The 144,179-nt window shown below is 35.4% G+C and overlaps 4 protein-coding genes and 1 long non-coding RNA gene across 7 annotated transcripts in view; 1 reads left to right on the forward strand and 4 right to left on the reverse strand.

Annotated features, from left to right (window-relative positions):
- Positions 1–12,967: 12,967 nt before the first annotated feature.
- On the reverse strand, positions 12,968–17,938 carry rnf146 (ring finger protein 146). The gene is made up of 2 exons (XM_051096881.1): positions 17,725–17,938; positions 12,968–15,795 (listed from the first exon to the last, which is right to left on the reverse strand). Exon 2 carries the CDS (start codon positions 15,792–15,794, stop codon positions 14,667–14,669), a length of 1,128 nt encoding a protein of 375 aa, XP_050952838.1. The 5' UTR covers position 15,795; positions 17,725–17,938; the 3' UTR covers positions 12,968–14,666.
- Positions 17,939–22,545: 4,607 nt separating this feature from the next.
- LOC127155029 (cadherin-11) lies at positions 22,546–119,802 on the forward strand. 3 transcript variants are annotated; one of them, XM_051096971.1, is made up of 15 exons: positions 22,576–22,644; positions 35,872–36,028; positions 40,492–41,525; positions 61,788–62,082; positions 62,232–62,351; positions 70,321–70,488; positions 97,674–97,855; positions 103,824–104,080; positions 105,244–105,380; positions 106,032–106,153; positions 108,575–108,692; positions 110,984–111,310; positions 113,387–113,591; positions 116,777–117,143; positions 117,242–119,802. In XM_051096971.1, exons 3-15 carry the CDS (start codon positions 40,740–40,742, stop codon positions 118,145–118,147), a joined length of 3,990 nt encoding a protein of 1,329 aa, XP_050952928.1. In that variant the 5' UTR covers positions 22,576–22,644; positions 35,872–36,028; positions 40,492–40,739; the 3' UTR covers positions 118,148–119,802. The 3 variants fall into 3 exon arrangements, with proteins under 3 accessions (XP_050952927.1, XP_050952928.1, XP_050952930.1); XM_051096970.1 differs by lacking the exon at positions 35,872–36,028 and having other exon boundaries at positions 22,546–22,644; XM_051096973.1 differs by lacking the exon at positions 35,872–36,028 and having other exon boundaries at positions 22,576–22,640.
- Positions 119,803–126,333: 6,531 nt separating this feature from the next.
- Positions 126,334–132,365, reverse strand: mdp1 (magnesium dependent phosphatase 1). Its single transcript, XM_051095805.1, has 6 exons — positions 132,232–132,365; positions 129,504–129,567; positions 129,271–129,378; positions 128,270–128,377; positions 127,038–127,123; positions 126,334–126,916 (listed from the first exon to the last, which is right to left on the reverse strand). The coding sequence occupies exons 1-6, from the start codon at positions 132,263–132,265 to the stop codon at positions 126,834–126,836; spliced, it is 483 nt and encodes a 160-aa protein (XP_050951762.1). The 5' UTR covers positions 132,266–132,365; the 3' UTR covers positions 126,334–126,833.
- A 2,013-nt stretch (positions 132,366–134,378) lies between these two features.
- On the reverse strand, positions 134,379–137,775 carry LOC127154907 (uncharacterized). Its single transcript, XM_051096785.1, has 7 exons — positions 137,409–137,775; positions 136,851–136,991; positions 136,495–136,671; positions 135,500–136,237; positions 135,093–135,360; positions 134,722–134,990; positions 134,379–134,611 (listed from the first exon to the last, which is right to left on the reverse strand). The coding sequence occupies exons 1-7, from the start codon at positions 137,773–137,775 to the stop codon at positions 134,379–134,381; spliced, it is 2,193 nt and encodes a 730-aa protein (XP_050952742.1).
- Positions 137,776–139,042: 1,267 nt separating this feature from the next.
- LOC127154388 (uncharacterized) overlaps positions 139,043–144,179 on the reverse strand; it is a 6,392-nt gene continuing 1,255 nt past the window's right edge. The window contains exons 2-3 of the long non-coding RNA XR_007825480.1: positions 143,893–143,990; positions 139,043–139,403 (exon numbers count right to left, since the gene is read on the reverse strand). This is a non-coding gene — a long non-coding RNA (uncharacterized LOC127154388). The remainder of the gene's footprint in view (positions 139,404–143,892; positions 143,991–144,179) is intronic.

Here is a 144,179-nt window from a genome sequence, read left to right on the forward strand (position 1 = left end):
ACATTTAAAGAGTTTTTTTTTTTCCTTCAAATATTTACAACTCCTAACCTCCACTTAACTTGAAAAGAACAGTAATTGACATCTTAAGGTATTTCTAGTGTCCCAGTTGGGTACCGAGGATTGTTGCATGCTTACTTGGAGTATATTTGTGGTCTTAAGGTAATGCAAACAAGTCAAAAATGATTCCCAAACTGGACATGCTACTATTCAACCATGTTATAGAGCTACAATGTATGTGTCAAAGGAGTAGTTCACATCCAGAACAAAAATTTACAGATAATGTACTCACCCACTTGTCATCCAAGATGTTCATGTCTTTCTTTCATTAGTCGTAAAGAAATAGTTTTTTTAGGAAAACATTTCAGGATTTCTCTCCATATCATGGACTATGGTTCCCCCGAGTAGATGCAGCGTCAAAGGGCTCTAAACGATCCCAGACAAGGAAGAAGGGTCTTATCTAGCAAATGATTGGTTAAGAAAAAAATAAATAAATACAATTTCTATACTTTTTAACCTCAAATGCTTGTCTTGTCTAGCTCTGCGTGAACTCTGTATTCTGGTTCATGACTGTTAGGGAATGTCAAAAAACTCCCATCGCAATTTTTTGTAAAGGGTATTTGATCTTCTTTGCATGTTCACTTTGTAAGCACTGACACTTCTGCAGTGATGTAGGATCATTTTGACATTGAAATGAGAAAATGGGATGAGAGTTTTTCGACATACCCTAACAGTTTTGAACGGGAATACAGAGAATCCACTCAGAGCTTGACAAGATGAGCATCTGAGGTTAAAAAGTATATAAATTGTAATTTTTATAAAAAAAATAATAATAATAACTGATTTCCCTAGATAAGACCCTTCTTCCTTGACTGGGATTGTTTAGAACACTTTGAATCTGCATTTAAACTGCATTTTGGAAGTTAACACTCAGGGGAACAATAAAAGTCATTATATGGAGAGAAGTCCTGAAATGTTTTCACAAAAAACATAATTTCTTTAGGACTGAAGAAAGACAAACATAAACATGTGAGCTCCACAGCGCCAGTGGCTGCTCAGAACTCATGAACCCACCGTGAGTAGCCTTACCTTGGCCGGATGTTCTAGAATTTGATGCTGGCTCTATGTCTCTATAGTGGTTAAACATATAAAAATATAATTTGTTTTTGGGTAAATATAACTGGAAGTTTTTGATCTTAATCTATTTTTTGTTCCAGAGCAAATAGTTATGACTGAGGGCAAAACCTTATCACATTATATTTTATGTAAATTTACATAACATTTACTAGGACCGAATGACAGCTGTGCCAATACACAGCCATATCGCACTACTACATGAGATATTGCTCATATATTTACTGCATTTTGGAAAGAAGAAAAGGGGGAAAAAACACAATGCAAGCCTCTTGGGATTTGTGTTTGAATAAAAACTAAGTTTGTGAACATTACCCATACTTACTGTAGTCATTCAGCCAAAATACAATGACTTATGTAAGTCTGCAAACAATAAGACGGCAATGTATGAATGCAGAAGTGCAGGGAAAGACGCTTCCAGGCTATGCTATGAATATACTGAGTAATATATAGTAATATACTTTCTCAGCAAATTGTTCAGCATGACAAAATTTGAACTGAAAAAGAAAACTTATGCTAATGCATGCTACAGCACCCCTAGTGGCAATGCAACAAGTTATTGTAATTTCTGAACTGTGTTCTGCTAGAAGTGCTAGCGTTCAAGTGTGCACTGTATTTCCTGCCAAACTCCTTTAGATCATGAATAATCACCTTTGAAAGTCATTGACATTAAAATCAAGCACGTTAGTACTGCATCTTAGCAAAAAACGTTTTGCCTTTATTATGATATGACAGATCATAGCTGATGCTATATGTCGGTGCGCTGCCCAACATTAAACGGCACTTTTAAAACTAAAAAGCAAGCTACATATTACATGTTATCAGGGAATTAAAGACATATTCCTTTGCCCACAAAATTAATCATTTGGTCCAGTGTTAAATATTATATGCTTCCATGAAAGCGCTCTATTGTGTAACACATCCCCAAGACTGAATGTCAAGAGCACACAGTAGAGCACCAAAAACACCCTGAGCCAATCATTTCCACCTCTACGCCTCAGATTACTGACCTGACACTTTTACAGCAGTGTTGACACCAGTAAAATCAGTCTAGCATGGAGGAAAACATTTTGAAATCACTAAGGGAAAAAAAAATAACTGTGAAAAAGCAGTCATGCGTTTGATCACAGTTAGTTAAACAATTGTAGTTTGAATAAATACCACTTGGTTTGACTGTTATTAAGTGCAATTGCTTTTAAGCACTACTTTTAATGTTGTACCATTTGTTAAAGCCACTGTAGTCTAATACCTGCAAAGGAAAAAAAAAAAAAAAAAAAAAAAACTGCATTAAATTCAGCTAAATTTAGTATGCATAAATTCTGTAGGCATATATAAGAATAGAAATAATGCTCTGAGATAGTAATATTATACATGGACTGATCTGAGATCTGCTAGTTGTAATTCCCAATCCCAAACCACATGATAGTCACAGTTGCTGGCAAATACCAATTAGAGCCACAAGGCTCCAGAGGGCCATTAATTGTTATAATGGTTGATAATAACATGTCAAGAGCTTTAGGGGTGTGGGTTGAACAACAGAAGTGAATGGCTAGTGCAGGCTGGGCATAGCATGGCTGTGGCATAGGCACGTGAGGACCTCACGTTGATACCCTACCCATCCCCCTCAAACCTAACATTTAAGATCACACACATGCTTACACACACACGCACACACACGGCATGTATCCCTCCTCAGTACTAAAATAGACATCCAACAAAACAGAGAGACACAACAGAGTGTGAAACAGAAAGTGTGTCTGTGTGATAGAGAGAGATACTGCAAAGGAAAATAGAAGATCATTTTTACTGAATGGGAATGTTTAATAAGTCATACATTTTTAATGTGATCATCAAGATCTCATTTGTATTCAACATGATTAATTAACCAACACAAGATTTTTTATTTTGGTAAACTGGTGGCTAATTTGTAACTTAAAGTTAATAAAGTTAAATTTGATTTCTGAATTTCTTTACTCGTTGTGAACGATCATGAATTTAAATATTTTTATTTTAAAAAGTTAAATTGAACAGAATAAAAAATAAAAATATTCAAAATCATTAATGCACGGTATTTAACAAATGCAATCTCATGGCAATTCATAATATTTATGTTTTGGCAAATTGGTGGCTAATTTAATTTTGTTTTAAGTTTTCATATGACCTGTTTACACTGAGGCAGAGTTGCCAAGTCCAAGTTTTTTCAGCAGAATTAGGCTACTTTAACACTATTGCCGCAGGTTGTTCTTCATGTCCACGGTTTGATACGAACCTAATACTGTTATATTTATTCCCTGGAAGGTGAACTTTACCAGGAGAAAAAAAATTATTTTACCCCCTGGAGTGCGATTTTTAACGTGATTGGACCAGTATTGGGCTAGTTTTAAGTAGCAATTTTGGCAGGTTTCGTTGTGAAACCTGGCAAGCCTGCACTAAAGTGACAGTTATGTTCTGGGATGAACTTTTCATACAGTTCCCCTCATACAAATTTATAAAAAACTGGCAAAAAAAAAAAAAAAATTGTTACATTTTCATGTACAACTGGGTTTTAATTAACATTAATGTATTAAAAATGCTAAAACAAACTAACAGTTAACAATAGTATGTTTAGTGTAAATTAATTAGTATTTTAACAGTATTAATGGTCACACTTTATTTTAAGGTTCAATTCTCGCTATTAATAAAACATTAACTATGACTTTTGCCTCAATAAGCTCCTAATCTACTGCATATTAACAGTTTGCAAGATAGTTGTTAAGTTTAAGTATTAGGTAGGATCAGGGATGTAGAATATGTTCATGCAGATGTTCCTGTTCTTAGTACTAATAAACAGCCAATATGTTTATAATTAGCATACTAATAAGCTACTAGTTAATAGTGAGAATTGTTCCCTAAGTGTTACCGTACTAATATTTAACATAAGTTTAATTAAAATCAACCTAAATTAATATATGTTGGAAAAAATATTGATGTTCATTGTTTATTCCTGACACCTGAAGCATTAACAAATTAACTTTGGTCGTTTACACTAGTTCGTTTACACTGGCGTTTTCACTGCATTTCAGAAACAATCTCTGTCCACACTACACAACTGAAAATGCATGTCACATGACCCTTCATAATGTGCATGATGTTGCCGTTTACACGAACGTCATGGATACGCAGAGTTTTCAAAAGTCTTCGTTTTGGAGTTTTCAAACTAAAACGGGATCTGCAGCGTTTTGGAGGGTCAAAAATGCCGGAGTAGTGTAAATAATCTTAATCTTAAGACTTAATCTTACATGTAAAGTATTTTTATTGATGTTTAATTGCAACGATGTTTCGAATTAATGATGGGTTGTTCTTGAACGATTCTTTCATTTTGAACGAATCTTTAATGTGACTCGGGAAAAACGAGTCATCTCGGGGGAGTGATTCGTTCAGTCACGCATGCGCAACATCCTATTAGGTTCTGTACAGGAATTAGTTCACCTGTTTCGAGTCTTCGGGTTTTTCGAGTCATTCGTTTATCTTATGGGGCTGTCACGTGATGCTCATTTTGCTAAAATGAACGAAATGACTCAAAAAAAGATTTGTTCATTTTGCTGAACGAGACTCAAAGGTCCGAGTCGGTAAAATGATTCGAACTTCCCATCACTACTACGAGTCACTTCTAAGTTCATCGTCTGTGTACTCCGGCTCAAAAAGGTAGAGTATGGTGAAAAACTCATCTTATTTTCTTCTACAACTTCAGAATCCTCCAACAACGTTGTACCTTTTTGTTTGTAAACTGCTTTTGGCTTACTTGCACTCTCTTAGTCTTTGCGTGTTCGCTTTGTAAACACTGGGTCTGTAGTTCTGCCTACGTTCCGTGTGACCTTCTGACATGATTCAATAGTACGTAGCTTCGTGAACGCGCATCCCAGAGCCTGTGCTACACAAGCTTTTGTGCTTAAAAAGTACAAATTCTGTAAAAAATTACAGATAATTTACTCACCCCCTTGTCATACAAGACGGTCATGTCTTTCTTTCTTCAGTTGTAAAGAAATTATATTTTTTGAGGAAAGCATTTCAGGATTTTTCTCCATATAGTGGACTTCAATGGTGCCTGTGAGTTCAAACTTCTAAAATGCAGTTTAAATGCAGCCTCAGAGGGCTCTAAATGATGAATTATCAATTATTTTCTAAATTTTTTTTTTTTTTTTTTTTTACAATTTATATACTTTACAACCTCAAATGCTCATCTTGTCTAGCTCTCTGTGTATTCTGGATCAAGACAGAGTAGGTCGAAAAACTCCCATCTCATTTTCTCCTCCAACTTCAAAATCGCCCTACATCGCTGCAGAAGTAACAACTCAGTGTTTACAAAGTGAACATGCAAAGATTAAACGCCCTTTACAAAAAAAGGTAAAACAGCCATGCAGGACAGTTTTACGACATACCCTAACTGTCTTGAACTGGAATACACAGAGTACACACAGAGTTAGACAAGCGTTTGAGGTTAAAAAGTACATAATCTTTTTTTATTATAAAATAACGAATCGTTTCACTAGATAAGACCCTTCTTATTCGGCTGGAGCCCTTTGAAGTTGCAGTTAAACTGAATTTTGAAAGTTCAAATTCGCAGGCACCATAGAAGTCCACTATATGGAGAGAAATCCTAAAATGTTTTCCTCAAAAAACAATTTATTTACGACTGAAGAAAGAAGGACATGAACATCTTGGATGACAAGGGGGTGAGTAAATTATCTGTACATTTTTGTTCTGGAAGTGAAGTCCTTTAACCCGCGTTCTATTTATGATGTGCTCACACAAAGTTCAAATAATTTGCAACGGTCATTGTCGCGTCCAGTGGTCTGCCCATTCGGGGCGAATTAATACATAGGGCAGAGAACAGATACTGTCATTCCTGACCTTAAGAAAAAGCTGTTAGATGTGAGAATTAGTTCACCAAATTGTTCTTGGCTGTGTGATAAGAGAAATTACATAAAAGTCCTACATGGACAGAAGCAATTATCACCCAATTAATTCTAAGACTCAGTTAGGGGGTGGAAAAAGATCAAGTGACAATGCTGATTACGACTTACTTGCAAAGATAAGCATCAAGGACATCTCACGACCTTTGAGACTTCCACAGATAAGGTGTTGATATCGACAACTGCTTGTCACTGTGATACCAGGTCTTGAGGGATCATGGGAATATCTTTCCTGTTTACTAAAATAGAGAAAGGTCACAAAACATCCCTTTGAAAGGAGACACTAATCCATCAGTCTTTAAACATTAGAAAGGACACACCACTGGATCCCATATGCTAATAAGAAGGCACACAATGGTGTTAAAACACAACAAGCAAGTTCTAAGAAGTATATGAAGAGCAAACTATTAGATTCGGACAAAAAAGGCCTGCTGTCCTTGTATCTAATAGAAATAGTTTGTGTTTGACTGACAGCTGTGGATAGACGGTCCATGTTGAGACCTCCACATGACGTCTGTGGGACACAAGGGGATGACAGGCCGGAATGGGAGCGTTTGGAAGACTAACAAGAGACGGACAGTTAGCTGTGCCAATTGTGCATGACTTGGCGCAACTTAGGAAATGAATCTACACCTTGCAGGCCATTATCTCCATTACCATTTCACAATGATCTGCATGTTGAGAACCATGAGATCTCTGAGCCAAAATGGGATCAGACTATTCTCTCATCCACACTGGAGTCACGTCATGCCATTTGAAGCTGTTCATGATCATTACATCACGATAAGGACCTAAAATTTAAAAAGTTGGGTTCAAAACAAGCTTTACAGACAGCATCTATTGCATATAGGATGCTGCCACAGAAAATAACCAGCTTCACATGTGAAAATTGCCAAATTGCAGTTAAATTGGTGCCATTTCAGTCAATACAACATTCTGCTATTGGCACGTAGTGGTTTTCCGTCTTTTATGCATATCACTTCTACCATTTACATCATAAACAGCACCAAATTGCAGGTAAAACTCGATCCTGTTTAAATCTCATTCCTGAAGGAATATAGCTATTTTTGTAAGAGAAGACAGACTATCTTTACCTGTTCCAATTATTGGTAGGCTAATTTCTTCTTCTTTTAGGATTGAGAGAAGTTTCCAGGCAACTTTTGTCAAGATTTACTACATTAATGTCCACAACAGATTGTGAAAATGCACTTACTATGAATAAAAAAACAAAAGACAAGAAATTAATAGTCTGTCAAATTTCACTACTTGCCAAAAAAATAAATTGTAAACACACAATATACACTACTGTTAAGTAGTTCGGCATCAGTATTTTTTATTTATTTAGCAAGGACACATTAAATGGGGCAAAAGTGACAGATATTTCAAATAAATTCAGCACATTAGGACGATTTCTGAGAAATCATGTGGCACTGAAGACTGAGGTAATGATGCTGAAAATATAGCTTTGCATCACAGGAATAAATTACATTTTAACAACACACTATTATAGAAAACTATGGAGGGCTGTTTCCACCACTGAATTAAACAAACAAATAAATAAATAAATAAATAAATAGTACTGTGACTTTTCTCGCATTTTTCTTGAGTTTACAACCTGCCATTCTGACTTTTTTCCTAAAACATTGTGAAATAAATCCACAATTGAGAGTTATAAAGTCAGATTTGCATGAAATAAACTCGTAGTTCTGACTTTTTCCTCAGAACTGTGAAATATAAACTCGCAATTGTGAGTAAAATCCAATTCCGAGGGGGAAAACTGATATTTTTTTTTATATTATATTATATTATATGTTTATATCTAACAGTTCTCATAATAACTCTAATAACTTGCAATTTTGTTACAAAGTCATAATTGTCAGACTTTATTTCTCAGAACTGTTTATAAATGCGAGTTTATGTCTTGCAATTCTGACTATAATTCGCAATTTCGAGTTTATATCACGCAATTCTGAGAAAAAAAAAGTCAGAACTGCAAGTTTGTATTTCGCAATTCTGACTTTATACCTCACAATTACAATTTTATATCACACAATTCTGGAAAAAAAAAACAGTCATTTTAAATTGTAAAAAAAAAAAAAAAACTAATAATATTAAGAATTCACAATATTACTATTTTATTCTATTTTTGATCAAATAAATTCAGCCTTGGTGAACAAAATTGACTCACAAAAACAAAATATTTATGTTGTTTATAGAAACTGTGGCATGGTCCGAAATGAGTGTCACATGCTATCGACAGAGCTTGTCTTGTTTTGAACCCACATAACATTGTTTCACAACAAAAGAGTCAGCTTTAGAAGGTAAACAAGGGTAGCGTGGCATTGCACATAAATAAAAAACGCAGCTCGGCCTTGAATGTCGAAAGAGAGACAGCTGTCAGTTAAAAAAACCCTCTTCACCTCTAATGACAGGCATTCTAGACACTTCCATTGAGCGCCACACCACAGACAGGTTAAAAGAGGTTGCTGATTGCACGTTCATATCCAAAAAACTGTCCTCACATCAGATATAGCTCAGTCTCGTGTACAATACCAATACAAGACCTGACAGTCACTCCTGATGGCTGTCCGTGCTGACAACTGAATTATTAGAACGACAGCCTCTGATAGGTTTAGAATGTCAGCTGTTGTTATGGCGATTCAGATTTAAACATGTTGCATTTAACTTGTTGTTCCAAACCTGTAATAACTTCTTTCTTCTTCTGAACACAAAAGAAGATATTTTGATAAAGATATACAGTAGTTAGATACAGTAGTTATTAATCCTTTCACATAAGCGTTATACATTGTTAGATATAAAATGTAAGACTTAAGCTCTATAGAGCGTAAAGGCATACATGACCCAATTATCTGGTGCCTAAGCACATGTAAAGAGACAGTGAAGAATAGAGCAACTCAAGAGGGTGAGGAAATCACACTCTCAGTCAGTCTGATACTTGGGAATGTGAACTCCACCAACAGCTGCTGTCAAAGAGAAGATTATCACCTGATCTCCATGCTGTCCCTCAGACCAGCATAATATCAGCACAGGAAACCAGAACCGCCTTACAGAAGCAAACTGTATATATATATTCATATTTTGGTTAAATATTAAAAAGATTTGATAATAGCTAAATGCTGACACTGTTAACCTCACTGAAAGGTTCACAATTAAGTAAGAAAATTAAATGCTAAAAAGTATTATTTAATTTTTAAACAGTAGAGTGATACACAAATATAAATATAAATCTTTTTTGTACAGTAGAATGAAAAAATGAGAGGGGGGGAAATGGTAAGAGACTAAGTATAAAAGAATTACCTGTTTGTCCAACCGGTGGCAATCAGGAAAACTGTTGAGGAAACTTAAAAACAGTGATTACTATTGTGTTTGGTGATGCCTTTGTATAAACACGCTTGAAGTCAAAAGTTTACATACACCTCTGAGAATGTTAATTATCTTACCAAAATAAGAGGGAACATACAAATTGCATGTTTTTTTTTTTTTGTTTTGTTTTTTTATTTAGTACTGACCTGAATACGATATTTCACTACATAGTCCAAAAGTGAAAATAATGGTTGACTTTATAATAAAAAAAAAAATGACCTCGTTCAAAAGTTTACATACACTTGATTCTTAATACTGTGTTGTTACCCGAATGATCCACAGCTGTTGTTTATGATTTCCTTGTTTGTCCTGAACAGTTAAACTGCCTGCTGTTCATCCTTCAGGTCCCACAAATTCTTTGGTTTTTCAGCATTTTTGGATCCTTTTCAACAATGACTTTGATTTTGAGATCCATCTTTTCACACTGAGGACAACTGAGGGACTCATATGCAACTATTACAGAAGGCTCAAACGCTCACTGATGCTCCAGATGGAAACATGATGTATTAAGAACCGGGGGGGATGAAAACTTTTGGAATGTGACGATCAGGGTAAATTTAACTAATTTTGTTTTCTGGCAAACATGCAAGTATCTTCTGCAGCTTCTGAAGGGCAATATTAAATGAAACAAATATGATATTTAACCAAAATAAGAAAAATGTACATATCTTCATTTTGTTCAAAAGTTTTCACCCCTGGCTCTTAACGCATCGTTCTCCTCCTGGAGCATCAGTGAGCATTTGAACCTTCTGTAATAGTTGCATACGAGTCCCTCAGTTGTCCTCAGTGCGAAAAGATGGATCTCAAAATCATACAGTCATTGTTGAAAAGGGTTCAAATACACAAAAATGCTGAAAAACCAAAGAATTTGTTGGACTGGAAGGATTTTTCTGAAGAACAGGGACAAACAAGGGACTCATGAACAACTATCAGTAAACAATTTATCATTCAGGTAACAACACAGTATTAAGAATCAAGCGTATGCGAACGGGGTCATTATTGTTTTCTCTTCTGGACTTTATGTAAACATCTTTTATGTGAAATATCTTACTCAGCTCTGCAAGCATGGTCTTTCTGATTCTGCAAGATGTATGTAAATTTTGACCTCAAAAATTCTCTGAATAATTTTATGTTGAACTGTGTTACTTGCCTTCTAATTTTTTAGTATACACTTTAAAAAAAAATTAAATTGGTGCTGAAACAATTTATTTATTCAGAACTTGCAGGTAAATTTCACAAATAATTACAAAGAAATTAAATTTAAATGAAATTTTGAAGTAGAAAGACTAAAACAGTATATTTTGTAACATACCCTAAAATTCTGTTTTATTTACACCTCAGAATAATCTTTTCTTTTTACAATGTATACACTGTTTTATACCCTTGATATCGTGCCTTTAAAACCTGACTGGTTAAAAAGCAGACTGTGATCTGATCCGGGAGAATGACCCATGCATACTTGCCGGCGCCGTGACCAAGAGCACAGCAGAAAATGAGCTGAGATGTCAACAGTGCAGTGAGGTGTCATATGAAAGTTATTAATGATTACACAGACATTACCGAATGAGATCATCTCAGACACAGAGCCAACATGTTCGCCGAATGCCGTCAGCCAGAGAACATTGTCCTTTAAATACACAGCCACACACACAATAAATACATGTTCGATCCTCAAAGTAAGACCATAAAGACCTAAAGCACGTCCTGAAATATCAGGCTGCCAAGTTTGGTTGAAGCCATGAAGGCGAACAGCTAGTATAAAAACATTCCCTTTGCTATTCAAGGAGCGAGATACTACTGTAGATCCGTCAACCCATACCCCCTGTAGTGGTGGGATAGAGACGCAATGACAGATGTCTGCCTGTCTGGTGACTGACAGAGTTGAAAGAGTTTACAGGAGTGCCACATGGGTCTGTACTGGGAGATGCCTAGGTTCATGAACCTCGGACTCCACAAGGTCTGAAGACTAGAGCGAAATCCTCACCATAATACGGATCACTGAGACCGTCTTGGCTATATTCTATGTCACTATATTTGTCACAATCACGCTCATCCATACTGTACAGACGGTCATGCACACACAGACAGCATGAAGTCCTATTGCATCAGTTACTCAAATCTGAACTGATCTGAAACCGCAATGAAATTCAACTTGGACTTTTTAATTGTAGTTTTTAGTGCACATCGGTTTGCTTTCAAGAACGATCTAGTTCATGCGAGCGCGCGCTTAAAGGACGCATAAAGGAGGCATTATGCACAATTTTCTGTCCTGTAGCCAATAGGGTGTTGGAAAAGGGGCAGGTTCATTCTGGAGAACACTGGATGGGACAGAAATCTGAACAGTATATGGATATTTTGATCCATTTTTCAGTTATTTTTAGGAGCAAATTAGCATTTTGAGCACCCAAAAAAATGGCCTGAAACTTGTATGCAAGTATGCAGTTAAGGCATCAGCATATCTGTTAACATTATGTAACAGAACTTACAGGAATAGTACACCCCAGATGAAAATTTGCTTAAAGTTACTTTCCCTCAGGTTATCCAAGATGCAGAAGAGTTTGTTTCTTCACTAAAACAGATTTGGAAAAGTTAAGTAGTAAACTGCAGTAATTGTGATGGTATTTTAACTAACAAAGTGTTGTTGTTTTGTGAGGTTGTTGTGGATTGTTGCAGCCTTGAGTCCAAGACAAATTTCCTGCAAAGGACAATAAAGTATAATTTTAACTGGACTGGAGTGGTGTGGATTATGATGATGTTTCTATCAGCTGTCTGGACTCTCATTTTGATGGCACCCATTCACTGCTGAGCAGCCATTAGTGAACAAGTGATGTAATGCTAAATTTCTCCAAATCTGTTCTGATGAAGAATGTCTCTTCCACATCTTGGATAGCCTGAGGGAACTACTACTTTCACAAAATTCTAGTCGCTGACTTTGTAAAAGGAACTTATGCCACTTCTGCTTACAGCAGAATATTTTTGATATACATAAGAGTATCAGTTTATGGCCATATCGCACATCTTAAGATACAGTATTGCAATGATTATAAAACTTGATTCTAAAGTCTGTGTGTAAATCTTACCCAGCACAGATCGTCTTCAAGCAGTTTCAGCATCATATGCATACTGCACATAAAAACGGCAAAAGCTTTCTCAAAAATCTCAACTCCAAACAGCTGGCTTACACAGTTTCTGGAAGTCAAGCTTTTAATCAGCTCACTGCAAAAAAAAAAAAGAATCAAAAGTCATTGAGGACTTTTCAGAAAGAACTATTCCTGTAAGAACTATAGATATTTTAATATTCAGAACTTATTCTGCTCTAACGAAACACAGTTTTGAAGTCCTGATAGTCTTGCTGCTGATTTCTGAAACAGAGCATTGGTGGCCAATTCCGGTTTTAGCATATTTGGACCATACATAATATTAGTGGTCGAAAAATAGAAAATAATGAACGTTATTTAACAAGCAAACCTTCCTAAGTTAAGAAATATACATCAGGACAGTTTGATCTCAGACAGATAACAGACAACACTTTATTTCTCAGATAAACCTGGTAACAAAACAACACAGTTAAAACAAAAATACACCAAAAAGAAGTTATTCTTGATTTTAGTTTTCATTTTGCTTTGACAACAAAGAACCTTGAACAAGTGGAGATGAAAATTAGCAGGTTTGAAAATAACATTAAAATTTCAAAAAACTTCGAAAAATCGGACATCTATGCTTGAAAACCACTCACTCACTCGGTGTGCTGCAGTCTGAGGACTACTTTACAACTACAAATTACAATATCTGATAAAACTCGCCTTTCCCAGAGTTCAAAGCGCTGTAGTCCAGGGCTCCATCCTCGCTCACAGCAACACATGCAAATGCATGAAACACATAAAGCACACCAAGATGAGACAGAAGAATAAAGACAAGTTGCTTAAAATAAACGCAAATGCACACACACACGTTAAAGAGTTTTAAACCTCACATCATGAAACACTAGAAGTAGTAAATGTAAGATGACCGAAGGTTTTCTAATGACTAGAGCGCGTTAAAGAGGAATCCTTGGCAAAACTACAATAAATTCTTTTCTCATTAGGTTTTGCATTTGAAACTATGCTGGTTTTGCATCTAATGCTTGTCATTTCACCAAAAAACCCAAAACTTTCTTACCACTTGTTGCAGATCTATAAGGCTCTATACCAGGTGGTGCATAACAAAATGTTCTACATTTCCATAATAATACTTTTTGCAAAATATAAAGTCAGGCATTGTGATCTACTGCAAAAGTGTTATATTCAAAACAACAAAACTAGTAAGATGCAATGTATATGGGTTTCCTACCAAGAGATGCAATTTCACTTTATCATTATTAAAACAGTGCATACAGTTCCAATTATTTTCGGATGGTATTGCAGAAGCCTCAGGGTAGAAGCTGATATGGCATATTTTTATGAAAAGATTAGAACTTCACTACACCACAGTACATTATTACTGCATGACTCCAGAACCACTGGATAATGGTGTTGAGCCATGCTAGATGTAATGAAATCTCATGAATATATTTCACCCCAAAATCAAAAGAAAAAAAAAGAAACAAAAACAAAAAAAACATCTTTTAATACATGAATATGAAATGAAACCTTTATAATAGAGCAAAATTTTTCCCTAAATTTTCATTAATGTAATAAAAATAAATACAACTTTCAGATACATTTCTCTATTACATTAATAAGAATTAAAATGAATAATAACTTACAGAACAAATACATTAGAGCAATAAGAATTTAGGATGAAATGTGTGTAATTATGAAAACACAAAAATTGTAATGCTCACTAAAGGCCTAGTGTAAAATATATTTTATACATTTTCTATTAATTTCAGGGTGAAAAATTGTGAGTATTTAATTTCTGTTACATGAATGCAATTAGAAGCGTAATGGTTGGACCAATTTACAGTATTTTAGTTTATTGTAGTTTTGCCTGTAACTTCCATTAAAGAGTACAGCCCTGGTACAGTCCTCTAAGACTGAAAGAGAAAGACAAGCACTATTCTTACACTAAAACCATCCGCCCCAAAGCCTCCACCCTTATCCAAGACCGTGTTTCAGTGATTTGAATGGTTCATTCATTTCATTTTTTGCATTTCAGAGATTGGTTAGAAATCCCCAGCGGTTGTGGGAGTTGGGTAGGAGTTCTGTAGTTGTGCTGCGGTCAGACCTTCGTAACGGTGCACTGACCGTCAGGGCACCCCGAGCGATCGCTGCTATGCGCAGGGCCGCCACCAGGGGGCGGTCTGTCCAACTGATGCAGTCTATGCCTACCCTGGGAGCCTTCTGTGTGCTCGTCTTCACCTTCGTCCCCAGCCTGCTCGTCTTCATCCTCGCTCGTGCCAGACTCGGATTCGTATCCCGAGGCGTCCGGAGCGGCCGAATCGTCTTCATCGTCTGCATCTTCCTCTTCTGGTTCTTGCTCAGTGGGGTTCATATTGAGTTGGGAGAGAGCTTGTACAAGCTGAATATCACTGGAGGAAGCAGGGCTGGTCAGGTGACCACCTAAGACAGTTGGCGGCCTTACGGGAGCAGCAGCAAAGACGCCTTGGGGACGTACTCCGCTGCCTCCAGTGTCCGCTCCATCCGCCGAACTCTCTCGCTCCGCTGTGGTGCCATCAACTGCTCCGTTTAAATCCGCAACGGCGGGCGCTGCGGTGGGAACCGTTCCTGTTCCCGTTCCTGTTCCCGCTGCGGGATTGGGATCTGGATCGAGTCTTAATCCGGCCACGCCTTTTTTAGGAATGTCCACCACATCCCTCTTCATCCTCCGCCTGCGGCCATGTTCGTTCCTCCTGTACTGCACCATGTTCTCCAAATCGGCTACGTAGAGGAAGCCGGCGATCAGCATCTCAGCGCTCTTCTTGCCCTTGTTGAACGCGTCCTCTAGCTCTCGGCTAGTCCGCTCGTCGTACTGCCACCATCCGTTACGTCCTTCGTAGTACCACGCGTGGCCACCAGTCCCTGTACCGCGTCCGCCCGTCGCTGAAGCCTTCAGCTCTTCAGGCGAGAGCAAAGTGGGACGCTCCAGGAAGTCCTCAGGCACTTCCCCTCTACAGAGGGCGCAGCGTTTGCTGTGCCAGGAAGCTCCTTTCACGCATAGGAAGCAGAAAATATGACGGCATGGCAGGCGTACGGGATGGACGCAGCTCTGCAGGCAGATTGCACACTCTGGAATGGGCAGAGAAGGAGACGAAGGGGACGGGCTTCCCTCCGTCACAGACTCCCCACTCACCTTCTTGCCTGAAGTCAGGGAGTCCACGGAAAGATTAACCTCACCGCAGCTAGCCATGCTGGAAAGAAAATAAAAACACAATGATTTCACAGGAAAAGATGTGTGGAAAAACAAGTTTGGAGAAATGTGCTGCCTACACAAGCTAACATCAGTGATACATAAGCAGATGCAACAAACGGGACACTGTTTGCCAAACTATGTTGCCCAAGCTGAGAAAAGTCACGAGTACACAGTGCTTGCTTGAGCTCTTTGTTCATTGTTGCTCTGTCCGATTAAAGCTCTTGCATTTCCAGTCTCTCATCCTATAAGTATAAATCCACTTTTACAAGAACGAGTGCCATTCATGCCTTATCTGTCAAAATAAAACTAAAGCCTTGTGCAACACAAAATAAAAAGAGCTGTTTTTTTATTTAAAAGCACATTTGAAATGAAATCAGAAGCATAATGAATGAAAGCAAGAACTATACTATATGTTGTTCTTCATTTACACTCAAAATCTTTGTTTACTATTACACATCTATAAAACTGTTTCCTAAACCGTCTGGCTTGACAGGACAACCCGTGTATGCTCATAATGGCAAGCGCCCCAAATCAGACGCAGAAATGATCTAAATATATCATGACCCAAATCCTTTACAGCCAAACCATTTACGGGACATTTTATGATGCTGGTACAGAATATACTAGAATATCAGACATTACTTTTATGTTACATCAGGTGAGGTTAAACACAGAGACAAAATAAAAATAACACATAAGAATAATAAAATATATTATAATATTTCTTCGCAAACATTTATATGAATACCAGCCATAAAGAATCAATTATATTGTTAAGAAAAGTTAACAAAAATGACTTGTTTTAAATAATACAATTAAAAATTAATATTTAACAACTTACATGTAAAAGAAACTCAAATTAGTAAAATGTTTCATTTATTAAAAAAAAAAAGAATTTAAAAAGTAGAAATATTTGTAAAATATTTTTGTAAACAACTCGTATACAAATATTTAAATTAATATTAGCCATCAAGAATCAGTTCCATTTATATATTTAACAAATGTTTCACTAAATTGTTTTAAATGGTTTATAACTATAAAATAATGGTAGAACTTTACAAGTTTCATTAGTTAACTACATTAGTTAACATGAGCTAAGAATGAACACTACTTCTACAGCATTTATTAATCTTAATGTTAATTTCAAGATTTCCTAATACATTATTAAAATCATAACTTGTTTGTTAACATTAACTGATGCACTGCGAACTAACACAAACAATAAACTACTGTATTTTTATTAACTAATATAATAAAGATTATTAAATGGTGTAACAAATGTATCGTTCAGTCATTCATGTTAGTTAATACATTCATAGTTAACAAATGACAAAAGTGTTACCAAATAAAATAATTACATTTTAAATAATAAAATTAAATCATTAAAATGTTACATCAACAAAAGCTCAAAAGGTACATTATTGATAAAAAAAAAAATATATAAACAATATATAAATGTATATTCTCATAATAAACATACATATTTCGACTCAATCAACGGTTTTATGTTGAACGGTTAAACTGAATGTGTTTTTATATTGCATTACAGGCCCAAATCCCTCAAGAACTCAAATAATAATTACATAAATCTACCTATTTACACATGTAGGTATCATATTAATAAATTATCCAACTACACACATTTAATGAATGAGATGTATGAGGCTTTGTATGTGCTGATGTTAAGATCAGATCACTGATAGATCAGATTGAGGCCTGTAGACAGGACAACACCCCTGACCAAAACATAACAAGAACAGCCTTATTTAACATTAAAACACAGTCCGTAAACCCTTAAAACGATCGAATTATAAATTACAAACATGTAAAATGACATATTTTCATCGTAAACTGGCTTACTTGAATAAACATTTATATTTTTGGTGATTTTGCTGCGTCTTCTCTGAATGTCTTTCAGTTCACTCACCTGACAAAATAGCCGAAAATTCGCCTTTTTCTTTCAGCGACGATCAGATTTGGCTCATCTGCTAGTCACCGGATGATCACTCATTGTTTGTTTATTGACTAAAACGGATCGGTAAGGTTAGAATTCGCTCGACACAGATGAACACAATAATGTTTTTACGGCTCCTCAGTGATAATAAGACCGTTGATGTGTTCGTGCGCATCCGCTCTGCGCAAAATTTGCGCAGAACCTTAAAAAATACGACTCTCGTATCATGAAATACAGTGATGGTGTTTAGCGTTTAAGTTGCTAAGAAACTTTATCTAAATGTAAACGTTTACAGATCCACATCATCTTAAGACCCAGCATAAAAGATTTTGTCATCTAAGTATAAGAAAATGCATAAGAAAAACACTATTTCAAAAAAAAAAAAAAATAATAATAATAATAATAATTAGCTGACATAGGCTACAACTATTTGAAAATATGTAATCTAAATATTGAGAAAATCGCCCTTAATGTGTTCTTAGTAATGCATATTACTAATCGAAAATTAAGTTTTGATATATGTAGGGTACAAAATATCTGTATTGAACATGATCTATACTTAATATTCTAATGATTTTGGCATAAAAGAACAATCGAAAATTTTAACCCAAAATACCCGTGCTACTTATTAGTTTTGTGGTCACATATCTAGACTGTGATGTGCGCACATGCGTCCATTTTGTGTTATGTTATATTTTCAAGACAGTGTCACTAGAGGGCACAATTGTGTTAGGGGAAAAAAGCAGGGAAACAGCTGCTTGTCCCCCTGAGGATTAGTAGTAAATCTGCCTACATAACCAACTAATTCAACTAGAAAAGGAATCTATTTTTAAGTGTTGCAAGTAGGTTAAGAGCACATCAGTTTAATTGTACGCAGAATCAGAAGTTTTCTTTTACACTGCGAGTGAAAACTCAACACCTGGCCCCGAGGATCGGATTATAATGTTGGCATCTTTCCTGTTATGCCCACTGAACTGCATTAATCTCAATTATAGGAGGCAGTACAGTTATAAACAGATCCGTGCCTATCCTAAAATATGATATTCACACTGCACGCCTGCAGGATTTTGCTTAAGTAACAGCATGTGCACCAGACACACTGCAGTCCATCTGTAGCCTTGTTCTTCCTGTATTACACTAAAATCTCGTGTTGCTGGATGTTCTTTGTCACATCTGCGCTCAAGGGAATGCTGTTTCACAGCAGATCAAATAACTCTTCTCGGCTTCTTGGGAAAAAAATGGTCTTGGTGTCGTGATGCAGAGATAATCATTTGATGCGTGCAATCGTGTGTAATACACGGCATTAAATGAGAGAAATTCTTAAATTAGAACGGAAAAGAACGCTTTATTCCCCGTGGCTTTGTTACGCTAGGATGGCTGAGTCTTCAGTGTGCGTGTATGTGTGTGTGCATGTGTGTTTACATGCGTGGGTGCCATATGCATGAAATCAATGTGTGCTCATTTTCCACAGCTGTTTAGCACGACAGCGCACAACCCCTCTCAGAGTGTGAATGACAGCGGCCACATGAGATCTTTCACACGAGACCTCACTTCTTCCTCAGGGGGGTTTCCTTCGCATGGTCCATCGGTCTCCATTACTCCCCTCGGCTCACCAAACTTTCCTCTAATTCTCACTTTTTCATTTATTGGCACTTCTGAAGTATTTCAGCTTCGGCTCCCTGGGCCCTGGAGGATGATGGTAGTTTATGAACCATCATCTAAAGCACAGGAACTCGCTGGAACGTTTCCCCAGGGATCTCGTTCCTTTCCCTTCTAACATGGTTTCTTCACCCCTTACGCCTTCGCGAGGAAGAACCACACTGCTCGCGTGTCCTCCTTTTTCGCGTTTTCCTTTGAGCCGTGGCTTATTGTCAGCAGTTTTTCAACGCTCCTGTCACTGCCAGCCACCTGGTAACAATAAGATACCATCAACGGCAGAGGAGAGGAGGCAGCTAAACTGGGGCGTTGTAATGAACGCACACACACAGACTCGCAGGTATGAGAGTACCATGCCACGCATTCATCTTCTCCAGTTATTGGGGCTGCGTGTGAGGCAAATATTCTCCTAGTCATTGTTATTCTATGTATACGGTAAAATTAGAAATAAACAGATTGGAGCTGGATCCCTGCTGAAATTACACTCGGAGGGAAACAAGCTGACAGCATTGTATTGTGGGAACCCATTTACGAACCCAGGTCACAGTTTACATGGCACACATTCATCATTGTGCATATATAGGGGATTACAAGTAGATTATTAGGCAATACTGGAAACATTTCAGCATAAAGTTCTTGATATACTGCGCTGAAACTCCCAAGCAATATCCTCTGACAGACTATAAACTTTAAGGCAATTAAAAGGCAATTACGCTTCAGTTTTGGCTAAACAGAAAAGGAGCAACATCAAGAATATGCAAGCAAAATATTAAACATTTATGGCCCTATAAAATGTCCAAATAGAACAAACTTTCTCGTGTTTAAATTACTGTTGAGAATCATTCAGTGAGCATTGTAGGTGGGTAATTTGTGGAACAATAATGATAATTAGGATGTGATTTTATTTTAAGATGGTATATAAAACAGCCAGTGTAAATCTGAGTGTTAATATGTAACAGAATTTAAACTTCAAGGCTAAGAAAACCTCAAAACAGACCAGCATTAAGCTCAAGATTATGCATGTAAAACATTAAACATTTATGGCTGCATTACATCTGCAAATAGATTTCTTTTTCTTTTTTTGAGCTGGAAAAAAGTTTTTTCTTGTGTTTGAATGAAATTTGAAAATTACATTCAGTTGAAAATTATTCAGTGAACACTGCAGGTGATTTGTAAAATGTTATTTTACATTGCTGTGGTATATAAAACACTCCAAGGCTGTGTGTGTTTGTAAATCTCAGCACTCAAAGTTTACATTTCATGGCAGTAAAACTTTAGTGTCTGTTGCATGCAGGTAATGTTTGGATCAAGTAGATATTTCCTCAAAAAAAAGTGCTGCTTTACAAAACCCTCCAGCAATTGCAGATGGTTGCCAGGACATTGTTATGCAGTTGCTAAGGTGTTTGGGGTGGTTCCTAAGTGGGCCAAGTCCACCCTTCTGTATTATTCAAGTCTCTGTGGAATTGTTTTTATCGTCCACCAGGTTAAACTTGTATAGGTGGAAGCAGGAATTACCTTATAATTTCTGTGGGGTTTTTTTTATATTTAAAAAAAATAATTCTGATGCAGTATGTCCAATAAAATAGTAGTTTAGGATCAGCCTTAAATTATTTAGTGTATTATTTTGTAGTTTTGTGTGTTACCATGATGGTCAGATTTGTCTTTCTGCCACTCTTACCTTAGTTGCTGTAAGGTCAGAATGTGTTTGTGCTGTTTTCACAATACTGCAATCGACAGAATATAACAGCTCAGTTATTTTCACATTATATCACTATTGTTTAATTTAATTACAATATTCCATGGTTTGTCTGGTTTTACCTGTGCACTCACTGATCAAAAAACTCTACACAATCAGTGTTCATCTATCCAGGAATCTAATCTGCAAGTCGCGTCAAAGACTATAGAGTGTTTTCACAATGCGTCATCAATCGGCCGTATTGGCGGCACTGAACGTAAACAATGCCACTGAACCAAATGAAACTTGCTGAAACTAACTTGCCACTGAAAATGTTCAATTATCATCATGTTTTGGGCTGTACTAATCGTTCGGATTGGAAAAAACATACCGGGAGTACTACAGACTGCCAAAAGTTATAACAAGAGTTATAAAAGAGTGCAATAAACTGTCTGAGGAACAAAAGACATTTATGGTTGGCCAAAATAAACCAGGATTTCCAGGGCAAGAATCTTGACAACATTCAAGTTTGTTCTTATCATTTCCAGTCAGGTAAAGTGAAATATTAGTCTAATATTTTGTTTAATACTGCTCGTACGTATCTTTACCACCTGTTAACTTTAGGATGGCAAAATATTGTGCCCTTTCCTTCTTACTAAATACTTCTCTATATGATTTAGCAGCTTCCACACTTTTTTTCTGTGGTTTAAACAGCATAAATTAGCAGAACAACATATTCAGTAGTACATTAGCTGTGCACTTAATGCTGTTGTTTACATCCGAGTATCTCCAATATGGCCGCTTAACTGACATCCGGGTAACTGACCAAACTGTGACTTCGCGTTCTCTCATTCAAATGCCAAAATACGTTAGAACGTGGAATATGTCCGAATTTCGAATAGCTAATTGGCGCCATCTAACGGTTATCCTTTGACAAAATTGTCTGGAGGACTTGAGTATACTTTAAAATTGAACATAAATTTTGATTTGTATGAAAACGAAACATGCTTGGGAGAAAAAAAAACAGCGAATCGCAAAAAGGTACGGAGAGCTCGATAAAAAGAAAAATTGAGTTAGCATCAAACAAATGTATATGAAAATATGAGCTATATTGCAATATAGGTTTTGTAAATCAATATTATATATATGAATTTATTTGGCAAGTGTAATAAGCAGAATAATGTACGACCAGGTGGCCAGTATCGCGTATTTATTTATTCAGCGATTATTCACAGTATATTGATACATACACTTAATAAATGTTAAATACAGTCAATGTACCTCACGTAATGTTTGTGACATCCCTACTATATTCTAACGATTAAGTTCTGGGTTACGGAAATGCCTTTATCCTCTCAGAAATGTGAGGAAAAAAGCCTAGTATTATTTTAAGTGTGCGCAGCGCTGTATAGTGATGATGCGTGAGAGAGAGAGGGAGAGAGAGAGAGAGAGAGAGGGGGGGACAGTACGCGCTCCTCAATGTGCGTGTGTCTGTCTCTCAGACCTTCACCAACACAAGACACAAGACTCTCCAGGTGTCATTTAAAATCAGCCTCTTGTAGGTAAGATCTGATGTGTTTTTTTATAAGCGGCAGGTTGCATGTATAACACGCGTCTGATATGTCATCAGCATAATCAAACTTATTAAAGCGGAAACATGCGCTGGATATCTGGATAGCCTATCTACAGGCACTTATGGTGCCTCCATAGACATGTGCTGTGGGAAAAGACAGATGCTCGCTGATGTGTGCAGGTTGGACGCGTTTCATGTGGATGCATTTGGGAAATACATCTTTCGGTTTTGCTTCGGCTGAATCTTTGACAGATGGAGCCGCGCTGCGCGCACTGGTGACCGGTGACCGGTTACCGGAGCGCACGGACTCGCAGCGCACTGTAGGCTGCTCATTTACTAGCTAATTAGTCGCTCCAGTCGTCTTCAGTGTTTTTGGGTCACTTCTTACAGATTCAGTCTTGTTAGAATGACCTGAGGTTAACTGTCTTGATCAAAGACACATGGTTGTAGTTCATGATTCATGATGCGGTTCAGGAACAATAGTGGATAGTTCATCAAGCCTTGTGGGGATTGAACCTACAACCTCACCAGCTGCTCTGATTCTCTCCGTTATTGTAGTGAACATCTGTGTGTGCGTGCATGTTACGCTGTAGGAGAGACCGGGGCAAGTTGTCACGCCTTTGATACTCCAATTCTCTCAGATAAAGTCTAGATAGATAGATACTGAACTTGAAAAAGAACAAGAGTTAATGAAGACTTTGATGTCTGGCGGGGTTTATTGTCACACTGAATGCTGTTTAATTTATATTTTGTATGAAGAATGTTTAGAATGTTTAGTCAACAAGCAATTATGAAACTAAGCATGAAGATGCTAAAATGAAAACCACTGAACTACTGTATCATCTTGGGCAATGGATAATGAATTGTGTACACTAAAATACTCTCATTTAGACACTCTCACTAGTTAGGGAAACAAGCATTTGTGTAATTGGACTTAAAATCTTATGTTAGCCTACTTTAGGACTTCCTCATGTGACAAAATATCCTCACAAACGTCTTGAAAATGGATTTGTTAGGGCTTTTAAGATTCATAAATCTACCACGTAGTGTATACAATTCAAAATGTAGATTAGAATGTGGTAATTATAAATTGCTTGATGTGAGAACAATTGAAGTATATGGGATGTCATCAGAAGTCTAGGGCTCTGTTCCAAAACCTTGCAAGCTGCATATGTGGGCCGCATCATAAGAACCTTCCAGACGTGAAGTCTGTTCCAAGAGATACCTTCTTTGAGCAATTTTTAAGCCAACATTGCATGTCTCTTTTGGCAATCCCAGAATGCAGTAGTGGTTAAAAACTAAGATGGAAAAACTAGTCAGTGTTGTTTTATATTTATAGGCTACATTTATATTTGCATATATATGTAATTCTAAGCATTGTAAATATTGAATGAATCCTCAACTGATGTTAAATTTCATTTATATTCATTTCAGTACTGAGACGTATTGATAAAAATAATTACCGCCTATTTAGCACATTCCAACACAGACACTAAAGAGGTCCTTTTGCACAACTTGGCCAAAAGTGTATTATTATTTTTTTTTCAGCGCTGTCTTTATTGAATTTATAAACTTTAACATGAAAAAAATAATAATAAAAGAATCAGAGAAAAGAAAAGAAAAGAAAAGAAAAGAAAAGGAGGGGGGGGTACATTAAAATGAAAAATAAATAAATATATAAATATATGTACATATACATAAACACTTAGATATCAAAACAATGGTATATTAATATCCTAAGGTGATAAATGTTAAGCCAAGTTACCCAGAAAATAGATTTGGATTAGCTTCCTTCAAACATACTATAAAGAGTTTCCAAAAGTGTATTATTAATAATAATTAAATAATTAAGAGTAATTATTATTATTGAATTAACATATAAAATTTAAAATACAAATAATTATGTATAATATATATATATATATATATATATATATAATTAAAATAATCATTATTTTATGAAAATATAAAAACTATATAATTACAAAATAAACAAAAATCAAAGTATTTTCTAATATTTAACTAAAATAAAAAATGAGTGTTCAAGAAAAAAAATATATAATAATTTTATGTTACCTCACAACAGTAAAAGTATGATACTAATATTTATGTCTGTCTTTATTTCTTTGTTTTAAATTGCTAAACCATCAAATATTTACCATGGTGTTGTATAATTACCATATTCATATGTCATGCTGTAATATGAAGGCACTTTGTTAGTGATATTTGTGCATGTGAGTAGAATCTGGTATGGCTTATGGTACTTGTTGCAAGAAAATAATGAGCTTTATGACAGCTCAAACCTGGCAAACTGGCATTTATTGTGAAACATTTTGGCTTCTGCCTGATTTCTAGTCTTTAGTTTGTCTCTCTTAATGGATTCCATGCATCAGTGTGAGCATTAAAGCAAGATTACTGCAACAACTCACTGTAATTACACTCTTGCCCGGTCAGAGTGTGTATACGTGTGTGCGTGTGCTCCGGCTTGTTCATTAAAGAACAAATTTGTTCAACAAATGTTCTGCAAATTATTAGTCCCAGCTTGCCTGTTAGGGGTGGAAACTGCCATTCAGCTCCGTTTGCAAGTAGAAGCACAGATCTGCATGAGATACCGAAGCGAGTTTCGTTTCCAGTGCCTTTGTGGGTCAGCCATTTAAGGCTTTAACATTCTCTGAATCTCTCACATGCAATATGTGTGCGTCTCCTGTCGTCTGCCTGTGCGAGTCTGACAAGCTCGCGGGTTATTTTTACTGGCGGCTGTGTTTTGAGTCCAGTGAAGTGAGACTGGAACAGCGATTTGCCATTTGAGATGCAGTGACCATTCATCATTACCCATCTGAGCCTGTATGAATCACAAATATTCAGAAACCTCTCACTCTTTCTAACATGCGCTCTAACTAACATTTGGCCACTTCCATAGCTTTCTTATTTAATATTTAATTTTTTTTATTCAATATTACAGTATTATCAATTTTTTATTATTCAATCTTTTGCTTCAACAATTTCCTATCTCTCTAGCTTTTTTCTGCTATTATTTAAACAGGTTTTATAATTAATTTAGACAGGGAAATCGACCTACAAAGTTTTGATATATTTATGGTAGGAAATGTACAAAATATGTTCATGCAACATGATCTTAAAGAAAAAATCAATAATTTTGATACGCATACAATGTATTGTTGGCTATTGCCACAAATATACCCATGCTACTTATGACTGGTCCAGGCTCACATATCAGTATACATTTTATTATCTATTTTAATTTTATTTTATTTTTAAAACTTATTGATCTTATTGATGCAAAAAAAAGTTTTAATCACAAAATGAAAAAAAAAAATCTTACTGTTTAGTTATTTTTATTGGATGAGAGATTGAGAGATGAGAGATTTACTTTTTTTTTCCTTCAAAATGATCTATTTTTAAGGTATACGTATTTTCTGAAGATCTTATTTTGTTCTATTCAAGTTTCTCTTTAACCTTCACCCACAGCAGGTAACCCTTGCTTTAAACACAGTTCACCTATTACATATTAAACCGAATTCAAAGACTTTTTAGAAGGTCTTACGCACCGGAGAAGCTGAGTGTATCCCAAATGTGCAGAGCTCTAATATCTACTCTCCATGATAATGCCGAGTTTGTTTTTGTTCATTTGATCTGCAGACAGGATGGTATTCATACTGACTGTCAGAGAAAAGTGGTGTTTTGAGGTAGTGCTAAATGATTTACTTTACACTTTGTCAGTTAAGCATTTCCAAAGCAAACCTCTCACTTTTGCCATTTGAAAGTTTAAAATCCTGCATTAAACATCAGAGACATTTTTAAGCAACTCTAAACAGAGGCTAGGTTCAGAAGTATGTGTTACATTAAAACTTTCACATGTTAAAAAGCGGCTCCTGCCTGTGTAAAAGTGGTCCTGTTGATTTCAAGGCATTGCTGTGGTGTGTTGAGTGTTGTTTTTTTAATTCACTTGTTGCTATGCTGTCGCTAGGGTGTTCTGGATGGTTGCTAGGTGATTGCTTGCTGGTCGAAGTCAAAAGAGCCCACCTTCAAGTCTCTGTGATATATTCTGGTCTGTAAGTCCCAGTTTTTCTTTGTAAAAATGTCTTCAGATTTTCAAGAACATAATGGAAATTAGCTGAAAATGTACTCACCCTCAGAATTATCCAAGATGTAGATGAGTTTGTTTCCTGATCGGTACAGGTTTGGAGAAATTGAGCATTGCATCACTTGCTCACCAATGGATCCTCTGCAGTGAATGGGCGCCGTCGGAATGAAAGTCCAAACAGCTCAAAATAACAACACAGAAAATCACAAGTACAGCTCCAGTCCATCAATTAAAGGAGTAGTTCACTTCCAGAACAAAAATGTACAAATAACTTACTCACCCCCTTGTCATCCAAGATGTTCATGTCTTTATTTCTTCAGTTTTCTTTTATTTCTTCATTTCTTCAACATTTCAGGAATGTTCTCCATATAGTGGACTTCTATGGTGCTTGTGAGTTTGAATTTCCAAAATGCGAAACTGCGGCTTCAAAGGGCTGTAAACGATCCCAGCCGAGGTATTATCTAGCGAAATGATTGGTTATTTTCTAAAAAGAAATTACAATTTATATTCTTTTTAACCTAAAATATTCGTCTTGTCTAGCTCTGCGATGTACATGTGTACTCTGTGCACCTCTGGTTCAAAACAGTTAGGGTATGTCGTTAAAACTCCCATCTCATTTTTTCCTCCAACTTCAAAATCATCCTACATTGCTGTTTTACCTTTTTTTTTGGTAAAAGGCGTTTAACCTTTTTGGGATGTTCACTTTATAAACACTGGGTCGGTACTTCTGCAACGATGTAGGACGATTTTGTAGTTAGAGGAGAAAATGAGATTGGAGTTTTCGACATACCCTAACTGTTTTGTCCCGGATTACACAGAGTTCGCATGCACATCGCAGAGCTAGACAAGACAAGCATTTGAGGTTAAAAAATATAGAAATTGTACTTTTTTTTTTAGAAAATAGGCAATCGTTTTGCTAGATAAGACCCTTCTTCCTCGGCTAGAGCCCTTTGAAGCTGCATTTAAACTGCATTTTGGAAGTTCAAACTCGCGGGCACCGTAAAAGTCCACTATATGGAGAACATTCCTGAAATTTTCCTCAAGAAACATAATTTCTTTACAACTGAAGAAAGAAAGACATGAACATCTTGGATGACAAGGGGTGAGTATCTGTAAATTTTTGTTCTAGAAGTGAATTTCTCCTTTAATGCCTTGAGAAGTGAAAAACTGTGTTTGTGTTTGTATAAGAAACAAATCAATCCTTAAGGTGTTTTTAACTTGTTTCAAACTGTTGTTTCATGCCAGAATACAAGTCCATAATCTATAATGTTGCTTGTTCCAGGGAAAAAGTAATCTCAATGAATCAGGAGAGAAATATACATAGATCAAGCACTGTTTATAAGCAAAAACAGTCCAAAACAGTTGTGCACGAATATGTAGGTGGATTTTGATGTGAGAGGACAATAGTGGATAGACTTTTTCAATGGAGGAAGCATTATTATAGACCGGTGTTTTGACCATAAGTGATGTTTTAAGGTAAAATGTCTTAATGATAAATTTGCTTCTTACAAACATGCAGCTTTTTGCTTCACAAGACATTAATTTATTGTTAATTTATTGTTGAACAATTGTGAATTTTTGTGATGTTTTTATCAGCTGTTTGGACTCTCATTCTGAATTTCTGACAGCACCCATTCACTGCAGAGGATCCATTGGTGAGCAAGTGATATAATGCTTAATTTCTGCAAATCTGTTGTGATGAAGAAACAAACTCTACATCTTAGTCTGTGAGTGAGTAAATTCTCAGCTAATTTTCTTTTTGGGTGAACTATAGCTTTAATGCATTGTAGGATACATTATTCTGCAAATGTATTCCGGTTGTATAATGCACATTTTGGCAAATGCTGTAGGTCATCCGGGAAAGCAGCGCATTTAGGCTGTTTGCATACTACAAAATTATATACTGCAGGAATAGTACGAGCATGGTGCTCTTCCAAATATAGCCAGAGCCAAAGTGAGTTTAATGTGTTGGGGAAAGGGGTTTAGGCCTCAGCGAAACTAAAGTGTATCAGAAAGGGCATGCGACGAGATGAGAAGGAAGGATACATTTGGAGAGGAAAGTTTGCTGTTAATATTGATGAGCAAGTGTTAATGTGATCCTAAAAGCAGCTCTAGCAGAGATGACATTATCCCCCCCTTTTTTTTTTTACCTTTGAGAGGGGCTGTGAAAATGGGTTGAGAAAGGGGAAAAGAATAGAAAATACAGATTGAGCCATAGAGCAAGTCAAAATTTTATGATCAGAAGCTCAGAACACTTACTGTGCTCCCCTATGACACAGAGCAGTGGTGAATTATAGAATAAACGAAAAATTGTTGTCTTTTTTCATCTCTTTGGTAAACACTCCAGTTTGGATCAATAAAAGGCAGCTGTACACACTCAGAGGGTCGGCCCGTTCCTCATTTCCATTTTAATGAATGAGGCTTAGTGAGCTATTGAGCAAGTTATAATTGTGTTGTGGTGTAGAGACCTGGAAAAGTGTAGGATACTAAAAAGGATTTTTAAAAGTGCTGTGCGCGTGTATATTTCAGAGTTTCAAGGGTGTGCTTTCATTTTGTTTTGGTATTGTATCAAATGCTTTTAAATATGTGATAACTATACCAGTGTGTGACAGTTTTATATTAAAAAGTAAAGGCCTATTTATAACAAAAATGAATATTTGATGCAAACATGGCTTAAGCAAAGCACACCTTTTCATATATACTGTATGTATTTATATATTTAAATATGGCATTTTTAGCACCATGTTATCATAATACAGTGAGTGAAATCTATAATATCAGATGGCTTGTGTCAGTATAGTGAATTCAAATTGTTTTGTAGTTAGTTGTAGTTGTACCAGTGAATCCTTGGGTGCCATCGGAATGAATAAAAATGTCCACATGTAATTCATATGATGTTTTGATATCTTGTAAAGTGAAATCTGTGTTTTTAAGAAACAACATCATTATGACTCCAAACCCTTGCTTCCGGCTAAAATATAAGTTCTCTATCAATAAGATAGAGATAATACTCTATATCAGGAGAGAAATATGCACAGATCAAGCAGCCTTCACAAGCCAAAACCGTTCTTAATAAAAATGTAGGTGGATTTTGATGTGAACAGGGGATAGACAATTTAACTGGTGGAAGCATGATTATGGATTATGTTCAGAATCAATGGTTTAAAGCTAAAACGTCTTAATGATGATTTTATTTTATTTATTTATTTATTTTTTTTTTATTTTTTTTTTTTTTTAGAAACATGCAGCTTTTTACTTCACAAGACGTTGATGGACTGGTGTTGTGTGGATTACTTGTGGATTATTGTGATTTATCAGCTATTTGGATTCTCATTCTAATGGCACCCATTCACTGCAGAAGACATGTAGTTGCAAAATATTGAGTTGAAAGTTGGTGAAAGTTATTTTGCTGCAAGATGGTGTATTTTCAGCATCGACCAGCGTGGACTGACTGGACCATGATCTGCCAAACTCTGGACCTTTAGGTCCACTGAATGAAATTACAAAAATAATGTCTCCCCGTCTACCGTCAGACAAAACAAATAGTCCCCAAACTCATGTCATTTGTTGATTCAGAAGTCAGGATGCTCAATCAGTTACCATGAAGTCGCAGTGTTTACACTTTAACAGAAAAGTCAACTTATGAATTTTTAGACTGTGCATATTAAGCTAGTATAGGAAGTTTTTTTTAACTTAAAAAAAAAATTACACGTCATTTTCAAGTCATAATCAAAAGATGTTCATAAAGGTCTTGCGCATTAAGGAAGCTTGTGTATATCCTATGTAAAATGAGCTGTGATATCTGCTCGGCATAATAATGCTGAGCTTGTTTTTGATCAGCTGAGCTGGTATCTGTACTGGCAGTCAGCGCATTGCTAATACAGAATTGATCTGTAGAGGTAATACTAAATTATTAAAGTGTGTAAATAAAACTTAATGCAAATGATTTACTGCACATAGAATTTGTTCATCTCTCACGAATTTCTCACTTTCTCAGTTTAGATGAAACAGTATGTTTGGAATGTAATGCTATCTTATTTGATTAAAACTCTTTTTAAAATGTTTCTGATGCTCACCAAGGCTGCCTTTACTTTTAAAATAACTGTTTTCTATTTGAATATATTTTAAAATGTAATTTATTAATTTTTTCTTATTTACTCCAGTTTTCAGTGTCACATGATCTTTCAGAAATCATTTTATATGCTGATTTGCTGCTCAAGAGACGTTGGAAACTGCTTAATATTTTCTTCAGGGATTCTTTAGTAGACAGAGCAAGCAAAAGAACAGCATTTATTTAAAATAGAAACTTTTGTAACAGTATAAATGTCTGTATTGTCACTTTTGACCAATTTCATGCATTCTTGCTGAAAAGAAGTATTAATTTAATTAAAAATAACCTCACTGGCCCAAAATTTTTGAATAGCCATAGATATTCTGAATATTTTCTAGTGCGTATTATTTTTTTAAAAGTAGTATCTCCTTTAAGAGTGTTATTGTGCGAGAATGATAAGACGGATGTTTGAGGGAGATGGGATGGAGGATTGAGGAAGAGAAATGCCTGGTAATTATAGTTCTTAAGTCTCGTTATGTTGGTGACAGGCTCCATCATGCCTTGGGGCTCAAAAGATCAATGGCTGGGACCTGACTCTAATGCTAACGAACTTCAGATCGTTAAATGTATGGGTGCAGAACACAGGAATTAATTATACCGTTTATAGCTTCAATTTATCAGCTCAAGGAGATGTTTCTGATAGTTCACACTCCTCAAGACGCTTGGCCTGGGGGGTCCTAAGTCAGTAGATCCAATTTGGACCCATGACAAGGACCGCATTGAATTCTCAGCCCAGTAGAGCAACACTTTCTTAAAGTTAATCCAGATTCTGCGGTGTTTAGGGCCTCTCGGAGTGCACAGTGGGAAATGTGATTCAAAATCAGGTTTCACGTTAATCATAAAAAGCTACCTCATATAAAGAATTCACTGGCACGTAAAAAGCCCTTATAACCGGTGTAGCGCGGATGAATGCAAAGCAACCTCTGACAGTCAGAAACAATATTATCAGCTCAGAGAGACTGACACAATTCCCTGTTGCTCAGCAAGCATAAACTGGAAACACAATGACAAGGAAAAACATAGTTTGTCACAAGCTTTATTCGTTTGTTCTCTGTCACTTCCATCAAATGCTGTTGATTAATTCCTCTCAATTACACAAGTAAAAAATACTGTAAATACAGTAAAACTGGTTCGTTATACATGCATTTGTTGTTGTAAAGCTTGGATTTTGAGAAATATTTAAGATTTAGTTGGCTAAAGATTGAATACGGTAAAATACTTGAATTGTAAAGCTGGAATGTGGTGAAATACTTGTAGTAAAGGCAGAATATGGTAAAAATACAGAAGGCTTAAAAATGGGGTAATATGGTAAAATGCTTAAGTTGTTATTGTTAGATATTTTACATGTATAAAAATGTGGTAAAGTACTTGGGTGTGTAATGAAGACAGAAGATGGTAAAATGTTGTAAAATGGTTGAAGAAATATTGATTGATGTAGTGAAGTGAAAATATGGTAAAATACTTTATGTTGTAAAGCCAAATATAGCAAAGTTCTTAAGATGTTGTAAATATGGAATATGGTAAAATACTTGAGATGTAGTAAAGCTAGTAAAAGATGTGGTAGATGTGAAATATGGTAAAGTACTCCATATGTGGTAATGCTGGATGGTAAAATTTATATTGAAAAAAGATATTGAGATGTGGAAAAGCTTATATGGTAAAGCACTTAATATGTGGTAAAACTTGAGTATAGTAAAATATTCAGATGTAAAAAAAGATGGAATATGGTAAAATGCTTGAGATGTGGTACCTGATATATAGTAAAATATTTAAGATGTAAAGCTGTAATATGGTAAAATACATGAGATGTGGCTAAGCAGGAATATGGTAAAATAAAGCCAAAAGTAGTAAAATACTTGAGATGTGGTAAAGCTGGATTATGGCAAAATACTTGAGATGTAGGAAAGCTGGAATATAGTAAAATGCTTAAGATGTGGTAGATCTGAAATATGGTAAAATACTCCATAAGTGGTAAAGCTTGTTAATGGTAAAGTCCATCATATGTGGTAAAGCTGGAATATATGGTAAAACAGTTGACATGTAGTAAAGCTGAAATACCGTATAATGCTTGAGATGTAAATATGTGGTAAAACTTAAATATGGTAAAATATTCAGATGTGGTAAAGCTGGAATATGGTAAAATACTTTATATGTGGTAAAGCTTGAATATGATGTGGCAAAGCAGGAATATGGTAAAATACTTGAGATGTAATAAAGACAAATGTAGTAAAATGCTTGAGATGTGGTAAAGCTGAAATATGGTAAAATACTCCATATGTGGTAGAGCTTGATTATGGTAAAGCTGGAATGTGGTAGTAAAATACTTTGAGATGTAGCAAAACCAAAATACAGTATAAAACTTGAGATGTGGTAAAGCTAGATACTTAATATGTGGTAAAACTTGAATATGGTAAAATACTTAGGATGTAAAGCTGGAATATGGTAAATACTTTGAGATGTAGTAAAGCCAAAATACAGTATAAAACTTGAGATGTGGTAAAGCTAAATACTTAATATGTGGTAAAACTTGAATATAGTAAAATATTCAGATGAGGTAAAGCTGGAATATGGTAAATACTTTGAGATGTAGCAAAGCCAAAATCCAGAATAATACTTGAGATGTGGTACAATACTTAATTTGTGGTAAAACTTGAATATGGTAAAATATGCAAATGTGGTAAAGCTGGAATATGGTAAAATACTTTGAGATGTAGTAAAGCAAAAATACAGTATAAGACTTGAGATGTGGTAAAGTATTTGTGGTAAAATACTTAACGTGGTAAAACTAGATGTGGTAAAGCAGGAATATGGTCAAATACATCAGATGTTGCAAAACTGGAATATGTTAAAATACATGCAATGTGGTAAAGCTAAAATTTGGTAAAATACTTGAGATGTTGTAAAGCTAAAATTTGGTAAAATACTTAAGATGTGGTAAAGCTTGAATATGCTAAATAAATACTGAAAGTACAGAAATGCTGACATATTGTAAAATGCTTAAGATGTAATATCCATGAAGGGAAAAATCTTGACATATATCAAAGCTAAAAATATGGTAAAGTACTTGATGTATTATAGCTGAAGTGTTGTAAAATGCTTGATTTAGAGCTGGAATATAAAAAAATGTTTCAGATGTAATGAAGCTAAAATGTTGGTGGCCTGACCTGAACCCTTATTTCCCAGCTTTAAACTGGACACACAGTGACAGGGGGAAAAAATCACGCAGGTCAGTTTGTTCTGATCTTTATTTGCTTGTTTAGTGTCACGTCCATCAAAGGCTTCTGATTAATTGGATTCGGTTGCATAAGTTTGGCCTTGACGTTCCATTACAGCCATGTTCAGCCCACTCACTTCCACCTGTCTCTATTACTTTCTCCCGCGATACAGTTGCTGTCACCTCCGCTGATGTGTGGAAACAATATTGATCCACAGCCGGGGAGGCGGCGGCCCGTTCAGCGACTTTATTGCTTTCTATTAATGATGCGTTTCATGGCCGATGGTACAAGCTCTTATGATGTGAACAAAGACCCAGGGCAAGCAAGACTGTCAAGGGGATTTGTACTGTACATATCACATATGTGTGATTTAGTCTAGGGACAGGAGCGATTCAGAATAAATTAAAGTTAATGTACTTTGCAGGGGTGCCGTGGACTCCCGTGTTGATGCGGCGGCTTGGTGCAAAAGGTTTTCTCATCTCGGACATTGCAGAGTTTCAACTAAATGGCAATTCACTGCGATCGAAAACCAATCTTAGTCAAGGTCTAATGTGCTTGTCTTGCACTAGGTTCTGTCTTAATATTCTTCCTGAGAAGAGGGTCTGTAACAAAGTTTGGGGTTGAGCTCCAGGCATGACTGGTTTGCAGTTAGACTTGTATTAAACTCCAAAAATACAAGAATCACTGTTATTGCTCATACTTAGGATTAGTCTGTTGGAATAATTACCTTTTTAAAATGTTTTTGAAAGAAGGCTCACCAAAGTTACATTTATTTGATCAAAAATACAGTAAAAACAATATTGTGAAATATTATTACAGTTTAAAATAACTGTTTTCTATTTGAATATATTTTAAAATGTAATTTATTTTTGTGATGCAAAGCTGAATTTTCAGCATCATTACTCCAGTCTTCAGTGTCACAAAATCCTTCAGAAATCATTCTAACATGCTGATTTGATGCTCAAGAAATTCATCAAAGAACACTGAAAAAAATAGTACAAATATTGAACATAACAACTGTTTTCAACAATGATAAAAATAAATGTTTCTGGAGCACCAACTAAGACCAGCAAGATAATATATATACTTTCTACAAAACTTGTATATAACAACTATATGAAAATATAATCAACTGAAAATACAAATGTAACACTAAATAGTGAAACTCAACAAACTAGAACTATACAGAATTCCAAGGAAACATGACAGTGTTAATTCTTCATTCAGGTCAACTTGAGCAGCAAACAAGCAATACACTTTTGCACCTCTAACATTTTCTTCTTTAAATGTTAAAAACTAGTTTTTCGAAATAAGTTTTTGTGTTGACTTTTCTATGGGTAGCTCCCAGTTGAAAAGAAATACAATTATAAAATGCCACTTTTGTGAAAACGTGGAGGTTCAAGAGTCACACAACTCTGATAATTGAAAGTTTGTATGTAGCCTGAGTCTCAGCTCTCCAACTAGCCTGAGCTCCGAGCCAGTCAGGATTGTGAAAGCTGACATTTGAGGTTTCCATCTGAATCACTGATCAGAGATTACTTACACTGCTGTGGTCTCTTGAGACATGCACCGAGTTCAACATGACCGTATTGTTTTTCAGGAAACGTTAAGTACTCTTAGCAAGACATTTGAAGACAAGTCTTTTTGTGTGAGTGTGTGTGTAATGAGTTCAAACTCATTAGATAATCAGGGAAAAAGGCAAAATAACAACTCTTAAATTTAGCTAAAGGGCCTGGCCATAAGATTACATTCGCTAAAAGTGTGCTGTTATCTTCTGTCTTGCAGGGAATCGGAGTTGGCTGTCTAAATAAGTGAGGGTTGGCTGGTTCAGGACAAGACCGTTTCTCTTCTGCTCTTAATCTGTTTAGGGAAAACTGTCTGACTGTTTAGGCCGCATCAAGATTTTAGAGAAAGCAAAAAATGTCACAGTTTACCAGCAAAGGTAAGATACTTTAGATGCAGTAAAAATGGAACATTATAGATGCAGTAAAGCCAGAATATGGTCAAATTATTCAGATGTGTACCTGTGTGAAAAAGAAGTGTGCAGGTCTTAAGTAGCACAGGTATATTTATAGCAATAGCCAAAAATATGTGTGGGTCAAAATTATCAATATTTCTTTTAGGCCAAAAACCATTAGGATATCAAGTAAAGATCATGTTCCATTAAAATATTCCTATCGTAAATATATCAAAACTTAATTTTTGATTAGTAATATGTAGGGATGTGACCTGCGAGATCTCGTGATGATATTTTCGCGAACCATTTGGCAGTAGGCTCGTTTGAGATGCGCCTCGCCTCGCCTGAAATGTAGGTGAGAGTAGGCGGCCGCAGTGAGGGGAGGAGTGAAATAAGTGCAGTCAAGACGGACAGTTCTGACCTCTCCAAGTGGAACAGATACCTACAAGATCAAAAGCGGATATCGCGTTATCACACTCACGTGCTGTGTTGCTAATATACATGAGATAATTTCAGCTCTGTTGTTTTTATATGAAAATAAATATGATAAACAAGACTCTCAAAGTGCTTGCTATTTAATTCAATACGAAAGGCATATTTATCATCCATTTTTAGTGCTTAGGCATAGTGTTTGGGAATATTCATGCACAATTTAAACACATAACCATATGATATCAGACTAAAAAATAAAACATTTTAGAAGAGAACGGCAACGTCACGGTTGTCTGAACCAATGAGCTTTAAGCTGTGTTGTCATCCAGTCGTTTCCCATCATGCTTTTTGTCAGCACAGTTGATGATGAGCTACTGCGCTGGACTGAGCAATCTGACACTCGGACACTTTTCTAACCGGCATGCATCTTGTGGTGATCACCGGTGATTGATTCTGCGCAGAATTTGCTCATCTAAAACAAACCTAATGAATCAGAGGGTCCACCATCATTACGCTTCCGACGTCAACGTGGTCATTCACTGATATGTGCGGTTACAAAACACGGGCTGCTCACGCTCCACTGACGCTTACGATGTGAAAAAGGTGTTTAAAACATTGAAATCTTCATTCATACTGCTACTGATCCAGAAACAGCAACACAAGCAGTCTTTTCAACCACATTATAACCATTATTTCTGTGTTACAGACATTTAAATAACAGAAGTACTGGGATAAAAGTTTATAGTTTGGGTATAAACACTTATTATCTACAGTAGCGATCAAAACGAAAGTATCTTAACACTTGTATGTATTGTCAGTTTAAGAAAAAGTATGTCATTGAGTCATTCATTCAGGAGATTCCAATAGTAAACCAAGTCTTAATGAATTGAGACGCTGACTCCTTCATTGATTTTTTTTTTTTTTTTTTGTTTGTTTAAATTAATATGTTTTTAAAAGACTTAAGCAATGAACATTTTGTCAGAACCACTAGTAAATTACATTATTTTGTTTTCTAATCTTTTTTCTCCAATCATGGTCTCCAATTTATTAAAAACAACTGGGATTCTCAGTTTATCCAGAATCGTGAAGATGTTGTTTATTACTGCATATAATTCATTAAAATGGAAGTTTAATTTCGTAAATCTCAAAATGCATCTACATTTTTTTTGCATTTTGTCTTTTTCAGGTGTAGTAGTAGTAATATGCATTGCTAAGAACTTCATTTAGACAACTTTAAAGGCAATTTTCTCAGTATTTTGATTTTTTTGCACCCTGAGATTCCAGATTTTCAAATAGTTGTATTTTCAAATAGTATCTCGGCCAAATATTGTAACATCATAACAAACCATATATCAATGGAAAACTTCTTTATTCAGCTTTCATCATCTCAATGTCAAAAAATTGACCGTTATGACTTGTTTTGTGGTCCAGGGTCACAAATGCGCATTTGTAGTGTATTTCTAATGTTAAAAATATATATTTAAGAAATTGTATTGAAGTACAATTTAATAATGTTGCTTTACAGAAAACCATGTTGTGATGTGTAGACTTAAGTACAAGCACATGTAAATGTTTAATGTTACATTTGAAGTTGATATTTTCAATTATAATATTTTAATCATTTCAAACATGCATTTGCAAATGTATTTAAATACATGCCACACAAGCTCCAGTAGAAATGATATGAAAGTATATTTCACAATGGATGCTAACCATATATCAAAAAGTAAAAACACAATTCTACTCATTGTATTTAATATAAATCTAAACTATAATGCATTTTTATTTAATTGCAAATAATATGCATTATGATTATGAATTAATATGCAATTCATATTAAGTGTCTGACAACATCACATTCAGTTTGCACTTAAGTATATTATTTGTCATATTACGTTTTTCTTTTTTACAGGGGTAGTAAAGCTGGAATATTGTAATATATTTTAGTTGTAGTATTGGACAGCTGGTGTACTTATTATGAAAAATACATTTTAGAAGGACGTTTTTTCACAAATAGACTCGTTTTAAGAGAGTCAGTATAGCTTGTTGAAATGGTCAAGCTCTTTTCAGTTTATAGCCTTTATGTACCTCTAAAAATGTGCTGCATAAGTGAATGAGGATATGGTTTGGTGCCAGAATGTGAAATGGTTGAACTGTAGCCTTAATATGGACGGCAATAACCTTGCCCGTACAGTGAGAAACAGCCCTTTAAAATGCTCAATCACGCAAATCAACACATTTTCAAGACCCAAGTGATTGACTGTTTCAAAGTGCTTAGCCACTTAAATGCAAGCCAGTAATTACATTTCATGAGCATAAAGTTTGTGAGATGGCCAAGAGCAGTTTAAGGAATATTGCAATATTGGTTTTTGCTTCTAAAGCTGTTAAAAGATGTTGCAGGAAAGGTGCACGGTAATTTATTTTGAACATGTTTAGACTAGAGAAGCAGCCTGCTTTTATCCACTCTACATTTTCCACAGAAATATATGCAGTATAGCAAATCTGGGCTGCATGATTGTTTATATCATCACAGAAATGTAAAATATTTCAAACTAAACTGTATTATGATTATTATTTGCATTCAAACAGTACACAAGAGTCAGAAATGAACTTTTCCATTAAGGGGCAATATTTGCCCCCTGGAATTGATTTCCAGGTGCATTTTTTACATTCGCAAGGGCAATTTTTATAATCACCTCATTATAAAAAACATTCTATGTTGTCTTTAATGTCAAATACTTAAATTTACCCAATTACTTTAATCAATATTTTAAACTGTTGTCAATAACAACAGACTGTTTAAAATTGTATCTAAATTATACATAGACCTACAATATCATGACAAATATCATTATTATTATTTCTCTTTATATTGTAATAGTGATTATTAATATCGATATAGAAAACAATAGAAAACGTTTTTGTTTTATTTTGGCCACGTCACATTCTGTCTTCACAGACAAACATGTCACTCCATAAAGTTAGGCAAGTCTAGCACAATTTATGCAAAACTCCCCGTTATAATCATTGAAGCTATGGAATTAATATTTTATTTACCATATTTATCGTATCTGCACTGTAGTGAGGGAATTCAGAAGCATGCACACTCAACAACAGCTCTGGCATTCGACTAATCTAAGCATCTCTGATTGGCCAATGCATTCCAAAGTTCAACAGAAACACGTATAATTGGTTATAAGGCTCAACGCTGCACAAAACAGCACGTATACAATCTGATTAAGCAATATGATTCCGCTGTAATTCCGCATTTTTGCCACAAGCCCTTGTTAATTTCTGACCCTGCAGTACACTCATATAAATAAATTTATGGCCAAGTATGGGTGACCCATACTTGGAATTTACACTGTAGAGCAATTCTTAATTGCCATATTTTTATTTTATCACCAAATATAACTATATTATCGTCACCTCTTTAAATTAAGTTTTGTATGTGTCCAACTTAATTCACAAATGTATACTTGTGTAGGGCAATTTATAGCCTACTGTATAACATATCTCAACTGCTTGTTTGCTTGTAACGTTACAAAATGCAAACTATATTATCATCCAGCTCTAATCTACTTAATTTGACTACAAGGCATGAAGATAATAAAATATTATCATGTTTTTTACTGAAAATCTGCTTTAAAATGTACTGTGAACAGTACTTTACAAATAGATTTTTAAAAAAGATACCAGGATATCACAAAAAAGGAGTCAGTTTGAATGTCACATATTTGCTCTAAAATATTAATTTACCTTATTTTGGACAAGTTAACCACTCAGGTTTTTTTTAAGCACTCAGCTTTGAAGGACTTCTTTGGAGCAGTCCCAGATTTTAAGTGATTGAAAGTTTTATGAACCCTTGCTAGTCAAGCACATTTCTGTACCCATGATTCTCTGCAGAGACCCAAACTGTTACCTAATTGAAATTTTTCCAGTAATCCCAACTGCAAATCCCAATTACGTTTACTCACAATCAACACTGATTCTCATCCCCTTATCTCTTTGAACAGGTTTGCCCGATTAAATCCAAACCATGGGAATCGCCCTCTGTGTTTAACCGGACCTAAAAACCGAAATATAATCCCAAAAAAGTGGATAAGATGCTAAATGACCACTGAGACTCATGAAGAATAAGGAATTAAGAAGAGGAGATGAATGGAGCAGCCGCCCACACAGCGAGACAGAGCGTGAGTGAAGGTCGTTCTTATTGTTCTTCCCCCTGTGGCAAACATTGTGACTAATAACGAAGTGAGGCACGATGAGTGGCCGTATCTGGGCTGCATTGCTCTTTCTGTGTGTGTGCTTAGAGCTCGGGGGAAGCAGTGCTCGTCTAAAAAGATGGAAGAGCGAGGATACCGCAAGGAAAGGAACCGCGAGGAAAGAAATTCAGGTGGAGCGTCTAGACTTGGAGGAAAGGCAAAGTGAGATGCCATTTGCCAACACAGCAGAGACACCAAGTTTGGCAAAGAGAAAAAGCAACAAAGATGCAATGGAGTCTTTATCAGGACTGCATCATGCACAGATTGAAGAAACTGCAAAATCGGAATTTGAAATCAGAGTGACTCCAGTTTCGTTGTCTGGCGCGAGTGTGAACACAGATTCTACTCCCCATATTATGAATAATTATCATCATAAATCCAAAGATATCCCTGAAATCACTAAGACAACGGTATCACCTCTTAGCCAGGACTCCAAAATATCTAGAATATCCCAAGATCATTTCATTCCTGCAGAACTAACTCCTGCAGTAGAGGAAACTAAAACTGACCATTTACCAACTGACAGATCCACCCCGGATGGCCCGTCGGGTGCCAGCGTGATCCTTCTGAAGCCTCCGTCTGGTTTAAATAGCAGCGGAAGGGAAGTGCAGACCGTAATGATGGGCAACCAGGAGTCAGACAGCAGTGGTGATTTTCAAAGGACCTTTACTGGATCAAATCTGGATGAGATGCCCTCACAGTCCCGCAGCCGAAGAAGCTGGATCTGGAACCAGTTCTTTGTGATAGAGGAATATAGCGGACCAGAACCGGTGCTGATTGGACGGGTAAGGTGAACATTTGTATGATACATTGTTTATGCTTGCATGCTAATTTAAAATAATGAGCAACTTCTTTTAACTCATTTTACTTATGTAATCCAACTTATAGAGTGAATCAAGGTATTTGAGATGAAAAATAAAAAGGCTTGGTTATGTAAGATGAAAAGAAAGGTCTTTTCAGAAAAGGTTTTTGTAGAAATTGCGATAGGAAGAATTACAAATGCATATTCTTTGGAATAATGTGCATTGACAAATTGCTCACAATAAGACCAGGAAATTGTGATTTTTATGTTGACTTTAAAGGAGTAGAACACTGAACAATGATAATTCTGTCATTTACTGACTCATTCATGAATCCTCATGTCGTTCCAAGCCTGTATGACTCTGTTCTGTGGAACACAAAAGAAGATATTTAGAAAAATGTTTTTCATTGTTCATACAGTCAGCGTCTTCAAAGAAATGTGAGATGAAAGAAATGAATATGCACAACTGGTCAAAAGTTTGAAATAATTAAGATTTAAATTTTAACAGCAATATTTTTGAAACAAGTCTCTTCTGCTCACCAAGGCTGCATTTATTTGATCAAAAATACAGTGAAAACTGTAATATTATGAAAAATTATTACAGTTTAAAATAACTGTTCTCTATTTAAATTTATATAAAATTTTAACTTATAGCTGTGATGCAAAGCTGAATTTTCACTATCATCACTCCAGTCTTCACGGTCACATGATCTTTCAGAAATCATTCTAACGTGCTGATTCGTTGCTCAATTATTATCAGTTATTATTGGTGCTTAATTATTAAAAAGGGTTCTCCAGGATCCCTAAAAAAACGTTTGTTGAGCAGCATATCAGCATATTAGAATTTTATTTTTATAAAATTCTATATTTTATATATTTTAAAATATATTACAAAAGAAAACAAATATTTTAAATTGTAATAAGATTTCACATTTTGTTTTTTTGTTTTTTCTTTTTTTGCAATCAAATAAATGAAGACTTAATGAACATAAGATACTTTCCAAAACATTAAAAAATAAAAACTTGGTTACAGAATGTTTGTCTGTTTAAGGTTATGTTGAATTTTTTAAAAACTTCTAAGCTTGCAAACAAGCCCACCCTTTCACTCTCCTCATTGCTAAGCGGTTGCTTACAAGGTCCATTTGGAAGGTTCTTATATAAATAAATCAAGGCTATTGCATTACCTCAGACTTTATTAAACGTGGGACTTGGACAGTAATTATTAGATGTCTCCAGAAAAAAGAGCAAAATGCAATTACATGCTCGCTGGTCACATTTAGAAACACATCCACAGACAAAGGCATGCACTAAAAACACAGATGCTCGCACGCGCTCTGCGGTAATGAGCTGCACTGGATGGATCGCATTAGCTGCGATTCACACCGAGTAAGTTTGCCAGCTGCTTATACAGAACACGAGGCTTTAAAGAGTCTGGCGCTAAACCAACATGAGATCCAGAGAGCGCACCTCATAAATGTTGCATCCGCTTCTCTACTTGTCACTGTGCTGACACTGTATCCGAGTAAATGTTTATCCGATGGGCCAGGACATGCTGTTGTCACTGTTGTTGTTCATCACGATGTGTCGTTTACCTGTGTGCGATCCAGAGAACTGCACTGTGAATCAGTTATGGCTGAATGGAGGGCAGCCGTCTCGGAGACAAAGCTGAACTTGACCGTTGCAGCGCTGCGAGGCGAAACACAAGGCCAGGCACAAGCACTGACGTTGATGTATGAACTGGGAACTTTCCTATTGGATTTGTAGTAAAGCAATTGAATGGGTGGGTTGTTTAACATGACAAATAGGCTGGATTAGATGCAGTGCAGGTTGAGGTGAAGACCTCATGAAATCAAAATGAGAGTTTATTCTATGTTTGTTAGCCTTGAGGCTGATCTGTGAGCAAGTGTACTCTTGGCATTACAAAATTAAGATAATTTAGCAGATTTACAGTTTTTATTATTTTTTGTAGAAGAAAATAACTTCATAAATGCTCTTCACAACCTGCAGTTGGCTAACAGTAGTAGCATTTTCACAGTGACTGTAGTTTTGTTGTAGTCAAAACTCCAGAATACATTTTTGTCCAAAAAAAATCCTACTAAAAATGCTTTCTTCCACTTGCAATTGATTAGCAATAGTAGTGAAATTTGATTTTACAGTGACTCTAGTTTTGTTGTCTGGCACAAGTGTGAACACAGATTCTACTTCACATTTTATGAATAATTATTAGGCCAAATCAAATGATATCCCAGAAACCACAAAGACAACTGTATTACTGTATTATTTTTTATATATTTCTAAAATTACTAGAAAACTACTAGAAATGCTTTCTACCACTTGCAATCAACTAGCAATAGGAGTGAATCATGATTTCACAGTGACTTTGGTTTCATTGTCAAGTGTGAACACAGATTCTGCTTCACATTTTAAAAATAATTATTAACCCAAATCCAAAGATATCCCAAAAATCACAAAAATTAGAGTATCACCTCTCTGCCAGAATGCCAAAATACATTTTTTCCTGATAAAATCCTACTAGAAATGCTTTCTATCACTTGTATTGGACTAGCAATAGGAGTGAATCATGTTTTCACAGTGACTCCAGTTTTGCTGTCTGACGCAAGTGTGAACACAGATTCTACTTCACATTTTATGAATAATTATTAACCCAAATCTAAAGATTTCCCAGAAATTACAAAGATAACAGTATCACCTCTCAGCCAGCCCTGTTGAAGAAAACAGCATGTGCTGTTTAAGTATGTTTTGAAGTATGGCAACTGGTTTGAGCTGGTTTAAGCTGGTCCTGAGATGGTTAAAAGCTGGTTGTGAGCTGGTACTGAGCAGGAGCTAGTTGCTTAGGACCAGCACATGACCATCTCAAACCAGTTCATAACCATCTTATATTACCAGCTCATAACCAGCTCAGGAGAAGCTTAAACCAGCTGCCAAGCTTCAAAGCTAACCTAAGCAGCACACACAGTTCTCCAAAAAAACAGAACGCCAAAATACGCCAAAATACATTTTTTCCCAATAAAATCCTACTAGAAATGCTTTCTATCACTTGTATTGGACTAGCAATAGGAGTGAATCATGTTTTCACAGTGACTTCAGTTTTGTTGTCTGACACAAGTTTAAACACAGATTCTACTTCACATTTTATGAATAATTATTATTATCCCAAATGCAAAATATCCCAGAAATCACAAAGACAACAGTACCACCTCTCAGCCAGAACTGTAAAATATATTTTTTTAATCCAATAAAAAATCCTACTAGAAATGCTTTTTATCACTGTAATTGACTAAAAATAGAAGTGAATCAGGTTTTCACAGTGACTTTAGTTTTGTTGTCTGACACAAGTGTAAGCACATATCCTACTTAACATTTTATGAATAATGATCCCAAATCAAAAAAAAAAAAAAAAAAAATTCCCAGAAATCACAAGACGACAGTATCAACTCTCAGCCAGAACTCCAAAATATATTTTTGTCCAATAAAATCCTACTAGAAATGCTTTCTAGTCTTGCAATCGACTAGCATAGAGTCATGTTTTTGTAGTGACTCCAGTTTTTTTTTGTCTGATACAAGTGTGAACACAGATTCTACTTCACATTTTATGAATAATTATTATTCCAAATCCAAACACATCCCCAAAATTACAAAAACAAGAGTACCGCCTCTCAGCCAGTACGTCAAAATATGTTTGTTTGTTTTTTTGTCCAATAAAACCCTAATAGAAATGTTTTCTATCATTTGTAATCAACTAGCAACAGGAGTGAATCATGTTTTCACAGTGACTCCAGTTTTGTTGTCTAACACAAGTGTGAACACAGATTCTACTTCACATTTTATGAATAATTATTATCCCAAGTTCAAAATATCCCAGTAATCATAAAGACAACAGTAGCACTTTACAGCCAGAACTCTGTAAACATTTTTATCCAATAAAATGCCTGCTAGAAATGGCCTTTACCACTTCCAATCGACTAGCGACAGTAGTGAATAATGTTTTTTTTTTCGTGTTGTAATGTAAACTAAAGGCTTTTTGCTATTTTGGCTAAAAATGGACAAACCTTTTGATAAATCCTGCATCGACTTCCTGTATACATAAGAAATATGTCTAGCTACACAGGACAAGAAATTGCACTTGTTTATAATATAAATAAAAAGAATAATAAGAAGAAATGAAATAATAAGAAAAACAAATGTTCAAAAGTTAAAACTGTTTTTCAGCAAGGATGCATTAAATTAATCAGACAGTGAAGATGTGTTACAAAAGATGTCAGTTTTTGTTTTTTTTTAACTTTTTGTTCATCAAAAAATCTTGAAAAATATTAATTTACAAAAATCAGAGCAGCTGTTTTCCGTGTTGATAATAATAATGAATGTTTCTTAAGCAGCAAATCAACATATTAGAATGATTTCTGAAGGACTGTGTGACACTGAAGACTGGAGTAATGATGCTGAAAATTCAGCTTTGCATCACAGGAAAAAAATTACATTTTAAAATATATTCAAATAGAAAATAATTATTTGAAATAGTAATAATATTTCACAATATTACAGTTTTTACTGTCATTTTTAACAAATAAATGCAGCCTTGGTGAGCATAAGAAACTTCTTTCAAAAAATCTCCAAACCTTTGAAATGCAGTATAGACTTTCTGTTTTTTTTTAATCCGGCCAGTGATAGAGGTGCGGACAATGACACACTTCACCTTTAAAAGATTCATAACCATCACAGCCTTTGCTCTACAAACACAAAGGAAACACTTAGGTCCATTTAGACGTTACAATATCCTCCAAGTGTAGATATGCATATTGGAAGCACCTGTTCAATATTTTATTTTCTCAAGGATCCCAAGGTCTGTATTTATTATTGAGAAGACGAGCGTGCACATATGTGCGTGAGTGTGTTTAGGTGTTTCATGTGCTTTTTGCCTCATTTGAACTCATTAGTGGATTGTGCGTAGGAGAGAATGCATGTGGTGTTTCTGAAAGAACAAATGTGGACACTGGAGAATCAAAAAGAAGGAGAAAGGGATAGATCAAGGAGAAGACTGTACAACAGTGTGGATGAAAGAAAACGAGAAGCGGGGAGGGGCTTTTCCTGCTGGGAAACTCATCAGAGATCATTTCCCATATTTCGTTCTTTTTTTACCATCTCTCTCTCTTTTTTTTGTCTCTAAATTTGTTTTGTTTTTTTGCATATTGGATTCATTTCATTCCCACAGTGAAGCATTTTAGTGTACAGACGACTGCAGTAGAGCAATTAAAGCACAAATCTGAGAGAGGATGATTAGGAGATTTATATAACAGCTTTGAGAGGAGGTAAAAAAGAAACAAAGAAAATGGGTTGCAGATATACAGATTGAGGTTAAAGATGGTGTCTCAAATCAAGTACTTCTGCCGCACTAGTTAATCTAAACAATTCTGCCCTACAAATGTACATTTTTTTTGGATTGTGCAACTTGGCAAAGGAATAATTGACCCAAAAATGAACATTTGCTGAACATTTACTCTCCCTCAGGCCATTCAAGATGTAGATGAGCTTGTTTCCTCCTTAGAACAGATTTGGAGAAATATAGCATTGCATCACTTGCTCACCAATGGATGCTCTGCTGTAAATGGGTGCCGTCAGAATGAGAGTCCAAACAGCTAATAAAAACATCACCAATTATCCATAAGTAATGCAAAACAAAACATTCAATGTAGGCTAGAAGGTACATTGTGGATTTTCATTACCTTTACCGTTTTTGTGTGATTTGATAAAGCCACTTGAATCCCCATGTGTCTCCTTTCAAATATCACAATTACTTTCTATTTTTACATCAGGCGTAACTGTTCATTTTGATTATTTATTAAAGCCAGTAACGTTTCCAGCCAAGAGCTGTGAATGATTTTGTGTTTTTCTTTTCAATAGTGTTCGAAAAGTACTAACCACATAATACAGCATGTAGGTTTCATTGCATTTACACTGCAGTGACACACATAGTTGCTATGTTGCTTGACAATCGCCTGAGATTAGAATAATGCAGTATATGATTTGGTGGAAGAGCTGTTTTTATTCCATTAAATTTCGCTTCTAGTCTACTTTGGTGTCTTTCATCAAATTGCTGTTGCCGCTGCTTCACATAAAGTCTAATAACACCCTGTACCCGCGGTAAAATCATAGCGCTTTAGCCGCTGACAACATGTCAACGACCAACATAGAATAAGAGCTTGTGATCGTTTTGCACAGAACAAGAAAGCGAGCTGGAAAGTCTGGATGAGAAAGTGGTTGAGCAGACGTGGGCGGCAGTTTGTGATGTTTCTTTTTGCTTGCATGTCCCAGTGTTTTGGCCTTTTCTTGCGCTCTTTTGTTTTCTTGCAGAATCATGTGATGAAATTATATTTATTTATTTAAAAATATCATTTGATATTATATTTAAACTCTTTTAAAGCATTGCTCCTCTTTGTTATTTCGCATACTTTTTAATAAATAATAACAGTAATAACAAAAAATACTTGGACGTCCAGTTGACACTGTTTAGCGCGAGTTATTATTGAGGAGGGAAAGCTAGAGATGGTTAGGGTGGTCCTGAGCTGTAGTGGTGGGTTTATCGCTGCATGTTTACTCAGGCTTGCCACTTTTGGAAGCTTTTGGCAGCTCTTTGCTGTGTGTGTGTGTATGTGTGTGTGTGTGTGTTTGTGTTAAGCTGAGGGTCTTAATTTAAGTGTAGGCAGCAAACCTGCCCATCACTGGACCATAAGCAGAGCTGAAGCCCCTCTTAGCATGTGGTCAGATTCGATACACTGTCTGTAAGCAGTGCGATACATTCCCTGAACATGTCTGTTCCTAAAGTGATTGTGTTTCTGTGTATGCTGTGTAACTGTATGTTTGTGCATTTATGCACTTTTTTTTTTTTTTTTTTTTTGTAATGTTTAAATGTGATGCTTTGGTAATAATAAAACTTACATTTTCTTTTCTTTTCTTTTCCAAAGCAAAGGTAATGAAAAGTAATTCCAAAGCAAAGGTAATTTGGCAAAATAAAATAAAATAAAAATACATTTGAATTGCTAAATGATTATTACTCAATATTCAATCAATGGTAAAAATAAAATAAAACGTATTTGCTAAATGATTATTGTTACTCAGTATTAAGTCATTATAGTAATTCTCTCTATTTTGCTGTATTTCATTTTTACATAATTATTATAAATCATATTATAATTACATTAAAATGATTGTATTTTATGAATATATAAAGTATTATAATATCATTTTATTTTTACCACATTTTTCTGTTGCTTGTTTTTATTGATATGATAAATGTGAGAAACAAAAGGGAAGAAAAAAGATGATTAAATTATTAAAGTAATTATTTTAACTATTCAACAAAGTATTAACTTAAAAATCTTTTAATTTATTATTTCTTTTCTTATCTTTCATTTTAATTACCATTGCATGTCTGCTTTGGCAAAATGAATGAAAAAAGAAAAAAAAATGAAAAGGAAAATTTTAATTACAGTAAGTGAGTACAGTGAGGAATTTAAATGGTTATTACTCATAATATTTAGTCATTATAACAATTCTGTTTCTTGTACTATATTGTTTTATTTTTTTAATTATTAAATTAAAATTATTATAATATTTTATAAGTATATTAATTATGTTAATATTATCATTTTAGTGTTTATTTTTACTGTGATGTGATGTGAAATAAATGTGAAAAAAAGACCTAAAAAGAGAGTTAAATTATTAAATCAATTATTAAAATTTTCAATAATTCAGTATTATATGTATTTATTATACATACATATTTAATTATTTACTTATGCAATTATTTATTTATTTAATTTCACCTTTGCTTTTGCTATATTGAATAAAATAAACAATTCAATTCAATTCAATTCAAATTTATTTGTATAGCGCTTTTCACGATACATATCGTTGCAAAGCAGCTTTACACCAAATTGACATTTTTACTATATATGTAGTAGTAGCTTGATGTACATATGGTAGAGATGTGTGGTAAAGATCAATTAATGATGTAATCAAACAGACAAAGAACACTATAAATTTGTAGCAGAATTTGGTAGTGCTGTATGTTTTCAGGGTTGGCATCATCTGAAGTCCTCTGAAGGGTTGGCATCATCTTTTCTTAAGTGTTCTGGATCCACACTGGAGCTTGTGAATTCCTAGTTACCATGGGATGTCAATCCCATGGCAAAAACAGAGAACAAATAGGAACATAATTAGCGTAGCTGCTGTTCAAACTAAGAAAAGGAAGGTTTGTTAAACCAGAGCTAAAAGATTAAAATGAACATTTGATCAGATATAGCTGCAGAAAAAGTTTATGAGATGCATTATTTGAATGCTTGGCTAAAAAGATGTGTCTTTAATCTAGATTTAAATAGAGAGAGTGTGTCTGAACCCCGAACGTTATCAGGAAGGCTGTTCCAGAGTTTGGGTGCCAAATGTGAAAAAGCTCTACCTCCTTTAGTGGACTTTGCTATCCTAGGTACTACCAACAGTCCAGAGTTTTGTGACCTTAGGGAGCGTGATGGATTGTAGCGTGGTAGAAGACTAGTTAGGTACGCAGGAGCTAAACCGTTAAGTGCCTTATAGGTAAGAAGTGCTATTTTGTAGCTGATGCGGAACCTAATAGGCAGCCAGTGCAGAGACTTTAAAATTGGGGTAATATGATCATATTTTCTTGACCTGGTAAGGACTCTAGCAGCTGCATTTTGGACTATCTTAGCTTGTTTATTGAAGATGCAGGACAACCACCTAATAGTGCATTACAATAGTCCAGTCTAGAGGTCATGAATGCGTGAACTAGCTTTTCTGCATCAGAAACAGGTAACACATGTTTCGCAGCTTGGCAATGTTTCTAAGATGGAAGAATGCTGTTTTTGTAACATGAGAAATATGATTTTCAAAAGACAAGTTGCTGTCTAATATAACACCCAGGCTTTTGACTGTAGTGGAAGTAACAGTACATCCGTCTAGTTGTAAATTGTAAGTCAAAAGATTCTGTGTATTGTTTTTAGGTCCAATAAGTAATATCTCTGTCTTATCTGAATTTAATAGCAGAAAATTGTTGGTCATCCAATCTTTTACATTTTTAACGCACTCTGTTAACTTTGATAATTCAGAAGTTTCATCTGGTCTTGTTGAGATATATAGTTGAGTATCATCAGCATAACAATGGAAACTAATCCCGTGTTTTCTAATAATATTACCAAGGGGCAGCATGTATATTGAAAATAGTAGAGGACCTAGAACAGATCCTTGTGGCACTCCATACTTTACTGGTGATAACTGAGATGACTCCCCATTTAAATAAACAAAGTGGTAGCGATCAGACAGGTAGGATCTAAACCATTTTAAAGCCTGCCCTTGGATACCTGCATAATTTTGTAGTCGATCTATTAGTATGTCATGATCTATAGTGTCAAACGCAGCACTAAGATCAAGTAAAACTAGCAGTGAGAGAAACACTAAACAGAAACACTATTCAAATTAACATTTAAATAGTAACAGAAAACTATTTTAATTACTGAGTGATTATTATCTAATCATTCAATCATTTAAAAATAATTTATTTATTAATTTATTTATTGGATGTTTTATATTTTAATAAATAATTATTATTTATTTTTAATATTATATTTTTATTTTACCACCATCACTGGCATGTTTTTTCTGTTGTTATTTCTGTTATTCGAGTTGAAGCTTTGAACTTTAAATAGTAATTGAGTAACAGGAGCAAGTGGTGCATATTATTTCCAATCATGTCATTATTTTTGCATTTCATTTCAAAATGCAAGTCAGAATCCATACACTTAAGTTTCACTTCTGTACTGTGACCTACTATTTCAACTTGTTCAACAGGGAAAAAATGTAGGATGGAGCTTTTGTTGAGTGGCGCACAACGAGACCGGACCAGTAAGTAGGGTCCATTTTGATTTCACGTCGGCTCTAAATAAGTGTACGTCAGTGTTTGTGTGCGTGTTTTGACTGGTTAGAGTAATAGGCAGTGAATGTGCTTTGACATCATGGTCATGCTGTGTTCTGGAACTCACACACGCGTGAACGCAGAGCGCTCAGCCCGCGGCTTCATGTAGCTCACCACAGAGAGAGAGAGAGAGAGAGAGAGAGAGAAAGAGAGGCTCCTCTAAGCTGCTCTTTGATGCCGTGCTCTTTTCCTCGTCTGACACACAGCAATGTTTGCTTTATTGCCTCCCAAAATCAACCAAGCGTGCCTCCTGTGTGACCCCCTCAGGACAGGAAGTCTCTCTGACTGCAGGAAGTGTAAATCTTTCCCACTTCACATCACTCGCGGCTGAATTTGTCTTCGGCTCCGCACTCTTAGGAATTCAAGGATGAATTCCCTGAATTTCAGAGAACATTTGTCAGTGTGTCGGGTTTGGGACCGCTGTCAGCGACTTTGTAAATATATTACAGAAGCTCCAATCTTCCGAAATGAAACAAGGAGGACTGTGTGATTGCTTTCTGTCTGTTGCGGCTGTTGCTTGTCAGATTGTATGATACCACCCCAATGAGATTTTGGGTGGAAGCCAAGGCAGGCTGTGCGACATCACTGTGTGTCTTTATGTCAATCTGAATGAAATCTGTCTTTAGACAGCTCACGATTGGCAGCGTTTTATGTTTATCAATCACATCACGTTCTGACATCCTCACTGATACGTGAAATTGAAATGGTGCTGCACAAACGCAAGCAAGATTTTGGCTAATGTCAGCAAGATTTTGCCTGTAAACAAAAGGAAAAGAATGTCTGAAATGGTCAATTTGTGGACTGCTCATTCTTCACAGTATCTGTGGATAAAGGTATTGGGACACCTGGCCATTACGCCAACAGGGACTTGAATGACATCCCATTCTAAATGCAAAAAATGTTAATAAGGAGCTGGTCCCCCTTTATAACAGCTTCTACTCTTCTGGGAAGAATTTCTGTGGAAAATTTCATCCATTTTATTCAGTAGAGCATTTGTGTGGTCCTGGCGTCCCAGTTCATCCCAAGGCTGTTTGATGGGGTTAAGGTCAGGAATCACTGTGGGCCAGTCAAGTTTGTCAAACTCATCCAACCATGTCTTTATGAACTTTGGTTTGTGCACTTCCCCAGACTCTTCCCACAAATTTTGAAGCATAGCATTGTCCAAAGTGTCTTGTTATACTGAAATATTAAGATTTGCCTTCAATGGAAGTAAGGAGCTTAGCCCAATCCTTTAAAAAACAGACTCATACCACTATCCCTCCTCCACCAGACTTTACAGTTGGCAGTCAGACAGGTGATGTTCTCTTGGCATTCACCAAACCCAGACTCACCTATCAGACTGGCAACCAGAGAAGTGTGTTTCATCACTCCAGAGAACAGGTTTCCACTGCTTTAAAATCCAGCGGACGCCTGCTTTAAACCACTCCATCCAACACTTGGCATTGTATTTTGTGATGAGAGGTGTGTATGCAGCTCATCAGCTATGGATGCCCAGTCCATGAAGCTCCATTCCATGATATTAATGCCAGTAGAAGCTTGGAACAGAGCATTTGAATCTATCTATCTATCTATCTATCTATCTATCATCCATCCATCATTTCATCATTTGTCCTTCTATCCATCTATCTATCCATCCATCCATCCATCGTTCCATCCATCCATATTTCCATCCATTGTTCCATTGTTTCATTTATCGTTCCATCCATCCATCCATCCATCATCCATCCATCCATCATTCCATTGTTTCATTCATCTATCATCCATCCATCCACTGTTTCGTTCATTCATTGCTCCATCCATGCACCCATCCATCCATCTGTCCGTCCGTCCATCCATCCATCGTTCCATCCATCCATCCGTCCACCCATCTATCCATTGTTCCATTGTTTCGTCCATCCATTGTTCCATTGTTTCGTCCATCCGTCCATACATCCATCAATCCATCCATCGTTCCGTCCATCCATCCATCTTGTTTCATCCATCCATCGTTCCATAGTTTCATCCATTGTTCCATCATTTTGTCCATCCATCCATCATTCCATCGCTTTGTCCATCCATCCATCCATCCATCTTGTTTCATCCATCCATCCATCCATCCATCCATCCATCTATCCATCCATTGTTCCATCGTTTCGTCCATCCATCCATCGTTCCATTTGTTTCGTCCGTCTGTCCATCTATCCATCCATTGTTCCATCGTTCCATCCTTCCCGTTCATCCTTCCATCCATCGTTCCATAGAGTCATCCATCGTTCCATCATTTTGTCCATCCATCCATCGTTCCATCACTTTGTCCATCCATCCATCCTTCCATCCATCCATCTTGTTTCATCCATCCATCCATCCATCCATCCATCCATCCATCCATCCTTCTATCCATTGTTCCATTGTTTCATCCATCCATCCATCTATCCATCCATTGTTCCATCGTTCCATCCTTCCCGTCTGTCCTTCCATCCATTCATCTATCCATCCATTCGTTCATCCATCCATCATTCCATTGTTTCGTCCATCCGTCCGTCCGTCCGTCCGTCCGTCCATCATTTTGTCTGTCTATCTATCTATCTATCTATCTATCTATCTATCTATCTATCTATCTATCTATCTATCTATCTGTCTGTCTGTCTATCTATCTATCTATCTATCTATCTATCTATCTATCTATCTATCTGTCTGTCTGTTTATCTATCTATCTATCTATCTATCTATCTATCTATCTATCTGTCTGTCTGTCTGTCTGTCTGTCTGTCTGTCTGTCTGTCTGTCTGTCTGTCTATCTATCTATCTATCTATAGTATTTTATTTTAACAGCTAAGAACTAAAATTTCATATTCTACAATCCAAGGAAGTGCTTGACCCACAGTACAACAGCCATGTAGATGACTGTAAATACTACCAGGGAGCTTTCTTCAGGTTTTATACACTTGTTTTTAGTTTCAGTGGTAGTGTTGAAAATTCTCCGACTATCTCTGAGTAGTTTCAGACCCGCTGATCATGTCCGTTCTTTCTCTCTAATGTCAGAAAAAATGCGTTTGTCTCTCACACTCCTCAGATCTGCGGGGTCTTGCCGCTCTGACTGGTGCTAATATCTATTAGAGCTGATTTTGAGATCTACTCGAATGCTTTGTTCTGTGTTATTCTCCCTTTCTTGCTTCAGAAGAGCGACTCCTCCTCTGCCTCTCACTGTCACACATACATGCTCTCTCTCTGACTACAAATGGCTTCAGAGTGCACTAAAGAAAAGCACTCGGCGTACCTCAGAGCTCTTATTATGATCAAAAGCCTTCATGCCTCTCAAATTTTCAACCAACCAGTAGATAGTACGAGTATCTCAGGATGTATTCGCAATAACACACTACTATGCGATGTTGGGGAGCAGCTAACTAAAAGTCCTAATGCTGTACATGTGTTCAATACTGTAACAACAGTTCAGCTGTTTTCAAAATGTAGTAGTTTTCCAAAACAAGTTTCTTTTTGATCTAGTAGTAGTATAGCATGACAAACGCCATATAGCTGGAATTGTAATAATGCTGAAAATTCAGCTTTTTTTTTTTTTTAAATGACATGCAATAAGTCCATTGCAAACATAGCATCTGTCTGCGTGAGTTATTGCTGGGCTGTTTCTCCAGCGAGCGTGTGTTCCATAGAAGGACGAGTGTTAATATGGGATTATGAATCCATGTTCTTACCTCACTTATTTAAAACAGTCTGACAGCTTGTGCACTCGTTTTCTGCTACGGCTGAGCGCTGCCATCTCTGAATATACAGCTCCGGTCTGACGTATGCAAATGCATCTCTGTGTGTGTGTATTAAGGTATTTTCAGGGCTAATTTGTAGATTTAAATATCCATGCTGTCAGATGCACAGCGGTACAGTGCTGGCGTTTGTGTGGCAATGAGGGAAAATGCACATGATAATGAGGAATGATCAATGCGCAGATCGGTTTATCCAGACAGGTCAAGTTAAGCATTTACTTGTACAGTATATATTTATGTGTGTGTTGCAAGAAAAAATGGGTAATACAAGCCTAATGAATAGTGAATAATAAGATTAGAATAGAAAAAAAGCACTAGAAAGCACTATAAGAGTAGTTTTTGCACATTTATTTATTTATTGTTTTTATTAATATTTTTTATTTTAACATTCTGATTTTTAATTTTCTTCATAGAATATTATTATTATCATTATATTATTAATTATATATATTCTTTTTTTTTCTTTTTTTTTAAGATTTTAAAGTTTTAGCTTGAACTTTTTTTTTAGATGAAAAGCTACCAGTTTTTGAACTAATTGTATTATTATTATTATTATTATTATTATTATTTTGTGAAATTATGTTAGTATTTTATCATAATATTATTTTTGTTATATTTTAAGTTTAAATTTATTATTGTTGTTGTTGTTGTTGTTGCATGAAGTTTTATTAGTATTTTATCTTAGCTTTATTTTTTAATGTTTTAAATATTTTAACATTTTAGCTTTAACTTTTTTATATATATAAAACAATATAATGAAAATAAAAAATAGCACCAACAATAGTAGTAATAGTGTTGTTTTAAAATTGTACTATTATTTTTTTCTTAGGCCTTTTCTCTTTTTTTATATTTTAACATTTTATATGACACCTACCAGTTTTTGCACTAATTTTGTTGTTATTTTTATTATTATTATTATTATGTGAAATTCTATTAGTATTTTATCTCAGCTTTACTTTTAATTTTTAAACATCTGAACATTTTAGCTTTAACTTTTTATATGAAAAGCACAGATCATTTAATAAAAACAAATAGTACTAATATCAACAATAATAATGATAATATTGTATTGAAATTGTATTATTATTTTATCTTTTTTTTGTAAATTTAAATTTTTTAGCTTAAACTTTTTATGTTCAAAGCTACCAATTTTGCACTCCTTTTAGTATTATTATTATTTTATAATTTATTTTTTTAATATTATATATATATATATATATATATATATACAAAAAATAGAATAAGCTGCATAATGTACGCGACAGTCAAGACTAGCCACTATCAATCTAGTATCAATCTAGTATATGTGCACCACATGGCGAATTGTATGTCTGCACTTGCTGTATATTTGTGCTGAAGATGTGGGAGTGTGTTTGACACCTTGGCAGTTGAGAGTCTAAAACGCAATCTGAAAGTCTAAAAAGTTGAGAAAAATGGGTTGGGAGAAAGTCAAAGAACTGAAAAAGAAAGGAAAAAGACAAAGTTGTCACTGTTTTAAGACTAAAAGCAGGGGGAAGAGATTTTAGACGCAGGAGGAAAGAACCTAAGAGCTCCTTTAATCACAAGCTCCCTCAACCCACTTCAGTTTCCCAGCATGCCGAGCGTTAGCGTGATCACAGGATGGGAAACCACTGCAAAGCCTTCTTCTGACCACACACACACTCCCTCTGTACTAAAGTAGTACTCCAAAAAGCTGTGAGAACAAGACAAAGATAAGACGGAGAAAGAGACCCGACTGAAGGATGAATAATCCCTTCAGCTCTCTCTAGCTGGCCGTCAGCTCACTTTCTCTCTCTCACCCTGACCCAGCTTAGAAATAATAACTTAATTCTCGTTAAACTCTCCTCTCCTCCCTCACACACACTTACAGACGCAGACAAAGGCGGAATATTAGCTGTCGAAAACGTGAGGGCTTCCATAAAGACTGGAAGATGGATGGATAAACATGACAGAGAGGTGTTAGATGGGGGTTAAACAGATGGACAAACAGAAAGACAGAGAGAGAGAGAGAGAGAGGGAGAGTGTGAAACAGATGGACAAAGAGGGTGAGAGGCAAACAGCTGAGAGGAGAAGATGAGGAAAACACAGATGGACATGTAGACTGCCATTGTGTGTGTGTGTGTGTGTGTGTGTGTGTAGGTGAGGGGAGAAATCCAGAGAACGGTTATGTCACAACACTAGCATACATCTGCAGTGTGCAGATAAACAGATATTGCCCACTTAAGTAGCCTCAATGTACAATACTGCTTTTTGTAGGCCTGCATTGTTGGGGCAGAGCTAAAAGCAGCAATTCAGTACATTTGTTCAGTACTGTGACAGTAATTAATATTTTATTTTATTTTATTTTATTTTATTTTATTTTATTTTATTTTATTTTATTTTATTTTATTTTATATTTTACAACCATAAATGGTCCAGCTATAATAAAATCTAAAATAAAATAAATTCAGTTATGACTTCTTTTATTTTATGATTTAGTTAATGATTTATTTATTTATTTAAGCCAGCTCAAAGCAGATAACAACCATAAAGAGTCCAGCTCGAAACCACATATTAAAAAAGGAGTTAAATTTATAATGACTATTTGTACAGTAATTGACCATTCAGTTGATTTATTTTATATTATTTTATTTTAAAGTCAGGTCAAACTAGATAACAATTATAAATGGTCCATCTAGAAACCATATAAAAGCAATGACATTTTGAATTTACCACTCAGTTATTTTATTGTATTTTATTTTATTTAAAAAAAGCCAATTAAATTTCTAATCACTATTTGTACTGTATATGAACATTCAGTTATTTCATTTTTTATTGTATTGTATTGTATTGTATTGTATTGTATTGTATTTTATTTTATTTTATTTTATTTTATTTTATTTTATTTTATTTTATTTTATTATAAGTCAGCTCAAACCAGATAACAACCATGCATGGTCCATCTAGAAACCATATTTAGTATTTATTTAATTCATAAAATTTATTTTTAAAAAGGCAATTAAATGTATTTATTTATTTATTTATAGAAGCCAGCTTAAACCAGGTAACAACCATAAATGGTCCAGCTAAAAACCATTTTTAATCACTACTTGTACAGTAATTTACCACTCAGTTATTTGATTTGATTTGAAGTAATGCCCATAAATTGTCCAGCAAATTTTAAATTTTATTTTATTTTATTTTTATTTTATTTTATTTTATTTTATTTTATTTTAATTCAAGTCATTTCTAGAAGCCAGCTTAAACCAGGTAATTCAAGAGTAATTCAATTTAAACTTTTTTTTGTAATTAACTATTCAGTCACAACTTTAATTAAAAATTCCAATGATATTTTTCATGATATGATACTTTATTTGATGTTTAAAATGCTACTGTTTTTAAAGCTAGCGAATTCTGCTAGTCAAAAGAGAATAATTAAAAACGTCTTTTGTACGTAGCAATGAAATTTAGTGAATTGGTCTGTTCCTTAAGGTTATACAAAACAACCTATTCAAAAAATGATTCAGTGATTCTTTTATGCCCATGTTGTGTCAGTGAAGCCCTTTTGCATTTTAGGCCTTTTTATAGTCTTCTTGTAGCATATATAAACAAATAACTATATATTGACTAATATCAACCATGATTTTTTATGTCATTATGAATCATTATTTAACCAGACTGCCAAGAGTTAAAACGATTTTCTGGATTAAAAATGCAAAATAGCTCCAGTTTTCATTATTTATTTGCGGCGATGACAGGCTGTGTTATGTTTCCATATTTAAATGAACAGACTGCAGTATGCGCTGAACACTGTGCAGCTTGAATTCTATTGTTTTCTTCGTAGCCAAAGCATGTTTGGTTATACAGGTTTATTTGGCACATTTACATTCATGCTCCTCACAGCTCCCCTGTGACCTTATTGGTCGGCTGAGCTAATGAATTTTCTGCCCGGCCAATCATCAGCCCCCTATCTGTCCAAAAACACCTGGTGTTCCTCGTATCAGGCGCGCTGGATATCTGGATACAGAGGTCTTTTTTAGCCCCTGGTGAAAGGTGCCCTTTCACAGTGATCCTGGATTAGTCTGCCTGCCCAGAGCTCAACCACAGCAATTATGACTTTGTCGGAAAGTATTAAAAGGGAAATGCCTTTTTATTAGTAATGGCTGCAAAAACTAGGAAGCCGCTCGTTTATTACAGACAGTTTTTTGCAATATCATTTTTTATACTCGGATATTAAATTTGTGTGGTTTGGCCTTAGAGGATCTCAGTTACTGGAAACAACAAACACATCTCATTACCTCATGGAGTTATTTATTCACATGGAACCGGCCGGTCTCTTAAGTCATTATCTTCACGGGGTGTTTTTAGAAAAGAAATATTAGCCGAGTGAGAAAGTAGCATTAGATTTTTGGTAACACCTTCTGTGGTGTCTGTGTATAAAATGCATTATACATTTAAGGGATATTGTTTTTCATATTTCAAAGTCTACTTTAGATCTACCTGCTATATTTCAGGTATGCAGCAAATATTTATGAATAAGAAATGCATATGTGTATGTGGCTAAAAAATTTGTTTAAACGTTTGGGGTTGGTAAGACTTTTTTATTGAAAGAAATCTCTAATTCTCATCAAGCCTGCATTTATGTGATTAAATATACAGTAAAATTATAACATTGTAAAATATTTTTTACAATTTAACTGTTTTCTATTTTACTATATTTTAAAATGTAATTTATTCATGTGATGCAACACTGAATAATTCTGATATGCTGATTTGCTGCTAAAAAAAGGATTATTATCAATCTTCAAAACGTTTTTATTTTTTACATTTTGATACTTCTGATCAATTTAATCCATCCTTGCTGAATAAAATTATTATTAATTTAATGAACGAATAAATAAATGAATAAAAATCATATTGACCACACATTTTTAATGGTATATGTCCACACAGTAATAAGCTGCAAAAATGACTATAAATTATATTATATTAATATATTTATGTTGAGAAATACTTGATTATAATATTGAATTTCATTCGAGTCTGAATGTTCAGTCACCCTTAATATCAAATGACAGCACACAGCAAAAAATTATAGATAATATGAAAATTAAATAACTTTTAAAAATTAATTATTAATTAATCATTGTTTATTTATACATCTTTATACATCTTTAATTCTTTAAGCAGTCAGGAATAATATTTGTTTGAAAATAATTCAAATATTTTATTTACTTATTAATTAAACATTGTTTAATTTAATTTATTTAATATGAATAATAAATATTTTTATTACTGAACCACGAGCATCATTATATGATACTAATTCTTTAAGCAGTCAGGAAAAATGCGTTTGTACATAATTAAAATATTTTATTTAATTATTAATTAATTCATATTTAATATTAATAATATGAATATTAAAATGGTATATTATTATTAAATCAATAGCATCTTTATATGTTAATAATTATTTAAGCAGTCAGAAATAATATTTGTTTGAACATAATTCAAATATTTTATTTACTTATTAAGTCATATTTAATATTAAAAATATGAATATTTATATTAAATATTATTATTACTGAATCACTAGCATCTTTATATGCTACTAATTTGTTAACCAGTCAAGAATAATGTGTTTGAACATAATTAAATTATTTAATTTAATTAATATTTAATATAAACTAATCTAAAATATTAATGTCGCATATGAATCATTATTAATTAATTGATTAATTATTTATTAATTTAATTAATGTTTAATTAAATAAATGAATATTAATATAATATGAATAATAATAAATGATAAATTATATTAAATATTATTACTGAATCACTAGCATCTTTATATGGTACTAATTCTTTAAGCAGTCAAGAATAATATTTGTTTTAACATAATTAAAATATTTAATTTAATTATAAATTAATATTTAATATTATTACTGAATCACTAGCATTTTTATGTGGTACTAATTTGTTAACCAGTCAAGAATAATATGTGTTTGAAGATAATTAAGTTATTTAATTAATATTTAATTTAAACTAATCTAAAATATTAATGTTGCATATAAATCGTTATTAATTAATTAATTAATATTTATTAATTTAATTAAATTTAATTAATAAATGAATATTAATATAATATGAATAATAAAAATAAAAAATTATATTAAATATTATTACTGAATCACTATCATCTTTATACTAATACTTTATACTAATTCTTTAAGCAGTCAAGAATAATATGTATAAACATAATTCTATTATTGAATTAAATTATTAATTAATTAATTGCACGAACAAAATTTATTTATTTGTGCTAAAATATTTTATTTGGCTGAAGTATTTAGCCAAATTATTATAATTTAATACATTTTATATTTTAAAAAGTATAGCATTATGAGTTCCTTTCATACTGTACATACAGGCTCCACAGAAATGGAATTGGATTATGACTTTGAGAATTTGACATATTTTGTGTTTTTCTATCTTTTCTTCATTCCTCCAGCTTCATTCGAGTGTGGACAGAGGTGATGGACGAACCAAATACATATTAAAAGGTGAGGGGGCCGGTTCGGTGTTCGTCATAGACAGCAGAACGGGGAATATCCACGTCACCAAACCCCTAGACCGTGAGGAGAAGGACCAGTACCGCCTTATCGCCACGGCAACAGACCGACAGACCGGCCGAGCCCTGGAGCCTTCATCCCAGTTCATCATCCGTGTGCAAGACATCAACGACAACCCGCCTGTGTTCCAGGGCGGCCCGTACAGCGCCACTGTTCCTGAGATGGCCAACATCGGTACTGCGCTCGGCTGCATACACGCAAATGCCCTCTGACTGCTGTCAGCTGTGTTTGGAAGAAAAGACGGAGGGTCACATGCTCACTGAACCCTGACTTTGTCAGAAATATCTCTTATTTTGTCTTTCTCTCTCCCTCTCTGTCCCTAGGCACATCGGTTATTCAAGTGACAGCCACAGATGCTGATGATCCAACGTATGGGAATAGTGCCAAACTTGTGTATTCAGTGATTCAAGGCCAGCAGTACTTCACCGTGGACCCGCAGTCAGGTGTGTGTTCGGGTTATATTCTCTATGATTAGAAATGGAATATTTTTCATTTTTAAAGGGTGATGAAATGTATTTCATAGAGACACTCAAGGTTAGTTTATAAAGGTTCATTTTACTAACAGCTTGAATCAACGCAAACCTTCTTTTGGCATCAAATGTGTGGTATATAATATTGACAGCTAATGGTTGAAATTGGTACTGCGTTCCAAATGTAAAATATTGAAGAGAGTTGTTTCTCCCACTCCTTATCTTTAGACTCAGCTCTCACGTGGGTTGCCATATTGAGGACATGCAATAGGAACAAGCGCAACTGACAATGAAAGGCAACGAGCCTTACACTGTATATTGATGAGTTGATTTTTCCTTGTTTTAATATGGCTCTGGTTATATAGGTTTGTAGATAAATGCTGAATCTCTGAACCAGTTAGTTTGCTGGCTTTCATGGCTGCATTACTTTTCCATTCCAGTGTGCAACTTTTCCATTGTTTTTCTATGTTAACACGCATCTGACGGACGTGTATGATCGTTGAGCTTGTGTCTTACCTCTTTTGCAGTATCTCACACACGAGTGCCACGTATTTGAGACATTGTGGCAAGTTAAATTAATTTTTAAAAACTTTTACCGCTGCTCATCAATGCCAGTTCCTGGAGGTGTGGAAGTGTGGCAAGCTTTTGTTTACAGTAGCAAGTTGGCATTACAATTGTTTTATTTGACGACAACATGGCAAAGGAGGCATTCAGTCCTTTAAAAGCTATTCCTGAGTGCTGAGTCATTCCTGAGTCTCATGTTTTCAGATGCAAAGATGCATTTTGTGTGTAATGGCCCCATACGCTGTGTTTTCCACCAACTGGCAAGCCGGGGTGTCGAAATACTATTGGCAGTGTCCACGGTTTTCCCACGGAATTGGGATAATATAATGCTGCGTCCCAATGTGCCTACTTTGCTACGCCCTTAAAGGGGTCATCGGATGCAAAGTTCACTTTTACATGTTGTTTGAACATAAATGTGTGTTGGCAGTGGGTGTACACAACCACCCTATAATGATAAAAATCCACCCGGTGGATTTTATTTAATCTGTAAAAATAATTTCCCCTTTTTCAAATCAAGCCATTCTCAGCATCTTGTCTGTGTGACGACACGCCGTCTTACCTTAGACCCGCCTTAAATGAGCAGTAACAGTCCGGTCGATGCTGAAACAGAGACGTCGCCATTTACTCCCGACATCTGAGCCGCTGAAGATGCAGTGGATTACTTTTGTTTGTGAAGGGAATGCGCTTCCTGATCTACATATATCCATCTATGTTCGTGCGAATCATTCATGAACCAACTTCACTTACAGCAGAAGTGAGTATAAGGGTCTTACACGACTGTGTTCCCAAACAGCAGGCATCCACCTCCAAAAGAAATGATCACATTTATTGTGTTTCATCTGCTCGCTCTGAGGAGCAAGACATTTATTATATACGAAAATGACTATATTCAGTGGCTTCTCCTACCTTTCTTAGTATTATACAGTGTCAGTTTATTGGGAAGTGACAATTTTGTTCTCCTTGTCTTATTAGATGGAAATGTTGCTTATTCACAAATGTTTTTCAACTTTTGCAAATTCACAACTTTGGATGGGAACCCAGCTACTATAAACTGGCTTGTCAATCATCTTGTCACAGTTAACATCATTGTGATTTTATTTATTTAAATTCCTACCCTATTGGAGAGAAAAGAAGTATCACGTTGATCTGCCAGTCGCGGCTTTTTAATGGCAAAAACTCTGCTCATATTTTCTGCATAATAATGCATTTAAAAGTTAACGACCAAACGGATGTTTATAAAAGTTCACATTGCTGTTGCAGATGAAATATAACACAGATAACATTACAAAAAATATTTTTTACCTGGTTCAATGTTGATTATTAGTAACTCAAATCCCTTTTTCTAAACATCTCTACCTAACCGCTGTTAGCACACCATCTGTCATGTTTGTAGTTTTTTAATGCATTTTATTTGTGTTTGTAGTTATGGACCGAATCGGCAATATTAGCCATTAGAGTGGATCCACACTTCAAAAACTTCAAAAATCAACCTGAAATAGTAGACCATCCGGGGACTTTTGGCATACTCTTTTCAGCATACTGTGCTTTGGAAGTCGTGTAGAAATTATGGTTTTTGAGGAAAGAATTTCAGGATTTTTCTCCATATAATGGACTTAATTGGTGCCACAATTTTGAACTTCCAAAAAGTAGTTTAAATGCAGCTTCAAAGGGCTCTAAATGATTCCAGCCGAGGAAGAAGGGTCTTATCTAGCGAAACGATCAGCCATTTTTTTCGGAAAATAATTTTTTTTATACTTTTCAAGCACAAAAGCTCGTGTAGCACAGGCTCTGGGAATGCGCGTTCACGACGCTATGTACTATTGAAAAACCATAATATTTTTACGACTGAAGACAGAAAGACATGAATATCTTGGATGACAAGGGGGTGAGTAAATTATTTGTAAATTGTTGTTCTGGAAGTGGACTTCTCCTTTAACACTGTTGCCACGGGTTGTTTTTCCAGTCTGCGGGTTAAGGCGACCCCAATAATGTGATATTTAGCCCCTGGAATATTAATTTAACCAGGGGAACGCTGCCAAAAATGGTGCATTTTACCCCTGAAATGCAATTGGGCAAGTTCTAAGTAGCAATTGGGCGGGGTTTTTTTTTATTATTATGTTTTGGGGCCTTTTAAAGCTTTATTTGAAAGGACAGTTTGAGAGCAGACAGGTAAGTATTGGGTGAAGAGAAGGGAGAGGGACCGGCAAGGACCTTGAGACAGGAATCGAACTTAGTTCAGCACAGATGCGCTGTATGTCAGTGCACTAACCACAAGGCTATTGGCGCCGACTGGGCAGATTTTGTTGTGAAAACCTGGAAACCCTGACTACTGGGTAGTCATGCGCATGCAGTGAGAGTTGCTTGCACGTGAAGACAGTGCTTATAGAGCGCAGGAATATTTTGCCGATTTATAGGCCTTGAATGATAAATACACACACTTGTGTGTGTCAAAATGCCTGTCTTTGCAAATATCCTTGTAAACACAGTAATTTAGGTCAAGCAAACAGCTGAGAAAGAAAACACATATTTAACAGTATGTTGGATCTGGGTAGCTCTTAAAGTGACAGCAGTCTAATATTCCTGCTGTCTAATCAAACAATTAAAGAGAAAATCTCTCAATGCTCTTGACTATCATATCATGTTTGTAACTTTAAGAAAAATATATATTTTTAATTTACACAGGGAAGAATATGTAGTGTTTTAAACATGATTACTTTATACAATGTATGTCTCATTTATTTATTTATTTATATATTTTGTTCTACTGAGTTTTTTTTTTTGTTTGTTTGTTTAATTGTTTGTAATTTGTTTCTTATTCTTATATAATTGCTGACTGTTTACTTGCCTTCAGTGAGCTTGATTTTATTTTTGTTTTGTTTGTTTTTTTAATTAGGCTAGTAGTAGTTTTTGTGATATTGACACTGGTGACAAAAATTACAAAATTTCTATGGTATCAAATATTTTGATATCATAAAAGATCTTACTTAAAGCAAAAATAACTATATTTTTATAATATTACGGTGAAATAAAATTACTCATATTGTGATATAAGATTTTGGTCATATTGCCTACCCCTACTATTAGGTACACTGGCGGTGGGCAGAATCCTAATTAAACCTGAACAGGCATGGACACAGTTATTTTTGCTGCTATCCTTATTGCATATGCATTTGGAGGAGTGTCCCTTTGAGACACAGAATTAATGGGAGAAGAATATTTAAATGATTTTTTTAAAGTAGTCAGTAGTCAGTTTACTAGTATTGGTGCTTTTATTTATTGCCCAAAGAAGCACGTCTTAACCTGTGTTGTTAGTAAATTATATGCACCTGATTATCATCAGCTCAGCTTGTGTGCAACTCAATATTAATTTGCGTTACTCGTGGTAGATTGCGTCAGTCATCATGGAAATGCACTGTCTTTAATTTGCACATTGGCAGTAGATCAACCACAGAACTTTCCACTCCCATCAGTGCTTTTATGACATTTGCACTGCCCAGTCAATCCTTTTTGCACCAAAACAGATCCAATATTTGTACGAACACATCATGTGTTTTAATACTCGAGATGGTAAGTGCCGTGATGGCTGAATATGTTTGAGCTTGAGGCAGAAGAAATTGAACAATGCAATAAAACCACAACGATTGCAGCAGCCTGTTTCAGTGTGGTAATTGCTTTTGCTTGCTTAATTTTTGCTACACCAGTTTAAAAATACTATTATTACTTGTCGTTTTACAAAAGACGCTGTGTGTGTGTGGGTATGTACTGATAATTCGAAAAAAAAATGGCAGCATGTTTAGAATAATTCACAAAATTGCTTATTGTGAAATATGAGGAACAAAAAAAACTTTATATTTCAGTTGCTCAGCCACTTAACTTAAAAATAAACTTCAGCCATGTATTTGCTCAGATCTTTAGAAAAGCTATGCAAAGTTTTTGAAAATGCAGTTTCTTTGACAGAAAAATGACTGAGTTTGATGATTGTACATGGCATCTTTATACAACAGCAGTATCGCTTTTGTGATTGATGGAAAGACATGAGCTGTTCAGAAGGCGTTTTCTAAATTACATATGATGATGACGCACGGTAAGGGACATGTCAAGGGGAAATTGTGAAGTCACGATTCTTCTGATGTCAAATCCAGGCATAAGGGTGGAAAAGAATAACATTTTAGACTGCAGAGTAAGTTTTGAGTTCTAAAACTTGCCGTAATGTAGAGTAATCTTGTCTCAAGTATCAAGAACACTTGGTTGTCAGTTTCATGACCCCCTTAAGCAAAGTTATTTCTTTAGTAAAAAGTATGTTGGGCTGCAGTCCAGCAACATCATTAGACACATGCACTCAGCGCATAACGTATCTATGGTAGTGCAAGAATAAGCTTGAGTGATGTTTGAAAAAATAACTCACAGCAGCTCAGTCTTGTAGCTGCAGAATCTGGCACGGTCATCGCAGTGGACAAGTGAATTTATCAGAGCCAGAGGAAATGAAAGGTCCCAGGAAGTGGTGTAGTTCTGAAAAATCAAAATGATTTTAAATAAAAAATGATCATAAAACTTAAAAACCTAATGTTTTCACTCTAAAACAATTGAAAGGTTTCCTATTGCATTGTGCAAAAGTTTTATTCATTTTCGACTTGTTACTATTTAATACTATTAACTATATTCTATTCACTTAATAATGAAAACTGATTAAGTTTACTTTTATATTCTGTATTATTGTCTACATTCTATACGACCAGCAAGTTGAAGTTGGTTATTGAATTTTAGAGTATTTCATGTCATTCCAAACCTGTAAAAGCTTTATTCGTCTTCGGAACACAATTTAAGATATTTTGGATGAAAACAGGGAGGCTCGTGACTGTCCCATTGACTGCCAGGTCAAATACCACTGTCAAGACCCAGAAAAGTATGAAAGTCATCGTCAAAATAGTCCACTCCATGCGGAGGAGGCGAATTGTTAAATGAAACTGTTGTTGTTTTTTTTCTGTGCGCACAAAAAGTATTCTCGTCGCTTCATAAAATTCAGATTGAACCACTGATGGCAGATGGACTATTTTGGCGATGTCTTTCATACTTTTCTGGGCCTTAAAAGTGATATTTACCTGGCAGTCAATAGGACAGTGACGAGCCTCCCGGTTTTCATCCAAAATATCTTAAATTGTGTTCCAAAGACGAAGCTTTTACGGTTTTGGAACAACATGGGGGTAAGTGATTAATGACAAAAATTTTCATTTTGGGGTGGAGTAACCCTTTAAAAATATTAAAATATTAAAAATTGATATGTATGTATATGTATACAGTGCCTCGCAAAAGTATTCATACCTCTATTTTTTCATGTTTTATGTTGCAGCCTTATGTTAAACTGATTTAAATAATCAGTGTGAAAAAATGTAAATTTTTTTCACACAGCAGTGTACACTCTATAGACCATATCAGCAAAGCAAAAAAAAAAAACTGATTTGTGACAACTTTGCAAATTTATTAAAATTAAAAAAAAAAAAATTGAAATTAGTACATTGCATAAGTATTCATACCCTTAATGCGGTACTTAGTTGAAGCACCTTTACAACCTCAAGTCTTTTGGGTATGATGCGATAAGTATTGCACATCTGCATTTAGCGATTATCTGCCATTCTTCTGCTCACCTCTTCATCTCTCAAGCTCTGTCAGTTTAGATGAGGGCTGGCAGACATTTTCAGGTTGAGAAAAACAGCCCCACAGCATGAGGCTGCTACTGTACCACCACACTTAACTCTTAGGGTGATACTCTTCAGGTGATGTGCAGTGTCTGGCTTCCTTCAAACACGATGCTTGGAATTGAGGTTCATCAAACCAGAGAATCTTGTTTCTCACAGTCTGAGAGATCTTTAGGTGCTTTGCAAATTCATTGAGGAGAGGATTGTTTGGCCACACCACCATAAAGACCGGATTGGTGGAATGTTGCAGTGATGCTTGATCTGCATATATGATCATGGAGTTCAAATAGAGTGACCATCAGCTTCTTGGTCACCAGTCTAACCAAGGCCCTTCTCCATGAATTGCTCAGTTTGGCCAGGAAGCCAGCTCTAGGAAGAGCCCTAGTTGTTCCAAACTTTTTCCATTATGGATAATGGAGGCTACATGCTTCTGTGCACCTTCAATGCAGCAGATTTTTTCTGAACTCTTCACCAGATCTCTGCCGTGATGCAATCTCTACAGCTCTACAGGCAGTTCTTATGACCTCAGGTCTTGGTATTTGCTCTGATATGCATTTTTAGCTGTTAGACATTTTATTAAGAGGTGTGTGCCTTTCCAAATCATACTCATTCATATGAATTTGCCACAGGTTACCTCCACTCAAAATGTAGTAAAATCTACAAGCAATATGAATGCTCCAGAAGTGTGACAGAATATGAATACTAATGCAATGGAATCATTTCAGATTTTTTTTTTCTAATACATTTGCTAAGTTGTTACAAACTTGTTTTTTGCTGTGTCATTATGGTGTATAGAGAACAGATTGATGTGGAAGAAAGTTACTTAAAGCAGTTTAACATAAGGCTGCAATGTAACAAAATGTGAAAAAAGGGGTATGAATACCTTCTTCACTTTATATATATATGTGTGTGTGTGTGTGTGTGTGTGTGTATGTGAGATAAATTAAATAAAAATAAATTACATTTTAAATTTAAAGTAAAATACTTTAAATTATAATAATAATTTCACAATATTATTATTTTAGTTTCTTTAATCAAATAAATGCAGCCTTGGTGAGACAAAAGCTTAAAAAATAGCCAAAAACATTTAAAAATCTTAAATTATAATATATGTTATGTATCTTATCCCCACAGCTTCATAAGCACACCTTTGCTGTAAAATGATGGCATACGCAAAATATTTTTGATTGGTTTGTGTGTGTGTGTTTTTTCAGCACATTCTGACTCATGCTTTCAAGGGCTTTCAAGTGCTCATGGTTTTCTCGTTTTTGCAAATTCTATGTTCCCCAGCTAGATGAAATTATCTTGGTCACAAATCAGCAGGATCAGCAACAACAGTGTAGAATACATCTCAGAAAGCCAACTATTCAAGTTTGCAAGGCATAAAAATGGATGTACAATAAGTGTACTATTTCCACTGGCATGTAAGGACAAGTGACGGCTCCATCTACTGTAATATTTGTCTGACCCATCAGAAGCAGTCAGACCTGTATTCTGCTCCAGTTTCTGTAAATGAAACTCTGGGCAGGACAGCAGTGTGATGGTGTAGGATGTTCAATGTGATTCCTTTTAATTCACTTCAGTTTTACCTAATTACCTTACTGGCATGAAAGCTGCTCAGTATTGCCAAAGCAAAGTGAGGTTTGCTCTGAGTGATCTGTTCCTGTTTCTGTCTCTCTCGACAGGTATCGTTCGCACAGCGGTCCCTGATATGGACAGAGAAGCTCAGGCGCAGTACCAGGTGGTGCTCCAGGCAAGAGACATGGGCGGCCATCAAGGGGGTTTGACAGGGACCACCACTCTCACTGTGCACCTCAGTGACGTCAATGACAACCCGCCTCGCTTCACTCAAAGTGAGTCACATATCCAGGCCTGATCCAGAACACATCAAAAACTTAGACTAATCTAGTTTGTCTACTCTGGTCTACTCCACTCTACTGTTTGTTCCATTTAACATTTTCTGTTCTGTTGTAATCTATTCTTGCAATCTGATGTACTTTATTACACTACTTATTTTTATTCTAATCTGTTCTAGTCTAGTCTACTGAGCTTTCTTTTATTCTAGTTATATAATTGGTCTGACCTGGTCTAATCTAGTCTAGTCCAAACCACTTTGTTTTGTTTTTGTCTAATCTATCTACTTTACTATTTGATGAAGGAACATACTCCTCTATTTTGTTCTATTCTGTTCTATTGATTTGTAATCTAATCTGCTTGCATTACTCTATTTAATTTAATTGTAATCTGTTCTAGTCCAGTCTAGTGAGTTTTTTTGGTTTTATTCTGGTTATATAATTTGGTCTGATCTAGTCTAGTCCAGGTTTCTCTGTAATGTTCTAGTTTAATTTGTCTACTTTACTATTCTATTCTATTCTATTCTATTCTATTCTATTCTATTCTATTCTATTCTATTCAGATGTAATCCAATCTTCTTTACTTTATTACTCTATTTAATTATATTGTAATCTGTTCTAGTCTACCGAGCTTTGTTTTATTCTAGTTGTCTTATCTGGGCTGGTTTAGCCTAGACCAGTTTAATGTACTCTGTTATGTTCTAGTATAATTTATCTGTAATCTACTCAATTTTCTACTAAATTCTAGTCTATTCTATTCCATTCTATGAAGAATCATATCTAATCTAGTTTACTCCACTATTCTATTCTATTCTATTCTATTCTATTCTATTCTATTCTATGAAAGATCATGTCTAATCTAGTTTACTCCACTATTCTATTCTATTCTATTCTGGTTTGTTCTGTTCTGTGAAGGATCTTATCTAATCTAGTTTACTCCACTCCACTATTCTATTCTATTCTATTCTATTCTATGTAGAATCATATCTAATCTAGTCTACTCCATTATTCTATTCTATTCTATTCTATTCTATTCTATTCTATTCTATTCTATTCTGTTCTATTCTATGAAGGATTATGTCTAATCTAGTGTACTTCACTATTCTATTCTATTCTATTCTATGATGGATTATGTCTAATCTAGTGTACTTCACTATTCTATTCTATTCTATTCTATTCTATGAAGGATCATATCTAATCTAGTCTACTGTTCTATTCTATGAAGAAATATATCTAATGTAGTCTACTCCACTATTCTATTCTATTCTATTCGATGTAGAATCATATTTAATCTAGTCTACTCCACTATTCTATTCTATTCTATTCTATTCTATTCTATTCTATTATATTCTATTCTATTCTATTCTATTCTATTATTTTGTTCTATTCTGTGAAGAATCATATCTAATCTAGTCTACTCCACTATTCTGTTGTATTCTATTCTATTATATTCTATGAGGGATCATATCTATTCTAGTTTATTCCACTCCACTATTCTATTCTATTCTATTCTATTCTATGAAGGGCATGTCTAATCTAGTCTGCTATTCTATTCTATTATAGTAATCTGCTTTACTTTATTTTTTTATTGTAATATGTTGTAGTCTAGTATTGTTCCATTCTAGCTGTCTAATCTGGGCATTTTATTCTAGTCCAGTTTAGTGTACTTTGTTATGATCAGTCTAGTTTATCTCCAATCTACTTAGGTTTTCTATTCTGTTCTGTTCTGTTCTACTCTATTATATTCTATTCCATGTAGAATCATATCTACACTAGTCTACTCCACTATTCTATTCTATTCTATTCTATTCTATTCTATTCTATTCTATTCATTTAATTTGGTTTTATCTGGTCTAGTCTAGTCAAGTTTAGTCTGTTTTACTCTATCATATTCTTGTTTGATCTAGTATTCTCTGGTCTGCTAAAATCTGTTTTGTCAGTTATAGTCTAATCTAATCTGTTCATTCAGTTCTATTGTCTCGTCTAATCTAGTCTAGTCTGACCTGTTCTATTCTGCTGCACTGTTTTGTTTGTTTGTTTGTTTGTTTTATTTTTTTCTAATTGAATTGTTGAAGGTTGTTGATAACCTGGTCTGGTCTAGTCTAACTTTCTTCTATTGTAGTCTGGTCTTCTATTGTACTCTGTTCTATTCTTTTCTGTTTTAGTACATCACACTTTTTTTATTTTCTAGTCTAGTGTACTGAACTTTGTTCTTCTCTAGTCATCCAATCTTTTTTAGTTAACTAAAACTAGGTTATTATCATTAATTGACAAGCTTTAAAAAAATAAAATTTAAATATTAGATAAAAAGTGAAATGCCTTGGCACCTAACTGAAATAAAATTAAAGTACCAAAATTGCTAAAAGCTACAGCTGAAATAAAAATAAATGACAGCTAAATAGAAATATCTATTAAAAGAAACTAAGAAAAGTGACAAAAGCACAAAACAAATTAACTGAAACTTGAACTAAAATTAAAGGGAAAACTAAAAATTTGAAAGCTTATTCAAAACATTAATAATAGTTTTAACAGTGTGTAAATAATAGCAATTACTTTTCCGGTGTATTCTATTATGATCTGGTCCAGTCTATCATATTCTGATCTTGTCTAGTGTCCTTTGTTCTGTTCCAGTCTTGGTCTAGTCTTTCTCATTTATTTTCCATGAGCTCTCTTTCAGAGCATATAAACTCTGAATTCAATAGCTATTTTGTTGTGAAGATCAAAGAGTCGCAGTGTGGGCTCTTTATATCCCCGTCAGCATACACGCTGTCCATTAGTTGCTCTAATGACACGCAGTGCACTGTTTGCTAACATCACAAGTGCTGTTTCCACGTCCACAGTCAGACTAACCAGCAGGAAGAGAAGAGATGTAGGCGTTCAGGTTTGTGTGTGACATGATGTAACCTTTTGAAATGGATTCATGCTTTATTTCTCTTCTACTTTAAATCAATCTGCCCTATTTTCCTGACTGCACTTCTGTCCACTTGTTAGCCGCAGCAAGCTTATTACACGCGTACTATTCGTGCAGCGGATACCGTCTTATTGCAGTAATTGATTGACAGCTCAAAGACGAGAGTGGTGGTTTGGAGACTGTGGGCGTGATGTCACAGATGACACATGAGGGACTGATTTGCGTCTGCTGTATTATATTCTGACTGATTGGGATGCGATCTTATAAGCTGTACACTAGAGAGTCATGACGTACACAATTACTTAGCGGCATAAATTCAATCGCCAGTCTGAATTGTTCGAAATAGATTATTTCCCTAGAAATGTGTAATAATGTTAGCTGAATATTACGCTGTATCATATTTGTTGTTTGCTTCAGTTATAGATTCACTTGTGTTCATCGACTCTCTCTAATCATAAGCGCTCAAACCACCTGTTTGTTTCTTTTAGAAAGAACGGTATAAAAACTGTTTTTGTTTTATTTCGTATTGTTCTGAAAAAGCTGTATGAGACAAAAAATAATTTCATGTGTTTTAGTCTATTCTAGCATGGTCTAGTGTACTTTATTTTACCAAAGTCTATTCTAATTTTGTCTAGTCTAGTCTGTTTTTAATCACTGTTTCTACTGAACTTTCTACTGATTCTAGTCATCGAATCTAGTCTAGTTTAGTCCAGTCCAGTGCAGTTTTGTTTTAGTTAATTAAAACAGACACTAAAACAATTATTTAAAAAATAATAATTTAAATGATCTAGTCGAGTCTAGTCTAGTCCATATATATATATATTAGTGCCATCAAATCGATTAATCAGGATTATTCAGAATCAGGATATTGAGAAAAATCATCCAGTGTTAAATATATGCGAGGTGCAAAAGTATGTGAATCGTTGCTTTCAGTGTCTGTTGTTACCTCTTTTTTTAGGCATTTTGCAGTTTTTCTTTGATAGGACAGTAGAGCTAGAACAGGAAATGAGTGGGGGGGGAGAGGGGGGGCGGGATCGGGAAAAGTCCACGAGGCCATATGTCGGTGCGCTGCCCACAAGGCTATCAGCGCCGACTGCTGTGACCCCTTTTTGAAGCAAGAACTGCAGATAACATTTTTTGTAACTGCTGATCAGTCCTGCACAACAACTTTTTAAGCCCATCTTTAGTACAGAAACACTTGAACCCTGTGATGTTAGTGGGTTTCCTCCTTAGAACCGCTTGCTTCAGGTCCTTCCACAACATTTTAATTTGATTAAGGTCCGGACTTTGACTCGGCCGTTCCAAAACATTACCTTTGTTCTTGCGCTTGGGGTCGTTGTCTTGCTGCATGACCCACTTTCTCTTTAGATTTTAGTTTGTGGACAGATGTCCTGACATTTTCCTTTAGAATTTGCTGGTATAATTCAGAATTTATTGTTCCATCAATGATGGCAAGTCATCCTGGCCCAGATGCAGCAAAACAGGCCCAAACCATGATGCTACCACCACACCATGTTTCACAGATGGGACAAGGTTCCTTTCATGCTGGAATGCAGTGTTTTTCTTTCTCCAAACATAACGCTTTTTATTTAAACCAAAAATTATATTTTGGTCTCACGCGTCCACAAAACACTTCTTCAATAGCCAATAGTCTTCTGACTTGTCCACATGATCTTTATCAAACTGCAAACAGGCAGCAGTGTTTTTTGGAGAGTTCTGGCTTTCTTCTTGCAACCCCGCCATGTACACCAGGGTTGTTCATTGTTTTCCTGATGATGGACTCATGAACTTCAACAATAACCAATGTGAGAAAGTTATCCTGGGTTTTCGCAACCTATGAAACTATTATATCTTGCTTCGGTGTGATCTTTGTTGGCCGACCACTTCTGGGGAGGGTAACTGTGGTCTAGAATTTCCTCCATTTGTACACAATCTGTCTGACTGTGGATTTGTGAAGTTCAAACTCTTTAGAGATGGTTTTGTAAACTTTTCCAGCCTGATGAGCAACAACAACTCTTTTTCTGAGGTCCTCAGAGATTTGTTTGTGCCATGATTCACTTTCACAAACATGATCAGACTTTAATAGATCCCTGTTCCTTAAATAAAACAGGGCATAAACTGACACCTACTTGTCATCCTATTGACTAAAAACACTTCTGAACAGATAGACTCTAATTTCACCTGCAAATTAACTGCTAATCCTAGAGATTCACATACTTTTGCAACTCACAAATATTTAACGCTGGATAATTTTTCATAATAAATAAATGACAAGGTATGTATTTTCATCTCATTTGTTTAATTGGGTTCTCTTTGTCAATTTTCAAAACTTGGTCATATTTATGCAGAAATATAGAAAATTCTAAAGGGTTCACAAACAGTCAAGCAGCACTGTATGTGTATGTACTGTGTGCATACACATATATTCGATGAATCACGTCCATATTCGTGATTAATGGTATCCATAATCAAAGTTTGTGTTTACATTATATATATTACATATATTATGTAAACACAAACTTTTATGTTGGATTCTGAAATCTATTTAATATATTTACATATTCCACAAGACTGTCACACAAATATCTTGTTTCTATGTTTTACATACCCTTGTTTTATTCTTATCACTTGTTGCCTCCTTAAGCATTAATAACCGCTGATAGTTGTGTTTGAGTCCCTCAGAAACGTTGGATCTCAGCATCAATAAGACAATGTGGGAAAGAACTCAAATGTGCATAGCATGATGGAAACTCAAACAGAGAAGTTTTGATGCTCGAGAAGGGAACATACAAAATTGTATGTGAAAGTATGTGATCTTTTGAAAAAGATAATTAATTGGTAGATTAATCGGATGAATTCACAAACCATTTTGAGATTTGTTAAACCATTTTTTACTGTTCAGACTTTTTAGCCCCATAGGTTTGTGATTACAGCAAGAAGCAGCTTGACAGTGAAAACAAACAGTTTAAAACCAAATTAAGTGATGAATTTGCCTCGTCTCACTAGCTGATTGAAATCCTGAATCCGCAACCACTCCATTCAATTATATGCAAGAGCACCATCCTGAGATAGGGTTACAGTGAATTTATTGTCTTGAATGTTAAGATATTTGCATCTGAAGATGAAATGGTAATGCATTTATGTTTTCATGTTTACAATATGGGAAGTAAAAAGGGTCTTTCATAGACAAACCAGCACTTATGGCTGTTTTGATTAATGGAGTGACGAATAAATAAGTCTGGGCTAAAATGAGTTGCGGTTGTTGATTTCTGTACTTTTAAAACCATTAAAGGAGAAGTCCACTTTCAAAACAAAGATTTACATATAAAGTACTCAGCCCCTTGTCATCCAAGATGTTCATGTCTTTCTTTCTTCAGTCATAAAGAAATTATGTTTTTTGAGGAAAACATTTCAGCATTTTTCTCCATATAATGGACTGGTATGGTGCCCCGATTATGAACTTCCAAAATGCAGTTTAAATGCGGCTTCAAACGATCCCAAATGCGCTTGTAAAATGATCCCAGCTGAGAAAGAAGGGTCTTATCTAGTATAACGATCAGTTATTTTAATAAAAATAATAACATTTCTATACTTTTTAATGCCAAACGCTTGTCTTGTCTTACTCTGCCTAGACTGTTTTTTTCCGGTTCATGACAGTTAGGGTATGTCGAAAAACTTCCATCTCATGTTCTCTCTCAAATTCAAAATCGTCCTATGTCGCTGTTTTACCTTTTTTGTTAAGAGTGTTTGATCTTCTTTGCATGTTCACTTTGCAAAGACTGGGTCGGTACTTCTGCAGCGATGTAGGATGATTTTGAAATGATTTTTAAATTTGAGGAAGTTTTTGGAGTTTTTCGACATTTTGTATTATTTGTATTTGTACATTGTATTTTTTAAAATGAAAATAGCAGATCGTCCTTGGCTGGGATCATTTACAACCGCATTTTGGATCATTTGAAGCCGCATTTAAACTGCATTTTGGAAGTTCAAAATCGGGGCACCGTGCCAGTCCATTATATGGAGAAAAATGCAGAAATGTTTTCCTCAAAAAACATAATTTCTTTAAGACTGAAGAAAGAAAGACATGGACATCTTGGATGACAAGGCGGTGAGTACATTATATGTCTTTCTTTTCAACCTTTGTTTTGGAAGTGGACTTCTCCTTTAAATTACTCTTGCTGGGCAGTTTAATTCACTGACCCCTGGTCACTTAGGATTTTTTTTCTCATAAAAGAACAAACTTTATAAAGTTTGTAATAAATGTAATAAAGTTTTAGTGTAGCAAGCATCAAGTAAAAATCATAACAACTTCATTAAGACCCAATCCTTAACTCATATCAAATATTAAATTTTTAAAACAGGGCATGACCCACTTGGTCGTGCTTAAAAATTTGCCTAAAAGCAGTTTCAAATGGCTAATTAAAAACTGGATAATGGAAAAAGAGCCAGAGCATTAAATCGAAATAATTTCCCCCTCTTTTTTCTCCATTTTAATTAAAAGAAGCAGTATGGGTCACTTTTTTTTTTCTTGTTCAGTTCTTGGGGTTCCCTTAACACTTACAGTACAATGGGACACACTTCTAATTTGCCTCTGAATGTCAGTCAGTTAGCCTACAGAGCTCTATAATAGGAATCACTGACAAAAATGATGATTACAGTTCAGTGATTCAGAATGATTTGATTCTTTTTACTGTTCATTAAAAGAATCGGCTTCTAAGAGTCATTTGTTTGAGGGTTCATACAACTTTGGTCACCCTCTGTGTTTTTACTTCACTAAAAAGAACCATCTCATAAGGTTTGTCTGCGATTGACGGGCGTGAGATGACATGAAGGCTCTTTATCACTGCAACTCTGAAATCAGAGCACAGGTTAAAAAATTAATCAGAATCGAAACTAAAAATATCTGGGTCTATACGATCCTCTCTTTTATCTTTTAAACGGTCCAGATTGGTACTTTATCTTGAAAGCTGCTGGACTTGATTAATTTTGACTGGGCAAAGTTAACACAAATGACAGAATTAGAGGAAGTCTTTCGTGAATTACATTGTAGAACATAATACAGTTTCAGAATTCTGTATTATGTTCTACAATGTATTTCATGAAAGACTTCCTCTAGCTCTGTGTGAAGTTAAAGTGCGATACGAAGGTAAGCGCATAATTGTTGTTGTTAATTTTTTATTGTCAGATTATTGTACAGTATATATATATATATCAATGAATGACAGTTTTAACTGTCATGGTGTAAATGAATGTAAAAAATCTGATAATTATTTATTGGCTTATTCTGACTGATGACATTGAAAATGATGCATGTGTGGTATCGGTTAATTTCTTGGTTGCGTTTTGACATTAGTGTCTGCTTGCATAGGCTATTTTAATCATATTTGGTATTTCTCTATAATGTACTTGCCCTGATTTGATTCGTTTACCTGGGAAATGTATCTATATTTATATTATTTTGTCATTATTAATTTGTTTTAAGGAGTTAAAAATGGTCCTCAAACTTGATTGACATTGTAATAATGTTCTATCTCATTATCACTATCACATTTTCTATCAAAAAAAAAAAAAAAATTCTGTCACATTATTTGTGACTGACAGTTAAAGTGTTTTTTTTGTTGGAGTAGGCAGGTTTTTGTGAGCTTTTGGGCTGGAAATTGTTCATCCAATCTGGCAACACTGGTTAAAACCTTTGAGCTTGGTAAAGCTGCATTTTGTTAAAAGATTTATTTAGGCATTTTTGCCTTTATTATGACAGGATAGATCATAAGTGACAAAAAGCAAAGTGGGAGAGAAAGATGGGGGCGGGATCGGTAAAAAGGTCCTTGAGTTGGGATTTGAACAGGGATGGCCTGGAGCGCATTGGCGCTGTGTTGCTGGATGTAATAATGAACATAGTGGTTGTCATTTACTCCCGACATGTGAGCTGCTGAAGATTGTTACATTTGTGAAGGGAATGCGCCTCCCGATAATTCGTGATCCAGCTTCACTTACAGCAGAAGTGAGTATAAGGGTTTTTTTATGAATCTCTGCAATCACCTTTTCTAATAATGTGCTAGTTTGCAAGTTTCGTGGCTAAACATGCTAAATGCGGCTAAAGTAAACAATCTCTCAGAGCAGCAAGTCATTTCACAGAGAGTAGAGAGGGGCGGGGTGAGCAGAGTTCATTTGCATTTAAAGGAACAATCCATCAGAATGGGATGATTATTGCAGAGCTCATTTTGACAAGGTAAAAAGGGTGTTGTTTTACACTACCATTGAGAATTTTTAATTATAAGTATATTATAGACTTTTCATTAAGACCCTAGAGAATCATATCAACTTGTGGAAAATGGACATCCAATGACCTCTTTAATATATGCCGACATGTGCATACGATCCACTCTGTTCTATTGATCTTCTATTGATCTCAGCCCAGCTTCAGCGTCTATTTATACTGTAGGGGGCGGGATGCTTCGGATTCTAGAGAGCATTTGATTGGGCAGAAAGTTTGATGAGAAGTTGAAGTGCGGGGTGATGTCATCAAAATCATAGATTCATATTGACGGGAGTGAGGGACTGTATGCGCAAACGCGAATTTTGTCGTTGTTTTGGAGCACACTAGCTTATAGATAACCTTAAAGTCCCCCTGTAGTCAAAATTTTATCCCTTAAAACTGATCTTTGAGCATCAAAATGCCATATTTAAATGTTTTTTTCTTGTGAAAATAATTTTCTCATGCCTTAAAACAGCTTGAATGTAACTCTACACCCCTTGGCTCATTTACTATACGTGGATCTATGAATATGCAAATTGGCACTGCCCCCACGCACTCATTCCAGCCAGAGCCCCGTGATCCACTAACTGAACTGTAGTAAACGCGATATAATGGTGAAACACGGATAATGACTGATAAAACTATGTTTTTACTAGTGGACAACTACAGTAGATACTGTAATATTTGTTAAAGTTACTTACTTGGCGATGCTGTGCCTTCAAAATCCCTTGAAGGCTCGAATGCAGCCCAGTTTGTGATTCCAGTTTGCACCCACATATTTTGCATGCTAATGATGGGAATCTATCCTTTGACGTGATTGGTTACTTATTTTGTGATGTAGCAAAAAAAGGGCTGTTTCAAACCACATTTCTGGGACAGCCTTTGGGAAACTACAGTTTTAAGGAGAAAATACTCAGCAATGGTGTTGATTAATGGACTGGGACATGGTTTGTCTAAAAGCATATTAAAAACACCACATAGACAAATGTGACCCTGGATCACAAAACCAGTCAAAAGGGTCAATTTTTCAAAATTGAAAGCTGAATAAATAAGCTTTCCATTGATGTATGGTTTGTTAGGATAGGACAATATTTGGTTGAGATACAACTATTTTAAAACCTGGAATCTGAGGGTGCAGACTAATCAAAATAATGAGAAAATTGCCTTTAAAGTTGTCCAAATAAAGTTCTTAACAATGTATATTACTAATCAGAAATAAAGTTTTCATATATTTACAGTAGGAATTTTACAAAATATCTTGGAACATGATCTTTACTTAATTTCCTAATGATTTTTGCCATAAAAGAAAAATCAATAATTTTGACCCATACAATGTATTTTTGGCTATTGCTACAAATATACCCCAGCGACTTAAGACTGGTTTTGTGGTCCAGGGTCACAAATAAACAACATAAAAATCTTGATTTTCACTACAGAGGGACTTTAAGACTAACATATTCATACTAAAAGCCAAAAAACTTTCATTTTGATTTCATGGGGACTTTAAAGTCATGAAAATAAAACAAACTGGATATTGACCTCAAAAGTCACTTTTTGAAATGTCTGTTCATATTTTCTACCAGAGTAATACAATAAATTACCTTAATTTGTGATTTTTATAATTGCAATACATTTTACTAGCTCTTTTTCATTTCATGCAGTTAATTAAGTTAACTGTGCCATTGTTTGACAGCTCAAGAGACACCCACTCTCTAATTCCTGTATTTATAATTAATCAGTTATAATATCACACAGTGATATATAATGGCACGATAGATAGAGAGCATGCAGCGTACTATTTCTGGCACATACAGTATGGCATAAATTTATGATATTCTGAATTCACCTGATGTACTCATTTGCACATTTAAGAGGCACATGATCACAGGAATACTGGTTCAAATACGACCTCCGTGTTCATTTTCTGATCCTGTTCTTCTGCTTTCTCTCTTTTCCTCCCCGTCCTATATACTAAAAGGCAAAAAGGCCTATAAATAAAATATTCAGGGTAAAAAACATTAGATGAATGTGTTAAAAAATTATGCTGTAAAACATATTTAATTCATCTCTTAAAGTTAACACACTTAGTTAACAGGATATCTTTGACAGTTCTAATAATGTATGAAAAATAATGAAGGCGTTTTAATACAGTGTTAAGTAAAATGATGTCAAAAATCCCTGAATCCCTGCTAGACTGACACCTGTTATTTGACACACGTTTAACTAACCTACACTGTCGTTTAAAAGTTTGGGGTCAATAGAAGAAAAAAACAACACTTTTATTCAGCAAGGATGTATTAAATTGATCAAAAGTAATAGTAAAGACATTTATAATGATTTTAATTTCAAATAAATGCTGTTCCTTAGAACCTTCTATTCATCAAAGAATCCTGAAAAAAAAAATCAATGTAGATTTGATGAAGCGTGAAGCAGGCGGATCCAATTGCATACTTTTATTTAAAGGACGAGACAAAGACATGGTCAAGGCAGGCAGGGTCAGACAGTGGCAAACAGGTATAGAGACAGCAAGACAAAGAGTAATCCGTAACATAGGCAAGGGTCAATCCACGGCGAACGTTATCCGAAGGGCGAGGCAATAGAATAATCCGACAGGCGAGAGTTTCAAAAGGCAGGTAGCGAGACAGACCAGACGATATAACAATGCAAGGGATCAGGACTAGGATGACTAGGAACAAGACTAGACTAGACTAGGAAACACGACTGAAAACAGACTGACTTCGGCTCCGTACAGTTGCTAACACACACATGTAGTGTTAAATGCAAATCAATACTTGGCAGCGACTGACAGGAAGACCGGGGTTTAAATAGTGTCTCTGATTGGTTACAGGTGATGGCCACAATGGCTGATGGGAAACGTAGTCCGGGGTGTGGTGTAACAGTTAGTGAGATGTAAATGTCACAGCGACCTCTGGTGGCAGACAGACTGATGTTCAGGTGTGGGTTCGTGACAGGTACAGTAACACGGTTTCCACAGAAATGTTAAGCGGCAACTGTTTTCAATACTAATAATAAAGGATGTTTTTTAAGCATCAAATCAGCACATTAGAATGATTTTTGAAAGATCATATGACACTAAATTTTAAATTTTAAATATATTTGTTTTTAAAATATATTCAAATAGAAAACAGGTATTTTAAATTTGATATAATATTTCACGATATTACTGTTTTTACTGTATTTTTAAATCAAATAAATGCAGCCTTTGTGAGAAATGAAAGACTTCTTTTAAAGAAATTTAAAAAATCTTACTGACTTTTGAACAATATCATAAATTGAATAAAATATATATATATATATATATATATATAGCCTAAAAAATATTGCTTTTAGCATGAGTTAATCTAAAGAAGCACGATATATGAGTCATTTTATAATTAGGGGTGCATATAGAATTTGACAATGTGAAGAAAAAAGTTTTCCTGTTTTCTAAAAACCCAAACATGACCGTACACAGCTGCTTTGAAACAATATATATTGTATTAAGTATTATATAAATAAAGCTGGTCTGTAGGAATATGTGCAAATGCCATCTATGTTTGCTACTGTCCACCATGTTACCTTTACTGGGTAACACAGTTGACAGGTAACTTAGTTGACATTTTTAGTGTTTTGGGCCTATACTCAACATGGAAGCCTGGAACTACTGAGCATATGGTATGTTTAGAAATATATTTTCATAAACAAAACATAAGTTTTAGTTTAACTGTCTTGTTAAAATTTGCAGCAATAATACTTGTGTAACACTGTTGACAGTCAATTAAATCCAGTCTTGTCACAGGTTTGCTAGTTTAACCAATATTAGGGGAAAGAGAGAGGACATAACTTCAAGTGTTTCATCCATGTGCTTCTAGAGGAAATATCACCAAATATCACCGCACACCCAAATGTCTTGATAACCTAATGTAACTGAAGGCAAAACTATGAAATTAATTTATATTTGAGGAAATTTTCATGCTTAATGCAGAGTAGAATGAGCAACTTGGACAGCTGCATACCAGGGTTGTATGTGATATGAACATCATTTCTGAACAAAAAATATGGCTTTTTCAACATATAATAGTGTGACTGGGAAAAATATAATTGTGTACTAGAAAATTAAGCATCAGGGCTTTATATTGATGAAAATATTTTAAAGGAGATGTCCACTTCCAGAACAACAATTTCCAAATAATGCACTCACCCCCTTGTCATCCAAGATGTTCTTGTCTTTCTTTCTTCATTCAAAAAGAAATTATGTTTTTTGAGAAAAACATTTCAGGATTTTTCTCCCTATAATGGACTGATATAGTGCCCCGAGTTTGAACTTCCAAAATGCAGTTTAAATGGAGCTTCAAAATCCCAAATGCGGTTGTAAACGATCCCAGCCGAGGAAGAAGGGTCTTATTTAGCGAAACAATTGGTTATTTTCATTTAAAAAATACAATTTATATACTTTTTAATGTCAAACGCTTGTCTTGTCTTGATGATTTTGAAATGATTTTTGAAGTTGAGGGAGAAAATATGATCAGAGTTTTTCGACATACCCTAGCTGTCTTGAGGCAGAATACACAGAGCTCAGGGAGAGCAAGACAAGACGAGCGTTTGAGTCTTAATTCTTTTATTGATATTTTTTAAACAGAGAGTTATTGAATGGAAAACAATATGGCATTTGTTTTAACATAGCAGAAAAGTAAATCAAATGAGATTAAACAAAATATTTCTTTCTCTCTGGATTAATTACAAAAAATAAAAAAATAAATAATAATAATAATAATAAATAAGATAATAAAACTCAAATAAATCAGAAGAAAAATCATAAATATCTGCTCTAAAACTCACAAACAATATTTAGAATAATATACATGTATACTTATACATATACAGTATAATATAGACATATTACAGCGAAAATTGAAATATTGCCAAGATAAGGAATACATTTTACAAAAAAAAAAAAAAAAAAAAAAAAAAAAAACACCAGAGCACCTTTTTAGACCATAATTGTCACTTGGAGCAAATAAAAAAATAAAATACATTTTCTTTCCCCTTTTTGTGCTTTCTGTTTCTTAATCAGTAGAAAAAAGTGGGCGAAAGTAGTAAAGATCAAATGTAGAGGGGAAGGACACTTGATGAATTTACATTACAGAAGTTATTTTTTAAAGTACAAAAGAAAAGGTTGCCAAATCGTGTTAAATTGTTCTGTTCTGCCAAGCATTGTAAATCTAATTTTTTCTATTTGAATAAACTGTAACAAATCATGCATCCAGTGATAATAACTAGGTGATGAAGGATTTTTCCAGTTCATTAGTATGAGTCTTTTAGCAATAATTAAGCAAAAGGCTGGAGCGTTTGACTGTATAGGTGATAAGGGCACTTTTGTGGGATTGAGGCCAAATAGTGCCACTAAGGGACATGGTTCAACTTCTACAACAAAAACATCAGAGATTGACTTAAAAATTAATGTCCAAAAAGATGTCAGTGCTGGACAAAGCCAAAAAGTATGACAAACAGTAGCTGGTGCTTGTCGGCATCTGTCACAAGTAGGATCAACATTGGGATTTTAGACAACTTAGCTTTCGTCCAATAAATTCTGTGAAGCAACTTAAATTGTATTAATGAGTGGCAAGCACAAATTGAGGAAGTATGTATGTGACGAAGGGCTTTTGACCATTCCTAATCTATAAAAGCATAGTTAAGATCTGACTCCCAAATTTGTTTATTTTAGACAGAGGTGAAATATCTGACAGCACAGTAAATGAAAAAATGGTTTTGTAAATATTGGACACAGCACCTTCAGAGACTTTTATTTCCAAAATTTGATCAATCTCTTGTTTAACAGGTGCATGGGGAAATTGAGGGAATCTATTTTTTATAAATTCACTGGAGATATTGAAAGACGTGAGTTTCTGGAAGATTAAATTTTTCAGAGAGATAAGAAAATGTTACAAAAGTATTTTTATGAAAAAGGTAATTAATATTTACAATACCCCTTCTAAACCATAATGCAAAAGCTTCATCTGAGAGAGAAGATAAAAAAGAAGGATTTTTGTATACAGGAGACAAACCCGACATTGCCTGAAATCCAATGTGATTTTTGAATTGTTTCCAATTTTTTAAGCTATGTAGCACTAAAGGGTTAGAAGAATAATTTGAAAATTTTATAGGTAACGAAGAGCATAGTAAAGCATGTAAGAAGACTCTGTTACAAGAAGCACTCTCCATTTCAACCCACGCTGGAACCCACTGACAAAGACCATAATGTGACTGACTCCAATGTAAAATGCTACGAATATTGGCTGCCCAGTAATAAAATAAAAAAATGTGCGAACCCACCTAATATTTTGGGTTGCTGAAGAAATATTTTCTCAATTCTTACTGTGCCCCCGTTCCAAATACAATGAGAAATTATTTGATCCAGTGGCTTAAAGAATGCTTTTTGTGTGAATATTGGAGTATTTTGGAATAAAAACATAAATTTGGGTAACACATTCATTTGAATAACATTGATTCTACCTATGAGTGAAAATGCTAGTGTTTATCTAGCAAGATCCTGTTTTGTTCTCTCCAAAATTGGAATGAAATTATGTTTGAAAAGATCTACATCTTTCCGTGTTACGATAACTCCCAGATAACGAAAACTATCTAAGGCTCATTTGAATGGAAATGTTGGAAGAGTACTTGCAGTAGAATTACCTGGAAAGAGCTCACTCTTGTGCAAGTTTAGTTTATAACCTGAAATACAACTAAACTGTTCTAAGGTACTTAAAACATGGGGAAAACAAGCTTTTGGATTTGATACATATAATACCAAATCAGCAGCATAGAGGGAAATGATCTGTTCTTTTTCTGCTCTCAGAATAGCAGTTATATTGTGATTAGTACGAAAAGAGATTGTAAGAGGCTATAGCGAACAGGAGTGGGGACAGGGGGCAACCTAGCCTAATCTTGGTGAGTGAAGTTTTTTCAAATTATAACTAAATATTAATTGAGTCTTAAATGCATAATGTAGACAGAGTATATAGGCTAGTTTTGGCATTATTCTTTTATTACATTTCACCTGCTATTCACTGTCGCGTTGAGGCCGGATTGTGGAGAGAAGTAGCGAAGCAAATCCCGAGGAGCCTTTATCTTATTTTCTTTATTGCCAAATACCCATTTTAATTTAGAATTTATCTTAATTTAATTTGTTAAGAAGAACTCATTTTTATTGGCGCGTTGGCCTAGTGTATGCCTAGGCCTGTTTAGAGTGCTGAGATGTTACGATATGACTTATTTTATTTATTTGTTCGAACTTCCAAGTGGCCTATAGCCTAAGTTAGTCATGAATAAATTATGTTAAAACATGTATAAATGACTCATTCTTGACAAAAGGCAAAAGAGCTGTGTGCTTGTGCACATTTAAATAATGTCGGGCTGTAAACGGGTTCGGGCTGTTAAAAAGCTGTCAATCAAAATGTACATGTCGGGCTCGGGCCGAATTCTGTCGGGCTCGGGCACTGTCGGGCCTAACTTTTAAGGCGCGATTACAGCTCTAGAGTGAATACCATTTGTATTTACAGATGCTGAAGGCTTTCTCCACGTCGAGAGAGATCAGGGCCTCTGGTACAGCTGGGTCGGATGAGGTGTAAATTATGTTCATCAAGCGTCTAATGCTAAATAAGCCTTGTCTATTTTTTATTAAACCAGTTTGGTCAGAGTGAATAATATCTTGAATAACTGTCTCCAACCTCACGGAGAGAACCTTAGCCAGAATTTTTACATCTACATTAAGAAGAGAAACTGGACGATCCACAGTCCAAGGGATTTTTATTTAACTTTAAAATCAGTGAAATTGATGCCTGACGCATGGAATGAGGGGGAGAACCATTATTTAAGGATTCTTCAAAGACTGATAATAGTAGTAGCGAAATCTGAAGAGAATTTTTTTTTTTAAACTCTGTGGGAAACCCATCTGGACCTGGAAATTTTCCATTCTGCATCTGTGCCATAGCATTTTGAATTTCACTTAGACTAATACGATCATCTAATTTGACTTTTGATTCACTATTAATTTGTGGCATGTCAAGATTTAAAAAAAAAAAATTGTCAAAAAGAATTGAGTCCTTGAAAGAGTTTGACTGATACAAAGAGAAGTAAAATGTTTTAAACTGATTATTAATTTCTTGAGGGTCTGATACAACATTCCCTAAAGGGGGTTGAATTTGAGTAATGAAACTTTTTGCAGATTGGAGTCTAAACTGTAATGCGAGTTCTTTACCCCGTTTATCACCAAACTCGTAAAAGTGTTTTTTTTAATATATGCAGAATGGGAAATTATTTCTCTGCGCAAGTAAGCTTTTAGTGCTTCCCAAAGGGTAGATACAGAAATTTCTTCTGTAAAGTTCATCTCAAGGAAGGTAGAGATCTTTCCAGAAATAAACTCAACAAAACAACTGATAAGTGCAACATCTGATAAGTACAACACGTTCATTCTCCAAATATAAGAAGTCCTGTAGCAACCAGGGAGAGCCAGTTCCGTAATTACCGGAGCATGATCAGAAATAACTATTTTATTGTAAATAGAAGACTTTACCAGTGGAATAAATTTGTTGTCAATAATACAGTAATTGATATGTGAATATGCATGGTGAACCGGAGAATAAACAGAAAACGTTTTAGAAGTGGGATTCAAAAGGCGCCATATATCAGTTAAACCATACCATTCCAAAAAAGAATTCATTGTTTTGGAGGATTGTGACAGTGGAGCTGATTTTGAAGATGACCTATCCATAGCAGTATTCAAAACACAGTTAAAGTCGCCTCCCATGATCAATTGGTAAGAAATCAGGTCTGGGAATAATAATAAAAAGTTTTATAAAGAAGCCCGGATTATCCCAGTTGGGTGCTTACACGCTTACTAGTATAACTTTATTATTATAAAGAGTACCTGAAACAATCACAGATCTACCATTGGGGTCTGAAATGGTTCTAGAAGGATTAAACGGAGTATTCTTGTTAATTAGTAAAGCTGTGCCCCTAGCTTTAAAATAGAATCCAGAATGGAACATTTGCCCCACCCATGATCTCATTAAGCTTTCATGACTGGAGTGTTTAAGATGGGTTTCCTGCAAGAAACATATATTGGCCTTCAACTGTGTTAAGTTAGAAAAAACTACACTTTTCACATGACTGTTCAAGCCTTTTACATTCCAACCAATCAATTTAATCCTGCCCTCCTTGTCCTGAAGTGTATTAGGCATTGTTAAACATTAACTCAGTAATGTTATGGGGAAAAATAAATAAGAGAGTGTGAAAGAAAAGATCGGCCATATACAAAATAGGTTAAAGTTGCCCAAAAAACCCTAAAGAGAAATTAACAACCCCTATCCCCACCCCCGTGATTTTAACAGACACAAAGTTTAACGTTTACAACATTAACAAACCTAAGTGAAACGAACACAACAGTCAGGTATAGGAAAAAAAAAAAAAAAAAAACTTCTTGCACGTGCAACTTCAGCTGCCCTTTCGGCAGTGCGGCGTGAATAAAAATACCATATAGTGAATGATCACAACAGTAGTCAGATATATAACTTAAAGTTTTACATAACTGTTATTTTCATACTGCTAGTCCAAGTGAAAGAATCAGATTCAATCGTAACTGGGATATCATGTCCGTCAAACCTTATTCGTTGCATTCTTGAACCTTAAACCTTATTCGTTGTTGACCTTGAAATTCAACGCGTAGTCTGGCAGGATGCAGCATTCCGTAGCTGATGCCAGTATTGCGAAGTGATGTTTTCATCTTTTTGAATTCGTCTCGACTTCTCGCCACCTCCGCGGACACGTCTGGAAAGATACGAACAACTGCTCCATTGAATTCCAATGAGCCCTGCTCGCGACACAGTTTCTGTATGGGTTCCTTGGTTTGGTAATGGTGGAGCCGGACCAACATATGTCTAGGGAATTTGTTTTGTTGAGATTTTTTACCGACACAATGGGCCCGATCAACTTCAACTGGTCTTGTAAAGGGGCCATCTCCAAACAGTTTGGTAAAAAATGAAGTCATAAAAGCCACCGGATTCTAGCTCTCCGATCCCCCTGGTATTCCCATGATCCTTAAGTTTTGCCGTGAATGGTTCTCCAAGTCATCCAGCTTGAGACTGAGACTAGTGTTCTCCGTTTGCAATGAGTTGCACAGCTTTTCCACTGCTGTCAAACGGGCGTCCAAATTGTTAAGCGCCGTTTCGATGTCTCCGATCTTTGGAGCCTGCGGTGACAAAGTCATCTGTAGCATGGAAACGGCAGAGCGAAGCTCAGATAAAAATTCAGACCGTAGTGATGAAATTTCTGAGCGGATGGTGGATGAAATTAAGTCCTTCAAGGAAGCTGGGGTTATCTCATCCTCAGGTTGGACTGGAGTGGTAGCATTAGTGTTAGCTGCCTGCTCGTTCCCCTTATCAGTCAGCATTTCTACAATGTTTCTCCCTGATTTTGCTGATTTTGGCATTGTTCTTTGTAAATGTGCAATCACTTGGTATGTATATAAAACGAAAATTAATAACACTGTTGAATGAAAAACCAATAAGTGTTCACAGAGCGACTTCCAACCACGTCTAATCACCACAAGGCATACCGGAAGTCTAATTTCAAGACGAGTGTTTGAGATTAAAAAGTTTTAATGAAAATAATGAAAATAACCAAACGTTTCGCTAGATGAGACCCTTCTTCCTCGGCTGGGATAATTTACAATCGCATTTGGGATCGTTTGAAGCCGCATTTAAACTGCATTTTGGAAGTTCAAACTCGGGGCACCATATCAGTCCATTATATGGAGAAAAATCCTGAAATGTTTTCCTCAAAAAACACAATTTCTTTACGACTAAAGAAAGAAAGACATGAACATCTTGGATGACAAGGGGGTGAGTACATTATCTGTAAATTGTTGTTCTGGAAGTGGACTTGTCCTTTAAAAATATACTTCATGGACATGAGATGTACTCACAATTATAGAATGACCCGTATGATGCCGTCGTTGGCAGATTTTATTGCAGATATGAAATGCAAATATACTTTACACAAGCTGTTACATAGATTTCAGCATTTCTCCTTTGAAATAGATAGGAGCTATACATGCATGGCTGAAAATAGGCTTATAAATATAGCCCCTGAGTAAACTGATGTACTTTAAAGAGTAAATTCTGGTCTTGTAGTCTCTTTCAATCGGTTAAGTCATGTGTGTTATATTAGGAAGCCATCCGAATAGTGTAGTGTTGGAACAGGATTGAAAAACACTGCTTTACAGTGATTGTGTACATTGATCCTCTTCAGCGATTCAGCGCTCTACGGGATCTGACAGTGATCACAGAGTGAACAAACAAGTCACTGAGCATCTTAACCTCACATCCTGTGTCTCTCTCAGGAGGCTATGCTTTATTTCCAGGTCCAGCCGACGTGTTAAAGACGTCGTGTCCTGGTGTGGATTGAGTCCTGACTCTCAACAGGAGCCGATTCACAGCGTTGCAAAAAATGTCGCTGAGTCTCTCAAACAAGCCTTGCGCCCGCTGACCCGTGATCCGTGACTGCTTTCATTCTCGGCGCGGCTCTCTCGAAGCGCTAAAAACCTCTGCGCCATGTGTTTGAAGGAGAGATATGAAAGTGTGGTTTGGTGTCTTGGGCGTTGGGAGCATCTGTGTGTATGTGTGCATGAAATATTTGATGATGCCTATGAAGATAAGAGGGTTGCGGTATGGGCTGTGTGTGTGAGATATCAAAGTTTGAGAGGTGAGTGTGAGTGACTGAGGATTTGATAAGGCTTATGGGTTTCTGTCAGTCCATATCTGTCAGCTTTAATAAATGCGTGTGTGAGTGAGTAAACAAAGCCCGAAGCCGTTCGCGGCACTTGAGTCACCTCTGAGCAAGAGAGGTCCGATGAGTGTGGGGCTCGTTACTCAACATGGCCCTCCGAGTAAGACAACTCAGCTCATTTCGGCAATATAAATCACCATCCAGTACTGCTCAGACTCAACAGAGCTTCTGTACAACACCTGCAAAAAAAAAAACTGATCTCACTGCTTCTAAAAAAAAATGACGGGAAAAAAAATCTGACTTCCAGTCATGTAAACCACACCTGAATAAAAAGGCACAGATGCCAGCAAACTGTTTTCGTGTCTTGTCTGTGAGTGATTCCCCGGTTTTTGAATGCTGAACTTTCTGAAGTTTACAGAAAAGATTAGAATGCTCGTGTTTGTTGGAATTGCCAGGTTTGGTTCCGGAACGCTGCTCTGCTTGCTTGTTTTCCGCCTCGTTAGTCAGAAACAAGGAAACACGAAGCATTGTTTGCAACAACAATGATACAAGGAAGACTTTTTCTCCACTTGGGGAGCCTGTTAAATCAAAATTAGAGTTTTTTTTGGCATTTATTGTGTGTTTGTTAGCTTTTAGGCTAGTGTACACTTTTAAAAATAATGGTTTAGAAAGGGGGGAATCATTCTGGGTTCCCCAAAGAACGTTTCAGTAAACAGTGAACAGAAATATGCAATCCTCTTCAGACCAATCAAGATGTAGAAGAGTTTGTTTCTTCATTGGAACAGATTTGGAGAAATTTAGCATTGCATCACTTGCTTACCAATGGATGCTTTGCAGTGAATCGGTGCTGTCAGAACTCCAGTGCACCAGTTAACATCTTGCAAAGTAAAAAGCTATGTATTTGTAATAAACAAATATGTCATTAAGACATTTTAACTTTAAAAAACTGTTGCTTCTGGCCGAAATCCATAATTCATAATCACACTTCCTCCAGTGAAAAAGCCCATCTTCTGTTGTCCTCTCACATCAAAACCCATCAAAACCCATTTGTTTAGACATATTTTGGACTGTTTTCTCTTGTAAACTGTGCTTCATCTGTATATGTATAAAGGACTTGTATTTTAGCCAGAAGCAATGGATTGAATTTAAAAATATCTTGACGCTTAATGGATTTGTTTATGAAAACATGCAGCTTTTTGCTGTGATGGACTGGATTATTTGTAATGTTTTATCAGCTGTTTGGAATCTCATTCTGACAGCACCCATTCACTGCAGAGGATCCACTGGTGAGCAAGTGATGTAATGATAAATTTCACCAAATCTGTTACAGCAAAGAAACAAACTCATCTACATCTTGGATGGCCTGAGGCTGAGTAGATTTACAGCACATATTCATTTTTGGGTGAACAGTTCCTTTAAAAGAACCATTGTTTCTTAGCCTTAAGAACTTTTCACTGTTCCATGGATGTAAAGGTTCTTCATGGAACCACTGATGCCAATAAAGAACCTTTGTTTTATAATAAACTTTTAACAGATATGTGACCCTGAACCACAAAACCAGTCTTAAGTAGCACAGGTATATTTGTAGCAATAGCCAAAAATACATTGTATGGGTCAAAATTATCGATTTTTCGACAAATAAATCAAAACCAAATTTTTGATAAGTAATATGCATTGCTAAGAACTTCATTTGGGCAACTTTCAAGGCGATTTTCTCAATATTTTGATTCCAGATTTTCAAATAGTTGTATCTTGACCAAATATTGTCCTATCCCAGCAGACCATACATCAATGGAAAGCTTATTTATTCAGAATGACCCTTATGTTCTATGGTCCAGGGTCACAAATGTGTTTAAAATCAGTGTTAATTTTGTTGACGACTTTTTCGTAGACAAATAAAAACGAGACAAAAATGTTAGGGAGGGACGATTTGGGAAGAGATTCATTGAGAACGAATCTGCTGTATGGTTAGGAGGTGAGATGCGCACATTTGAACTGTACCGTAGCCTATTGCTTTATCTGGCGGTATATAAGCTGACATACATTTGCTGCACGTCTCATAAAACATTAAAAAATGTCAATATCTAGAAGCAAGAGAAGAGCAGACATGGATAAATTTGACAACGCAAAAGAGAACTTAATTTGGTCCATTTGCTGCAGTACCTCTCACACAACACAGTAAAACATGAATGAGAAATACAAAAAATGATCAATGTCTGTTTAAAGGACAGCAGCCTAATTTAGTTGCAATTGTCTGTGGCATTAATGTTAATCAAGCAACAAAAGAAAGACAGAAAATCACTCACTGCTCTTGACAAAATCCATTTAGTAGCCCAAATAAAGATTAATCAAAATTTATTTATATAAATAATTATGTCTGCTTGAAAGAATGAAGAATATGGTAAACAAGTTGTTATAAAGAATGCATAATCAGCTTATATAACCATTGGTATTTCACTAAAAAGATATGTTCTTGTTCATTTATGAAAAGGGGTTTCATATAATTTTATAATTAAAAGACATGTTGCATGTCACAGCAGTTAAATCTGTGTCTATCATGATAAAACTATAATATCAAATCTATGCAATGAGTTTGGTAATTTTAGAGAAATCCTTAATAAATGCATTACACTGTAACTACACCTATTAGACTTTAGCCGACTAAATTTACTGTAGATTTAATCGACTAAAACTAAAACGAAAAACTAAAACATGACTAAAACTAAATGGCATTTTAGTCAGAAGACTATGACTAAAACTAAATCAAAATTTGCTCTCAAAATTAACACCGTTTAAAATGTTCTTTTTATTTCCATCCTGATAAAATGGACATCAAATACCATCATTGACTAGCAAGTAGCAAACCCTAGTTTGGCCTTTTATCTTTCACCTTGTCATATGTGGGTATTTCTACAGCTTCAGACACTTTGATGCTGATTTTTATTAAAATGAACTGATTTATTTTTTTTTTTTTTTTTTTACATTTTTGACATGAAGGTCATGTTTTTTGAGCATGCCTTCAATTATTTTGACTGCTTTCCAAGTGCCTGTATGTGTAGTTTTTGTTATTTTACCCTTGTCCCAGACCAGATTTAATAATCTAACCAAAGAGTGAAATAAACAACAGTGTCATTTCCACCACAACCAATCAGCACTTCATTGATTTCTGAAAGATCATGTGACACTGAAAACTGGAGTAATGATGCTGAGAATTCAGCTTTGCATCACAGGAACTCATCACAGGAGTTACATTTAACATATATTCAAACAGAAAACAGTTATTTTAAATTGTAATAATATTTCACAATTTTAGTATAATTTTATTAAATAAATGCTGCCTTGATGAGTATACAAGACGTCTTTTTAAAAAAAAAATTTTTTTAAATCTTACAGATTCCAGACTTTTAGATGATAAAATAGTGGATGGTTAAAATTCTCCTTTATTTGATAAAGTACAGTAAAATCAGAAATATTGTGAAATATCATTGCAGTTCATCCATGGGACTGGTTGTGTGCCCTATGAAGTACACTCAAACAGTAACAGAGTATTTAAAACTGCTGCAGGGACCCATAGCTAATGATTAGTGATATTTATTCCAAACACAACAATGATTGTTTAATGGCAAATTCTACAAAGATTGAGTCCCGTAGGCCCTCGGAGAAAGGACAACAGTATTGCAGTGCGTATCATAATTATGAAGGAGATTATGGTGCTGATGAATCTGGCGACTATTATCACCGTGCCAGAGATAATGATAATCTGTGTTGCGTCTCTTTTAGAGAGCTTCGGCCTGTCTGTAGAGTGCCACGACTTCCATCCGCCCTCCCTACGGATCCTCTCTTCAAAATCCACGCGATTAATATTTCATTTAAAGTTCAGAGCTTTCTGCATCAGTACGCAGCAAAATCACAGCTGAAAAATACAGCTCGGAGACACACAATACATCTTCCACCCTCTCCCTCCCTCCCTCCCTCCTACATGAATACACACTCACTGCCTTTCTGTCTTTCGCTCTCTCTGCCTCTTTTCCCTTTCGTTTTCCCGGCTCTCCTGCTGCCGTTTCCTCTTTTGTTCTTTCTATCTCTCCGCTAATCTCTCCTCATCCCTTTCTCCTCCTCTGAATAATACACAGTGTTAATACACTGTGCAAAGAAGCCATATTGTATTCCCACAGTGTGTTTCTGTGATCATCTTCTCTTGGCTGCACTCAGCTTTAATGAATGTTAGGAGTTATTAGCTGGCACAAACTGCCTCTGGTGAATCACACTGTCTCAGCCTTTGTTGTTTGCGTGATTCATTTTCTGTTCTGGAGCAAATTTGGCTCTTAAAAGAAGCAAGGAATCATCAGTGTCCTGCTTTATATTTCTATCACACTCTCATTTTGGATCTTTCTTATTCTGTCTCTCTGATATCCTCTTTTCCAAAGCATGTTTTGAATTTGCAGAATTAATTATTAGTGTTTTTGCAGCGGTAGTGTAGTGATGTTCCTCAAATATTCTGTCTTTCGCCATCCATTCATCCATTAGTCTATCTATCTATCTATCTATCTATCTATCTATCTATCATGTATCTGTCCGTCCATCCGTCCATCCATCCATCCATCCATCTATCTGTCTGTCTGTCTGTCTGTCTGTCCGTCTGTCCGTCTGTCCGTCCGTCCATCTGTCTGTCTGTCTATCTGTCTGTCTGTCTGTCTGTCTGTCTGTCCATCTATCTATCTATCTATCTATCTATCTATCTATCTATCTATCTATCTATCAGATTATCTGTCTGTCTGTCCGTCCGTCTGTCCATCCGTCTGTCTGTCTGTCTCCATTCCATCCATCCGTCCATCCATCTATCTATCTGTCTATCTGTCTGTCCGTCTGTCCATCCGTCTATCTATCTATCTATCTATCTATCTATCTATCTATCTATCTATCTATCTATCTGTCCGTCTGTCTGTCCGTCCATCTGTCTGTTTGTCTATCTATCTATCTATCTGTCCATCCGTCCATCCATCTGTCCATCCCTCTATCTATCTATCTATCTATCTGTCTGTCTATCTGTCTGTCTCTGTCCGTCTGTCCATCTGTCTGTTTATCTATCTATCTATCTATCTATCTATCTATCTATCTATCTATCTATCTATCTATCTATCTATCTGTCTGTCCATCTATCTATCTATCTATCTATCTATCTATCTGTCTATCTGTCTGTCTGTCTGTCCAGCCATCTATCTCCATTCCATCCATCCATCCATCCATTGTTCCAGTATTAATCTATCATTCCACCTCTGTCTGTCTGTCTCTGTCTACCTATCTATCTATCTATCTCTGTCTGTCTGTCTATCCGCCCATCCATCCATCAGACTATCTGTTTATCCATCAGCCTATCTATCTGTCTGCCTGTCTGTCCGTCTGTCCATCCATCCATCAGTCTATCTGTCTGTCTGTCCCTCTATCTCCATTCCATCCATCTATCTATCTATCTGTCTGTCAGTCTGTCGCCATCCAAATCAAAGAACTAAGTAAACTCAGTAACTGATTTATGATTCCTCAAATTACATGCTTTGTTGAGGACAGGTGTGCTGTTACTTTTAAAAGCATTCAAATGTGCTACGTTTGCCATATGGATGATAAAACAGATGAAAAATATCATAGACTTTCATTGTAGCAACACCTCAACTGTATTTATGGACCAGAATATCAGTTTTCTGACTTGATCCATTAAGCAACCACCCAAAACACCTTAGAAACCACATAAAAGTTAACTGAGAAGCACTCAGAACTCTTTGGCAACACATTTGTTTTTGTTATCGTGATTGATCATGGTATAAGATCTGATGCGTGTCTCTCGTGTAAGATGAGAAACACTTTTCATTCTCTTATGGAATGCAGTAGATTGCCTGCGTTATTTGCTGTCTCTAATTAGGTTTAAACAGACTCCGGCAGGTTTTCTCTTTTTAGAGTTTTATTTTTGGCCCGCGATATAGCCGCCGCACACAAAAGACAAAAGAGCCAGTTATTAAACTGTCTTACAACTGCAGGAAAACTGTCTGTGAGAACAAAAGGCAAGGCATGGCTTCCTTTGCAGTGTTTTTTATTAAAGTAGTTTAGGATAGAGGTCAGACTGATTTGAAATGGCTGTAGGGGGTTTGTATGGATGCCTTACGCATGTAATGAGATTAATGATGATGCTCTAATTTTATGTTCTTGCCTGATTATTTACTGCACCATCTCTGTTTCCTGCAGGTATGTGGTCATTTTCGGTCTCTGAATTGGCTGTCCCAGGGGTGGAGATCGGTCGTCTCTCGGCAACAGATGCAGACCTGGGTGAAAACGCTCGGATGGACTTTATGATTGTGGACGGAGAGGCAGGGGACACCTTCAACATAACTGGATTGAACCAAGAGGCTGTAATTTTGTTAAACAAGGTGGGAGTGGAGAGACAGAAATACCTACAGTAATGTTGTTTTCTTCCATATGTTCCCAAATCAGAAACAAATCCAATTATCTAACTCAAAACTGTTCAGTTGTTTGTCTTAATGGTGAAAAACGTGTAAGTAGTGAATGAGTGAACAGGTTTAGACACAGCATATAGCTTTTATTACTATGGTAACCATTGTAGCTGCACCACATATGGATTACATTGACTGCAAACAAATGAATTCGATTTCATTACTTGCAAAATGGCAATGCAAATAGTCAGTTTTAAAAGATGAATGTAGCAAATATGCAGTCTCAGATAAGCCATAGATTGGAGGATTGGCTATTTTAAATGTGGCATTTTAAATACGTTTTTATTTTCTTAGATTTTATTTCATTTCTATTTATTTAATTAATTTACATTTTTTTAGTCGCTTTGTTTTAGCAATTTTATGTGCCTTTAATTTTTTTTTTTTAAATAGCAACTACACAAAACACATTAAACACTCATAACACCCTAGCAACTGCATAGCAACATGCACATTTTTTAACCCCTTTACAACAGCCTAGCGATGATGCTTACCATTCAAAACACCCTAGCAACCACATAGTGCACTAAAAATGTTCTAACAAATACGCTGAACATTCCAGCAACCTTGGCAACCACATGTAAATGTATTAAAAAGACTTTAACTGGCAATCACAACACCCTGGCAATCACAACATGCACTAAAATGCACTAAAAACAACACAGAACACTTAGGCAACCTCAACGCAATATGTTAAAACGCTCAGAACATCTTAGCAACTGCATAGCGATACCCTGGCAACCCAAAGACGGCATATGCAGTGTTAGAAAAGCCATAGTTTGGAGGCTGGTGTGGCTAGTGAGCAACTACTCAAAAACCCTAGCAACACCTTGGTAACTATACCCAAAGCACTGTAGTAACTCCATAGCAACACATCACTCTAACAACCACCTAATAGTGTCCTAGGAACATTCAGAACATTCTAGCAACTGCATAGCAACACCCTGGCAACCACATATATACGTGCTAAAACAGTCTAAACACCTTAACAACTGCATAGCAACACCCTGGCAACCCAAAGTTTAAATGTGGTAAATATGCAGTGTTAGAAAAGCCATAGTTTGGAGGCTGGGCTCTTTTGAGTGTGGCTAGTGAATAACTACTTAAAAACCGTAGCAACTTCCTAGCAACACCCTGGCAACTAACAAGAGCGCTGTAGTAACTGCATAGCAACACATTAAAAACACTCAGAACAATCTAGCAACCACCTAATAATTCTCTAGAAACCTTAAGAACACTGTAGCAACTGCATAGCAACACACTGTCAACCCAAAGTTTGAATGTGACAAATATGCAGTGTTAGAAAAGCCATAGACTGGAGGCTGGGCTGTTTTGAATGTGGCTAGTGAGCAACTACTCAAAAATCCTAGCAACACTCTGGCAACTACCTGAGCACTGTAGTAAATGCTTAGCAATACATTAAAACACTCAGAACACCCTAGCAACCAACTAATAATGCCTTAGGAACATTCAGAACACTTTAGCAACTGCATACACCCTGGCAACCACACAGCAACATGCTAAATCAGTCTGAACACCTTAACAACTGCATAGCAACTCCCTGGTAACCCAAAGATAGAATGCGGTAAATATGCAGTGTTAGAAAAGTCATAGACTAGAGACTGGGCTCTTTTGAGTGTGGCTAGTTCTCAAAAACCCTCGCAACACCTGGCAACTGCCAAGAGCACTGCATACCAACACATTAAAAACACTCAGAATATTCTAGCAACCACCCAATAACGCCCTAGCAAACATTCCGTACACATTACCACCCATATAGCAATACCTAGCAACAATTGCATAGCAACACCCTGGCAATCCAAAGGCTAAATATGCAGTGTTAGAAAAGCCATAGTCTGGAATCTGGGCTGTTTTGAGTGTGGCTAATGAGAAACTGCTCAAAAATGCTAGCAACTGCCTAGCAACACCCTGGCAACTACCCAGAGCACTGTAGTAACTCCATAACAACACATCACTGTAATAACCACCTCATAATGCCCTAGGAACATTCAGAACACTTTAGTAACTACATAGCAACACCCTGGCAAACACACAGCAACTAGCAACACCCTGGCAAACACACAGCAACATGCAAAAACAGTCGTAACATCTTAGCAACTGCATAGCAACACCCTTGTAACCCAAAGTTTTCATGTGATAAATAAGCATTGTTAGAAAAGCCACAGATTGAAGGCTGGGCTGTTTTGAGTATGGCCAGTGAGTAACTACTCAAAAAACCCTAGCAACTACTTAACAACACCCTGGCAACTACCCAGAGCACTGTAGTAACTCCATAGCAACACATCACTCTAACAACCACCTAATAATGCCCTAGGAACATTCAGAACACTTTAATAACTACATAGCAACACCCTGGCAACCACATAGCAACGTGCTAAAACAGTCTGAACACCTTAGCAACTGCATAACAACACCGTGGTAACCCAAAGTTTGCATGTGATAAATATGCGGTGTTAGAAAAAACATAGATTGGAGGCTGAGTTCTTTTGAGTGTGGCCATTGAGTAACTACTCAAAAACCCTAGCAACTACTTAGCAACACCCTGGCAACTACCCAGAGCACTGTAGTAACTCCATAGCAACACATCACTCTAACAACTCCCTAATAATGCCCTAGAAACATTCAGAACACTACAAAGCAACACCCTGGCAACCACATAGCAACGTACTAAAACAGTCTGAACACCATAGCAACACCGTGGTAACCGAAAGTTTGCATGTGATAAATATGCAGTGTTAGAAAAGCCATAGACTGGAGGCTGGGCTCTTTTGAATGTGGCCATTGAGTAACTACTCAAAAACCCTAGCAACTACTTAGCAACACCCTGGCAACTACCCAGAGCACTGTAGTAACTCCATAGCAACACATCACTCTAACAACTACCTAATTATGCCCTAGAAACATTCAGAACACTACATAGAAACACCCTGGCAACCACATAGCATTTTTGCAAGCACATAACAACACTCTGACGACCACATAGCAATTTGCTAAACCGATCTGAACACCCTAGCAACTGCATAGCAACACCCTGGCAACCACAAATCTTTGCTCTAAAAACAACTACGCTAGTTACCACATAGCAACATGCTAAAAACACCCCGAACACCTTAGCAGCTGCATAGCAACACCCTGACAACTACAAACAGAGCCTCAGCACTTTGGTAATGTTTTTTGCACTGGCAAGCATGACTAGTATTTTACTTCAGAAAGTGAAACACTTTAGTTGTATTTATGTTGCATTTATTCTGAATAGTGCGAGGGCAAAGTTTAAAAAAAAAAGCAAAGCCGTAACAAAGAAAGAAGTTACAGCAGAATGAATCACAAATGAGTTAAATTGACTCTGAGTTCAAATGTAAATGAGGATAATCTGCAGCGCAAACGTCTGCCAGGGAACATGCATATTAGCGCCGGCGGAAAGAGAATTTAACCTGAGGCCCCTGGAGAGACCTCATCACAGTGCATACAGACAGCCGTTTATTTAACTACAAACTTCGCAGGGACTGAAAATGTGCATTTTACAAAAAAGGACTTTGTGTGACGGTAAGTCACACGTAACTAATTGAAAAGAGAAAAGATTCCACCTTTTAGACGAATCAAAATAAGCAACCTGGAAAATGAATCGCAAGCTATTTTCTGCCCTGATAAGTGCTTATAAAGACAGATATGCATGCGTGTGTGTGTGTCTGCGTGTGAGTGACTGAGAGATCTTTACCCATCCGCTGAGCTCAATAATTCAATGACAGGTGTGTGTGTGTGTGTGTGTGTGTGTACTGGTTAAAGACAGCCAGAACAAACAGAACGAGGAGAGACGCAGATATAAAGGAAAACAGGAAAGAGAAGGTTGCGAGCAACGAGATGAGTCAGAGACACGGGGGGAGGAGGAGAGAAGAGTGAATACGAAAAGCAAATTAGACAGAGGAAGAGCGCAGGGAGACTAATGCCGCTGAGTAACAAGGGAGAGGAAGCGCATGGAGATGTTGATTAACACATGGCTGTAGTTCAAGTGACAGAGCTTTTCATGTGTGTTAGTGGCTCTCAGTGCTGCTCATGCCCACTGCTTCACTGCACACACACACCATTGCACACTGCCTCTACAAGCCTTACACTACTGTATTATACACTTCTGAAGCATTACATTTTTTTTCCACTTACACTTGTAGTTATGGATGGGCGGTGTGATCCAAATCTTATGTCTTGATATGAGAAATTTTATTTTACAGTATGTAAAATATCTGTCTGTCTGTCTGTCTATCTATCTATCTATCTATCTATCTATCTATCTATCATCTGTCTGTCTGTCTGTCTATTTATCTATCTATGTATCTATCTGTCTCTGTCTGTCGTTCTATCCGCCTGTCTGTCTGTCTGCCTGCCTGTCTGTCTATTTATCTATCTATCTATCTATCTATCTATCTATCTATCTATCTATCTATCTGTCTCTCTGTTTGTTTGTCTGTCGTTCTATCTATCTATCTATCTATCTCTCTGTCTGTCTGTCTGTCTATCTATCTATCTCTCTGTCTGTCTGTCTGTCTTTCTGTCTGTCTGTCTATCTATCTATCTGTCTGTCTGTCTGTTATTCTGTCCACCTGTCTGTCTGTCTATCTCTCTGTCTGTCTGTCTATCTATCTATCTGTCTGTCTGTTATTCTGTCCACCTGTCTGTCTGTCTATCTATCTGTCTGTCTGTTATTCTGTCTATCTATCTATCTATCTATCTATCTATCTATCTATCTATCTATCTATCTATCTATCTATCTATCTATCTGCCTGTCTTTCTGTCTGTCTATCTATCTATCTATCTATCTATCTATCTATCTATCTATCTATCTATCTATCTATCTATCTATCTATCTATCTATCATCTGTCTGTCTGTCTGTCTGTCTATCTATCTATCTATCTATCTATCTATCTCTCGGTCTGCCTGTCTGTCTGTCTGTCTATCTATCTGTCTGTTATTCTGTCCACCTGTCTGTCTGTCTATCTATCTATCTATCTGTCTGTCTGTCTGTCTGTCTATTTATCTAACTGTCTGTCTGTCTGTCGTTCTGTCTGCCTGTCTATCAGTTTGTCTATCTATCTATCTATCTATCTATGTTTTAGTGTTAATTTAATTTTGCAGCACTATTTTCCACTTACTCTTTGACCCTTTGGACAAAAACTACACACATATGTATGCAAATGTTGATGTGAATTCTTGTCCAATGCATTGCAAACACACATTTTGGAATGCAGCAACGCATGAAATTGAGCTTTAGTAGCTAGAAGCCTTCACTACTGCACCTTTAAATTCTCTCTATGTTATGTAAATTATGGTTGGTCATATGTGCTCATGTCACTCTAGTTTTCCTTGACACCTCCCTTAAAGTCAAAATAGACCCCATGTACGTTCTTGACAGGCTTATAATATCCGTCCTGTTATTTCACATCGCTTGCATCCTCTGACACTTTGATTGTGGACACCTACGGTTCTCTGGTCTCATCGCGTCCAACGTCAAAAGTGCATCCACAACCCCTAATACAGTTCTGAAGCAGTTATGGATGTTAATATAACCACATCCATGACTCCCTTCCATCTTAATACCAGCAGAGCAAGCCCTGCAGTCGTTTAAGTTATGAAGAGCTGGAATTCAGACACATTGCTTTTTTTGACGCTTTATATGGGTTTTTTGTAATCTACTGAGGTGCAGAGATGAAAAAGGAGTGAACGTGGGAGTTTCAACATCTCACTGAAATGAAAAGATATTTTAGAGCGCCTTCCCGGTGCCAAAACACAGTAAAAAGAATGATGGCGTATATGAGTTTCAATAAAGTAATGTTTTATGAGGATGTTTTTTTTTTTTTTTTTTATCTTGTACACCAGGCCGTGGACTATGAGAGGCGAAGTACCTACTCTCTCGCGGTGGAGGTGCAAAACCCAAACGTGGACTCGCGGTTCCTCAGACGAGGTCCGTTTAAGGACCGGGCAATGGTGCGCATCACAGTTCTGAATGCAGACGAGCCGCCGAAGTTCTCCCGCTCGCGGTACCGACTGGACGTGTCGGAAAACTGTCCTCCAGCATGTGTGGTGGGAAGAGTGGCCGCCGTGGATCCGGATACAGGCCTCAGTAACAACATCAAGTAAACACTATTTTTTACCTTGTTTACACAGTGTGATTTGCTTTTGTTTAGTCATACATGCATGTACATGGGTGAATCTCACAAGAACACACTGGTCACCCCAAAATCAATGCATCTTGCATATAGATTATGTTGCATTATGACATTTTCATGATAATTAAGCATATTTCCACCAAATTCCTGCCGTAATGTATTGGTTATATTTATTTATTTTGTAGATTTCATTATCTTGGTGCTCAGATCTCATTTCTTTAATACACAAATGTTTACTTTTTTAATTAAAATTTATCAGCATAACTGAAAAGCAGCATATATTAAGCAAATATTACTATTCATATGAATGTTTCTTCAGCTGCGGTTACTTTTATGTGCTGTTTTTTATGTGAATTTTGAAGGCCAAATTGAAACAGAAAATTACATTTTAGAAACTTTTTAACCTTGTCCTCATAATTTATTTGTGCTGTTTTTAAATTAATTTTATTTATTCATGTTATTTTTTTTTTCATATTTACCCATGTTCCAGATCCAGACTTTTAATTTTAAACCTAAAAAATATGAAAATATCATCATTTTAATATATCAGTATCTGTTCATTTGACAAATTATGGCTACTATGCATAAATCTTGCTATATTTTCACAAAATGCTGTACTTTAGTGGTATTTCCAGCATAGTCAACAACTATTTTACCACTAAAATGGTTTATCAGTAATTTGTGTAGGTGTTAGTAAAGAGCTTAAACTATTATATGAATCGTGACAAAAAAAAAATCTATTTTTCCTGTGTTCATTATTTTCAGTTAAGCTGTAGTTTTGACAAATTATGCAAGCGTATTAATAAGTGTGGAAAATAATATTTAGGACAAAATTATGTTATTTAAAGACAGAAAGAGAGAGCTCCTTTTGATTTTGAGGTGAAATATCACCAAGACATGGTCTTGACAGGTTTTTGTGAGTTTTACCCACACAGCTCATCCAGTTTTTACATTATTAGTTAAAAAAACTCATATTGCATCATGTTTCTGTCTGCCACGGGAGGCATGTGGGCTGTTTTGACTTAACCTGCTCCGTTTCACTTGATTAACTGGCTTATTGATGCACTGGCTCCTTTATATCGTCTAATCTGTCTGGCCTCCTTCTTTTATTCCTGTCCATTTCTTCTCAGGTACTCGATTGATCCCGAGTCGGACCCCGAGGCGCTGTTCCGTATCGCCTCTGACAATGGCCTCATCACCACGGCCGTGGAATTGGATCGGGAGCAGGAGCAATGGCATAACATTACCGTCATCGCCACACAGAGAGGTACCAGAACTCCTCTGCGGCGCCGCTCTTAAAGGGACATCGCATCAGTTCTGAGCGCCTGACAATTTCACACAGGTAGCAGCGTGTAATCGGCCCACAGGAAGGCTATTACTTCGGTGGCGGCCGTGGACATGAAAGCTCATGGCAGAGACACGCGCAGACAGAAATGGAAGAGACAGGGATAATAGAATGAAAAGTCGAATTGCTTTTGAGTCTGGTCCACCCGAGCTCAAGGTCGGCCGTTTGTGCTTCCCGTTGGCCCTCATAAAACACTATCTTGCATCCTCAGAAGTCACTCTGAGTCTTTAGCGAATTCGTTCAGCTCATATTCGGTAATTACTTTCATATTAGACACACGCTCGGAGTGCGATAAGTTTGCCTCTGTTCTGGCTTTATGTAATGTCAAATTCAGAACATCAGATGACGTTCGGGCCACTTCTGGTTGTGATGTAACATTATGTCCCAAAAGAGCAAAGAGCGTATGGAGAACAGTAACGAGACAGATTGGACTTAACTTCTGTTTCATGGTCAGTAAGATTTAGCTGACCTACTTGCAGCTTAAAAGCTTTTGATTTCTAACTTCTTTTGCTTTTTATATATATTTTATATATATATATATATCCCGTCATGCCATTCTTTTCTGTTTCTTAGACAGCCCCAACCAAGTCACCAGGGTAGCGGTTGCCATAGAGACGCTGGACCTCAATGACAACGCCCCCGAGCTGGACCGACAATACAACACAGCTGTGTGCGACTCCAGCGCTGCTGGACAGGTCAGTGATCTCTGACCTTTTGAAGGCTGCAATGGAAAAGAGTCTGTAAATGATGCAGCGTGGTCTGCTTTAAAAGATCATGGCCAAGAAGCATACTGGATGACAGCCAGAGAGAAAATTACAATTAAATATATACAATTAAATATATGATAAAAATGAGAACTAAAAAAAATCCTAGATAGATAAATAAATCTAAATCTTTGGGTTAAAACAACAGAAGACAACCATACAGAATTTATGGGCGATTTGTGATGGGATTAGCTGAAAAATGTGATGTCAAAATAAAGTAAAATATAAAATAAAATATACAAAAAAAAACAAACAAAAAAACAAATGACATAAAACATTATTAAACATTATTAAAATAAAATTATTGTTATTATTAAATAGATGAATTATAATGATGATTATTATTATTATTGGATTGTATTAAGTAAAATAATAATATAAAATATATAAATATATAAATTGTAAAGTTGGGTTTAGCTGAAAAATGTGACATCAAAATAAAGTAAAAAAAAATAATAATAATAATAATGATATATATATATATATATATATATATAATAAATTAAATAAGGGGGGTGCACCGATCGGATTTGTTTCTGTTCCTGAGTTCCTTTGAGTAGAAAAAAATACTAATAATAAAGGTTTTTTTTTTGTTGTTGTTGTTTTTTTTTAACTTTTTATTTTCCAATAATAATAAAAATAAAGTACAGTGTTTTCTTTATTCAAAAACAAAAAAAAAACAACACCCCCAAATAAAATAAAAAATTTGTGAAAAATAATAATAATAATAATAATAATTTATTGGACATTTTTTGGTTAATTTACAATTTACTCACCCCCTTGTCATCCAAGATGTTCATGCTGTGAAGAAATTATGGTTTTTGAGGAAAGAATTTCAGGATTTTTCTCCATATAATGGACTTCATTGGTGCCGCAATTTTGAACTTCCAAAATGTAGTTTAAATACAGCTTCAAAGGGCTCTAAACGTTCCCAACCGAGGAAGAAGGGTCTTATCTAGGGAAACAATCTGTCATTTTATTTGAAAAATAAAAATGTGTATACTTTTTAAGCACAAAAGCTCGTGTAGCACAGGCTCTGGGATGCGCGTCCATGACACTACGAATCACGTCTAAGTTCATCGTCTGTGTACTCTGGCTTAAAAAGGTAGAGTATGATGAACAACTCCATTTCATTTTTTCCTACAATGTCAGAATTGTCTGACATTGTTGTATCTTTTTGTTTGTAAACAGTGTTTGACTTACTTGCACTTTCTTAGTCTTTGCGCGTTCGCTTTGTAAACACTGGGTCTGTAGTTCCGCGTGATCTTTCGGCGTGATTCTGTGGTATGTAGCATCGTGGACGTGCATCCCAGAGCCTGTGCTACATGAGCTTTTGTGCTTAAGAAGTATACAAATTTTTATTTTCCCAAAAAAATGACAGATCGTTTCACTAGATAAGACCCTTCTTCCTCGGCTGGGATCGTTTAGAGCCCTTTGAAGCTGCATTTAAACTACATTTTGGAAGTTCAAAATCGGGGCACCAATGAAGTCCATTATATGGAGAAAAATCCTGAAATGCTTTCCTCAAAAGCCATAATTACTTCACGACTGAAGACAGAAAGACATAAACATCTTGGATGATAAGGGAGTGAGTAAATTTTTTGTAAATTGTTGTTCTTGTTGTCCTTTAACTACATTAAACTTAACAACACTAAAATGAATGCATTCATGCATTAATGTCATCCCTTATGCACACTGGTGTTTTATCTTTGGTTTGTGTGCTTAACAACACCCCTTAACCAAAGTAAAATGACTAATGCATGTTGACTCTCGTCATATTGGCAAATGCGATTTAATTAAAGACACCAGTGGAATAAACAATTCTTTTGAAATAAACAAATCTGAGATGGTTAATTCTGATCGGTCAATAGCAGCATTCTGCAATAAAGTATTACTGCATAATTAATCGCTGCCCCAGGCAACTTCTTTCCTACAATAGCTGTTGCATATTAAAATCATTTACTCTCACATCATGATTGCATGTCCTTGGAATATTTATGTGGCAAGCAGCCATATAACAAGTAGGATTATGTGCACTCAACTGGACATTTTTGCAAAACAAATCCCTTCACCTCTTTCTGATCACAATGACGCCGATCAGTTACAATACTGTCTGCCTTTCTGAGGGAAAAGTGAACCTCCATGCTACTCTGTAAAGAGATTAGTTTATCAAAGGCATTTCAGAAAAGCAGATTTCTATAAGCGACTGATATAGTTATTGACGCAGTGCACGGTGAGTCAGCCCAAACATGACTTGGCATGTTAGACTGATAATCCGTTAGCTGTTCAGCAGGGAAAAATGGACTTTTTTGTGCAAATCACCGTATCAGTCTGTCTTCATTTGCGTTTCAGGTAGTGCAGGTGATTCGAGCAATGGATAAGGACCAAAGCAGCTACAACTCTCCCATCCACTTCAGTATTCCCGCCGAGTCTAGCAGCGCGCTCAACTTCTCCATCAGAGAGCGGGGAGGTGCGCTCGCTTCTCCTGTCATCCATCCGTCTTTTCTTCCCCATCAGTTTTCCTCATCTCCCTCCCGGTCTTTGTCCAGACATATATCCTCCTTCATTACGCTCATCCATTTATCTTTTTTGTCACATTCTACTCCGGTGAACACGGCAAACTCCCTTCTCTGTGCTCCGGCAAACCGTGCTTTCATTTCGCTCATTTGTCCTGTTCGCCGCTTCAATCTGCTGATTTCTAATTTGTTTTAAGGAATGGCTCACCCCGAAATTAAAATGTATTCATCATCCATGTCTGGCTAAACCCGTATGCTGTTATTTTTTGCTGTGGAACACAAAAAGAGAAGTTAGAAAGTCTTCAGTGAGGAAAACGTACAGTACTGTGCAAAAGTCTTAGGCCACTAGTATTTTGATCAGCTAAAAATGGTTTAAAGTCAGTTAAAGTCGGTCTTTTGCAGTAGTGTGTCAGTAGGAAATATCAGATTACATTTCCAAACATTCATTTTGCCATTAATCGTAATAATCCAGTGAGATTTTTGTTTGCACAAGGAGTCTGACAACAGTGAGTGCTCTGCACAGAGATCTGATCTCATCATCATCCAGTCTGTCTGGAATGACATGAAGAAACAGAACGAACTCAGACAGACTAAATCCAGAAGAACTGTGACAAAGTCTCCACCTGCAAAGCTGCAGCACTTGTGTAAAAATGCTGTAAAATGAGGATGCAGTCATAAATAGATTTTCTTTATCAATTACCTTCTATTAACTAAATGAAATCAACATTTGGTGTGACCATTCTTTGCGTTTACAGCAGATTTTGCCATAAGTGTACTTGCGCAAAATTTTTCAGGTAGCTTTGCGGGTAGGTCTCTTGAAGCATCTTGGAGATGTTGCCACAGTTCATCTGGATTTACTCTGTTTCAGTTTGTTCTGTGTCTTCATGTCATTCCAGACAGACTGGATGATGATGAGATCAGATCTCTGTGCAGAGCACTCGCTGTTGTCAGACTCCTTGTGCAAACAAAAATCTCACTGGATTATTACGATTAATGGCAAAATGAATGTTTAGAAATGTAATCTGATATTTCCTACTGACACACTACAGCAAAAGACCGACTTTAACTGACCACTAAACCATTTTTTAGCTGATGAAAATACTAGTGGCCTAAGACTTTTGCACAGTACTATATATATATATATATATATATATATATATATAATTTTATATCATTTATTTGTAACCCAAATTGTAAACATGTTACATATAGCAAATATATATATTTTAAAGATAATGATAATAGAACATATCTTTGGGTTATATATAAAATGTTACATTTCTATGTAAATGTTCTATTTATTATTTTTTTTATATTATATTTAATAAATATGCCTCTATTCATATATATTTATATATATATATATATATATATATATAATTTATTTATTAATTTTTTGCCATGAATTTTCATCAGCTGTTACTCCAGTCTTAAGTGTCACTTGATCTGTCAGAAATCAGTCTAATATGCTAATTTATTAGAATTATCAATGTTGAAAACACTTTTGCTGCCAAATATTTTTTGGAACCTGTGATTCTTTGATTAATTAGAAGTTAAAAAGAACAGCATTTATTCAAAATATAAATTTGTTTTTAACAATGTAAATCTATACTATCACTTTTTTATTAATTTATCACATCCTTGGTGTATAAAAATATTAATTTCTTTCAAAAAAAGAAAGAATCAAGATTGACTGACCACAAACTTTTAAACAGTAGCGTATATTGTTAAAAACCCTTTCTATTTTAAATAAATGTTGTTTTTTTTTTAACTATTATTCATCAAAGAATCCAGAAAAAAGTATCACAGGTTCCAAAAAATAGTAAACAACACAACTGTTTCCAGCACTGATAATAAATCAGTATATTAGAATGATTTCTGAACGATCATGTGACACTGAATACTGAGTAATATGAAAAATTCAGCTTTGATCACAGAAATACATTTTTAATGTATATTAAAATAGAAGAATGTTGTTTTACATAATAATAATTTTTCACAATATAACATTTTTTCTGTATTTAAAATACATTAAAAATCGTACTGATCCAAACTTTTGAGCAGCAGTGTATGTGTATTATTGGAAAAAGTAAAATAAATAACCTTTCCCTTACAGCAAAAAAAAGTTCTCTCTCTCTCTAGAATATAATTATATTTATTTATTACATTTAAAAAAAATAATTTTCGTTCATAATGTGTCAAATGACTGACGGCTGTTTATGTTATTCACTTCTTTTGCTTCCAGACCACACGGCGAGTCTGGTGCTCTTGTCGTCCCTGAAGGCCCTTCCTCGCTCTTCCTCTTTATCTACTCTAAAAATACCCATAATGCTCCGTGACGGTGCGTCAGACCTCAGCAGCACAGGAACGATTACCGTTACGTTGTGTCCATGCCAAAACGGAGGCATGTGGGCGGAAGAACGAAAACAACAAACGGACGAGAAGGATAAAGAGTCTGTGCCGGACTGGGAGAGGCAGACGGCGTGTTTGCCTTTACCGTCAAACTCCCCGCTGCTGGGCGTCAGCTCGGCCGCCATGCTGGCCATCCTGGCCTGTGCGTCGACTCTTCTGGGTCAGTTCTGATTTCCAGTCCGTTTCGTCAGGTTTTGTGATTGCTACTCAGCCTTCGCTCCGCCTCTATACCCAGCTGGTTTAATGATGTGCTGTTGCTACATCTGTCCATCACTCGCTGTCTTCATCCACCATTGCCTCTTGGCTTGTCTTGAAATTGCAGCTTTTCTTCCATATATGTGTGTTTTTTTTATGGGTCGTTCCAACTTTCCGCCAACCTGCCTCGTTGTTGTTTCTCCTCCGTTTGTCAGCTGGCTTTGCTAATGAACGTGTTTGGGTTTCATTTCTGCACTAAGTCACTTATAATAAACAGCACTTGATGAGTGCTGAGGGCATCGTATGGCATTTTGAGATTGCGGAACAACGCTTTCCCACCCTTAAGGTTCCCCAAATGACATTGAACACTCAAACTCTACTAAATAAGTCAGCTGGTGCAGTAAGTGAGAGGTGGAATTGGCATTTTCTACAAATACACTCTGTCTTACAGTTAGCCGTATGCCAACATATAATTTCCCTCACTTTTTCACCTGCAACATAATGCAAATATATACGATTTTTGAAGCCACTTAACCTATTTTTTTCCACACTTTCATGGGCGCCCGCTAAAATCCTTTACAAACTGACTTTCTGCATCTTAAATTAGTTAACTTATTAACTTTATCTAACATGGCTTTACAAAAAGTTATGAAAATATGGCTGAAAAATATACTGAAATTGGAAGTGCACTTTACTGAAATTGGAAGTGCGTTTTCCCACTGGGAATTTTAGTTAAATTACAGTTTCTTGGAAGTGTTTACCATGATATAATTGTATTTCTGCAAAAATATGCAATTATAATTTGCATTTTGTTTTTTTTCAGACAAAAATGAAAAATTAACAGTGAGGGGGGAAAAAGCTTTTAGGAAGGACACTGAGAAAACTAATTCACTACATATTAGTTTTCAGTTTAAAAACAAGATAATTTAGTTAAAGGAGTTTCTGAATCTTTTGGAATCACTCTTAAGAAAGTAGTTTTTGGACATTTTCTGTTGAAGTAAGGTGTTAAAATGTTGCCACGCTGCAATGTTCAACCTTTATAAAATATGTTTTTTTTTTTGTTTGTTTGTTTTTTTTATTTATTATTTAGTATTTTGTAGTATTTTTGTATCATTATTGCATTAGAGCTACGCTGCCACTGTTTTAAAAAAAGGATTTTCTACTCATCAAGGCTGTTTTTTTTTTCTTTTTTAATAAAAATACAGAAAAAAAAATAATGTTGTGAAATATTATTGCAATTTAAAATAGTGGTCTTCTATTTTAATATACTTTAAAATAGAATTTATTCCTGTTGATGCAAAACTTTTTGAACCTGTAATTTGTTTTTCAGGATTCACTAATGAATAAAACGTTAAAAAGAACAGCAATTATTAAAACTTGAAATTTTTTGTAACAGTGTTCACTACCGGTCAAGTTTGAGGTCAGTCATTTTTTGTCCTTCTTTCCTTCTTTAAAAGAAATTAATACTTTTATTCAGCAAGGATGTGTTAAATTGATACAAAGTGATATTAAAGACTTATATTGTTAGATAAAAAATCTATTTTGAATAAATGCTGTTCTTTTAAATTTTTTATTCATCAAAGAATCCTGAAAAAAGTATCACAGGTTCCAAAAGTATTAAGCATCACAGAAATAAATTATATTTTAAAGTACATTAAAATCAAAAACTTAATTTTTGTTGTATTTTTGATTAAATAAATAAAAATTTGATGAGCACAAAAAACTTTTTTAAAAAACATTAAAAAATCTTACTGATCCCAAACTTTTGAGTGTCAGTGTATTTCAAAATTAGTAAAAATTGTTACACTAGTTGCAATAATGAAACACTATTTGAAAAACAAAAAAACAAAATAAATAAATAAATAAATATATACCTATATATACCTATATATATATATATATATATATATATATATATATACACATGTACCTCTTTTCATTGATTATTTAGTGGAAAACAAGAAATTGTCTATTTTGTACCCTATTCATAAAAATGGCAATAACTTCCTGTCATTTTCTCACTCTTTTTTTTGTTCTATAGTTGTAGCGGCGCTCTCGCTATCGTTGCGAAGGCAGAAACGGGACACTCAGTCTCCTGTGGAAGATGATGAGATCAGGGAAAACATCATCACGTATGATGACGAGGGAGGCGGAGAGGCGGACACGGCCGCTTTCGATATCGCGACCCTGAAGAGTGCCCCCCAGAGCATGCGCAGGGCACAGCGGCTTCGGGACAGCAAGAATATGTGAGTGTCTCTGCATGTGTGTGTGTGTTTGCAATGGTTCTGACGTTCACAGAAATAGACATCTCATTTCATCATTTGAATCTCCCAGATTTATTGCTGGCACTATCTGTTTTTTTTTAAATCGCATGTCATTTCTTGACATTTGGCTTAGAAAATGCCATTTTATATTAATAGCCCATGTGAACCATTCAGCTTGAATATAAGCTGACATTCACCACAAACTGGTGTATCTTCCTCTTGTATCTCTGGTTACTCTAAATACATTCAGTCACTCTAAATGATATTAAATGTATGTCTGATTAATGAGGGCTCTGTAACTCAGGAGTGTGTGTGGTTAAATGAGCCTTCACAATGCAGATCTGACAGCTGTTTCAGTACAAAGTTCATCTAGTTAATATTTATGCCATTCAATACCCACTCTGTGTTCTAGTCCTCTATCCATCATATTCCTGTTTGATGTCACTGTAATACTCCTGGGCAGGTTGGTGAAATACTTCACACGCAACTATTTTTAAAGACACAGCTGGCTGTTTTTAAATCATTGCATCGGGAGCTTCCACTGGGAATACAACAAATCTTTTAATTAAACTTTTTTGGTAACTTAGAAATACCTGGTTTATCTTGTTTTGATGCAAAAGTTGCAAGGAATGTGGTTTTCCCTGCAAAAGTCCAATGAAATGCTTAAATCTGTGCAGTTTTCTCAAATTTGGTGATGTATTTCCTAATAAACAGAAGCTTTATGGATTACTAGCTCGAAGGTGTAACTATGGAACCCCATTTTTTTTGCCACAAAAGAAAAAAATATACATTGTAAATCATAATTATGGCATGAAATGTAATATTAATAAAATATTATAATAAATTATAATAAGTCAGCATTCTGAGATAGTTAAAATTGTAAGATGCTGTCATAATTTGACGTTATAGCTATGACATAGGTTAAAAATTGAGACACTAAGTCATAATTATGAGACAAAGTCGAAATTGAGATTAAGTCATAATTATGAAGTAAACGCTGAAATGATAACATGCTTAAGTAATAATTGAGGACAAAGTTGAAATTCTAAGTTACTAAGTCATAATTATGAGATAAATATGACATGCTAAGTGATAATTGAGGAAAAAGTTGAAATTATGATATACTGATTATGAGATAAACAATACACGATTATCACCATATTAGAGATACTAAGTCATAATTATGAGATAAATATGACGTCCTAAGTAATATCTGAGGAAAAAGTTGAAAGTATGTTATACTGATTATGAGGTAAACAATACGTGATTATCAGCATATTAGAGATATTAAGTCATAATTATGAGATAAAATCACGTTCTAAGTAATAATTAAGAAAAAAGTTGAAATCATGAGATACTAAGTTATAATTATGAGACAAATATAACCTCCTAAGAAATAATTGAGGAAAAATTTGAAATTATGAGATACAAATTTATAATTATGGTATAAATATGACATCCTAACTAATAATTGAGTAAAAAGTTGAAATTTAAGAGACTAAGTCATAATTATGAGATAAATATGATGTCCTAAGTAATAATTGAGGAAAAAGTTGAAATTATGAGATACTAATTTATAATTATGAGATAAATCTGACATCCGAAGTAATAATTGAGGAAAACATTAGAATTATGATATACTGATTATGAGATAAACAATACACAATTATCAGCATATTAGAGATACGAAGTCATAATTCTGAGATAAATATGACATCCTAAGTAATAATTTAGGGAAAAGTTGAAATTATTAGAATTATGAGATAAATATGACATCCTGAATAATAATTGAGGAAAATGTTGAAATTATGAGATAGCAAGTTATAATTATGAGATAAATATGATGTCCTAATAATTGAGGAAAAAGTTGAAATTATGAGATACTAAGTCATAATTATGAGATAAATCTGACATCCTAAGTAATAATTAAGGAAAACTTTGAAATTATGATATACTGATTGAGATGAACAATGCGTGATTATCAGCATATTAGACATACTAAGTCATGCTCTAATTATGAGATAATTATAACGTCCTAAGAAATAATTGAAAATTTGAAATTATTAGATACAAATTTATAATTATGGTATAAATATGACATCCTAAGTAATAATTGAGAAAAAAAGTTAAAATTTAAAAGAGAAAATTATTAAATAAATATGATGTCCTAAGTAGTAATTGAGGAAAAAGTTTAAATTATGAGACACTAATTTATAATTATTAGATAAATCTGACGTCCTAAGTAATAATTAAGGAAAACAATGAAATTATGATATACTGATTATGAGATAAACATCACATGATTATTAGCATATTAGAGATACTAAGTCATAATTATGAAATAAATATGACGTCCTAAGTAATTGAGGAAAAAATTAAATTATTACATACTAAGCCATAATTATAAGATAAATCTGATGTCCTAAGTAATAATTGAGGAAAAAGTTGAAATTATGAGATAGTAAGTCATAATTATGAGATAAATCTGAAATCCGAAGCAATAATTGAGGAAAAAGTTGAAATTATGATATACTGATTGAGATAAACAAAACATGATTATCAGCATATTAAAGATACTAATTCGTAATTATAAGATAAATATAACATCCTAAGTAATAACTGAGGAAAAAATTTAAATTATGAGATACTAATTTATAATTATGACATAAATATGAAGTCCTAAGTAATAATCAAGGAAAATGTTGAAATTATGAGATACTAATAATGAGATAAACAATACACGATTATCAGCATATTAGAGATACTTAGTCATAATTATGAGATATCACAATTTCCACAAAAATATTAAGCAGCAAAATTGTTTTCAGCATTGATAATAATAAATGTTTCCTAAACACCAAATCAGCATAAGGTCATAATTATGAGAACATTAAGAAAAAAGTTATAACAGTAAGTAAAAAATATGAGACTTATTCACAATTTTGAGTAATTATGAGATAATAATTAAAATTTTGACATGTAATAATTCTGAGAAAAATATAAAAATTATGATCAAATCATTTGACTTTTCATAAGTTTGACTTATGTCATTTTTTTAATCATAATTAACCAAAGCATAATTTTTTTTCTTTTGTGGCTGAAATAGGCTTCCATACTTAACCATTAAAATGCATTTTGATCTAGTAATTTCTATTTTATTATAACAGATATTCTCAGGATAACTTGGACAGCATCAGAACCTTCAGCTGGAGTCAGAGTCTGGGTTTGGATCCGCGCCGTCCCGTCTCTGCACCCCTCTACGGACGGTACTGCTACAGCATCCAGACCCTTCCAGCTTCGAGAAACAGACTCGGCCCGTTCAACTCCAGGATGGACCTCGCCAAACTGGCGTACGTTCTTCCCGGCAGCCAAGGCCAGGCCAGCGGCCCATTAGAATCCGGTTCAGTATTTATCGGCAAGAGCAGGGATGGATCAGAACATAAAAGGGCAGACGGATCCACCGACAGCATTCCAAAAGAGAGCGAGACAGGAAGTGAGGTCATCTCTGAAAGCCACACGCTCAGCCAGGATCAGGTAAACTTCTTGCCACTAATATTTATCCCATTGCAATCCTATTAAAAAGCCCGATCATGTTCCTCACTGTTCTATTGTTCTGTTGTTTTCTCTCTCAGTCTGTGCATTCGGATCAGGTTCTGTTTGTGAAGGGCTCCAGCCAGAGCGGTTCCTGCTCAGAGGCCTCCAGCACTTCTGTGAGCCATAAACCCGAGTTGTCCCCTCACTGCTTAACCACACGAGCCTCCATTTCCACCATCACCACAGACGACTCCACCACCGCCTCAGCTTTGGATAAGAACGGGGACGCTCCGCTCATCAGCACCAGCCAGAGCTCAACCAACCTGAGCACTACGGACTTGCCGTTCAGAACAATGGAAGGTACTTTACTGAGGGGTGGCGGAGAGATACCTTTGACCGGGACGATGCTTCTTTACCCAGAAGCTGCTGGACTAATGAGCTTGTACGGGGTGGGCGGGCAGAACTATGTGCCACACCTAGTGATGCCCCTCCCAGGAGGGGCGGGGCTGTATGAAAGGGGGTGGGGCTTGGGGAATGGAAAAGTTGGCCAAGCGAACTCTGAAAAGGCAGGCGCAGATTCATTGACAAACCGAATGGGCGATTTCCTGCAACACCGTCTAGCCCTGGTGACCTTTGACCCCATGCAGCCGCCATACGACTCGCTGCAGACGTACGGATTGGAGGGGGGCGGCTCACAGGCCACGTCTCTCAGCTCGCTCGAAAGCGAGGCCGAAAAAGATACAGAGGGACAGAAACACAGATTTGAGGAATGGGGACCTAAGTTTGACAAATTGCTTGATATTTTCAGGGAACGAGGGAAGGAAAAAGAGGATGACGAAAAACACCAGGGCGAGTGTTTAAAAGAAGAACAGCGGGAAGAGGAAATGAACAAGACAGAAGACGAGAGTGAGACAGAAACAAGAAAAGAGGATGAAAAAACTGAATCGAACAAGACATGGCAGGGCGAGGAGGAAAACACAGAAGGATTGGAAGCAGTGCACTAAGAGGAAATGGGAGTAACGAGGGAGGATGTGATGTCACATCGTGAGCTTTCAAAAGCAATAAGTGCTGAACGGAGCCAATGAGCACAATCTGGACAAAGAGAATTTTATATGGACCTGCCAAAAATCAGTATGTCAGTGTTTTAGAGGAGCAGAGAGTCTTATGTAAGTCACTCGCGTTCATTTGATGTCCAGCCACACACACAGTGCTTACATTGTAAAATACAATCATTAAGTCATCTTTATCTAAATCTTTTACTCATTTTTTAGGTTTCAATCTCAGATTTCCAATGGTTTCAGACTTTTTTTTTATACCCAGCATTAACACGTTTTTTGGTGATCAGATCACAAGACTTTATGGTCTTGTGATTTGAAAAAGAGAACAAACATGGCTTTCTTACAATTTACTTGCTTGATTTAATCAACAAGTATCTGATTATTTATCAAATGATTACACCAGTGTAATTTTAGTATTATTTATATCTTTTAATTCATTTAAATTATTATTTATTATCATTTAAATTAATAAACAGTAAATAATTTTATCATTTCTTTTATTTTCAGCTTTTATTTGATTTTAGTTCAAATTGATTTTTATTCATCTTGTTTTGAGCTTTTGTCATTTTTATTTTATATATACACTACCAGTAAGATTAGTAAGATTTTTAATGTTGTTTTTTAAAATAAGTCTCTTCTGCTCACCAAGCCTGCATTTATTTGATCCAAAGTACAGCAAAAACAGTACAATTTTGAAATATTTTTGTTTTCTCTTTGAATATATTTTAAAACGTAATTTATTCCTGTGATTTCAAAGATGAATTTTCAGTATCATTACTGCAGTCACATGGTCCTTCAGAGATCATTCTAATATTCTGATTTGCTGCTCAAAAGACATTTATCATTATTATTATTATTATTATTATTATTATTATTATTATGTTGAAAACAGCTGAGTAGATTTCGTTCAGGTTTCTTTATGCCTATAAATGTCTTTATCATCACTTTTGATTAATTTAAAGCATCCTTGCTAAATAAAAGTATTAATTTCCAGAATTTATTTCCCAAAATAAATAAAATAAATAAATTGATTATACTAAATCCAAGCTTTTGAACAGTATAGTGTATAATGTTACAAAAGCTTTTTATTTCAGATAAATGCTTTCTGTTCATCAAATAATCATGAAAAAATGTACTGAGGTGTAAATATTGACAATAATAATAATAATAATATAAAATTTTTCTTAAACAGCTAATCAGAGTGATTTCTGAAGGATCATGTGACACTGAAGACTGGAGTAATGATGCTGAAAATTTAGCTTGGATCATATAAATAAATGACATTTTAATATATATTTAAATAAAAAACAGTTTTTTTTAAATGGTCAAAATATTTCAAAATTTAACTTTTTTGCTGTACTTTGGATCAAATAAACGCAGGTTTGGCGAGCAGAAAAGACATCTTTAAAAACATTAAAAATCTTACTGTTCAAAAACTTTTGACTGGTAGTTTATAAATTAAACACACACACACGTTTAATTTATTTCTATTTCAGATTTAGTTTTTGGTCATTTTAGTACCTTAACTTAAACATATTTATTTCAGTGATTTTTTTTTTCTTTTCATATTTTATTTTATTTTATTTTATTTTATTTTATTTTATTTTATTTTATTTTATTTTATTTAACAAAAAGCAGTATTTAATTTTTAAGTTTTAAGTTTTAGTTAACAGTAACAACACTGAATCCTGGAATCTTGTTTCTTTTCCCAGTGTGAACATTTTAAATCTCCCTTTCTTTATTTCTGGTCATTATTAAAATCATTGACTGAGGGGTGAATAAAAAAATGTAAGAAATGATGAAAAACAATCTGAATTATCCATCAATGTTTTTAAAATTTGGTAAATGACAGAAATGTTTCAGCTTACGCAACCTGTAATACTGGTATGTAAGTGGCTATTTGAATTGATTTCTCATTAAATATGGCATACGAGGTGGGGAATCCACCAAAATATGTCACCCGTCTTGTTCCGCACACACACATATTAGCAGCACGTGTCTTAGTCGTCTCTTTCAGCATTCTCCTGTTACACTTAAGTTAATAACTCACGTCGGCATGACAGGCCAAAGTTATGAAACATCTCATTTCTGAAATATTGATTTCAGCCCTACGAGCGGCATTGTTTGAAAAATAGGTCTCATGAAATATGTACAATCGCTGACAAATTCATATTGACGCTTGTGTATTAATAAAGCAACGCTCAACTTGTGCGGATTTGACAGCGAGGAAACTAAACTGTTTAAAACGGTTTGATAAAAGCCTGTTTTTACTAGGTCACTGCAACCACACACGTCAATGCATAAAGATGATTTGCGCATGGCTTACTTCTATCCGTTTTTAGATCCGTTTTCCTCTCTTCACTAGTCAGGATGGATTAGACCTCCTGAACCGCTTCACTTCTTTAACCCTTTTTAGTTTTTATGGAAGACCTATGCAACTGAAACTTTGAGACAGTGAACTTCTGAACTGAATGTGATCCTGTTTCATATAGTTTTTTTGTGTGTGTGTGTGTCCTGTACGCTGTTTGCGTTCTCATGTACAGATGTAAATATCATTGGAGAACTGACAAGCCTTTTGGAGCAGAGAGTTAATGTAAATCTGTTTATGTAAATGTTGAATTCGATCCTACTGTAAAACCACAGCTGGAAGATCCTGAGAATTTCCAACGTGTCGTACGATCTCTTGTCAAACTGACTGTCATCTGATGTTCAATAAATGGTGTACAGTGAACTTTGGTAAATGTGGATTCACAGATGTATGTGCATTTCTTTAGTAAAGCACAAACAAAGGTTTTCAGTGATCTGTCAGGCTCTCAAAAGGATAAAGTGCACTATATATGCATCATACAAGTAGTTTTATTTTAAATCGTGCTATATTTTATGTCTTTTGAAATTGTAAGATAGATTTGTAAGATGAATAGACTGAAAAGCAAGTCATTTACAGAAAATGTTTGCCTCCAAAATGTCGTTCATGCTTGTGCATATTCATATTTGGCACAAATCTGATGCATTAAATATAGGCTTCAGTATGTACAAGTGGCAAGGTTATTATGGTTAACTAAAACATATAAAAAAAAAGAAAAGAATTTTGAAAAATTACTAGTAAATAAATGAATAAATAAATAAAAAATAAGATCTGAAAGGAAGTTATTCCACATAAATTGTTGCATATTATGTTATTTTAAGATGATAATTCATATATTTAAGTGGCATTAAAACAGCATTGACTGCTCTCATGTCATGGGTTGCATGCTGGGAACTGCCTATAATTTGCCTGATTCACCTAGAGAAGATAGTTCAGTTATGAATAATAACCATCACCGTGCAATTACATTTCAGTCACTGTATGTCCTGTGTAGCTCCCTAAGTGTTCACATTAATTTGAATGAGTGGTAGTTTGGTTAAAGAATCTTTCAGGTTCCAGCTGACATTCAATATGTCGATTATTATAGAAAATTCATCCACTTAACCTGGAAGTCAATGTGGTAAAACATTCAAATAATTGCTAAAAAACAGTTTTAAACAAATAGGTTAATATGAGCTTAATTCTTCTTTTTTTTTAAATGATATAAAAATTACAATATTTAATAATAAAAATGACAACATTTAATAAAAATGATATTTAATAAAAATAACGATATAAAAATATTTTCAAATTACATATTTGCTTTAAACCTCTGAAATATCATGCTTATTGTGAATGTATTAGATTTTTTTAAGCAACCTAAAGTCGTAAATATTTGTAAATAATAATTTAAAGTTGCAAATAATTGTTATAAGGACTGCATGTATTGGATAGATACTGTAGACACAGGCAGAGCGTAATGAATAGAAAGTGTCGACTGCTGCATTAAATTAAGATCTGCTCATGTTGCACTGCGTTTTTACAGCGGTGCGCCTCATGACCAATCACGCACGATTCTGTTGAGCTTAGGAATGCATTGGCCAATCAGAGGTGTCCAGATGTGTCGTCACTGAAACTCATCAGTATTGTTAAGTGCGTGCAACTCTTCAATTCTCTCATCATAAACAAAGCGCAGATGTACATACAATGTAAGTAAGAGATTAATTTCACAGTGTAGACAGCTTCAGTGATTATAATATTTTATTATTAGTAGTAGTAGTAGTAATATTGCTTTCTGTATATCATTTATTTTGAATAACCGTGGAAATTAAACATTATATTTAGCAATTTCTGGTAGTTTTATTCAATTGTAACTATGTTAAATACAAGTTAAGTCTCATAAAAAAAAATATTTTTGTCTGGTTCTTACCTAAAAAGACAAGTTTATGATGTTTGTAGTTAATTGGCTGCTTTTACCTGGATTTGGTTTACCATCCACCTAGATTTAGATAGATAGATAGATAGATAGATAGATAGATAGATAGATAGATAGATATTCAGACCCCCTTAAATTTTTCACTCTTTGTTATATTGCAGCCATTTGCTAAAATCATTTAAGTTCATTTTTTTCCTCATTAATGAACACACAGCACCCCATATTGACAGAAAAACACAGAATTGTTGACATTTTTGCAGATTTATTAAAAAAGAAAAACTGTAATATCACATGGTCCTAAGTATTCAGACCCTTTGCTGTGACACTCATATATTTAACTCAGGTGCTGTCCATTTCTTCTGATCATCCTTGAGATGGTTCTACACCTTCATTTGAGTCCAGCTGTGTTTGATTATACTGATTGGACTTGATTAGTAAAGCCACACACCTGTCTATATAAGACCTTAAAGCTCACAGTGCATGTCAGAGCAAATGAGAATCATGAGGTCAAAGGAACTGCCTGAAGAGCTCAGAGACAGAATTGTGGCAAAGCACAGATCTGGCCAAGGTTACAAAAAAATGTCTGCTGCACTTAAGGTTCCTAAGAGCACAGTGGCCTCCATAATCCTTAAATGGAAGACGTTTGGGACGACCAGAACCCTTCCTAGAGCTGGCCGTCCGGCCAAACTGAGCTATCAGGGGAGAAGAGCCTTGGTGAGAGAGGTAAAGAAGAACCCAAAGATCACTGTGGCTGAGCTCCAGAGATGCAGTTGGGAGATGGGAGAAAGTTGTAGAAAGTCAACCATCACTGCAGCCCTCCACCAGTTGGGGCTTTATGGCAGAGTGGCCCGACGGAAGCCTCTCCTCAGTGCAAGACACATGAAAGCCCGCATGGAGTTTGCTAAAAAACACCTGAAGGACTCCAAGATGGTGAGAAATAAGATTCTCTGGTCTGATGAGACCAAGATAGAACTTTTTGGCCTTAATTCTAAGCGGTATGTGTGGAGAAAACCAGGCACTGCTCATCACCTGTCCAATACAGTCCCAACAGTGAAGCATGGTCGTGGCAGCACCATGCTGTGGGGGTGTTTTTCAGCTGCAGGGACAGGACGACTGGTTGCAATCGAGGGAAAGATGAATGCGGCCAAGTACAGGGATATCCTGGACGAAAACCTTCTCCAGAGTGCTCAGGACCTCAGACTGGGCCGAAGGTTTACCTTCCAACAAGACAATGACCCTAAGCACACAGCTAAAATAACGAAGGAGTGGCTTCACAACAACTCCGTGACTGTTCTTGAATGGCCCAGCCAGAGCCCTGATTTAAACCCAATTGAGCATCTCTGGAGAGACCTAAAAATGGCTGTCCACCAACGTTTACCATCCCCAAATCCAGGTGTGAAAAACTTGTTGCATCTTTCCCATGGCTGTATTAGATCAAAAGGGTGCTTCTACTAAATACTGAGCAAAGGGTCTGAATACTTAGGACCATGTGATATTTCAGTTTTTCTTTTTTAGAGTGAAAAATTTAAGAATACTCTGAATACTTTCTGTACCCACTGTAAATGCCATTAACGGCTCATCTCAAAAACGTTTTTAAACGTTCATCATTCGCTTGTTTTTCTTTTGTGGTTCATTGAAAGCTTTAAATACATGATATAGTGTTGGCTCCAGTGCGTAATTACAATCCACTGCATCAATTTTTAAACCGGCCTGAATTATTAAAATCATTTTAAGGTCTAGCAGCACACGACGGGCATGCCGCAAACTACAGAAAACGTTAGTGTTGACACGAAGCCGCTGCGATCTTCAGAGGGAGAATGCGCATTTATTGCACTGTCACTTTACTTTCTACGCGAGACGCCAGCGAATCAGAGAAGAAGAAAGCGAGGTAGAAGCGCGCTTTAGGCTTTAGACCTCAGGATGAGATATCCGGATCAAGTGCATCTTTCCGTCTGTCTCTTGAACTGTATGATGTGCAGCACTCTCTGCTTTTATCTAAACAGGTTGTCAGCGAGACACAAAATCACTTATTCAGAAGAAAGCCGGGATCTAGAAGGCAAAGGCATGCCGCCATTAATACCGTGAGTTGGAATAGCGTTAAATTAGAAGGAAAAGGAGGCCAGCGGGCTTTTAGACCCTTAGCTGTTCAGCCCACTGCCGCTAAATTATTCAGCAAAACACACAAACCGCCACAGATAAAGTGTTTTTAAAGTTTTAAGCAACTATACCTTCCAGACACCATCCTCTGCTATGTGGAATTCACATTTGATAGCGCTGAAGGCAGAGCTTGATGGCCGCCCGGTCCCTAGCCGTTAGCATCTCTTATTTAAAGCTGGGGAATGTAGCTGTGCTAATGACATGAGTTATGGGGATTATGAGAGATCCTGCTGTCACCTGCTCGGAGATGATGTCCTCTGGCTGTTTGTGTGCTCGCTGGAGAAATGAAACCTTCATGAAGGACTTTAATTAACATTTGTTTTCTCCCAAACTACCTCAAGACCACAATGAGGGAGCAGAGAATTATAATGGGCAGATTCCTCACAAGAGCACTTCACTGCTTTATAGTTTGAAGTAAAACTTTTTTAGTTTCAGTGTTAGACTGATATAGTTTTTCATATTTCTACCTTTTTAAATATGTTGTTAGTTTAATTAAACTAAGAATTTTTTATTGGCGACTAGCTGAAATTAATTTTTTAATGGTTTTTGTTAATGATAACACTTAAAACATTTTTTTTCTAAATAAAGTTGTTTATGCTCACGTAGGCTGTTTTTTATTTGATTACAATACAGTAAACATTAATATTGTGAAATGTTACAATATCAAATAACTGTTTTCTGTTTGATTATACAATACCAGTCAAGTTTTTGAACAGTAAGATTTTTAATGTTTTTAAAGAATTCTCTTCTGCTCACCAAGTCTGCATTTATTTGATCCATTACTATTTAGAATAACTGCTTTCTATTTGAACATATTTTAAAATGTAATTTTTATTTTTTCATCATCATTGCTCCAGTCTTCATCGCATGATCCTTCAGAAATAATTATAATATGCTGATTTGATGTTCAAGAAACATTTTATTATTATTAGTATTATTAAGTACATTTTTCAGGATTCTTTGATGAATAGAAAGATCCAAAGATCAGCATTTATCTGAAATAAAAAGCTTTTGTAACATTATACACTATACTATTAAAAAACTTGGAGTCAGTATTTTTTTTTATAAGAAATTATAGAAATTAATACTTAAATTAAAAAATAAAATAGAAATAGAATTAAGTAATGATAAAGATATTTATGTTACAAAAGATTTCTATTTATTTCTATTCTAATGTTTTTTTTTAACAGCAAATCAGAATATCATGATGAATTTTAAAGGATCATGTGCATGGAGTAATGATGCTAAAATTCAGCTTTGAAATCACATAAATAAATTACATTTTACATTGTATTCAAAAAGAAAAAGTTATTTTTAAAATAGTAAAAATATTTCATAATTTCACAGTTTTTGCTGTACTTTGGATCAAATAAATGCAGGCTTGGTGAGCAGAAGAGACTTCTTTAAGAAACATTAAACATCTTACTCTTCAAAAACTTTTGACTGGTAGTGTAATTTAAAATGTAATTTTACACCAGTCTTTACTGTCTTTTCTTTAAAAAAAAACAAGAGAGACATCTTACTGACCCCTTTGTATGGTAAATGGAAAATATTTCAGTACTCAAAAAAAAAATAAGACAATTAAACATTACTACATGATAAATATATTTAAAGCTATTAATTAAAATTACAATGTTTACTTTTATTTTTAAAAATTGTTCTGGTGTGAAAAAATAAAGAGACAAATAGGAGACCAACAACAAAAAAATGGAGAACATGTGTTTTATAAATGTTATAAATATAAAACAATTTTTCCATTGTAGTCTCTGTACAGAAACATTTAGTAACAAAGCGTTGACTTTTTGTGCTGTGTGTACAGTATAGTCCTGTTTAACTTAAAAGTATTTTAAATACAAATAAGCAAAAGTGCATTTCTATGGAAGACTAGGAGTGTCACTTAAATAAAGGAATAAACTATTATTGTATTCACTGAAAAATACAAATATAAATAAATTGCATCTAAAACTACCAAAAAACAAAACCAAACAAAATGTTTTAAAATGGAGTCAATTAATAAAATTATTTAAATGTTAAAACATAATTTTAAGTATTTACCAATTGCCTTTGTCAAGTTGATTATACAGAAATAACCACTAAACATGACACTCCTAGTCCTCAATACATGTCAGTTTTTTGCACAGCAAATAGTTTGTTCTTTATTTGCAGCATCTGCATCTCCACAGGACCAGACGCCTTTACTGCTTCTTGCTGAACTGCTCAAGTGCGTTCTTGACTAGATTCCAGGTGATGGCATTGTGAACCATCACACAGTGAACACCTGAAAGAGCGGGAAACAGCTGCTGATTCAACCGCATGGACAGTCTCCAACTTTGACCGTACAGTTCCAGATCTCTGAAGCAGCTATAAAGGTTTGCGGAGGACAGTAAGCAGAGACTTACCCAGCCTGCCAACTTCCACGATGTTCCTTTCCTCATCATCAAAGAACATCATGTCAGAAAACTGGACGCCACTGTCAGCTTTCAGCCTGGAGACACAACAACAGTCAGACGAACTGAGGTACTGTAGACACGCACAAATGTGAGCGAGACACTCTATGCAAAAAGACAGATGCACGCACTATTATGCCACTTTGATTTACAACAAAACTGTGAAATTACACCACTTGTCACAGTTTTTAATAGTTAAGACTGTTTAAAGGAAAAGTCCACTTCCAAAACAAAGATTCACATATAATGTACTCTTGTGTACCCCCTTGTCATCCAAAATATTCATGTCTTTCTTTCTTCAGTTGTACATGGCTTCAAACGATCCCAAATGCAGTTGTAAACAATCCCAGCTGAGAAAGAAGGGTCTTATCTAGCATAACAATCTGTTATTTTCATTAAAAAAATTCAATTTATATACTTTTTAATGTCAAACACTAGTCTTGTCTCACTCTGCCTAGACTGTTTTTTTCTGGTTCATGACAGTCAGGGTATGTCGAAAAACTCCCATCTCATGTTCTCCCTCAACTTCAAAATTTGTGGGATCATTTGGGATCGCTTGAAGCCGCATTTAAACTACATTTTGGAAGTTCAAAATCGGGGCACCATACCAGTCCATTATATGAAGAAAAATGCTGAAATATTTTCCTCAAAAAACATAATTTCTTTACAACTGATGAAAGAAAAACATGAACATCTTGGATGACAAGGGGGTGAGTACATTATATGTGAATCTTTGTTTTGGAAGTGGACTTCTCCTTTAATATTCTTGAAAGAAGGCTGCATTTATTTGATAAAAATAGAGTAACAGTAATATTGCGAAATATTATTAAAATTTAAAATAACTGTTTTCTATTTGAATATATTTAAAATGTAATTTATTCCTGTGATCAAAGCTGAATTTTCAGCATCATTACTGCAGTCTTCAGTGTCACATGATCTGATTTGCTGCTCAAGAAACATTTATTTTTAATATCAACAGTTCGGCTGCTTAATATTTTTATGGAAACTGTGATTTTATTGATGAATAGAAAGCAGAAATGTTATTGGTTGTTGCCAATGCATTGCTGTAGAGTTACTCATATGTTCAAATTGTTTTCTAGTATTGCTTTGTGGTTGCTAGGGTGTTTTAGGAACTTACTAAGGGTTCACTTATTACCAGCCGAATTCAAAAGTCTTTTCTGTACCTTTTAAAATGAGTGACCTTTGAACCGGGGTAGATCTCCTTGAAGGAAATGTATTGGTCAAGTTTATAGAGTGACAGCAGCTGATTGGCTCCTTCTGTCTCACTGGTTCTTTAAAAAACAGAAAAAGAAAACAATATAAATATATGCACAGTATATTCAATACCATTCAAAAGTTTTTGAACAGTAAGATTTTTGAGGTTTTTAAAATAAGTTTCTTCTGCTCACTGAGCCTGCATTTATTTGATCCAAAGTACAGCAAAACAGTAACATTTAGAAATATTTTTACAATTTAAAAGAACTCCATTTGAATAAATATTTTATAACATTATAAAGGTTTTAATCAATTTAAGGCATCCTTGCTAAATAAAAGTATTATTTCTATAACCCCAACCCCCACCCAAAAAAACAAATATTGACTACAAGCTTTTGAATGGTATAGTGTACAATGTTACAAAAGCTTTTTATTTCAGGTAAATGCTGATTTTTGGATCTTTCTATTCATTAAATTATTAAATTCTATTCATATATTAAATAGAAAATTTAAATATATTTAAATAGAAAGCAGTTATTTTAAATAGTAAAAATATTTCACAATATTACTGCTTTTGCAGTAAATGCAATAAATGCAGGGTTGGTGAGCAGAAGAGAATTCTTAACAAAAAAAAAAAAAAACTGGTAGTGTATATGTACTTGTTTTTGCTACATTGTGGGGACCAAATGTCCCCACAAGGATAGTAAAACCTGAAATTTTGACATTCACAATGTTAAAAAATTATTAAAAATAGTAAATGATGTTTATCTGAAAGTGCAACGATGCAAACATGTTTTCTGTGAGGGCTAGGTTTAGGGTTAGGGGATAGACAATATCGTTTGGTCACTATAAAATCTATAGAAGTCTATGGAAAGTCCCCACAATTCAAAAAAACAAACGTGTGCGCGTGTGTGTGTGTGATTTAGAACATCTATTCGATGTGTGCTCATTCAATCATTTCCAATCTTACCGCGATGCGATGCCTATCTTGAACCCCTGACTATGCAGTGAGCTCAGGATCTTTTCAGTATCATGATAAATGGTAACGTTGGCAAATCCTGAATCCCGCACCACACCGCTGGAGAATCAATAGAAAAGTCAGTGTGTGCCAGCAAAAAAAGCAAAAACTTCAGGACAAACATCTCTGAAGTATGTTAAGTGAGAACAAATAATGAATTAATACTACAGCTGAAGAAGACAAACCTGTCATCGATGTGAAAAGGTGGATTAACATGGGTGTCAACCCAGAATGGCCACAGAGTGTAATCTGTTTAAAACCAAGAAAGGAAAAAAAAAACAAAAAAAAAAACATAATTTTACTTTATATATTAGGGGTGTCACTATATGTACTGGTATTGACAATAATTGTGATGTTTTATAAAATGAAATACTGTTATCGTGGTAATTTAGGAGTGCCGCTTTATATCGGTGTGTACGATAACCATAATATTTAAAAATTCATAGTGGATGTATATTAACATGACACAGATATTTCGGTGGCAGTAACCAGAGATGATCTTATTATTCAGAAATATCAGGGTCAATGCTTCTTCCACTGGAGAAGGCAGCCAACTTTGTCTGCCTTGATAACCAATCACATTACAGTCTTGACAAACTATCCACCTTATTTTTCAATGCGGAAGTAAACTGTTTTCTGATGATGTGTTAGACGTCCGGTTCATAATCCGCCATAGGGAAATAACAAGAGGAATATCGAAGTGCAGTAAACGGTAAAACAGTTTGCACTACAAACCAGTGTGTTCATAATTAAGATAATACATTAAAATAATATGGTAAGAGTCACACCAGTTTGCAATATCAAGCAGCAAAACGAGCTTTTTGTGAGTGTTCAAGTGGATGAGACCGGAAGCCAGACACAAAAAATTTACAAATGGCTGCACCCACTGCACCACGAAAAATAACGTGGATACATTTCTGTCAGAGGTGTGCGACAGTCAGCTACTGTTTGAGGACACCATAGAAATGAATGAAAGTGCCATAAATGGAATCCTACCTGCCAATCATCATTGCCTTTATCACTGTATAGAATACTATAAATAATTTACTTTCTACCTATAGTTGTATACACAGATGAATTATACATTTTATATTAAACACGCACATGCACACACACACACACACACGCACAGACTTGGATTTGGTATTAGTCATAAATGGCATCAGACGTATTCTGTGGTCTCTACAATATGAAAAAAATATGAGGAAGTGTATTTATCTTCTCATTTATGAGGTTTCATACCGTTATTCTAAAGTAAAACTTTAAAATGTTAAGCGTGAAAACTTACAGAGGTCGAACAGTATTCATTTTGGCTTAGACATCTATGATTAGCGATGACATGGAGAAAAACACAATTCAAGTGACATGAAAAGAGAACACACCACTTTCGTTTACCACAGAATTCTGTTTACTGGTAATGCGAAAGCAGCATCATGACATCAGCAATGCGTAGGTGGTTACGTAGCTTTGATGTCTTGCAACAAACACTTTTCTGTGATTATGATAATAATAATAATAATAATAACAATAATTATAATAATAACATTATATATAAAATAAAACCTGAGTGCCATATCTATATCTATATCTATATCTATATCTATATATATATATATATGATAAAATATGTGATTTTAATAGCAGAAAAAAGTGTAGGCTAATTTGTGACCCTGGACCACAAAACCATGTATTTTTTTTAGAATTGAGATTTATACATCATCTGAAAGCTGAATAAATAAGGTTTTCATTGATGTATATCTGTAACAGTTATATAGTTATATATCTGTACAGTATTTTTGGCATATTATGGTTACCATAGTAATGTTTTGCAAGAGACAAAAATGTAAGGATGCTAATTCGCCATCTTTTTGTATTGTACTCTTCACACTCAAAGCTTTTATTTATGTCAGATACTGTGTGTTAGTGGACTAATGTATGGAATAATGGGTAAGTAGGAGTTATGAGGTACCAGGCAAATAATAACAAGGTGATCATATGAGTAATATTAATGGAAATGCTTAAATCAATAATATGATTTTATATTGTATTATAGCACTTGTTAATATTAACATAATATTTTCATATTATTCATTATTGTACCTTCTTATTATCAATAATCAGGGTTAAAGATCAAATAAATGACCAGTTTACCAAATGTAAATAATATCATTAAAGTATTAAAGTAGCCATTATATATATACTCAGTAGACAGAAATGCCTATGTAATGGTAGTCATGTTGCATTTTGATTGTATACTGAGAAGAAACAATCATCCAGGGAACTTCTTATATAAATGCAATGTTGTTCAATATTTAAAAATGAATTGTGGATGTATATTAACATCACACATAAATATTTAAATGCCAGTAACCAGAGAAACAGTAGCCAGTAACTTCTAGCACTGGAGAAGGCAGCCAACTTTGTCTGCCTTGATAACCAATCACATTACAGTCTTGACAATCTATACATTTCTGTCAGAGGTGTGCCACAGTCAGCTACTGTTTGAGGATACCATAGAAATGAATGGAAGTGCCATGAATGAAATCCTAACTGCCAATCATTGCCTTTATCACTGTATAGAATACTATAAAATAATTTCTTTCTACCTCATACTGTCACATCAGTTCACAAAAGGAAATCATTTCAAACTGATTTCCATCAAGTGTAACTGTTCCTTTTGTATGCAATAGTTGTATACACAGATGAATTATACATGATATATTAAACACACACAGGAAACATCGGATAGTTACTACAGACTTGCTATTTGGTATTAGTCACAAATGTCATCAGACGTATTCTGTGGTGTCTACAATATGAAAAAAAAATATAAGTGTATTTATCTTCTCATTTATGAGGTTTCATACTGTTATTCTAAAGTAAAACTTTAAAACATTAAGCGTGAAAACTTACCGAGGTCGAACACTATTAATTTTGGCATAGACATCTTTGATTAGCGATGACACGGAGAAAAACACAATTCAAATGACATGAAAAAGGAGCACATACCACTTTCGTTTACCACACAATTCTGTTTAACTTACCGGTAATGCGGAAGTAACGTCATGACATCAGCAATGCGTAGGAGGTTACGTAGTCTTGATGTCTTGCAACGAACACTTTTCCGTGATTGTGATAATAATAACAATAATTATAATAATAACATTATATATAAAATAAAACCTAAGTGCCATATATATATATATATATATATATATATATATATATATACATACATATACAGGGGTTGGACAGTGAAACTGAAACACCTGGGTTTAGACCACAATTAGTATGCCGTTTGGCCTCCTTTTGCAGCCAATACAGCATTATTTCATCTTGGGAATGACAAATACAAGTCCTGCACAGTAGCCAGAAGGATTTTGAGCCATTCCTTTCACAGAACAGTGGCCAGGTCACTATGTGATGTTGGTGTATGAAAACATTTCCTGACTCGCTCCTCCAAAACACCCCAAAGTGGCTCAATAATATTCAGATCTGGTGACTGTGCAGGCCATGGGAGATGTTTAACTTTACTTTCATGTTCATCAAATCACTCTTGTCACCAGTCTTGCTGTGTGTATTGGTGCATTATCATCCTAATACACGGCACCACCTTCAGGGTACAATGTTTGAGCTATTGGGTGCACAAAGTCAACCTTCACACTCTGCTCTTATTGGTAGAATGTGCGATCAGTAAAGACTGGCCACCAGGCTGCATAAATATAGCCATGAAACCTCCAACACTATATTGGCCAGTGTTTCAGTTTCATTGTCCAACCCCTGTATATATATATATATATATATATATATATATATATATATATATATATATATATATACACATATATATACATATATATATATATATACAATAAAATATGCGATTCTGTGATTTTAATAGCAGAAAAAAGTGTAGGCTAATATGTGTTCCTGGACCACAAAACCAGTCATAAGTGTCTTTTTTTTAAATTGAGATCATCTGAAAGCTGAATAAATACGCTTTCCACTGATGCTTGTTTAGTTTGTTAGATAGAACAGTGTTTGGTTAAGATACAACTATGTGAACTCTGGATACTGAGAGTGCAAAAAAAACAAACAAACAAATTAAGTTGTGATATATTTACGGTATGGCATTTACAGAATATCTTTACTTAATATCCTAATGATTTTTGGCATAAAAGAAAAATGTATAACTTTGACCCATGCAATGTATTGTTGGTTATTACTACAAATATACATACTTGCTACTTATGACTGGTTTTGTGGTCCAGGGTCACATATGTATATTTTTTATAGTTGTATGTCTGTAACAGTTATGTAGTTATATATCTGTACAGTATTTTTGGCATATTATGGTTACCATAGTAGTGTTTTTGCAAGAGACAAAAATATAAGAATGCTAATTCGCCATCTTTTTGTATTGTACTCTTCATCACACTCAAAGCTTTTATTTGTGTCAGATGTTAGTGGACTAATGTATGGAATAATGAATGAGAAAAGTAGGAGTTATGAGGTGCCAGGCAAATAATAACAAGTGAGTGATTGATTTAAATAATATCTGTCAAGTATTAAAGTAGCCATTAAATCAAAATGAATAAATTATTCACAAATTATATTCATATATATATGAAGAGTTCAGATGCAAAAGGCTCCAAATCCACCTGACGTTTTTCTTTAAAAAAGTATCTGATGGACGTATACTATGTGTCAGGAGCATTCACTCTGTATCATTATCTAATTTTTCGTGATATATATATATATATATATATATATATATATATATATACACACGATGGACAGAAATGGCTATGTAATGGTAGTCATGTTGTATTTTGATTGTATACTGAGAATAAACAATCATCCAGGGAACTTATTATATAAATTATATAAATGCAAGACCAAATCACTCACATACTGAAGTCATTTAGTCATGTCGTTCAGAAATCAGAAACACCAAAAACAATGCTTCATGAAATGTAATATTTTTTATATTTTATTCAAATTCGTGTGCAAACAGTTTAAGTGCTGGCAATTATTAAACAGTCTGTGCTCTCTGTTTTTTAGCGGCACTTTGCTGCCTGGTTGTCCAGTAGCTGTTGCTTTCGCTGCTCCACAAGTTCGGCACTGAGGGACATCAGCTGCGTCAGGAAGCTTACGGAAGGCTTGATGTGTCGTATCTTTGTGACGTGATCAATGGCTTCCTCCACGTTCATGTCATGGTGGATCATCAGATATGCCAGTAAAAGCACAGGGGAGTGGCTGACACCATCACAGCAGTGAATTAACACCTTGTCTGTAAAAATAAAAACAGAAAGACAATCAAAAAAAACTCATTCCGCAAATAATTTGTCACTTTGGAACACTTATACACTTTAGAACACTTATAAGATAAAAAGATCTTACTTTCTGGGTTCCTCAGGGCCTTGTTGATGAATTTGGCAGCTGGTATGAGGTACTTGCCCATCTTGACACCGTCTTTGTGCGTTGTAGACAATCCACAATATTTGATGTTCATGCCTTTGTAATATTTCGCCCCTGTATTAATCTTTCCTTTTAGGTCTTTCTCTTTTGGCATTCCCATCAAGACCCTCAGCTTCTTCTTCACTGCTGCAGCATTTAAGATGTGGGTAATACCCATCTCTTTGAGTTTGGTTCGGTCCCTTGCTGTCTCTCTGCACAAGAACACAACAACCTAGATTAGTCAACTGTGTTTGATTCCATGCTCCTGCATTACATTATTGCTTCATCACATAGTTTATGAGTTGCAGACTTACTCGTTTCCCAAGAAGACGTTGGGCCAGACCTCAGTGACAGGTGTTTCAGACAGTGTACATTCCTCTGAACGTTTTTTCAGCTGGGAAATGTTTTGAGGAATATGGCTCTCTGAAAGCCCTGTCACTTGAGGTTCTTGCTCCGGAACACTTGCTTCTGGGTTACACGGAGGCTCTGGAACAGTCGGATTCTTCTGAGGCTGTGCTGAGTTCCCAAAAAAATGTTGGAAAAACACACTAATTTTGTTGATCTTCCTCACTTTGGCATATTCTTAAAAAGAGAAGTAAATAATGCATTATTAGAAACATCTCTAACCAGATTGAGATAAAACATGAATAATTTGTCAGACTTGAAAGACATTTCTGTTTGCATGTCATTGTTCCAAATCAAATGCTTTGTTGACATTCACCTGTTGGGATGGCCCCCTCAGTAGTTTCAGGAGATGCATCAGTGCCACTCTGATTGTTCCCGCTGCTGCTCTCTTCCACTTCTGCTGAAGGCCCTTCTGGATCAATCAGATCTTCAAACACTAGCGTTGGGCTCCTCAGCTCTGAGATGGCTTCGCTGATGTCATCCACCAAACCTTCTGAGGACACAGGTTCTGATCCGGAACTGCTCGGACCTGTGATGCACCATTCCTCAGGGTTGACTGGATCCAGTTCAGGTTCCATAGGCTCAGGGGTTGAGGACAATGGTTCAGATGTTGGTTCGGGAGCGCTTGCACCTACTGGGATGTCCTCCTCAGCGGTTTCACGAGACACATCAGTGCCACTCTGAACGTTCCCGCTGCTGCTCTCTTCCACTTCTGCTGAAGTCCCTTCTGGATTGGTCAGATCTTCAGATACCAGCATTGGGCTTCTCAGCTCTGAGATGGCATCACAGATGTTGTCCACCAAACCTTCTGAGGATGCAGGTTCTGGTTCAGAACTGTTCGGACCTGGGATACAACATTCCTCAGAAATGACCGGATCCAGTTCAGGTTCCATAAGTTTAGGTGCTGGGGACAAAGGTTCAGATTTGGGATTTGGTTCAGGAGCGCTTGCAGCTGGGACACAAAGCAACTCTGAAACATCCGAATCTGGCTGCGCTGAGATCCCATAACGCTTTTGGAAGAATGCACCAATTGTCTTCCTCACTTTGGCATAATCTGAATTATGAAAAACAGTATACTGTTAGAAACATCTCTAACCTCAGATTAAAGTGTGATCATGGTTACTGTTGTTCAGCAAAAGCAAGTAAGGACGAAAAAGTTGGTCATTTGAGTTCACCACATTGATCAATAGAAAGCTGCATGGTTTGAAATAGGTGTGTAACACATTCAGCATGCAGGTGTGCCACACCTTCTGACATTTTTATTTGTAACTCAATGCAATGTTGCATTTCAAGCTCTTTGTTGATATGTACCTATTGGGATGTCCTCCTCAGGGATTTCAGGAGAAGCATTCATGCCACCCTGATGGATCTCACTGCTGCTTTCTGGGGCATTACACAGTGATTCAGAAACAGCCAGATCAGTCTTAGGCTGTCCTGAGATCCCAGTTCGGAAGAACTCACTAATGGTCTTCCTCGCCTTGGCAAAATCTGGAAAAGAAGAAAAACGTTATTAGAAACATCTCTAACCACAGATTAAACATTAATATATAGGTAAAGTGTGGTCACATTTACTGTGACTATGCAGATTTTACTCATTTTCACGCTGGTCACTTGAATTCACTAAACTCATTACAATGTTGCATTTCAGTTGCTCTGTTGACATTTACCTATTGGGATGTCCTCCTCAAAGATTTCAGGAGAATCATCCATGCCATCCTGACAAGTCTCACTGCCACTTCCTGCCTTAGGCTGTAGTGAAATCCCAGTTCGGAAGAACTCACTGATTGTCTTCCTCACTTTGGCAAATTCTGAAAAAAAGGACAATATGTTATTAGAAATCATCCAACCACAGAATAAACATGAATAATTAAAGTGTGGTCATGTTGACTGTTGCTCAGCAAAATCAAGTGAGAAACAATGTTCCTCAGCAGATTTTACTCATTTTTAGGTTGGTCACCTAAATTTTCCATACAACAAAAGTCAAACTGCAGCACAAAGAGTGCTTTGCAGACTTAATGACAGAAAAAGAAGCTATCTTATGTTGTAATGTAACTTTTTGGGTTTTTGTGTATCTTTACACCTCTAGTGTGAAAGTGAGTTCTGTGTCAGCTGCGCTCACAATGGACCTTTTTTGTCAGCTGAAATATATGGCTGCACATTTAGTCCGACATTTTTATTTGCACCTCATTGCAATGTTGCATTACAACTGCTCTGTTCTCGTTTACCTATTGAGATGTTCTCCTCAGAGGTTTCAGGAGAAGCATCAATGTCATCCTGATCGATCTCTTCCTTAGAAGGCCCAGCTAGATCAGTCAGTTCCTCAGACACCAGCGACACTGACTCTGAGATGCCATCCTTAACTTCGTCAGCCTCCAGCTGCACATCTTCCTCATCAGAAGAGACTTTGTCATTCATGACATTGTTCAGCTGCACATCTATGTTTTCCGGTTTATAGGAATCGAAATGGTCATAGATGGCACTGGTGATCTCGGACTCTACATCTTGCTCATCTGATACCCAGTAACTCTCAGTGCAGTAGAAGACACCGTTGACATGCACCTCCACAAACACTTGTCTCAGTTCTGAAGACATGATGATTTTTGGTGTTTTGGATCTGATACTGTCAGTTCAAACGGTATCTGATAATGTCAGATGTAGAGTTGTCAAATTGTATGTGAAACACACTGTGAGTACAGATTGTGTCTATAACCTGTATGTATTAACACGCAGAGTACAGACTCTTTCTATATAAACAGTGTTTGTACGGTCTGTATTGGTAGACTTTAACTCAGACTCGCGTTTCTGTTCGGAAAATCATCGAAGTGAAAAGATTCTGAAAGTCTGTTCTGTCTGTTCTAATGATGCGTTCCACAGTTGCTATAGAAACAGCAACGCACGCTCGAACGAACGCACTCGATTTGATCACAAGTCACGTGGGCATACAATGGTGATTTATCTTCGCATCGTTTCTATCGCGGCTATTTGCAAATAATATTTTTAATATCTGCACATGCGCTTTTAATTGTATACTGAATGTAAAATTAAATTTGGATTTGCATGACTCACGGAAATGATAACGTTACAATATTTTCAAATCAAATTACATATATGCATATACACATATACATTGCATATAATACTATCTGTTGCTAACATTTCTATCCTAAATAGTTGTCAAATATTAAATGTTTCGCTATCTCCATCTTACCTCACTTTCTTTCAACGTTAAAACTGACGCTTCGCGTAAATCCCACCTACTTTGATTTGATTGGCCATCTTAGTTATTTTGACATTGATGAGCGCTGTTAGGCCAACGAGTCAAACCAACTTAAAATATACATTTTTAGCATTTTCTCCAATTAATTATTTGATTTTCACTCGCGTTACTGGTTCGAATCATTCGGAATCTTTTAACTGAATAAGCTGGAAAAAAACAAAAAAAACATTACATATCTTTTTTTGTACTTCATCAACTTTTCCAAGATGCTTCAACAAAAAAGCTTCATACAAATACAAAATTGTAATAATAGAGTTTCTCAGGATTTGACTGGACCAAAACATATGAATAAAGTCAGTCTACATATTCTAGCTTTAAAAAAGGTGTTACTTTGGCTAAATTATTTGTAGCCTGAGATAATGCTGTCATTGTTAACATTGAGGAAAAATGTAACAATATCGAATATTGTTGTACAGTGTACATGTCTATTTAAAAAAAAAAAAAATGATAATGTGTTAAATTAGGTATGGTGTGTATAAAATTACTTTTTGTGGTTTCTGCACCAATTTTTTTCAGTATAATTTTACACAAAGGTGTATATCATGATGTGACATAAACACTCGAGCAGGTAAGCACTGTGCGTGACACAAAGTAATCACTTTTAATATTAAACAGCAAGCACAAAATACATGAAAGCGGCAGCCCTTCCTGAATTGGCTTGCTCAGGTGAACTACAGTACGTCTCTTCCATCTTTCATTTCCTGCTCAAATCAAATGACATAAAATATCATGGCTGTTTCAGATGATATCCCTCCCTCACTCTTCCCCTCTCTTCAGGCGCGTTTGATTAAACCCATCTTCTGTCCCTTAAGCCTGTGGTGGTGAGGACAATGCCCATCAGAACCATCAGCCACAGGGAGGCTCAGAGGAGCCGGTTGCTAGGAGACCATCAAATTCCAGACTCATCTTTGAAGAAGCTGCCGTTGATGCATTCCTGGGATAACTGGAGTAAACAGACATGAAAGTGAAGCACTAATGATTTACAACCACTCTGATGTGTCATGAGTAATTATTCACTCACTAGCTCCCATTCTCAGTCAATCATACACATATAATATCGTCGGTGAGCTGTCAGATTTGTGAAAGTCAATGTTTACCAGTCACTTAGCTGAAGCATCTTATAGTCACTCATTACAGGTTCAGGCCTTGTTGAGTTACCCGAAGTTAAGAGTACTGATTAACCCTATGAAGCCCACTGTATCAGTATCATCACGATCAAACTTTGCTGAAAAACCTGTTGTACACAATGCCTTCTGTCATCCGTTTTATATTTTTTTTAGCAAGTAAAAGCCTTTTAGTTCAATTGTAAGAACATTCAGCTTCAGCTTGTGGTTCATATGTCTTTTTGTGGTAAAAATAATGATTTTTATTAAGTAAACATAAGAAAAACTTATTGTTAGTAATATTCTGAGATGAACGCTTACTTGAACAATACCCTGGTGAAAAAAACAGCATATGCTGCTAGGTATGTTTTGATGCTGGGATGCTGGTTAGGTATGTTTTGGTGCTGGTTTAAGCTGGTCCTTTGCTGGTTTTTGCTGGTCCTTAGCTGGTTTATGCTGGTCCTTTGCTGGTTTATGCTGGTCTTTGACCAGCAACATGACCAGCAAAAACCAGCAAAGGACCAGCATAAACCAGCATCAAAACATACCTACCAGCATATGCTGTTTTTTTCACCAGGGTATTTATTATAGTTATAAATATTTTTATATTATGTTATTTTATATTAAATATTTATATTTGAGAGTGTGGTGATTTTGACCTTGTGTCCATTTGCTAACAAGCAGGTTTATGGCCAGTACATTAATAAAATTGTTTGTTTAAATAAACTTTTCTGTCTGTTTTATCTGTTAACCGGTTGTTTGCTATTTTCAGGTGACACGGTGACAATGTGCCCACGCTGCAAGTGAGAGTTTGTGCACATATTGTAGTTCATTTATAATGGAATTTGTTGCACCACTCCCTTACTTACAACGTCACAATGTCATGTTGAAATAATCATGAAGTGCTTGGCATAAAGGATGATTTATTACTGTCAGTAAATATTTATTGCCCGTAATTTAATGCAGTGCTTTCTACTTGTCAGTCTGCGCCACAGTTTCCTAAAGGATTCAAATTTGCCCTGCAATGTGTTAAAAATGACAATAAACCTCAATTTGACTTTAAGTAATAGCCTAAAGGTAAGAATTTTGTTGCCTAAAGCCTAAAGGTAAGAATTTTGTTGCAACACCCTTGAAGAAATCCCTTCAGGGATAGCCTTTGGTTCAGTGGCTTTTATGTGGTGAGCTTTAAGCTTCATGTAGACCTACCCTGCTAAAAAGACTAGTTTTAACAAACTGGGTGATTTGCTGGTCTAAATAGTCTAAATGTGAAGTTTGTTAACAAGTGCACAAAAGCCTTCTAAAAACATTAAAAAAGACAAGCAGTGCAGTGCATAAGTACGCCACACGAGGGAGGGGAGCCATTTTGCCGAAATCATTCTGGTGAAGCTTTTCGTTAAAACGTTGTAAATAATCACAAACTTATTTGTTTAAAAAATAATCAACGAAAACATTTATTATTTGTTTAGCTTTTTAAGTAAGTTCGAAAAATTATTTTATCCAGTGATCAACCGCTCACCCTTCTACATTATTGTCACAGATACAGTCACATGACCGAAATTAATAGAGGCGGGAACGTTCTGTGGTGTAGAACGGAAAAACAAAAAGGGAGAAAGACAGTGTTAAAAAGTGGATAGCAACGTGTAGTGAACAAACAGAGGTTGGTAAGCTTAAGCTGTCTTTTTCACTGTATTAAGTAAATCCACAATTAACATTGCCTTAGGGGGCAAAGTGATTAACCTTAATACCAGTTAATTTCCACGTATCTCGTGAAAAAAAAAAAAAGTAGCGTATGTATATTTGTGAATAGGCTTTCGAATTACATTCGAGAGAAACTAAGCAAATTGTTAACAATGGTACAAATTAGTCACTTTTTGCCAAAAATCGCCATTTTTAAATTTATAACAGCTGTCTCGTGATTCCTTTAGGTCTAGATGTAGATGTAAGTTTTTGAAATCTCGTGATACTTTTTTACCTCGGTACAAAACAGTGCTGAACTGTAAAAAATGATTTTTAAATGTTATAAATGACTATAAATCCAGAGGCAAAACATTTTAAAAGAACCATATTAGGGAGTGGAAACGGCAAATGAGTCAATGAGTAGATTCAATGAATCTACTGGTTATAGTGGGAATATCATGTATAAAAGGTATATAAACATAGAAATGTTTGTTTTTCACCAAGTGGCAGAAATCGTCCTCTTACACAATAAATTCCACAAATAAATAAAAATAGCATAAATCGCTTCCTAACCATGAAGTGGGAAATGTTATATTTCTGGTTTGGTATATGTGTGTGTGTGACCCTGGACCACAAAACCAGTCATAAAGGTCGACTTTTTTAAATTTTGAGATTTGTACATCATCTGAAAGCTGTATAAATAAGCTATCCAGTGATGCATGGTTTGTTAGGATAGGACAATATTTGGAGATACAACTGAAAATCTTAAATCCGAGGGTGTAAAAATATCTAAATATTGAGAAAATCGCATTTTAAAGTAGTCCAAATGAAATTAAGTTTTGATATATTTACGGTAGGAACATCAACTTTACTTATACTTAATATCCTAATGATTTTTGGCATAAAAGAAAAATCGATAATTTTGACCCACATAATGTATTGTTGGATATTGCTACAAATATATCCATGCTACTTACAACTGGTTTTGTGGTACAGCGTCACACACACACACACACACACACTTATATACATATCTCTTTCACCCCCTGTTGATATTTGCATGTCAAGTTTGCAGCATGCAGTCAAACATGATATCAGAAACAATTGGATATGTGAACCAAAATTGATCAGGCATACCCCTCAGCAGTTCTGCCCCTAAGACAGACAAAAGTGGTAAGAAAGACAAGAAACATGTCTTTAAAATGAAAACTTCAGCAACACACTCTGCCCCACAAAATAGATCACTGGACTTTATACTTGACCTCCAGACCAAGGCAGCTGCTGGCCATAATTACTCCATCTGATTGGTGTATAGTGGGAGGGACGAGTCTATAAGTAATAATTGAAGGTCATCAGCACTGCAGCTAATGTACTGAATTTAACGACCAACTTGATTTTGTTCTTTATGCAGTGCAGTTGAGAGGTATAAATGCATTCCTACATTCATAATATTTTTTTATTATTAATTAATTCATTTTGATGCTATAATTGCTGGACAACCAACAGAAAACTCTCTCTAGAACTACAATATGCTTGCATGCTAAATTACTAAAATGTAGACCAGTGTTATTCAGCAGGTGCCTTTTGTATGTTTTTTTATATGATTTATATGAAGGTCATCTTAAAAAGGTTTTGCAAACTGATTGCGTTATGAATAGATGTTGTTTTATCAGTCCAGTGCCCTGATTTTACATTTATAAATCTGAAAATCCACCATAAAAATGAATTACTGTATATTTTAAAATAGAATGATCTTTAAAATGTAAAACAATAATTAATCATTTGTGAAAATCTTGTTTACAGAGAATACTTTTACAGTTTTAGTGTAATTTTCACAAGAACAAACTGCTGTTCCTCTAAAAGTCTCTTTTTTTCCCTCCCCAAATCAGCTTGTACTTGTTACTAAGGAGACAAGAGTGCAGTGGAAGTAGAATATGAGAAAACAAAGAAAAAGCAAGGTAAGTCTCACTTGCAAACAGCATACATTATTTTGCATCATTTCTCTCATTTCACTCAAGCAATACATTTGTGAAATGATGCAAAAATTTGATAAATATGTATTTAGAATACATGATGTGCTACCTATTAAATCAACCGTGGCCATTTCATTCCGAGCATTGTTTCAAATGTCATTTCAGTAAAAAAAAAAAAAGATGAAACTGAAAAACCTTATGTACTGTATGTTGTAAGAGTTTCTCAAGAGGTCCACAGAACCAGAATGCCCTTCAGTCTGTTTCTTTGAACGACAGACTGCAAAATGGATGTTAAAATGATCCGTTTGTGTGGATCATTTTATTTATCTTTTGAACATTCAAAACCAACTGCTCATTCATTTCAGGCTTCAGATGTAGATAGAGCAGAGGTTGAATAACTGGAAATTCACCCGCTGTTCGTCATAATGAAATTCTAGCGCCATTGCAGGTTTAAACAAGTATGCTTCATTCTCACTTCGCGGATCTTTGCTAAGTGAATTTCTCTTTCCATTTCCATCTTTTTGTCATTCATTTCTCCTAGGTTCACTCTGGCTTTCTCCGTTTGATCTGTCAGACTGAGTGTTGCTGCATTTCACCCTGTTTCTACATTACGTCCCTTTTCTCTATGCTTTCACAGCAATTCCCAATTCGTATAGTCATTTTCCTCAGATGGATTCACCTGCTCCCGCTGAGATTTGATTGACAGGCTCTTAAGTTCAGATGTTGCCGACTAAACGCCCCGTCCCTCTGCGTGCTTCACTTTGAAGACATCTGCATCTGTAGAGTATAGAAAAGTACACGGAAATTTAAAAGAACTCATTGCAAAGTTTTCCAGCACGGTGCAGGTTTATGTAACAGATTTGGGCACAAATCTAATTCACTCCCCCAACAGCACACAAGAAACATTATCTGTTAATCTTCCTGCGGAGGAAAAACTTTAAAAGTGATTCTGAGGGCAAGCGGGCA

The sequence above is a fragment of the Labeo rohita genome, chromosome 23, assembly GCF_022985175.1.
Source record: "Labeo rohita strain BAU-BD-2019 chromosome 23, IGBB_LRoh.1.0, whole genome shotgun sequence".
Taxonomy (NCBI): domain Eukaryota; kingdom Metazoa; phylum Chordata; class Actinopteri; order Cypriniformes; family Cyprinidae; genus Labeo; species Labeo rohita.

Coding starts and splice junctions, on each gene's coding strand:
- rnf146 (XM_051096881.1), bottom strand. CDS start 15,794: ATGGCTAGCTGCGGTGAGGTTAATCTTTCCGTGGACTCCCTGACTTCA.
- LOC127155029 (XM_051096970.1), top strand. CDS start 40,740: ATGAGTGGCCGTATCTGGGCTGCATTGCTCTTTCTGTGTGTGTGCTTA. Junction 97,856..103,823: donor CTGTAATTTTGTTAAACAAG/GTGGGAGTGGAG, acceptor CTTGTACACCAG/GCCGTGGACTATGAGAGGCG. Junction 105,381..106,031: donor CGTCATCGCCACACAGAGAG/GTACCAGAACTC, acceptor TCTGTTTCTTAG/ACAGCCCCAACCAAGTCACC.
- mdp1 (XM_051095805.1), bottom strand. CDS start 132,265: ATGTCTATGCCAAAATTAATAGTGTTCGACCTCG. Junction 129,568..132,231: donor ATTAATAGTGTTCGACCTCG/GTAAGTTTTCAC, acceptor GGTTTTAAACAG/ATTACACTCTGTGGCCATTC. Junction 128,378..129,270: donor AAGATAGGCATCGCATCGCG/GTAAGATTGGAA, acceptor TGTTTTTTAAAG/AACCAGTGAGACAGAAGGAG.
- LOC127154907 (XM_051096785.1), bottom strand. CDS start 137,775: ATGTCTTCAGAACTGAGACAAGTGTTTGTGGAGGTGCATGTCAACGGT. Junction 136,992..137,408: donor TGAGGAGAACATCTCAATAG/GTAAACGAGAAC, acceptor CCTTTTTTTCAG/AATTTGCCAAAGTGAGGAAG. Junction 134,991..135,092: donor AACGTCTTCTTGGGAAACGA/GTAAGTCTGCAA, acceptor GTTCTTGTGCAG/AGAGACAGCAAGGGACCGAA.